This window comes from Mesoplodon bidens (assembly GCF_964165515.1).
Source record: "Mesoplodon bidens genome assembly, chromosome: 4".
In the NCBI taxonomy this organism is placed as follows: domain Eukaryota; kingdom Metazoa; phylum Chordata; class Mammalia; order Artiodactyla; family Ziphiidae; genus Mesoplodon; species Mesoplodon bidens.
In genome coordinates this window covers 45,491,811-45,635,989 of record NC_138160.1, presented here as the reverse complement: position 1 = coordinate 45,635,989, position 144,179 = coordinate 45,491,811, and the positions used below count along the sequence as shown (strand labels likewise).

The 144,179-nt window shown below is 39.3% G+C and overlaps 1 protein-coding gene across 3 annotated transcripts; it reads right to left on the bottom strand.

The window, feature by feature from the left end:
* Nucleotides 1-27,826: 27,826 nt before the first annotated feature.
* Nucleotides 27,827-101,718, bottom strand: GPBP1 (GC-rich promoter binding protein 1). 3 transcript variants are annotated; one of them, XM_081233007.1, is made up of 13 exons: nucleotides 101,545-101,718; nucleotides 99,352-100,304; nucleotides 66,052-66,171; nucleotides 53,257-53,380; nucleotides 52,897-53,120; nucleotides 51,380-51,446; nucleotides 50,253-50,312; nucleotides 42,275-42,459; nucleotides 41,517-41,657; nucleotides 39,801-39,968; nucleotides 39,137-39,324; nucleotides 34,614-34,716; nucleotides 27,827-28,321 (listed from the first exon to the last, which is right to left on the bottom strand). In XM_081233007.1, exons 3-13 carry the CDS (start codon nucleotides 66,112-66,114, stop codon nucleotides 28,163-28,165), a joined length of 1,482 nt encoding a protein of 493 aa, XP_081089133.1. In that variant the 5' UTR covers nucleotides 66,115-66,171; nucleotides 99,352-100,304; nucleotides 101,545-101,718; the 3' UTR covers nucleotides 27,827-28,162. The 3 variants fall into 3 exon arrangements, with proteins under 3 accessions (XP_081089133.1, XP_081089134.1, XP_081089135.1); XM_081233008.1 differs by lacking the exon at nucleotides 101,545-101,718 and adding an exon at nucleotides 100,866-101,143; XM_081233009.1 differs by lacking the exon at nucleotides 50,253-50,312 and having other exon boundaries at nucleotides 101,545-101,715.
* Nucleotides 101,719-144,179: the final 42,461 nt, after the last annotated feature.

The following is a 144,179-nucleotide window of genomic DNA, read 5'->3' as shown; positions in this document are numbered from 1 at the left end:
TGACAGTTGCTCAGCACAGAAACATGCTCTGTCTGCCTCTCCTGTCGCCGCCATTCACCAACCTGAGCCATCACAGATGGGAAGGAATACAAGGACCCACACGAGAAAGCCAGAGCTACAAAGTCACCAGCATGTCACTCTGACAGGGTCTCTTTAAGGAGAGTGTAATTCTCTCCCTGAGGGAACGTATCAGCCACCCAAATGGTTCCCAAACCAAGCTGGGCATCTCAGGAATGGTGTTTAAAATACCGAGTCCTGCAAGGAATTAATCTCCAAAATATACAAACAGCTCATGCAGCTCTATGTCAAAAAAATCAACCCAATCAAACAGTGGACAGATCTAAATAGACATTTCTCCAAAGAAGACACACAGATGGCCAAAAAGCACATGAAAAGATGCTCAACACCACTAATTATCAGAGAAATGCAAATCAAAACTGCAATGAGGTGTCACCTCACACTGGTCAGAATGGCCATCATCAAAAAGTCAATAAACAATAAATGTTAAAGAGGGTGTGGAGAAAAGAGAACTCTCCTACACTGTTGGTGAAAATGTAAATTGGTATAGCCACTACAGAGAACAGTATGGAGGTTCCTTAAAAAACTAAAAACAGAGTTACCATATGATCCAGCAATACCACTCCTGGGCATATGTCCGGAGAAAAACACAATTCGAAAAGATACATGCACCCCAATGTTCACTGCAGCACTATTGACAATAGCCAAGACATGGAAGAAGTCTAAATGTCCATCGACAGATGAATGGATAAAGAAGATGTGGTACATACATACAATGGAATATTGCTCAGCCATAAAAAGAATGAAATAATGCCATTTGCAGCATCATGGATGGACCTAGAGATTATCATACTAAGTGAAGCAAGTCAGACAGAGAAAGACAAAATTTATCATATGATATCACTCATATGTGGAATCTAATTTTTAAAAATGATACAAATGAACTTATTTACAAAACAGAAACAGACTTTACAGATAACGAAAACAAACTTATGGTTACCAAAGGGGAAATGTTGGGGGGGGAGGATAAATCAGGAGCTTGGGATTAACATACACACACTACTGTATATAAGATAGATAACCAATAAGAACCTACTGTATAGCACAGGGAACTCTACTCAATGTTCTGTAATAACCTATATGAGAAAAGACTCTGAAAAAGAATGAATATATGTATATGTATAACTGAATCACTTTGCCATATACCTGAAACTAACACAATATTGTATATCAATATACTCCAATAAAATTTTTAAAAATAAAAAATAAAAGGAAAATAAAATAAAATACCGAGTCCTGGGGCTTGGCCACAGATCTTCTGAGTAAGTGGGGCTGGGAGAGCTGTATTTTTTAAAACTCCCCAACTATCAATAACTCCACTACACTTTCTGGTTTGAGAAGCACTGAACCACTACATGAGCAAGAACTGATGTGTACAGAACAGGCCTAAGAGAGAGGATATAAAAATCTAAGTCAAGTTTTGATGGCAGAGAAGGGTAAGGAAGGCTACTGGAGTTTGGGACTTTGTCTGGGGCCAAGAAGGGGCCACATAGGGTAACACTTGGATTTGGGAGATGGCACCCAGGTGAAAGGAACGCCCTTATGGGAAGGGTGGAGGGCTCTGAAGAAAGATGACTCATGCTGTTTGTCTGCCCCAAGCTGGGTCAGGCCCCAAGGCACACACCCCTCACAGTTTGCTGTTCCATCTTCTCCTCCGCAGCTTGGCATCACCAAGTCCTGTTAGTTCTTCCTCATCCATCTCTCTGAAATGTGACTCTTCTGTGTCTACAGTTGCCACTTTAATTCTGGTATCAAGGCAGGAGCTAAGGTCAAAAGAGGAGCTTATTCTAAAGCTTCTTCCTTACAAAGCCATTTACTTAAAGATATTCTGCTCGTTCTGAATATTTCAAAAGATACTTTCCACAGACTTACACTGGACCCCCCTTTCAATAAACCTTCACAAAGTGATGACATAAAGACACCTGGTTTACTATGGCCAACCGAGCACCCATATTACCTCCTCAACTTCTGCAACTTTGCTAAGGTAATAGGAAAGGCATATGAGAGGTATAAACCGGCAGAGACAGAGTCACAGGGGAGGACATGACAGCAGATGTCCTCCTGGAGGGAAGAAAGTAAAGAAACACAAGAAAATTTCCAAGAACTGAAAAGATCACCTCACTGACCAGCAGAATTAAGTGAAAGAGATCCACACAAAGTAATATCTCAGAAAATTCCACGGGCCTAAAGATAAATAAAGCTTCTGGAAAGAATTAAAGCAGGTCACATACTGAGGATCATAAATCACAATGCCATCAAACTGCTCAGTTACAACGAGAGAGACTGGAAGGCAATGGAGAAATTCTGCAGGAAAAAGATTACCAACCTGGAAATACATATCCCACCAAAGTATATACCAAGAATTAAAACATGTTCAGACTTGTAAGGAACTCAAAATAGTAACCACGCACGCTCTCTTGGGAAGTTCCTGGAAGATGTGCTAAAGCAAATGAGGGAATAAACCAAGAAAAGGAAAACGTGTGGTAGAAGAGAAACTGAGGCCTATTAACAATTTTAAGTGTTGATTTGAGCAAAAACCTATTCAAATTGGGCAGCGCCGAACCAGAAGTGGTTAGGAGCACTCTGCCAACAGGAGCCAGGAGAAGACTTACACAGAGGAGGTGCAGAAGCGAAGCAAGATTATTGATTGGCTATAGCGGAAAGCCTGGTCAGCTGTTGGTGATGAGTTGTCCCTAGGTTTCAATTTCTTGACCTTGAGGCATTTACAGGCTTAGGTTTTGGTTTGTTCACGTAGGCTCCAAGGCATTAGAGCCCTTCCGTCTGGTGGACTCCTTGATACTTAAGTTAACACGTGGGACCCAGACACGAGGAGATTCCAGCGGGTAGGGGGAGAAGGCAAGTTGGAGGGTGAGAGCTCTGTACAGGCTCAGAGCACAGGCAGTTCCGCTTAGAGCAAGAAGACAGAGAGTGGAAAAAGATATGCAGTACATTGGTAATTTGGAAAATGTCATTGGCATTTGACATATCTGATGATATGCATGAAAAAATCAGTGACAAGGGCATTAAAAAAAAGCTAAGCCAATGAAAAAGTGAAGCAATGAACTCCAGGAAAACCAAATATTTTATAAAAAAGGAAAAAAATTACTCCAGTATTTAGCTCAGCAGTAAGAATACTGTCTATCAAAACAATGTGATTATTATGTTTATATCAGGAGGTGGGGGAAGGGAGTAGGATGGGGAGTACAAGAGCAAACTTTCATCTGCCATGTTATCAAGCCAGTAGCTAAATTCTCAGGCTGGTAAGTGGAGACATAGGACTTAGTATGTGGACTCTGAGAGACACAGATAGGAAGGAGACTTTTCTTTGAATTCCTATTGGAAGCTTTTGAATTTTGAACTATGTGAATGTATTGTCTTTCTGGAATTGTTATATTTGTTAAAAGACTCATCACATGGAATCTCTCTGGCAGGATATTCAATGAACTAATTACAGTGGTTGCCACTAGTGAAGGGATTTATACTTTTTTTTTTTGGAGGGGATCTGTACTTTTTAAATCTGTACTTTGTTACTGTATTATTGAAAAGATACATATTTTTCCCCAAGGCAAAAGAAATAAGAGTTGAAAATGAAGGCCTCTGGGAAGTAGGACTGGAGAGAATGAAGGGGAGGAAAGGGTAGGGATATTTTATATCATTTTGTGTTTTTATATACAAAAAGGTTTTTATATTAATTTTTGGTATTATATTTTAAACAGTGTACATGTTATTCTACATGTAAATTAAAATTAATTTTTTAAAATGAAAACTATTGTTTCTTGAATACCAAGTTTAAACACTGTATATTCTGCACCTTTAGGCAGGCAAAGGTGATTCTGAACCTCTCTTCCTGTAGCTAGGGTGTTTCTAGATCATGGAAAGCTCTCTGGGCCCCTCTGCTGGTAAGAGATAACTTGTAAGAGAGTATTAAAGTCTTAGCTAAGAACATCAGGTAAGCTAACAAATTCATTAACTGAGTGGTTTAATTTCCATTAAAAATCCCATTAAGCTTTCTAAGTATGTTCCACATTCACTGGTGATATCATAGAAGGAAAAGTTTCATACTTTTCTGTGAATTCCAAAAATCTTATTTCCCCTCAGCCAACATTTTCACATACTCGAATAAAATCTTGTTTTCTGATACTCAGAGATGCTTTCCTCTTGTGCTAGGACAGTAAAGAGAACAGCAAATTGTAAACTTATGAATTTTTCAACCTTGTCAGGTAAGTTCCAGATGCCAAGTGGACAGAAACAAGCTGTCTGAAGACTTGTTAGTCTTTACTTTTTGAGGCAACTTTCTCCATCTCCTGCCTCAGGTGGTATGGCTCCCTGGAGAGAACCCAGACAGGTGAAAATCTACCTAGTCTCACCCACATATCTGTAGGACATAGAGAGTTAAAGAATACCTTTACAGAATACCTTTACCTCTTTATTTCTGAGTACCTAAGTAATACATGCTTGCTTTAAAAGTTAGACAATATGTTTTTCAATTGGCAATTTTCTTTTAAAGGAAATTCCAGATCTATTTTAAAACTCTTTTTTTTAGTCTTATACCCTATGGATCCATCAATTTCACTATTTGGTGACTCTCCTATAGAAACAGGAACACATGTACAAGGCCACAAGAGTGGCCACTGTGACACTGTAATAGCTAAAAAAGGGGAACAATCTAACTGCCCATCAGCAGGGGAATAGCTAAACAGATGGTTGATTATTTATGCTATGGCATCTTATTCAGCAACTGAGAAGAATAAGATAGTTAGTTTACATGTACTAACATGGATATATTTTTTTAAACACTGTGGAATTAAAAAGTGTATTGTAGAAAGATCCACACAGCATGGTATTATGTATTTTTAATACTATAAATTCTCTCCATGTACATATATAACCATGTAAGTACACAGAAAATATCAGGAAGGCCACATACGAAACACATAACAAGGGAATGGGAAGGGAGGAGGGCCAGGATTCAAAAGGGGCAACTTACAAAATATGGATTCATTAACTACTTGAGTAATTAAAAAGTAATGTAAAGATAATCATCTCTCCACCCTCATCCAATCCCACCTCCCCAGAAGTAATCAACCTTAAGAGTCCTTCCATAACTTTCTCTATTTTCATGCAAAGATATACAAATATACATGCACATACAATGTTTTCTTTTTTTAATTTTCTAAAATAGGATCAGACTATACATAATATTCTACAATTTTCTTTTTTCACTTAGTAATATTTCAAAGATACCTTTTCAGGTAATATATAGATATATTTCATTCTTTCTTAATAGTTTCACTATAATCCATAGTATGAATGCATCATAATTTATTCAAAATTCCCTTACTTATGAACATTTCAGTTTTTTCTAGTGATTTCTTGCTACCGTATCGCCTGAGTGTATGACATATACACATGTATCATTTAAATAGAATATGGCAGCAAAAGTACAGATGTATATATAGAAATATAAACTCATATGAAATAGAAAAAGAAAGAACCAGAACGATTTATCTCTGCACCATGGCACTCACACACCCACCAGCAATACACGAGGGTTCCCATTTCCCCCACACATGCTCACCAGTTTAGATGTTATCAATCTACTACCAAATACAAGATTTGGAAGAGCATCTAAGCAAGCTCGTCTACTACAACCTCCTTGCTTTACAAGTGCAGAAGCTAAGACCTAAAGACATTAAATTATTTACCCAAATCACACAGCACCTAAATAAATGAGCTGGAAACTAGATCCCAAGTCACTTGCCTGGCATCCACTCCCCCTTCACCTAGTAATAGCTCCCTGATCTGGCAGAGGGTGGTGGGCAGAATATTACCCACCCCGCGGCCACCAAAGATATTCATGTTCTAATACCCAAAACCATGAATGTGTTACCTCACATGGCAAAGGGACTTTTCTGGTATGATTAAGTTAAGGATTTTGAGATGGGGAGATGATCCTGGATTTATCTGGGCTGGAGTGATACGATTGCTGGCTTTAAAGATAGAAAAGGGCCATGAGCCAAGGAATGCATGTGGCCTCTAGAAGCTGGAAAAGGCAAGAAATGGATTCTCCCCTAGAACCTCTGGAAGGAATGCAGCCCTGCTGATACCCTGACTTTAGTTCGGTGAAACCCATTTCATAATTCTGACCTCCAGAACTGTAAGATAATAAACTGGTGTTGTTTTAAGCCACTTCGTTTACGCTCATTTGTTACAGCAGCAAAAGAAATTAGTATGGGGAAAGCACCGGCTTCCTACTCTGTAGTTTGGATGGAGAATACAGAAAAATCAGCCAAGGGCATATGACCCAGGATTGGGTAGTCAGCATATGCCATGCCCCAGGCCTATGTGACTCATGGATTGGCAGGTCAACAATATTGGCCTATGAAAGTCAGACCCAAAATTTGTATTGGAACTGTTTACTAAACAGAATTTCTATTTTTCACTGGACTTTACCTGAAAGCATAGAAGTTTGGCATTTCCCAGGGCTACCATGAGGGGAAAGCTAGCCTGAGAACAGAATAACACAGAGATGGACAGAGCTAAGAGATGGATATAAACAGCTCCCTCCTCAATGCTGTTTACACACTTGATCGATCTGAGTCTGAAGACAATTTCAGTCTGTTTTTCATCATTAGTAGCCTAAAACAAATTCTGCCTAATTCACCAAATTCCCAGTCATATGCTTTTGTCATTATGGTTCTCTCTGAAGATAATTTTAAGTTATTTTTTTAAGGCAACTGATATACTAGAAAACTATACAAAACCACAGAGCTAACTAAAAGCACAAGATTAATAATTACCTGGGCTTCCCTGGTGGCGCAGTGGTTGAGAGTCCGCCTGCCGATGCAGGGGACGCGGGTTTGTGCCCCGGTCCAGGAAGATCCCACATGCCACGGAGCGGCTGGGCCCATGAGCCACGGTCGCTGAGCCTACGCGTCCGGATCCTGTGCTCCGCAATGGGAGAGGCCACAACAGTGAGAGGCCCGCGTACGGAAAAAAAAAAAAAAAAAGATTAATAATTACCTGATAAAGCATTAGCCAAGATCCCAGGCTAGTGGGTTCCTTTCCTTAAGTACAATAAGGAGCATCACGTTTCAGTTAAAAGCAGAATGAATTTAAGTTTGACATGGAAAAAAAAGACCTTATGGCCTTCATAGGTTGTAAGATATAAACATATTCTAAGGGACTTTCCTGGTGGTGCAGTGGTTGAGAGTCCCGCCTGCCAATGCAGGGGACATGGGTTTGATCCCTGGTCCGGGAAGATCCCACATGCCACGGAGCAACTAAGCCCATGCACCACAACTACTGAGCCTGTGCTCTACAGCCCACGAGCCACAACTACTGAAGCCCACATGCCTAGAGCCCGTGCTCTGCAACAAGAGAAGCCACTGCAATGAGAAGCCCGCACACCGCAATGAAGAGTAGCCCCCACTCGCCGCAACTAGAGAAAGCCCGTGCACGGCAACGAAGACCTAATGCAGCCAAAAATAAAAAATAAATAAAATAAATAAATTTTTTAAAGAGTATATTACTAATATTAATATATATATATTCTAAAATTACAGTGTTTTCCAGAAATCTTCGGGAATATGCAAGCGACTTGGGGACAAATACCAGGAGGAATAGTTAAGTAGCTCTGGCCCTTTGCTCTGACCCTTGGAAAGAAAGTGCATGTTCTGTTGGTTGCAGATATAAGCCTAGTTGTCTAGAGCAGGGGTAGCTACTTGGTTTTGTAAATAAAGTTTTACTGGAAAATATCCACACTCACTCGTTTACGTATTGTCTATGGCTGCTTTCCCACTACAAAAGTAGAGTTGAGTAGCTGCCCACAAAGCCAAAAACATTTACATTTCTCTGGACCTTCAGAGAAAACATTTGTCAACCCTTGAACTAGAGAGTTGCCTTATTCTGGGTCAGGCTGGGGAATAATGGCTCCATAAGAAGCATGGTTAAAAGTATGAAAGCAACCTAAGTGTCCATCAAAAGATGAATGAATAAAGAAGCTGTGGTATGTATATACAATGGAATACTACTCAGCCAGAAAAAAGAATGGAATTTTGCTCTTTGCAACAGCATGGATGGACAAGGAGGGTATTATGCTAAGTAAAATAAGTCAGAGAAAGACAAATACTGTATGTTACCACTTATATGTGGAACCTAAATTATAAAACAAATTAATGAATATAACAAAATAGAAAAAAGAAGAAGGATTAAACCAGTCTACCAGGAGGGTTAGACTTCACATCAAACCAAACACTCCCTAATGCAGTAGTGCCTATTATGTGCAGGCACTGGGCTAGGTGCTGGGAGTATAAAGATGAAGAGCATCCAGGCCCTAACCTCTAGGAGCTTTCTGTCTCTGGGGAAACAGATACATAAACACACAGAGCACAGCACATATGGGATTTGTGCATTTAAACAAAGGTGCATTTAAACAAAACAATAAGCAAAGAATGCTTGGCACAGTGCCTAATACATAGTAAGCAATTAATAGATGTAGCTCTTAACTCTTAACAAGTTTTATTATAATTCCCCAAATGCTTTGAGAGCCACCTAACCTTAGCGGAGGTCAGAGGTATTTCACCAGATGAGGCACTGAAGCAATGGAGCAAGAAGGAACAGCATGACTCCAGGCATGCAGGATTAGGCTGTGAGTGTGAAAAGTATCTATTTTGTCAGAGTGCAGTAAGTAACTTCGAAGTCTTGGGCTTAGCAATTGCAGAAGGGAAGAATCTCTTAAAGCATCTGAGACTCAATCGTGAAAGATTCCTCGTGTTGCTAACATACAAAGAGCAAAAGGAAGAAGAGAAAGACAGGTTCAAGGAAGAGTTTGTTTTAGGATAAAGAAGCACTAAAAGGCTCGTAGGCACAGCGGAGGGAAAATAAGGGAGGGAAAAGGAGACCAAAAGCCCAGGCCTTGGGAAGTAGGTATCTTCCTTGGAGAAAGCAAAGAAGAAGGGTGTTGCTTCGAAAACTAGCCCCGTACACTGAGGGTAAGGAGAGACGGAAGGAAGAGGCAGGCCCCGCATTCCAGATGGGCAGGTGGCAGGTTTAATAAGCAGGGAACTTACATACTAGGCTTGTCTTGGGCACCACAAGATGGAGCAGACCTCCGCACAGGCCACCAGAACCTTAAAATGTATATAAAGGCTTTAATGGGGTTCAGTCACGTATAGGAACCATCCAGATGGTCTCAGCCACCCGTTGTACTCTCAAGGCTGCGTCCTCGGGGCAGCTCCTAGTGTGGGGAAGGCAAGCAGATGCATATTCCAAGGACAGGGAGAAGGGAGGGGCCTCCAGCTGCCCTGGCCCAGCGCAAGGGTCAACCCGCAGTCATGTCTTCTCCATGACCTCCTCCAACACTCCACCCCTCAGACAGGCTCTTACAACCTTACACCCACCCTCTTCCATAACAATCGATCCTTCAGCAGGGGGTCCATCAGCATGGAGGCAGCTCCTCAGGCAGCTGGGCCAGCAGTTCCCAGGCTACACTGGAGGCAGATCCCACAGCAGCAATAGAGGCACATGCAAGAGAAAACAGATCAAGATAACGATTTTCAAATAAGTAATTTTTTCCACCAAGAGCTCCATGATCTGAACCACTGATCACTTAGTCCACAGGGCTGGGGGTCAGATCAACCAGGGCACTCACTTGTGTCCTCATGTGATTGAATAAAGACAATACATTAGCAGACTCATCAGGTATGAACACATAACACTTCATGTGGATAATGGCACAGGTGTCTCCTTGTGAGGCCGTCACAGTGTCCAAGGCCATTCTACTTTGAAGGACAGCTTTTCTCATTAGAGACATTTCAGTGTTCAGTAAAAACAGGCTTTGATAGCTATAATTTAAGACTTGCTGCAAGAGTTTAGTAAGAGCTTCTGTGTGTGCTTTCACGTCCTCCAGGCCAATGGAGCAGCCAAATGATGGAACCAGTGGAAAACAGACCACCACCTGGCCTTAAGGAGAGGGAGGCTGGCGGCATTAGGGATCTGATCTGGTTGTGTGGATCATACGTGCTGGCCGGAGGAAGAGGCAGTGTCTGACGTGAGATATGCTGGGGGTGGGCAGAGTTAGGGTTCAAAGCAAAGCTTTCCCAACTCTAGTGTTAATTACCTTACCATTTCCCATAATGTTCTTCAAGTGGTTAGCAATCATCTCCGGCCTTTGACACTTTAACCCAAAACGTGGTCTTCTCTCTTCAGCCACTTGCCCGCATTTGACGTCATCGTCCACCTCCCTCCCCGGCTCCAGTATACCCTTTTAGTCTTCTTACCTTCCTGCCCTGCCTGTTCACTCGCTTCATGTCCCCTGCACCTGGCCTTCCTCTGCTGGGCTACACCTCTGCACATGCTCCTCTCCCAGCTCAGTCCTGTCGACACAGGTCCTTGTTAATTTCTTGCTGATTTTAAACGAAATACTGACTTAAAGAAAATATATAATTTACATGTCATTATGACAAGAAAAATGACAACAACCTGGTTTATAAGTGTCACCATTTTAAAGATTAAGATTAGCCACTGGGACTTCCCTGGTGGTCCAGTGGTTAAGACTCCACACTTCCACTGCAGAGGGCACAGGTTCGATCCCTGGTCAGGGAACTAAGATTCCGCATGCCAAGCAATGCACCAAAAAAAAGATTAGCCACTGAACAAGAAAAATCGAAATGCCTAAAACCTAACAGTTCTCTGCGTGAAATGTGTGAAACACATTTGATAGAGGTTTTCTCCAATTAACAATTCTAAAAATGTGTTAGTTATGAAACTAAAAGAAACTTTTCTAAACTATCAATAATGAAAGACAAATTTCAGTTAATGACATTAGGGGGAAGAGTGGATTCTCTTTCTATTCCACTTTAAAAAATAAGAAAATGGTGTCATATGAAAAAGAGATCAGAGAAAATGCAGCCAAAAACTATACTGGAAAAAAGTATTATAGAAGTATGTCTGTGAACTAATTTTATTTTTTAACGTTTTTATTGGAGTATAATTGTTTTACAATGGTGTGTTAGTTTCTGCTTTATAACGAAGTGAATCAGTTATACATATACATATATCCCCATATCTCTTCCCTCTTGCGTCTCCCTCCCTCCCACCCTCGCTATCCCACCCTTCTAGCTGGTCACAAAGCACCAAGCTGATCTCCCTGTGCTATGCAACTGCTTCCCACTAGCTATCTATTTTACATTTGGTAGTGTATATATGTCCATATATATTCACTACCACTCTCTCACTTTGTTCCAGCTTACCCTTCCCCCTCCCCGTGTCCTCAAGTCCATTTTCTACTAGGTCTGCATCTTTATTCCCGTCTTGCCCCTAGGTTCTTCATGACCATTTTTTTTCTTTTTTTTCTTTTTTTAGATTCCATATATATGTGTTAGCATATGGTATTTGTTTTTCTCTTTCTAACTTACTTCACTCTGTATGACAGACTCTAGGTCCATCCACCCCACTAAAAATAACTCAATTTTTTGGCTGAGTAATATTTTATGGCTGAGTAATATTCCATTGTTTATATGTGCCACATCTTTTTTATCCATTCATCTGTCGATGGACACTTAGGTTGCTTCCATGTCCTGGCTATTGTAAATAGAACTGCATTGAACATTGTGGTGCATGATTTTTTTTTTTTTTTTTTTTTTGTGATACGCGGGCCTCTCACTGTTGTGGCCTCTCCCGTTGTGGAGCACAGGCTCTGGACGTGCAGCCTCAGCAGCCATGGCTCACGGGCCCAGCTGCTCCGCGGCATGTGGCATCTTCCCAGACCGGGGCATGAACCCGTGTCCCTTGCATTGGCAAGCGGACTCTCAACCACTGCGCCACCAGGGAAGCCCCCATGACTCTTTTGGAATTATGGTTTTCTCAGGGTATATGCCCAGGAGTGGGATTGCTGGGTTGTATGGTAGTTCTATTTTTAGTTTTTTAAGGAACCTCCATACTGTTCTCCATAGTGGTTGTATCAATTTACATTCCCACCAACAGTGAAAGAGGGTTCCCTTTTCTCCACACCCTCTCCAGCATTTACTGTTTCTAGATTTTTTGATGATGGCCATTCTAACTGGTGTGAGGTGATACCTCATTGTAGTTTTGATTTGTATTTCTCTAATGAGTAGTGATGTTGAGCATCCTTCCATGTGTTTGTTGGTAATCTGTATATCTTCTTTGGAGACACGTCTATTTAGGTCTTCTGCCCATTTTTGGATTGGGTTATTTGTTTTTTTGATATTGAGTTGCATGAACTGCTTGTAAATTTTGGAGATTAATCCTTTGTCAGTTGCTTCATTTGCAAATATTTTCTCTCATTCTGAGGGTTGTCTTTTTGTCTTGTTTATGGTTTCCTTTGCTGTGCAAAAGCTTTGAAGTTTCATTAGATACCATTTGTTTATTTTGTTTTTATTTCCATTTCTCAAGGAGGTGGGTCAAAAAGGATCTTGCTGTGATCTATGTCATAGAGTGTTCTGCCTATGTTTTCCTCTAAGAGTTTTATAGTGTCTGGCCTTACATTTAGGTCTTTAATCCATTTTGAGTTTATTTTTGTGTATGGTGTTAGGGAGTGTTCTAATTTCATTCTTTTACATATATCTGTCCAGTTTTCCCAGCACCGCTTATTGAAGAGGCTGTCCCTTCTCCACTGTATATTCTTGCCTCCTTTGTCAAAGATGAGGTGACCATATGTGCGTGGGTTTATCTCTGGGCTTTCTATCCTGTTCCATTGATCTATATTTCTGTTTTTGTGCCAGTACCATACTGTCTTGATTACTGTAGCTTTGTAGTATAGTCTGAAGTCTGGGAGCCTGATTCCTCCAGCTCCGTTTTTCTTTCTCAAGATTGCTTTGGCTATTCAGGGTCTTTTGTGTTTCCATACAAATTGTGAAATTTTTTGTTCTAGTTCTATGAAAAATGCCAGTGGTAGTTTGATAGGGATTGCATTGAATCTGTAGATTGCTTTGGGTAGTATAGTCATTTTGTGAACTAATTTTAAAATGCTATTTTTCTGGATTTTGTGAGTTTGTAGCACTTGTAATCTTTTTAAAATTTATAATTTGTTGTCATTTGTTTTCATTCTAAATAAATAGTCTCTTCTGTAGTTTTTAATTTTTCTTAAAGGAAGTCCCCCAAATTGCATATGTTTTGGATTCCACAAAACCTGAATCACCCCAACTAAGCTGGGATGGTATATTAGTTTTGTACAGGCAAATAACCACACAGAGGCTTAAACAACACAAATTTATTACCTTACAATTGTGTAGATCAGAAGTCCGACATGGGTCTCACTGGGCTAAAATCAGTAGCGGGCTGTATTCTTTCTGGAGGCTCTAGGGGAGAATCTGCTTCCTTGCCTTTTCTAGCTTCTGAAGGCTGTCCGCCATTCTTGGCTTGTGAGCTCTTCCTCCATCTTCAAAGCCAGTAATGACGGTCAAGTCCTTCTCACATCCCATCACTCTGACCTTCAGTATTCACAGTGCCCTGACTTACTCTCCTGCCTCCCTCTTCCACTTTTAAGGACCTCTGTGACTCCACTGGGCCAACCTGGATAATCCAAGATAGTCTCGCTATTTTAAGGTCAGTTGATTAACAATTGTAACTTCATCCACAGTCTTAATTCCCTTTTGCTATGTAAGGTAACAAATTCACAGGTTCCTGGTCTCAGGACATGGGCATCTTTGGGAGTTATTCTTCTGCCTTGCACAGAGGGTGTAAGCCTGGACCACTGTGCACTGGGCTTCTCCACACCCATACCCACACCCAAAGGCTGAAGCTATCAACAGAAGGGAGAATAAGGGTAAACCTTAGGAGATAGGCAAGGTGTGTAGTGAAGAGAGGGAGAAGGAGAGGAGATAGGGAGAGAGAGAGAGAGAGGGAACACTCACAAGCCCTGGTAACACTGAGTTCTTGGCTCCACCCCCTGTTCTTCCTTGCCCTTCTGCTTGAGCAAGCTAGAGTTCAGTTTCTGTCACTTGCCACCAGCAGAATCCTGATTAATAGTTCAGTCATTTATTGAGAGTCTACTATATGGCAAGCACTGCAAAACACTTCACATGTACTTGGGCTTTTTTAATCCTCACAACCACCCTGCAAAATATTAGTTTTTTTGCATTTTAAAAATGAATAAGCTGGGCTTCCCTGGTGGCGCAGTGGTTGAGAGTCCGCCTGCCGATGCAGGGGACACGGGTTCGTGCCCCGGTCCGGGAAGATCCCACATGCTGCGGAGCGGCTGGGCCCGTGAGCCATGGCCGCTGAGCCTGCGTGTCCAGAGCCTGTGCTCCGCAACGGGAGAGGCCACAACAGTGAGAGGCCCGCGTACCGCAAAAAAAAAAAAAAATGAATAAGCTAAGGCTCTATGAGCTAAAGTTCCTTGCCCCAGGTCACACACCAAGGCTCAAACCTCAGTCTGTCCAATGATTTAAACAGACTTTATAGATAGAATTTGGAGCTCCTCTTCTGTGGGTCTTTTCCTTCTGGAATTCTCCCCTAACTTTCTGTCCTGTGGTTATTCAGCCAGAAAAACTACAGGTTTTCTATTGGGGTTTTAGCTGTTCCTAACTAGGGCCTGACTCAAGACAGAAGCCATGAAAACAGGAAACTCAGACAGTGCCATTCATTTCTCCAGAGTCAAACTCCCTCCAGATTTTGCTGGCTGGTCTCTCTCCGGTGCCCCTTTTCTGCCTTCCAAATCGGTATGACTAGACATTGCCATTTGAACATCTCAAATCCAGCATCCAAGGCTGGATTCTTATTCCCAAGGTACAATGTTCCTTCTGTATTTCTTACCTTAATGGCTGACACAACCATCTAAGCCAAACACAAGGCAGGTATCTTTGACTTCTTCACTCCCTTACCTACCAAATGCCATTGACTCTCACTCCTTAACACTTCAATTTCATTCCCATTAAACTGAATTGCCTGGGCTCACTTCTTTTCCATTCTTTGCCAGTATTATTGTAACATCCCAAACTCACTCCCTATTCTTCAGTTTACCCCCTTCCTGTCTTTTCTTTACACTGTGGCCAAAGTGATCTTTCTGAAATATATGTATCTGCTCATATGACTCCTCTGCTTAAAACCCTTTAGCAGTTCATTGCCTCCAGGAAAACATGCCAGACATTTAGTTGGACTGTCAAGATCTCTGCCTGCCACTTTAGCCTTTAGATATTCCTCCACACACAGTCCTCCGATACTGTCCACACACTAACCCCTCTGTTGAAACACCCTTTCCTCCACCATCCAGCTAACACCTAATTATTCCTCAAAAAAGGATCAGAATTTTACCTCTGCAGAGAATTTTCTGACCCTTTTCAATATCTGTGTTCCCAGAGCCTAGGACAATGGCTGATATGTATTCGATTCTCCATAAATATTTGTTGAACAAAAAATGAAACAAAATGTTTAAATAATAGAAGGTAGTCATATTGTAAATATACTTTGTAGATGCTTCTACCCTAGACTTTTCCCTATCTAGATAAAGAATTTTAGTTCTTCCAACCTTTCTTTTTAACACTTTGGTGAACCTCCACCAAAAAAAAAAAAAATCTCCAGCTTCTTCATACTGCATTCAACCTGAAGTGAACATCCCTAAAGCAAGTGTATTACTCTTGGTTCTTTCCACTACACTGACCATCAGTGTGATTGAGTGACCTAAAAGTTTTTTTTAATAATTTGGGTAGCAAAAGGAACTCAATACACCTAAGGTATGTCATCAGGATTGCCAAATTTCTTAATAATAACTGGGAAGAGCACCCACATTTTCCATTTACGTAAGAGTTCCCTGTGAATGTGGTCACCCTCGCTCTTTTGGTTAGAAGTATGCTAGTGAGAAACTATTCAGTAATGAATATTATCATTTCAACCTGTATCAACATGAAATGGCACGTAGGAATGGAATACATGCAAAGAATTTGACATTAGCAAGATAATTTGGAGTGGAAGAAAAGTCTTATTAATACAGAGAAGCAGCAACCCAAACACAAATTGGGCTCAAGATTAAAAAATAATGCATGCAGTATTTCTCCTAAGCTGCTTTGTAATATTATGCCACTTGAGGGCACCAAAGATTTTAAAATATTTTCACGTTTTCTGATGAAATAAAAAGTTCTCAAATTTTTTCAATGAACATTTATTGAACTTACTGTTAATATATTTTATGGACAAGGAGCCATAATAACAACACAAAGATAAACAAAACATGATCACTGGCCTTGGTGAGCGAGCTCAAGGTCTGGTGGGAGTGGCCTTAGCACTACAATGGAGAATGTAAATTTTTGAACTAATTATTGGCATTAGGTATAAGCATATCTAATCTATCCTTGACAGTGGTTCTCTAAGTAAGGTCCAGACTCCTGAGACTCATCTGAGTCCCTTTTGGGGTTTAGGGCGGTCAGAACTACTTTCATTATAATACAAAGATGTTTTTGCTTTTGTAATTTTCCTTTTCTGGCGCATGTACGGTGGAGTTTTCCAGAAGCTAAGTGACATGTGATAATGTTATTGCTCTGCTAACTAATGGAATGTGTTCGTATATTATAATTTTTTTTTTTTAGAAATCTCTAAGGTGTAGTTGGTTTAGGGTATGAATTCATGCATTTTCTGAGATTAACTAAGTTTGTTCTCTATTCTCCTCCTGGGCTCTTGCTAACTATCCTCAGTTATACTTGCTATGATCTCTGCAAACTCATTATCCAATAAATCATGGTTTTGAAGCCCACAAGTTTTTCTTGTACCTCTATGGAAACAACACTACTAAGTATACCTTGATATTTTTATATTCTTTAATATTGAATATAAAATTCAATATTTTTAAACTCTTGAAACTTTTAGATTTTTTTACCTAAAATATTATTTCATAACAATATTTTTATATGAAAATTAACTAACTATATGTTGTTTCTTATGTCTAAGAACAGATGGCTTAAAATAGAGGGATTGAAAGACTGGTTCTTTTCAGTGCACAGTTGTGCCAGGGAGGCTCAAGAGGGAGGGGATATGCGAATATATGCATGCATAAGGCTGATTCACTTTGTTGCACAACAGAAACTAACACAGTATTGTGAAGCAATTATACTCCAATAAAGATCTATTCAAAAACAAAAAACAAAAGATGTTGAAAGAGCTGAAACCAACACCCAAGTGTTTTCTATCTCATTGAAGGGAGGAATCTACTCCAAAGAAACTGGGCAGGGGTTTCCCTGGTAGCACAGTGGTTAAGAATCCGCCTCCCAATGCAGGGGAGACACAGGTTCAAGCCCTGGGCTGGGAATATCCCACATGCTGCAGAGCAACTAAGCCCATGTGCCACAGCTACTGAGCCTGTGCTCTAGAGCCCGCTAGCCACAACTACTGGGCCCGTGTGCCACAACTACTGAAGCCCATGAGCCCTAGAGCCTGTGCTCTGCGACAAGAGAAGCCACCGCAATGAGAAGCCCATGCACCACAACGAAAAGTAGCTCCCGTTCGCTGCAACTAGAGAAAGCCCATGTGCAGCAACGAAGACCCAACGCAGCCAAAAATAAATAAATAAGAAAGTATGAGGCAAATAAATTATACAGAACATCTAAGGGAGAAGCAGTTGAAGTTATTTATGACCTTGTAATAAGTCACAATGAAAAATGACACTTTAAAAAGCATGAGTTAACAAATTTCATCTATGTAAGAGCATACAATCTAAGTCAAAAGGGCCATTTCAGTTATCTAGGTCAAGATTTTCCCGAATACAAAAAGTCCTTCATAATATCTATCAACATTGGTCACCTACCTCCTGCTTGACTACTGCCACTGCTCACACCCTCTCAAGCAAACCACTTTGTAAGAACTCTAATCGCAAGATTTTTCATTCAGTGAGCTGAAATCTCCGTCGTTCCTCCAACATTCTTCGCTTGGCCCTTAAGGTAGCCTGACATAGTGGAAAGCACACTAAATTAGGAAATTAGAAGACCCCATTCATAATTTCCACTGTACCCACATGCTAGCAGGGTGACTTTGGGCAAATTACTAACCTCCTAGGATTTCAGCTTGTAAAAATAAAAAGTACTAATCCTTTCAACTACACTCCAGTCACATTGGTGCAAGGATCAGTGAAGAATATATTTAAAACTACTTGGTAAACATAAAAATGTTTATTCATGTGACACATTTATTTAGAAAAATTCCTTGTTAGATTTCTCTCCACTATGCTGCACAGAAGAAAAATAATAACAAAAGCTAATATTTCTGATTGTTGACTACATGCCAAGCTCTCAAAATGGGCTTTACATGTTTTGGGGTTTTTATTAGTCTTCCCCAAAATTTTATGAGGCAGCTCCAAAGAGTATCCCATTTTATACCTAAGGAAATTGAGGCACACACAAGTTAGGTAACTTAGCCAACGTCACACAAAAACCACCTAATTAATCCCTCTTTTTCTAGTAGTCCTGCAAATACTTAAAGCCAGCTTCAGCTTTCCTACCTGCTCTCTAGTTGCCTTATCTTTGGGGGACCCTTGCACACACGTTTATCTTTTGCTCAGAATAGCCTGGAGTCAAAGCAATTGATAGATGGACCTTCTGAGACCCAAGAATGCCTGTGCTAATTAGATTCAACAAGACGAATACCCATGAAAAGCCACCCAGCCTGCATTGAGAGATATGCTAGGAAAATCTAACCTCTCTTCATAATTATCTCCAAGTCAAAAAGAACATCTTGAAACTTTGCCAAAGTGAGCAACTGCAATTTCAGCAAAATTCCTGTCTACCAAATCAATAGCTAAAACTCAAGGCAAACAACCAGTATTACTCTAGAAATTTGTCATTACATCTTATAAAACAAAGAAATGTGATTTTTATTTTTTAAGAGACACACTGGAACTGGAGCATCCAAATGACTATTGTTCCAGAGTAGTCACATTGGTAGGCTCTGTACTTCATGAGACTCAGGAGAGTGCTGGGCACACACAGAAGCTGCGAAATGTGTGAATAATTTTGGTGATGCTGCCATTACTTAGGGGGCATTTTTGGAATTCTTTTGGTTATGTCCTCCAAAGTCAAGACATGTATTTATTTTGGGGCTTCCCTGGTGGCGCAGTGGTTAAGAATCTGCCTGCCAATGCAGGGGACACGGGCTCGAGCCCTGGTCCGGGGAGATCCCACATGCCGCGGAGCAACTAAGCCCGTGCACCACAACTACGGAGCCTGTGCTCTAGAGCCCATGTGCCACACCTACTGAAGCCTGCTAGCCTGGAGCCCGTGCTCCGCAACAAGAGAAGCCACCACAATGAGAAGCCCGCACACTGCAATGAAGAGTAGCCCCCGCTCGCTGCTACTAGAGAAAACCCACAGGCAGCAACAAAGACCCAACGCAGCCAAAAATAAATAAATTAAATTTTAAAAAGACGTGTTTATTTTAAATAATCTTTGATAGTAGCACTTTGGCCTTAGAGGACACTGCATAGCAAGTTGTGAAATGCTTCCTTCCTCTCAACTGTGAAACAAACCACGGAAAACTACATACAACATATGAAGAATTTGAACATGCTTTAAAATGTAAATTCAATGTATTTTTGGAAATACCTAAAGCACCTATTCAAAGAGATTTTTTTTAAAACAAATTTTCAGGTACTAAGAATGTACCTAGGTATCTATACAAAGAATCTAAGACGTATGTACCCTGGACTTAGTTATGTATACAGATATTTAGGTAAAAAGGTCATGTCTCTTGAGGAAGGGTCACATCTTTATATGCTGAGCCTCATTCATTAACACTACATTTTGTTTATGGTAATTGCCAAATAATTATTCAATTACTTGCTGTTTAGTACGAGTTACTTTGGACAAGAGAAAAAAGGTTTATTTATTAAGAGAAAAATTACTTATTAGAACCTCATTTTTGTGGGGTCATTACAAGGTATTATTGATGGACTGCCTTGGGGAACTTCTCTTGTGCAGGCCAGATCCTTGTTCAACGTAACCCCCAACATGCCAGTTATAGTTTCCTCTTCTATTGCTAACATGTACCCCTCAACCTAGATGACTTTACCTACTCACACCTGCATGAGGCATTTGCAAGTCTTCCCTACCTGTAAGAAATCATACATACGAACCCTGATGTTAAAGGATTTTTAAAGCTCCAGCTTATACTGAACCCCATAAGGTTTCCTGAACTCATAGCCTACACAGGCCTAAAATTTGCCTAAAATTCTCTTCTGCCTTCTGTGTGCCTTATTATTCATTAAAACTGAGCTATGACATCCTCTGGAAAGCCTCCCCTGAACCCTCTTACCCTGCCCTTAAGTAACCCTACACACTGCACATACTTGAAAACTCATTTGCAATGTTTTATCCTACAGAGCTCTGATCAATTTCAGCACAGGTGTTATCTTTAATCTTTGTACTTTCAGCACAGGGCCTGGCCTAGCAGGCCCTCATTTTACTGACTTTACTATTTGTTTTAACTTGGGAGGTTGCAGATGTAATAAATATTCACTACTAAAGAAGTCACTTATCAAATGTAAATGTAAACTAACAGAGTTTGTACCTCCACACTTTTTCACTCTCCATTCTGGATCAGATCCCTTCTTATCTAGGTTGGATGACAGATCAGATTAACTGAACCTGGAGCCAGTTAGACTCTGTTTAGCCCTGCCTCTAGTGAGGTATGGTAGGGTTCTCAGTCCTTGCTGCAGCAACTTACTCCTTATTCTATGGATTTAGAGCCCATGTGGTACCTGTGGAATGGCTTAACTACATCGTTTTGCAGCTTCACTAGCTGAGGAAGTTTCCTATCTCTAGTTTCTGGGTTCAGATTCAATACACTGCTTTTACTTTTTTCCCCCCATCACAGACATGAGACCTTTCCCTCACTCCAACCTCAGGAATAATTTTGGTACTGTCCTCTGCGCCAAATTGTTGGCCTGAATATGCACTACTGAGAGATTATCTGAGCTATTATCTGGGCAGTCTTACAAGCACCCATCCACCAGACTTCAAATGCAGGCACCAAAAATCTGATGGGAACCTGATGTCTTGTAATAGTAACTTCCAATACCAAACCTTGGACCCTGACTTGTTTCAAAGCTCTTGCCCCAATTTATTTCCTGTTGCAGGTACAGATTTGCTTCTGATTCTTGACTCATGTCTAACAAAAAGGATAACATACTCTTCACCACAAACTCCATCGTTTCAGAGAAAAGCTCTAATTTCTACCAAAGGCTTTGCCTAAAGGCTCTTCCTTTAAAATAACTGATTCATATTACTGTTGACAAAATCAAGAAAAAGACATTTTTTTATGTTTATAAACACACAAAGTACAGAATGCCGGCAGAGTAACGGAAGTCAAGAAATTACTGCACTTTTAGGGGATAAAAAAGTTTGTCCTTCTAAAACTCTCCATGTTTTACTAAAGTTTTCCCATTTTCTCAGTAGAAGTCTCTATTTGTATTGCATTGATAAATCTGCATTTCTTTCAGTGTGATTCAGGATTCAATGTATTTTATCCTGGATAAATACTACAATCATCTTTACAAAAACAGGAAAAATATTTTCTTAAAAGTATTTTGTAAGACTGAAAAATCATCCAGGTAATAGTGCAAAGATCAAATACCACAACCCAACTTTTACTTAAGTTCCCAAAGGTCTGGTCCTTAAGACTTACAAGAGGAATCAGCAAACTACTGTCCCTAGATAGCTAGTTTTATTGAAACACAGAACACATCCAATCATTTACATATTGTCTATGGTTGCTTTCATGCTATAATGGCAGATTTGACTAGCTGCAACAGATTATATGGCCTAAATATTTACCATATGCCCTTTATAGAAAGTCTGCCAACACCCAATTTTTAAAAAATCTCCCAGAAGGAAATTACAGACATCTTAATAGGTGGCATGAAGCCTCTATGCCTCTCTTTGGGCATAAAGATGGTCCCTATATGCCTTACTTCTCAGTACCCAAGTTTTATCCATTCTGCCACATGACTCACTCTACAACTCACTTCAACAAAATAATAAATGCTAAACATTGTCAGGACAGTAAGTTCAAATTTGAGGGGAAATACTAACTCCAAATAAAATACTTTTTCACCTCACCAAATTAACTTCTTATAAAGCAACTACTACTATTACAGTATCCAGACTAACCGAAGAAAAATACCAGTTAATTGCTAGTTTGCCCATTTCTCCAGTCTTTAAAGAAAACCACATTAAAGATGCATTAAGGCTGAATTTGACAAGAAATTTCTTACTAAAAGGACACTCTCATATCTAAAATGTCATTACAAGGGAACCCTCCTACACTGCTGGTGGGAATGTCAATCGGTACAACCACTATGGAGGACAGTATGGAGGTTCCTTAAAAAACCAGAGTTACCATATGATCCAGGAATCCCACTCCTGGGCATATATCCAAAGAAAACTATAGTTCAAAAAGATACACGTACCCCAATGTTCATTGCAGCACTATTTACAATAGCCAGGACAGAGAAGCAACCTAAATGTCTATCGGCGAAGGAATGGATAAAGATGTGGTAGGGACTTCCCTGGTGGTGCAGTGAATAAGAATCCGCCTGCCAATGCAGGGAACACGGGTTCGATACCTGGTGCGGGAAGATCCCACATGCCGCAGAGCAACTAAGCCCGTGCGCCACAACTACTGAGCCCGAGCACCACAACTACTGAAGCCCACAAGCCTAGAGCCTGTACTCCGCAACAAGAGAAGCCACTGCATGGAGAAGTCCGCGCACTGCAATGAAAAGTAGCCCCTGCTCGCCGCAACTAGAGAAAGCCCACATGCAGCAACTAAGACCCAACACAGCCAAAAATAAATAAAAAATTAAATCTTAAAGAAAAAAAAGATGTTGTATATATATACAATGGAATTATTACTCAGCCATAAAAAGGATGAAATAATACCATCTGCAGCGACATGGATGAACCTAGAGATTGTCATACTGAGTTAAGTAAAAGACAAGTATGATACTGCTTACATGTGGAATCTAAAAAAATGGTGCAAATGAACCTATTTGCAAAACAAAAATAGAGTCACAGATGTAGAAAACAAACTTATGGTTACCAAGGAGGAAAGGGGGGTGCTGCTGGGAGGGATAAATGGGGAGATTGGGATTGACATAACACACACTATATATAAAATAGATAATAAAAACCTACTGTATATGTATAGCACAGGGAACTCTACTCAATACTCTGTAATAACCTATATGGGAATAGAATCTAAAGAACAGTAGATATACGTATTAACTGATTCACTTTGCTATACAGCAGAAACACATTGTTAATCAACAATACTCCAATAAAAATTTTTTTAAATGTCATTACAGAATCACAAACCTAACACAAAAGTTGATACCTAAATCTAATTTTCTCAAGTCATCAATGTCACCCAGACCTAATGAGCTTATTCCATGATCTAGTGTGCATTTAAGAAGGGTAAACAGCTTTTTAAAAGTCATATTCCTCTCATCACAATCTCCAGCCCATTATCTGTTCATCTTTAGCATCCCAGAAAAAGGAAGAAACCTTGAGAGAAATGGAGTTAGCAAGTCAAACTCCAGCTTTGAATTGTTATTTCCACAAATCACATGAAATGATGTCATTGTTGGAGGCAAATCTATTTTTAAAAGTTTGAAAGCACTGAAGCCCATCTTTGTAATTAGTTCACAAGAGTATGATTTACCACTAAAGTTTGATGATTGCATTTCAGAAAACTGATTTTACTTTATCTTTAAGGTGAGGTTTACCAAATTATCAAGCTTAGTTCATAACTGAGCATAATGACAAATAAATGAAGTGGAGATGAAACAGTTCAGTTTTAGTTCACTGTGAGAACTCAACCAGATGTTTCACACCATACACAACCATTTAGAACAGTTTCTGCCTGTTTAATCTAACATAATTTTTTAAAATATGTACTACATGCTACTGGGAGTTCCTGTTGAATAACATGGTGTTAACAGTAGTGATTAAACAGCTAAAATTTATGGAAGACCTACTATGTACTCAGGATTTACACCAAGTGTTAGTGATTCTCTTCATCCTTACAGTAACTCTACGGAATAAACATCTCAAGAAGCTATCTGGATTAAGATCACAGCTCACATAAAAGGCAAAACCAGAATTCAAATCCAGGTGTAACTTCCACCATACTGCATGTCAATACATTAGAATCGGGCTTCCCTGCTGGCACAATGGCTGAGAATCCTCCTGCCAATGCAGGGGACACGGGTTCGAGCCCTGGTCCGGGAAGATCCCACATGCCGCGGAGCAACTAAGCCCGTGCGCCACAACTACTGAGCCTGTGCTCTAGAGCCCATGAGCCACGACTACTGAGCCTGCGTACTGCAACTACTGAAGCCTGTGTGCCAAGAGCCCATGCTCCGCAACGGATAAGTCACAGCAATGAGAAGCCCACGCACCACAATGAAGAGTAGCCCCCTCTCTCCACAACTAGAGAAAGCCCACGCGCAGCAACGAAGACCCAACACGGCCAAAAATAAATAAAATAAATTTATAAAAAAAATACATTAGAATCACCATTTTTTTAAGCTCTCTAATGACATCAATGTGCAAATTTGGAAACTACTACAACATGGGGTCTTATGTATACCAAGAGTTAGGACATTGCTGCATTAAACATGCTACAGTAATGTCCTAACACACCTAATGATTTGACACATAAATTTCAATCACTGTTTCCGATTAGGTTTCTACAAAACAAATATTACAAATGGATAAGGTAGAGTGAAACGTACAGGATAAGTTAAATGTCAGCAAATGATTAACTGCACAAGTTATGCCTCACAAGTATACAAGAGAACTTCAATTACAAAACCTTTTAAAGTAGGTGATGACTGAATTACACATATTCTCAAGCCCTTAACTACTAACTTTTCAGGTCCATGTGTTACATAGCACCCAGAATTATATATTAAAATAATCAAAGCTCTCTTGGGAGCTCCATCATTTTTCTAAATTCTAGCATTCAGCCCTAAGGCAAGGAAATTAACATTAAATAACAAAGTAGGATCAAAACTTCTCTGCGGCACTTGGAGGTTTTAGGGATTTTACTATTGCTTGAAATGCCCTGCTCACTCATTCCTCAACAGCGAAGTAAGGATTATAACCTCCAGAAACACGACTGTGCAAAAAAAGTCACAATATCCACCTCTCACAATTGGTGATACGCTATTATTTAAAAGCCTAGCAATATATCCCTAAGTTTATAAGCCAAAATAAAAATCTCACTTTGAAGAAAAATTTCACAAGTGCCTTTTCTAATCCAAGTATCTGAATTCTAATAAAAGCACATTTTAATAAAACATCTTTCACAAACTTTTTGAGTAAAAGATTATGGATCATCCCAGTAGAATCTGATGTCAGGTTAAGGTTAATTATATTTGGGGGGGGGTCAATAAGTTAAGACATTATTATTATTTAAACTTATTCCTAAATAAGCTTAAAATGTTTATATAATCATATTCTAACATCATTACATATAAACACTAGCAAAAGGAACTAAAAATGTTTAGATACCAAGCCCTTAACATACTGAACTGTAATTAAGGTAAACCTAATATTATCAAATCGATCTGATTATTTTTAGATTAACACTTCTACATTTCAACTTTAATAAAAATATATTTATGGAAATAAGTTATTCTAACTCTTAATATAAAACAAGATATAATTTTGGAAATGCTATTTTAAACCCATTACCATAAGAATTTTGCTCATTTCATTAAAAAAAAAAAGGCTGGGAAGACAGGAGAGTAGTAAAAAGGAAGGATCACAAAGGAGGAAACACTAAAAAGCTCTTCAGCGTGACATATATTCACTACCCTTAATTGCAGCAATGGTTTCACAAGTCAAAGGTTATCAAATTATATGCTTTAAATATGTAGTTTATGCCAATTTATACCACAATAAAGTGGTTGTAAAAAAGAATTTGCTGCAGAGAAACTGAGTTTGAAGCAATCAAAAGTAGTAAATTTTTTTTTCAGGCCTCCATGTCCTGGGTTTGGCAATTTCACACTAGATGTACAATGTAACTAGTTCCTACTTGTGGGCTCCCTTTCAAACAATAGAGTTCAAACTCTACCAGCTGCCCTTATTTCAACAGCAACTTAAAATTATGCTAAGCTTTAACCATTCTATCAAAATACATTTGCATGGCTCCACCCACTCAGTAGCCAAACTGGTTAAGGCTATAATGTAACACATAATCACACTGTTGTATCTTGCCACACTAAACACATTCAATATGACAACGTGTGAATACACAATAAACAAGTAATAACTGCTGATAAAGAGTTAAGGCAAAAAAAAATTATCTGAATAGAAAGCAGAAAATGCCAAAAAATTAAAAATTCCAGAATCTTTTCTGAAAGCTATTTAGAAAACACATTAGATTTCAAATGTAAACCACATTTCTCAGATCCCTTCTAGCTTGTGTTAGCAAATACAATTTGCATCTGATAGATTTTATTAACCCATAAACGAAAGCGAAATCTAAGAATCCCAAAAACATTCAATATATGATACTGACAGAGCTTTGTGAAAGCATACTTTCAGGTTCTCTTGTGGCTAATGCTACATTTTACTTTAAGTGATTGGACTGACTTGTGGCATATTATATAATAAAAGCTGATTTTAAATGATAACTTTAAGATATATTTAATACTTTGTTACCACTCTAGGCCACCCTCCATAAATTTTGTGGGGTTGAAATTGTGTTTTGTTTAAATTTCCCCAACACCACCAGTCTCAGTGTAAACCAAAAAAATCTGGCTTCTGGTGGAAGCTGGAGAACTTGGGTAGGATTACTGAAATGGAAACAGCAAAAACACTGAAGCCTTCTGAGAAAACACAATTTAAAAATCTTGAGGATTACCTCAATCAGACATAAAACCTAAAACATTTTTGCTCTAAGATTATGCTCTTTACAATCAGAATACATTTAAACATGGGAGTGGGATGGAGGAAGCTAAAGCAAATGTGAAAATCAGAAAAATCAAAAATACAAAAAAAAAATTACTCTTCCAGTGAGCAGTAAACAGAAATGATTCTAAAATTAACGTGCAAATGAAAAATAAAGTGGTTAACATTCATTTAATAAACTTGTTAAGCAGTTGATAATAAAAAAGCTATTTTCCATAGCTTGCTTTCTCTAAACTCAAAAGGTAATCACCATCTTTAATAAAGTTTAACTTTGTTTTAATAAGTGAATAAAGCACATTATGTTTACAGACCGATACCTTTAACACTACAGAGAACGACAATATTCTGAAAATCCAGTTTATTTTTCATGTTGTGGACAGATCCAGTCAGTGTGATCAGTTTTTCTGCATGTGTAATAATTTATCAAAATAAGTTTTCCCACAAGACTCTTTTCCATCAACTCTGAAAATCCTGGTCTGACAACATACCCAAATAAAGCTCTTGAAAATCACCTCTTAAAATTTGGAAGAAAATGTGGCAAGTCTTTGCTGTAACATTTACTGAACTACAAATGGCTAAAGAGCAATTTATGTTTTAAAAGGTGACTAGTACAATAGTTGAGTTCAGGAAATTAATGTTTTAGTGCACTTTGCTCCAGTTTTAGCCAACATGCTACATTGTCCTTTTTTTGCAGGGGGGAGGGGTGAGGGTGAGGGGAGCCGCACAAAGTGGACTTGAGGATTTCCACTGTACGAAAAAGATATGACTCTGCAAGCAAAACAGTGTAAGCTGCCTTTTTTCTTAAGACCTGGACATTTTAAGACAGAAGCTTTGCAAAACATTACACAATTTTTTTATTATTAAATGAGAAAATCTCATTTGTTACATCGTCACATTGCTAGTCAGAGAAATGCTGCAGTGATGAAGAAAGTCAATGTTGGATCAACCAAAGTCCTCATTTCTATAACATTCATTTAACAAAGAAATAATGTTCAACACAGCCCAACACAACATTCTTGGTTTTCTTCATATTGAAGTTCCCCCAAAAAATCATCTTCTAATGGGGTATTTTACTACATAAATTATAGTTCTTCATTTTTACAATTCACCCCAAACTGTATGAGAGATGTATCACACTAAAATTTCTAAAGCTGTTAGGAAATCCTTCACACATCGTCGTCATCTGATGTGTCACTGCTACTTGTCTCTGTGTCATCATTCTCAATAGTGGGTTTGAAAGTGCTGTTTTTCCAGGGTCCAAACTTGAAGTCACAGATCAGGCCATTTTTCAAAATACCATTTTTCCTCAGACCGTTCTTCTGTAACTAAAATGTCAACAAAAATAAATTGAATAAACAAACTATCCTCCAAGAGTTACTACAAATTAAGAATGCTCTAATAATCAAATGTACCCATGAATGCAATGAAGGTAATATAACTCCACAGATTATGATATCATTTTTGAAAAACTAGTTAGATATAGGTAATTGATCCAACCAATATAACAAAGTATTTCCTATGAATAAATCACTACCTTTGGGAGAACTGCATTTATCACTTACCAAACCACTATTAAAAAATATATATATGTATATATATATATATATATATATATATATATATATATATATATATATATATATATATATGGTGTATAGTACTAGTCTAGTGAAAAGATTTTGGATCCAGACAGGGTAGGTGTGAATTCTAAGTCTGTCACTTGTTAAGGAATTAACCTTCCCAAATTCTCATTTCCTTAATGAAAACTGTAATAAGTATCTTCAGGTGCTGCCTACAATATAATGAGCAACCACTAAGCTACAGCTGTTATTTTTATTATTCTGACCTAACTAGGCTATTAACATACCCCACAATCCACTGTATTCATACTCTGCAGAATAACCAGAATACAAAGTACTCCAGTAAGTAAGGAGTATTCAAATAAGGTAAGTACAAGGTAACAAAATCAAACAGAGGCCTTTGTTTAACCACAGAGATTAAGATATTGAAAAAAATAATAAGTTATTTCTGAAAATCAGAACTGAAGGGTTAGTATGGTTAAGTATGGTATAAGTAAGAAAAATGTCTGAGACTCTGGTAATTTTTATCAAAATGAGAAATACAAATTTCTGTAAGACCAAATCCAGTTATATAATAAGTTAATATTTGGAACTATCTATAGGTGTCATAGTCTAGAGGGCTTTTTTAAGTCATAAGGATTAGGATAAGATCCAAACCCAAAGGGCAACTTACATCATAGCTAATTTTGCTACAGACCTTGATAACTAGAAATAACAAGTCTTATTAGCTCTCAGTTTTCCTTTTTCCCTCCGTATTTAGCTACCTCCCTTTACTTTGAACAAATGACCTCACCACCAACTTTACTAAGAAAAACAAAAGCCATGTGGCTCAGTGTTCTCAGTCTCTGGCGTTCTCAGCCACTGTGATGGTTACAAATACGCCTCATCTCTCTTTTAAAGGTACACCTTTCTAATCCCTCAAAGTTCTATCCTTGCTTCACATGGTTTATCACCCAGTGCCACCTAATCTTTCCACAGCTTAAAATCAACTGTGGACAATTATGATAAAAACCAAATCTGATCTTTATCTCTGATTTCTCTAAATGCCTGCACCCTCCCCCCACCCTGGGGGTGGGGGTTGGGGGGGCGTGGGGGGAAATACACACACACACACACACACACACACACTTGTCTATTTTACATATACATGTATTTATGTAAAATGCATAGAATTACACACATACATACATGTGTGTCTATATATATACAGTCTCCTAAAATCAGCTCCTCCTCCTCCATTCCTGTCTATAATAATGATATAATTATCAGTTCATAGGTTGAAATTTCAAAATCCTGCTGATTCTATTTCAGATCTCAGTCTCATCAAGACCACGTTTTACTGTCATTTCTCTACTTCAGGCCCTCATTTACCCCTTCCCTAATTATTACAATATATTCCCAACTAACCATCCTGTTCCCAGTCTTCACAATTACACTTCCAATATACACCTTACACTATACCTGTACTTCCACACGTACAAATGGTTTCACATACCTAAAAATACCTCAAAAGGTTTCCTATAATAAAACACAATCTATACTCCTGACATGGCATACAAAAACCTTAATATGACCACAATGTGTTTTTTCAACCTTATATCACAGTTATAGGCACAGGCTATGAAGTCAGCCAGACTTGGGCTCAACTTCCAACTCCACTAATGATACACTGTACAGACCTAGAGAAAGTTACCCAACCACTATGAGCCTAATTAAGTTTTGTCATCTACACAGCAGGACTAATGATATTACCTACTTCATACAAATACTACAAAAATGCACTTAGCACAATTACCTAGAGGGCATTAAGAGCTCACATGACGTTACTCACAATTAGGGAGGCCATGTTAATTTATCATTCAAACTAGGGCACTTTTGAGAATGAGTAAACGTGCCATTAATAAATACAGTGGGATTAACATGCATAAACTGGGACTCTCCAAGGCAAACTAGGACTTAGACTCACCCTACTTATTACTGTTATCAAGATCTTTCATTAAAATCTTTCTACCCCATGCTCCAGCCACGCTGAACCCCAGCATACCCTGAACTCTTATTACTTTTGCCTTTGTTCACTCCCTACACCAGGAATGTCATTCCCTCATCTTACCTGACAAAGGCCAATTCAAACCCAACTCAATTATGCTTTTCCAGATCACTGCAACTGGCGTTGACCTCTAGATTAATTAATTAATGTAAATTCTACATGGGCAAAAATTTTTGTGTTTTCTCAGCACTCTAGAATAGGACCTCAAGAAACATTTGATGAATTTGCATGACACTCTCTCTCTCTCTCTCCTGTCCTCACCTTACATATTCTGAAAACTGCTACCACATTCCGCTTTATATGGGAATCTACCTATCTTCATTAAACTGCAGCACTATGAAGGAGCTCATCTCCATAAACTCTAAAATCTTGGGCATAGTGAACACTTGATAAATGTTTGCAGAATTTGAAGAGAAGGAATTTAAACTCAGATTCTCGACTTACCAGATACAATATGAATACTTTTATAAACAGCATCAGGCCCTAATGGTTTTTTAGGCATCTAAATGTCAAATGACATGTCATCATTAACATAAATATACTCATGTCTTTATCTTTAGTTTTTTAAAAAATGGACATTATACTTACAGCCCATTGCTCTCCAACCCACAGTATGCACAAATTTTTTATATCAGTTAATTATTTTATTATCTATAGGGTTTTATCTACCTGCCCCAGTCATAACAGGATTTTAAAGCCAATTATCTTGGTCAGGCAATATTATGTTTTCCTTGACTACTACCTTATGGTAATGATACTAAGTGGTTTTTCTTGATGCCTTTCTTCAGATTCAAAACAAATCCTTCGAAGAGATACACAAAATGGCAAACCCACACAATGGACTACTACTCACCAAACATGGGTGAGTTTCAAAAGCATGAAAGTAACCAGATCCAGGTCTATAACAATATATGGTTCAATTAGTAAAACACTGTGTAACTTGGGAGATTGGGATTGACATATACACACTACTATATATAAAATAGATAACTAATAATGACCTACTGTATAGCACAGGGAATTCTTCTCAATATTCTGTAATGACCTATATGGGAAAAGAATCTAAAAAAGAGTGGATATATGTGTATGTATAGCTGATTCACTTTGCTGTACAGCAGAAACTAACACAACATTGTAAATCAACTATACTCAAATAAAAATTAATGTAAAAAAAAGATATTCAGGAAAAAAATTGTGGAAAGGCAAAACTATAGGGACAGAAAGCAAATAATCAGTGTCTGCCAGGGGCAGCTGGGAGTAAAAGAACTAAATGCAAAGAGGGACAATGAGGAACTTTTGGGGATGATAGTCATACAGCTATATACATTTGTCAAAACTCACCCAACTGTACACCTAACATGAATTTTTTGTTTGTAAATTGGACAATATAATAAACAAAAAAAATCCTTCAGAAGTATTACCCATAATCAGCTTGTGAAAAATAACATGGTTCACTAACTTCCGAATTAAAAATTTACATTAACTGGGAAGGAAGAAATATGAAAGTGGAAAAGAAGTAAAATTATCTCTGTTTACAGACAACATGATCTTATATGTAAAAAGCCTAAAAATTCTATTTAAAAACCTGTGAGAACACACGTAGCAAAGTTGCAGGACATAAAACCAATACATAAAAATCAGCTGCATTTCTGTAACAATGAACAATCCAAAAAGTAAATTAAGAAAACAATTCTTAAAAAAAAAACAATTCTATTTATAATAGCATTAAAAAGAAAAAATACTTATTCTTAATTATAAGGAATGAACTTAACCAAGGAGGCAAAAGACTTCTACACTGACAACAAAACACTGCTGAAAGAAATTTTGAAAAACATTAACATCCCATACTCACGGATTAGAAGACTTAGCATTGTTAAGATGCAAATATTACCACAAACAATCTACAGATTCAATGTAATTCCTATCAAATCTCACGGTTATTTTTTGCGGGAACAGAAAAACCCATCCTAAAACTCTTATAAAAGCTCAAGGGATTCCAGAATAGCCAAAACAGTCTTTTGAAAAGAAGAGCAAAGTTGGAAGTTTCATACTTGCTGATTTCAAAACATATTATACAGAACTTCCCTGGTGGCACAGTGGTTAAGAATCCGCCTGCCAATGCAGGGGACACAGGTTCGAGCCCTGGTCTGAGAAGATCCCACATGCCGCAGAGCAACTAAGCCCGTGCGCCACAACTACTGAGCTTGCGCTCTAGAGCCAGTGAGCCACAACTACTGAGCCCACGTGCTGCAACTACTGAAGCCTGCACGCCTAGAACCCATGCTCCATAAGAGAAGCCATCGCAATGAGAAGCCCGTGCACCGCAACAAAGAGTAGCCCCGCTCACCGCAACTAGAGAAAGCCCGTGCACAGCAACGAAGACCCAACACAGCCAAAATTAAAAATAAATAAATAAATTTATAGGGAAAAAAACTCCCACAGAAACAGAATTGAAGACCAATGAATAGCAAGCCCAGAAACAAACCCTTGCATATACAAATGATTTTTAACAAGGGTGCCAAGACCATTCAATACAGAAAGTACAGTCTTTTTCAACAAATGGTGTTGGGAGAAAAATACGAGAAATGAGAGGGAAGAGAGCACCACTGGTGGGAATGTAAAATGGTGTGGCTACTACAGAAAAACAGTAGGACAGCTTCTCAGAAAGTTAATAATAGATAACCATATGATGCAGCAATTCTACTTCTGCGTAAATACCTCAAAGAATTAAAAACAGGGACTCTACAGATATCGATAAGAGTCTACAGTTATCTGTAGACTATCTATCTACCTATAGATATAAATGCTGCTGTGGACATGGGTGTATAGGTATCTATCTATAGATAGACAGATATAGATAGATACAGATAACTATACACCCATGTTCACAGCAGCATTATTTACAATAGCCAAAGGTGGAAGCAATCCAAGTGTCCATCAATGAATGAATGGATAAACAAAATGTGGTACATACACATATAATGGATTATTGTGTCTTTAAAAAAGGATATTCTGATTGACCCATGCTTCAACGTGGATGAATCTCAAAGACATTCTGCTAAGTGAAATAAGCCAGTCACAAAAGGACAAATACTGCATGATTCCACTTATATGAGGTACCCAGACAAATTCAGAGACAGAAAATAGAGTGGTGGTTTCCCAGGGTTGGGGGAGCAGAGAATGAAGTTATGGTTTAACGAGTACAGAGTTTCAGTTTTACAAAATGAAAAGAGCTCTGGAGGTGAGCGGTGGTAATGGCTGCATAACAATGTCAATGTACCTAATGCCACAAAACTGTACACTTAAAAACGGTTGAAATCGTAAATTTTATGTTATGCGTATTTTGCCACAAATTTTTAATTAGGACGATGAAGTCTATTTTATTATTAAGTAAACGTAACTAATTTCCTCAAAGATTTCATTCAAAACATTTAAGAAGTGTTTTGAAGATTGTAGTATAAATTATAATATCTCCATATAGAAAATCACTTCTGCATGACCAGAACTATTTTAAAAAACTATAATGGATTTGAAAAAAAAAAACCTCAACTCCCTGACACTCTACTGAACATTTTCTAAGGAATACTCTTTCAAAATGGCAACTATCAAGACATTTAAAAAAAGATGTTCTAGAATATAAAATATTCCTGTGCTAAGAAAAGGATAAAAAAATGAAGCTACATTTGGCAAAGCTACTGTTGTTTTCTACTTCTTATCCCCAAGTCATTTTTTAAATACCTGAAAAGTGACAAATCAGACATATTCTTTACACTAATTCCTAAGCACTGCAGATCCATGGATTTAAAGAAGTCAGCATTGCAGACCTATTTTAAAAAAAGGCAAATCTGACCTACAGTGTGATGTTTAACAAATTCCTAAATAAAACTGTAAAACTTTCTTTCTCCCCACCCCCCAAAAATGCTTAGTTATATGTTGTTCTGATTAAGGAAGGGCAATTTTTAAAGTGAACTTATATGATTCAGCGCTTACCTGTTCACTAATAACCTGGAATTCTCTCATTTCATCCTCAGTTAAGGGAGCACATGTTTCATCATTTTCACTGTCTTCTTGCCAGCCCATCTCCTTTAACAATCTGGAAAGGGGGGAAAGAATAAATTTAATTTAGAACTTAACCCAAGTAAGATAATTCCTTTTACACTGTGAGCAAGAAAACATGATCTATTTTATTGGGTTAGCCAAAAGGTTCGTTCGTTTTTCTGTAAGATGGCTCTAGTAGCGCTTAGTTGTCTTTAACTTCTTTTGAAACAATTTTGTTAGACTGTATTGTAACAGCTGTCATATTCAGCATGCATTTTAAAAAAAAGCTTATCAAAATTGGTGAATTTTTGTGTAGCCATTTTAACAGTGAAGATGGAACAAAGAACATGTTTGGCATATTATGCTGTATTATTTCAAGAAAGATAAAAATGCAACTGAAAAGCACAAAAAGATTTGCCCAGTGTATGGAGAAGGTGCTGTGACTGATCGAACGTGTCAAAAGAGGTTTGCGAAGTGTTGTGCTGGAGATTTCTCGCTGGATGATGCTCCATGGTGAGGTAGACCAGTTGAAGTCAATAGCGATCAAATCGAGACATTAATTGAGAACAATCAACGTTATACCATGCGGGAGATAGCCAACATACTCAAAATATCTAAATCAAGCACTGGAAATCATTTGCACCAGTGTGGTTATGTTACGCGCTTTGATGTTTGGGTTCGCCTAAGTTAAGCAGAAGAAAAAAAACCCTCTTGACCATATTTCCGCATGCGATTCTCTACTTAATTAACATAACGAAAACAATCCGTTTTTAAAACAAATTGTGACGGGTGATGAAAAGTGGATACTGTACAGCAATGTGTAATGGAAGAGATCGGACAAGCAAAATGAAACACCACCAACCACACCAAACGCCAGTCTTCATCCAAAGAAGGTGATGTGTATTTGGTGGGATTGGAAGGGCGTCCTCTATTATGAGCTCCTTCCGAAAAACCAAACGATTAATTCCAACAAGTACTGCTCCCAATCAGACCAAGTGAAAACGGCACTCGACGAAAAGCATCCAGAATAGTCAACAGAAAATGCATAATCTTCCATCAGGATAACGTAAGACCAAGTGTTTCTTTGCTGACCAGGCAAAAACTGTTACAGCTTGGCTGGGAAGTTATGATTCATGAGCCGTATTCGCCAGACATTGCAGCTTCAGATTTCCATTTATTTTGGTCTTTATAAAATTCTCTTAACGGAAAAAATTTCAACTCCCTGGAAGACTATAAAAGGTACCTGGAACAGTTCTTTGCTCAAAAGATTAAAAGTTTTGCGAAGATGGACTTTCCTGGTGGCGCAGTGGTTAAGAATCCGCCTGCCAATGCAGGGGACACGGGTTCGAGCCCTGGTCCGGGGAGATCCCACATACCGTGGAGCAACTAAGCCGGTGCACCACAACTACTGAGCCCACGTGCCGCAACTACTGAAGCCCGTGCGCCTAGAGCCCGTGCTAAGCAACAAGAGAAGCCACCACAATAAGAAGCCCACGCACCGCAATGAAGAGTAGCTCCCACTCGCCACAACTAGAGAAAAGTCCGTGTGCAGCAACAAAGACCCAATGCAGGCAAAAATTAATTAAACAAAAAAAAGAACAGATAAACAACAAGGTCCTACTGTATAGCACAGGGAACTATATTATTCAGTATCCTGTAATAAACTGTAATGAAAAAGAATCTGCATCAGTTTGCTGTACAGCAAAAACTAATTGTAAATCAACTACAGTTAAAAAAAAAAGATTAACAGGGAATCAACCACTTTCTCTAGTTGGGCAAACAAGAATACTATAGGGCTTCCCTGGTGGCACAGTGGTTGAGAGTCCGCCTGCCGATGCAGGGGACACGGGTTCGTGCCCTGGTGCGGGAAGATCCCACATGCCGCAGAGCGGCTAGGCCCGTGAGCCATGGCCGGTGAGCCTGCGCTCCGCAACGGGAGAGGCCACAACAGTGAGAGGCCCGCGTACCGCAAAAAAAAAAAAAAAAACAACGAATACTGTAGCCATGACTGTTGCATTTGACTTAGAGCCTTCAAAGCTTCTGTTTCTTATATGGCCACATATCTTGTCTGATTATACTGGTTTTTGTAAAAAAATATCTTTATTGGAGTATAATTGCTTTACATTGTTGTGTTAGCTTCTGCTGTATAACAAAGTGAATCAGCTGTATGTATACATGTATCTCCAAATCCCCTCCCTCTTGCGTCTCCCTCCCACCCTCCCCATCCCACCCCTCTAGGTGGTCACAAAGCACTGAGCTGGTCTCCCTGTGCTATGCGGTTGCTTCCCACTGGCTATCTATTTCACATTTGGTAGTGTATATATGTCCATGCCACTCGCTCACTTCTTCCCAGCTTACCCTTCCCCCTCGCCGTGTCCTCAGATCCATCCTCTACATCTTCGTCTTTATTCCTGTCCTGCCCCTAGGTTCTTCAGAACCATTTTTTTTTTAAGATTCCATAATTACATCCCTTAAACATACTCCTTTTTACACCTAACTCATCTTTCAAATTGAACCTGTCACATATTGGCTACTTTGTAGCCTTTACACATTTTCAAACAATCTCATAAAATAACAGTGCTCAGAGACTGGAAATAAAATGTAACACTATACCCATATTTTACAGATGAAGAACCAGAATCTCTTAAGTAAAAACAATTTGCCTACTTGACAGCAAACAAAGGAGCAGAATTCTGGTTTTTTGCCTCGTAAGTTAGTATACATTGCACCAAACTCTGCTGCCTCTGGACTAAAATGCCGCAGTCACCATCACTGTTAATTACTATTTCTCACATTTCTTTTAATCAGTTAATGCTTTGTCTTCACTGTAACCTAGATGGCCTCCCTGTGGAATGGCACTTCCATTCTCAATGCCACCCAGTCCAGAGTCTACAGATCTAGACTGGTAAAAAACAATCTCACACCTTTCACTAGATCCTTACTTTTATTTGTTTCACTTTTAAAAACTGAATCATAACTAAATAATAATGCAGATGGAACAAATTATTTCAAATGTTATGAAAAACAAGTATTCCTAACTGTCCATTCTCTCCTCTTTCCACTTCCAAGGGCTGTAACTGTTAACTGTTTCTAGAATAGCTTTCAAAACAAAAACTCTGTATTTCCCTATTCCCCACAACTAGGAATACACCACAACAGTGATCTGCACTTTGTCTTTTCATTAGCATTTCTTCCCATTCTCTTTCAAATTATTACCAAATCACCCTGATACCATTTTCACAATTACCACCCTCCACTAAATATTTTCAATGGCTTCCCACTTCCTAAAGAACAAACTCCTTAACCTTAACACCATGACCACACATTCGAATTCCCTACATTAGAAAAAGCACAGGACTAGAAGTGGAAGACCTGGGTCACAAATCCTACTCTCCACAAACCAGGTATAAGACACAGGCTAATTTGTTCACTTCCCTGAGCTATTTCTTCATCTGAAGCATTGAAAGAGCTTGAATAGATCTCTAAGGCCCTGCCTTTTCAATTTATCTCTAATTCCATTAAGGACTCCACACTCCTGTCAAGATATTCTATTCACTAACCCTAAAACAAACTAGGTATGTATTCAACTCTAAATATCCTTTCATGCCCCTTTTTATTCCAAAATGACTACCCAGTACCCTTGCCCCTACTGTCTCACCCTTTAAGATTTAATTTAGGTCCCAATTAAAACTCTGACTGGTACTCAAGCCATAATGCTATCTACCCCCAAACTCCCTTGAATTTCTCTGGCACTCATTTCTATTAATTCTTTTGGTGCTTAGACAAGGTAACAACTATCCCTCTGATGTTGAAGCTATCCTCAATACCTTCACGACATACTGAAACTTGATAATAATAGTAATATATGTGCCTATTTCATATTTTATATTTTTTAACAAAAAAATTGTCATCCTTGAGAATTGTGTCACTGTTGCCTAAGTTGTTAAATCAAGCAATATGAGTAACTTATATGTGTATGTAACTTAAGAATCAGAAAGTTTACAGGGAGTTCCCTGGTGGCCTAATGGTTAGGATTCAGGCTTTCACTACTGTGGCCCAGGTTCGATCCCTGGTTTGGGAACTGAGATCCCGCAACCAAAAAAAAAAAAAAAAAAAAAAATTACAGAAAATTTGAAGCCATGGAAAAGAAATATCACCCAATTTTCAGAGAAACACATGCTACACCACAGATGAACCTTGATAAAGTATTACTGAAAGCAAACTGGTGGTTACCTAAGGACAGAGAGTAACAATGAGGAGTAACTGTAAATGAGCACAGTGTTTCTTTTTGGAGTGAAAGAAACGTTCTAAAATTAGACTGTGGTGACAGTTACACAACTTCAAATACGTCAAAAATTAGTGAACTGAGTAAAAAATTTATAGTATATAAATTATATCTCAATGAAGCTGTTAAAAAATCAATTTTCTATAATAAAATCAAAATTCTGGGTAGAGACAGAAGTAAAAATACTAACCTGTGTTCTGCTTCAAGTGAACTAGAAAGAACATCAGTTTGTGGGAAGGTTGAAGACCGAATGATCTGTTGGGAAATTACCGAGGCATTGCCATTCTCTTGTGGAATTTCATTTTCATCAAAGTTTCGGTTTATATCCCTTTCTTGGTGAGTACTATTGCTGTTATGCAAATTAAATGAGTCGTCATCCTGATTTTTGAAGAGTTAAAAAAAATGAGTTAGAGAATAGAATTGTTTAAAAAAAAACTTTAATAGATCCTGGTTAGATTTTCATTGATAAAACAACTGTAATGCTTATATAATCATTTAGGAGACAGTTTCATAAGATGTGAAACTAAGTTGTGAAGGGTACCAACAGCTTTCTGACTCTATGTATTCACATCTATTCAATAAAGACAAAACTAAAAGGATAAATAAACGTAGGCAAGATGGGGAAAACCAAAAACACAAACGTGAACAGGAATTTTTTTAATTTCATTTTTGCACAGGAACTACAGAGTAAGAAAATCTATTTTAGAAATGAATTCATTATTTATGCAAATAGCTACCTAGTCTTGCTTTCAGAAATATGAAAATATTCAAAGGTCCTAAATAAGTAATATTGGCCCACCTATTCCAATGACATGCTAATGTCAAACCAAGAATTACACTGCAAGTTCAATTACCTTTTCTGAGCCCGCATGGCTTTCATCTTCATGTTCCTCTTCTACTCTGTCCCTTTTCAATGCTTTCAAAAATTCACTCTTCTTATCAGTGCGCATACGTGTCAGTTTGGTTAGACGAGGCTGCTGATTAAGTTTGTCAACAGGTGAAGAGGAATTTGAGCGATTACACTAAGAAAAAAAATCAGAAATGTTGATAAATGTAGACAGAGAATATCAATATAAAGTTTACAACTACCATGACTTTCTATTTCACCTTCTTCCCAATAGAAAATTGATTTTAAATTCTATTTTAAACTCTGTTTTCCACTATGACTGTCATTTTTGTCTATCCCACTTAATGAGTAAACATAAAAATTTTATCCCAAAAACAATTAAGGTCTGATAATACCAATAACTATGATTCTAAATTAGGGCTTTAAATACTATTTTATAAAATGAATCCTGAAATTGCTTAAACATTTCTATAATTCAAAATAAAGCAGTTTTTAAAATTGTGTTCCACAGAGTTCTAAGGTTCTAGTAACAGCTTCCCATACGAACTATTATAATTCTTTACACACAGGTACACATTGAGTTTATCAGATAGGGTTTTACGAGGGAAAATTTTTGTGGAAGAGCAGGAGGGGACAGTAACAGAACATGTACTGGAGTCCTTTTTGTTTTTGATACTTTGACAGTGGAGTACAAAAGAAAAGAGAATGTTAGAATTCTGTGTCACAGGTATTTTAAGCCATGGGACTAAACCAAAATGCTTAACTGTTGGCAATAACATCCGCAGAATTTAAGCCACAGACGACCAGCTGAGAATGCTTGTCCTTCCATCACAGCTCTAAAATTCTATGACTGAGAACTAGTATATGAGGGGTTATAATGTTCCACTATAGTACCCAGACCAATCTCAGTTATAACAATACAGTCACAAGTGTCTTTTGACCCTGAACTGGTCAGGGAAGTCCCTGATCTAGAAGTTTCAGAAAGCTGGCCAAATGAGAAAGAAATACGTAAGCTACTTCAAGGTCAGTAAAATAATAATATGCACCTTTCCCTTTTCTTCCTCCTCTCTGCCCTCTCTTAGTGTCCATCATCCCCAAAAGAAGATTATACAATAAAAATCCTTATTTTTAGTCAAGGTTCAATCAGACAGCATAGCATAAGTCTGTGGCAAAAGTCAAAATACCCGTTTTCATTACTCTTCTCTTAAAAATTACTCTTTCTGGTTGATAAGTATATGGGTGTTTCACTGTATGATTTTCTCTACATTTTAGGATATTTGGAAATTTTGTTAGAAACTTTAAAAATTATCCCTACTTAAACTGCAAAAAAAGTTAGCAAACAGAGGGAAGTATCTGAATCAAGTTTTCTGAAAGAACTAAAATATCTCATTTTAATGCATTCATTTAATGCATCTATGCCTTTTGTTCACTGTTAATTAAATCACCATGATTAAGATACATTTTGCTTCTTAGGAGTAATATATATATATATTTTTTTTTTTTGCGGTACGCGGGCCTCTCACTGTTGTGGCCTCTCCCGTTGCAGAGCACAGGCTCCGGACGCGCAGGCTCAATGGCCATGGCTCACAGGCCCAGCCGCTCTGCGGCATGTGGGATCTTCCCGGACCGGGGCACAAACCCGCGTCCCCTGCATCGGCAGGCGGACTCTCAACCACTGCGCCACCAGGGAAGCCCGACTCGGGAGTAATTTTAAATGCCATACCTCTTTCACTGAAGTTGTTGATGGACTAAAATTCTTGGCAGTTGATTTAAAAGTATTAAAGTTTCCGACACCATATGTAGACTCATGAGGGAAAGAAGTCCCAACTTTATTTTCTTTAGTTTGGCTTTTCCACTGTGTAGGCTAAAGAAAAACACACAAACGTTAATGTGTATCTAAAACAGAGTATATAGGAGAGAGAGAAAACAAACTGAACACATAAAGATGACTAAATGTGGCTCATAAAAACAATTATTTTTGTATTATACCTTAATCATTTCTACATGGTTCTCTTCCATCTTTTTTTTACAAATAAAATCAAAACCTGGTATTCAGATAAAACATCTAACTACACTGCTGTTTTTTCAAAGTTTTATAAACCTTAAGTTAGGTTTCTTTTGCCTAATACCAAGAAAACACAAGTGACCAAGTTTCAAAAACCTTAAACTGAACACGAAGGACAGAGCATTTTATACATTATTATCAAGCAAATATATCACAGATACATCTTGCAAAACAAGTATTTATAGATTTCATTTACTACTGACTACTAAAATAAGAAAACACACATGGACAAACACACAAGCCACTTACAAGACAATTAAAATCAATGACACACAGTGGGCCAACAATGCTTTCCACTTAGAAATCAGCAGCCCACCAATACCGCCACACTTCAACGTGAAATTTTTAACATTTTTTTGGTCAAAGTAATTCAACTGATATCAACTTAAAACTTGCATGTTTAACTTAGAACTTACTTTTGTAGGTGGAGCAGCAGGTTTAGGGACTAAGCCTTTATAAACACTTGGACCAGTCCCATTCTTAACTGGTTGTGACTGAAGATTTCCTGCTACTGGGAATCCAGATAGTTGTAAGTCTTTTGTATTACCTTTCTTAATGACCAGCATCCTTTGAGTTCTAGATTTAGGATTCGGGGGATATTCTGCATAAATAAAGCACGAGCAATAGTTATACAGTTTAAATTTTAGCATAAAATTAAACCACCAAATGAATCGTATATTCCAAACTTGATTATATTTAAAAATAACAGCTGCTTCCTGAGTAAAATAATTAAGCTAAGTATGAACTATATTCCTGCTTGAGAAGTAAAGCTAAAACAGTCAAACAAATCATAGCAAGAATTGAGCAATGTCAAGTAACAAAGATGAATTCAGCTAGATAAGTCTCCTAGAATGGTTAACTATGACCCAGCCAAAATTAACTACATTCTAGCACACTTTTCATTAATTTTTTTTAATTACAAATTTCATCCTAATGGCTCTTAAGACTTGAAATATAAAATATATTATATTTTCCTCTTCTCCATTTTGAAAAGAGAATTTTCCTAATTCCTTCATTCTTTTTATCTCACTCATAAAGTTATTACTAATTAGAAAGAAACTACAGTCCCTCTATTTCTAAATTCCTACTTAAGTTATGACTAATGAGGAAGGGAATTGTTTTCATAATACCAATTCATTCAAATATTTACTGGCCATCCACACTACACTGAAGACATTGTGCAAGTCGTAGGGGATCCAACTCAATCCTGGCTTCTGAAGATAGTACTAGAAATAATATTTGCTAACTGAAAGCTGTTCTCAGTACACCCACAGTTGCTAAAATATGAAAAATTACTCCTAGAGTTTAATCAGTCAATGTGTAATCAAACAGATGTTACAGTGAGCATATTCACAATTATGGCAGTGACGTATGTCCTTCTTCCCTTAGAAAAACTATGAAAGCATCAGTTTCACAGTTGGAGAGTTTAGAAGAAAAGAATTAACTCAAAGAAAGAAATCGCAGAAAAACTAAATTAAAATTAGCTTAAGATATGACTCTGTGAGATGGTGAGTAGCACAGATGTATATGATGATGCCCTGCATCAAACAAACCAAACTTCCTACTGGATTATCTCAAAAACTAAACTAAACAATGACTCCTAGGGACATGGGACTCTCGAAGTCCATCTGAAACTTCGAACTCTTCAAACTATAGACCTGATATGGTATGTCATTTACTGTAATGCTAAAGGATTAAAGAACAAGGACCTGGCAATTCCTTGGCAGTCCAGTGGTTAGGACTCAGCGCTTTCACTGCCAGGGCCCAGGTTCAATCCCTGGTCAGGGAACTAAGATACCGCATGCTGTGTGTTGCGGCAAAAACAAACAAACACAACAAGAACCTAAAGCAAAGTGAGAAAAGATTCATCTTTCTGAAAGTTAAACACTGAAAGTTTATCTACTAGGGCAAACATTCCAACTGCTCAGCTGCCTACAAAGGCCCAAGATATTAAGGCTAAGAAAGATATTTTCAGGCACATAAGCACACAAATTACATCACCAATATATAGTTTTTCTGCAAAACTAACAAAATGAAGTCAAAACGAAAATGAAGAATAATGATCTCAAACAGAGGCCAATGAAGAACGCTAGAAAGTGCTAAACAATTTAAGTTACAATTACTTCTGGTAAACAGATGGTTACAGCATAACTAAAATTCTTGTAATTAGCAATTCTTTAAATTAAAATATAAGATAAAATCTTAACAGTCTGGTACTCAAAACCTAAATTAAATGAAGCTCAGGAATCTGAAGAATGAGTGACTGATGCTGGGAAATGCAAAAGGTAGTAAGGGTTTGCAAGGTCTGATCTCAGAGGAATTCAGGTGTTAAAGCAGGGGGTATTTCTATCAGTACAGCACAATTAAGTAAGTTCAAACATGACAGATGAAGACTTCTATTCCAATATTACGAACTAAGCAAACAAGTTTATCTTCTTTCTCTTCTAGATCCTTATGTTAGAATTACTATAAGGGAGGAAAACAAATACAACAGTAAAGAAGAGGAGAAGGGGACTTCCCTGGTGGCGCAGTGGTTAAGAAGCCACTTGCCAATGCAGGGGACACAGGTTCGATCCCTGTTCCGGGAAGATCCCACATGCCTCGGAGCGACTAAGCCCATGCGCCGCAACTACTGAAGCCCACACGCCTAGAGCCCATGCTCTGCAACAAGAGAAGCCACCACAATGAGAAGTCCGTGCACCACAACGAAGAGTAGCCCCCACTCGCTGCAACTAGAGAAAGCCCGTGCACAGCAACGAAGACCCAACGCAACCAAAAATAAATAAATAAATTTATTTTAAAAAGAAGAAAGAACAGGAGAAGGTTCATCAGCAATGGATGACCTCAACACATATTTCTAGAGAGTGAAGTAAAGGAAAAAACTTCAGCTTAGAGTGTGTGCACAAAGGAACCCAACAGCTGAGGAAGGGGCTAATCTGCCCTTTAGAATCCTAGATTGTAGAACTGGGACTTGGAAGTGCCACATAAGGCAGAAGACAGAAATGAAATCTTTTCAGACAAAAATCAATCACCAAGAAAAGATCTTTACTAAAGTAAATCCTAAACAACGTATTGATACTTTAGGCAGAAGTAAAATGATCCCACATTGAAAGCTGAAGGTACAAGAAGAAAAAGAAAATATTTTTATATGTAAATCATCATTGATCAAAACTAGAAGACAGAAGAGGAGAACAGATAAGCAAGCAGGCATTGTTTAAGCCTCAATATAATTCCTGACTACAAAGTTCACCTTTCCTAAAACAGGATTTCTAGACACCTAAGAGCAAGAAATATTCTGACAGTTTCCTCAAAGAGGTCTTCAGTGCAAAGAATGAGAGAATTTCCTATAAAGAAGAAGGGTGAAGCCGAAGAAATCAGTCATAGAAGAGAGGTAGTAAAGTAAAAGATGATAAAGGTACCTAAAAGATGATGATAGGGATTGGGAGGAAAGAGCAGCAGACATAGTGCTGATGTACTTACGAAGTATTCACAGTCAAATAGTACAGAGGTTAAGACCATGTGTTTTTGTGCCAGATTTACAGAATTTTAATACTTGCTCTAACCTCACTAGTTAATCTCTCATCTGTAAAATGAAAAACAGTTCCTGTCTCAGAGTTGCAGTGAAATGCTTTCTTTAAACCAAATACTACAAAAAATGTCCAGAAGTCATATACAATCTCCACTATAATAGGTTTCCAATTGTATTTCAAATAAAAGGTATCCTTTTTCAAGAATTTTAAACCTAAAATTTAAACCTAAAATCCACGAGTATGGAAGATGAGAAAAATTATAAAATAAACACCTTTAATAAAGACTAACCTATACCTTATATAACTATGCTGAACATACTACATAAACCTGCCTGTTTAAGAACGAGAAAAGTGTTCTTAGTCTAATGGGCCAGAATGGTGGCCACCAGCAGTGGTGTTCACGTGGTAGAGTGTTCCCAAGTGTGTGTGCCACCAGTGTCTATGTCCCCAGGGTGAGCTGCAGCCTCTCCAGAGAGATTCTCCAAGACCAGCAGCTGCTGGTTACTGAACTGCTGGTATCATGAGACTGAGGACTTGGACTCCAGAGACCCTGCTTTTGATCGAGAGACACCCTATCTGAGAGCTTGAATTAATAAGAATGTGTTAGGGCTTCTCTGGTGGTGCAGTGGTTGAGAGTCCGCCTGCCGACGCAGGGGACACGGGCTCGTGCCCCGGTCCGGGAAGATCCCACATGCCGCGGAGCGGCTGGGCCCGTGAGCCATGGCCGCTGAGCCTGCGCTTCCGGCGCAACGGGAGAGGCCACAACAGTGAGAGCCCCGCGTACCGCAAAAAAAAAAAAAAAAAAGAATGTGTTAAATAACAATACAAGAACAAACAAGCCAAAAAGAATGAATGGGGGCAGGGGGAGTATTGGGGGGAGGGGGAGGGGTGAGGGAGGGGGAGAAGGGGAGGAAGGAGGGGAGGGAGGGGAAGTTAGTTCTTGATGGTAATTATCACATATAAGTAATGGAAAGGGTGATGGCAGCACTAGTAACTTAATTTTGCCTCATTTATATTACTTATAAACTGGCTCATCTATTCATAGATTATCTCTACAAATTCTCCTCACACAAACCTTCTGAGTTAAAGTGTTGAATCTGTTGGATTCAAACAGTATCCAATGACGACTCCTACACTTTCTCCATTTACTTTATCAACTGGTAAACTACATGAAAAAGACCCAAATTGTTCAGTTTTTTAAAGAGAAAATTTATGTACTGATGAAAGACTTTAACACTTATAAACAAGAATTAGAAAGTAAGTGACTTTGGTGACTTCCTTCTATAAGTCGTATGTGCTTATTATCAAGCTCATATAAACAGTTACTCTTATTCAAATTGCCTTCAAAATATCTAAAGGCAAATGTTTTGGATTTTCATATCATTATTTCCCTCTATCCTCACAGACAACTGTGATCTGATAACAACTGACTTTAAATATCCTTTTATTATCTTATTATTTCATGCTCTCCCAGTATCTTTGAATGTTATAATTAGTTTTGTTCCTTTAAATCCAAAGCCAATGGTGGAGGGGAAAGGCTCAAGCCTTTGAAGAAAGATTAGAATTAAAATACTGCCATGTATAATATTGATACAAAGTAAGCTGGCCAGACATAAGTCAGAGCTGACATCTCAATTCCTCATCTTCTTTTCTGTCTTTAACTATATTCTCCATATAGTTGCCTTATACATACATATATACATTCTGATTCAATCAGTTTTTACTTTTATCTTTTCAATCTATCACTTAGGACACTCTTTTTTGCCTTTTATTAAATGTACCAGAATCTCCCTCACTTATTGGATTTCAACATAATTAGCTAACATGTATTAAACACCTGTGACATGACCAAGGATATGACACAGTAGACAATTTAATATTAACAGTGCTTTTTCCATTAGTGTTAGTATAGTGATCCTCCTCATTTCACAGACAAGAAAATTCACTCAGAGATTAAGTAATCTTCCCAAAGTCTAAATAATTAATAAGTAAAAGACCTAACATTAGGGCCCAGACCTATCTGATTCTAAAACCAATGCACTTAACCACTATATTATACTACTGGAGAAAATGGAAATTAAAGTATTGCTAGGTCAGATACTTCAAAATGTATACTATCTCCAACTAAAATACTAATAACAAGTCTGTACTGAATGGTCAAAATTAAGAGGCTTGTAAGTGTTCATTACTAAGTCAGGGGTCCGCTCTTTCCCTCACCATCACAGTGATGCCAGTTAATAATTTAATTTGCTCATCTTGACATAAGAGGCAACTTTAATGTGTGAATAAAAGCATACAGCCAAGGGAAGGATAAACAGTATTTTAATTAAGTTTTCACACTAATTTGAAGAGGAAACTTAACCACATAAAATACAATAACATACAAATATCAAAAGCAAACAATCAGTACCACAGCAATTAAATCCAGTTGAACACTAATTTTAAAACAGAAGAATATTTTAAGTTTTTATACAGATTGAGGTTGTTTGAATTTTGCTGGTTTTGAATTTTTTATTTAATGTACAAATCTTTTGTTTTATAGTAGTATGAGAGTTTTAATCAAATGAGTTTCACTAACATAATTTATGTCAAAGCAGGAGTATGCTGTTCTTTCCTTTAACAAGGTCCCCATGTTACTCATATGAAAAAAGAGTGGGCTTAAGTAAATATATTTCTAAAACAAAAACAACTTAAATGATGAACGCTACGTGTAACTCTGAACAAATAAAATTTACTTGTGTCAAGTTGTCTAATCAAACTATTAATTTTTCCTTCTCAACCTTGAACATGTGTTGCATTACCTTTTTCTTCTTGTTATGTTAACAAATGTTTTCATAAAAGAAAGACATTGAAGGAAAGTGTAGTCATATCAATATATAAACAATCTACCAACAGAATGCTTTTATACAAAGAAATTTGATAAAGATTATTCCCTTCTCTTAATCCTTTTACAAAGTCACTTTAAAAACTTCACTTGTTTTCATGACCTAAACGAATTTAGTGCAATCATGTCACTCAACCTGTATGCTAGTGGTTAATACCATTAGAATTCTCTAGAGAACAACCCACCTATAAGAACTGGTCACCAGGGACTTCCCTGGTAGCACAGTGGTTAAGAATCCGCCTGCCAATGCAGGGGACACGAGTTCGATCCCTGGTCAGGGAAGACCCCACATGCCACAGAGCAACTAAGCCCGTGCACCACAACTACTGAGCCTGCGCTTTAGACCCTACGAGCCACAACTACTGAGCCTGTGCACCACAACTACTGGAGCTAGTGTGCCTAGAGCCCATACAAGAGAAGCCACCACAATGAGAAGCCCACACACCACAATGAAGAATAGCTCCCGCTTGACGCAACTAGAGAAAACTAGTGTGCAGCAACGAAGACCCAACACAGCCAAAAAAAAAAAGAGCTGGTCACCAATTTGCTTTGATTTAGAAAGCTAAAAAAAAGAATACAGTTCTTAAAGATGAGCCTTGATGCTCTTAAGTACTGTATCAAATCTGAGAAAAACTCAGGAATAAATTCATCAAATTCTCAAGGAATAAACACAAATGTATATGCTGAGCTGAAACAAGACTATGCTTAAGTTAATTACTAGTGACTGAAGTTTTTCATTATTTAGTATCTTAAGCACAAAATGTTAGGCTCTGCTAGTGATATGTTCCTGACATTATGCCAACACAAATAGCCAGCAGGACTTCTAAAAACACACAAATCAATTTGATAGTCACTAATGTCTCCAATTGCATACAAACACACAAACACAACATTTTCTCTCTTTCTCACTACCCACATCAGTCACCCAGGTAAATTATTTTAAAATTCTCACAGGCACACTGAAGTGCCTTAAATTTTTGTTTAGTTTTAAATTATTAGGTATATGAGATAAATTAATTAGTAAATATTAATCTTATGCATCAAGCAACAGTGATCCTGGTTAAGATCAAAACACTACAGAAGTTACAGATATAAATGTAGGGTGTTTCCAATAAAGCTAATTAAACTCTAAGTAGAATTAAACTTATATTTAACTATAGTTTAAATAGCTTGACTACTTTCACTCAAAGTCTTTTTTATTTGGGATATTATGTTTAGACTCTTGCAATTTTTGATCTACAAAAGGACAGTTTCAGGGACAAACTGGTGGTGTTTGCTTTTTAATACATATTACATTTCTGTTATTAAATTTTGACTTACCTGGAAGGAAGTAGCACTAGAAAAGTTCTACTGAAGTCCTTCCTAAAATTCTCTCATGTCTTCCTCAGGAACATAGCTATTTTAAATGTTGCAATGGGGAAAACAATATTTGGGAACCCAGGGGGGTAAAGTAAGAAAGGAATAGTGAAGTGTGATACAATGAAAGTTTCATTGTATTCCTATGGGAAGTACTGGGAATTTAACAATTAATCAAGCCACAATTAACCATTTTCTAATGCAGACACACTTTTTAGTTTACCTAAGACACAGTATTTTTAGTTTACCTAAGACACAGTAAAGAGTACATCTTCCTTTTAAACATCTTTTCAACTAGTGCCCAAAATCCTTAGACCAACCCTGAAACAGGAGAACCAAAATCTTTATATTAATACATTTTATTCTCAATATTTTCAAAGATGTATTTGCCTTTAAATCATTTCTCAAATTATTATATTAACCAAGGATCAGTACCAATAGTATCTATAGGTAGTTTTATATGACAAATGCTCACTAGCATTCTTGATTTTTTATTTACTTTCATTTTAATCAAATCCAAATTATTCCTAATTTCTTAGAGATTTTATTTAACACCTTCCAGGTGGTTCTATATTCTTATGCAATCAGCTGTTCCCAGAAAAACTGAATAATAAGGAAACATACCTAAGAGAGGAGCTTGGGAGATTTTTTTGGTTGGGTATGTGTGTGTCTGGGCGTGTAGGCCTGGGGAGAGTGGCAGAAATACTAATTTGCAATACAGAAAAAACAATGCCATTCACATGGTTCTAACAAAAGTGTCTGACCACCCCCACCCCCACCCACAAGAAGCCCTTAAATTGGGAGATCAAAAGAAACAAAATAATTCCCCCAGCGTATCACCCCATAAATACAATAAAGAACAGCACAGGAAGTGGCAAAGTTTAAAATAATGCCTTTATTGTTAGGACTAGTATGCTGTCCTAAGCCACAATCCTTTTGTTTTGGTAAGTTGTTGATTTTCAATAGAAAACACAAATGAACATGTGTACAAGTTCCAAAGTGGATACATCACCTCTGAATTTGGTATCAAATAATTAAATTTATTTTTCAGATATCAAATCTTCATATTTTAAGTTTCTTCCATTATTTTAAACTTCACTTGAATCTCTAAAAAGCTAACTAAGTTGTACTATATGAGTGCAGTTTAATCTTCTGTAAGATGCTATCAAATTAAACTCTCAGCAGTTTTAAAGAAAAGGGAGTTATTACCAGAAAAACTCATTAAGATCTGACAATCAAAAAGGCAAATAATTTCAAACAGACTAGTTCGGTAGGCAAAATTTATACAATTATTTTTTAATACTGTCTATGTATAACCATTCTCATAAGTAAAAAAATTAATTTTTTATATCACACTATGATTGATTAAAAGTACTTATCTTTCCAGTTAAGTTTTCAACTTCGAAAAACTACAAATTAAGTTAAAGTAAATTTTTTGTTTCGTTAGATTATCAGGCTGCTCTCAAAATGACTTTAATTCATTACATTAACTTACGACCATTTTTTCAAAATGCATATTTGAGTGTACTTAATGGTACTAACATGTAAATCAACTATCCAAATCAAGATCTTCTGCTATCTGCAATATCTTGGTTTTTAAAAGGTAAGTGCTACCTTTTTTGTAGCTTAGCACATCAAAAACAGGTATTTAAGAGAAAGTTTAATTCTAGCCTATTTATTTTAAACAACACAAATGTGAAACCTAAAAATAACATTTTATATCCCTCAAAGATAGATCAAGAATTACTTACCCCATACACCTGCAGCTAAAGACTTATTCTGATTTGGTTCTCTCTCATACTCAGGATTTAAAGATGGCTGAAAAAAAGTTGGAATAAAAATAATACAATAAATGTTTAAACTGCTCACATTTAAGAAAAAAATCCTTTTAAAAGTAATCTTAGGGACTTCCCTGGTGGTCCAGTGGCTAAGACTCCATGCTCCCAATGCAGGGGCCCAGGGTTTGATCTCTGGTCAGGGAACTAGATCCCACATGCTGCAACTAAAGATCCCATGTGCCGCAACTAAGACACGGCGCAGCCAAATAAGTAAATATTTTAAAACTAAAAAAATAAAGGTAATCTCAAAACTATACAGAAAAATCTGACAGACATAATATAATGAACTCTTAACTACTAAACACTAATTATTCATAAATATTACTTTCTGCTTATTCTGCTAACAATTAAAATGGTTACTATCTACACTCACTCCAAGTTGAAGAAAACAAAAGAAGGGTCTTTAAATATTCTCCTCATCCCCAACTACGTGAGGAAAAAGTATGAATTTTTTTAAAAAGGCAAACGTTAAGAGAATGTAGTCTTTGCATCAATATGAGAAATCATCCTTTCTTAGCATAAGGTCAAGAGCAGGGAAGAGGAAAATCAGACAATTCTTCAACTTTTCTGTTAGGTTTGCATCACTGAATGTTTAGTTAAACATGCTCATTTTCAAAGCAAAGTACAAATTTATATTTCAAAAAGTGATGCTCAGGGTATTAAAAAGAAAACTGAGGTGAGCACTGAATGTGTACTCTAAAGCTAATCTTATTAGATGTTTACTCTCTAGAAAAGGGAATTTGTTTAAATCGCTATGAAGAGAAAAATGACATAAATTTATCCAAAGTTTTAAAAAACCACACAGTGAGACACAGGAATATAAGTAGGAGGGAAGGAGGAAGAAGACTGGGGAAGGGAAGAGTTATGTACAAAAAGCCTCACAAAATGTAAGGATTAAAAATAATTGAGGAGGGCTTCCCTGGTGGCGCAGTGGTTGAGAATCCACCTGCCGATGCAGGGGACATGGGTTCGTGCCCCGGTCTAGGAAGATCCCACATGCCGCGGAGCAGCTAGACCCGTGAGCCATGGCCGCTGAGCCTACGCATCCGGAGCCTGTGCTCCGCAACGGGAGAGGCCACAACAGTGAGAGGCCTGCATACCGCAAAAAAATAAAAAATAAAAAAAATAATTGAGGGACTTCCCTAGCGGTCCAGTGATTGGGACTCCAAGCTCCCAATGCAGGGGGCCTGGGTTCGATCCCTGGTCAGGGAACTAGAGCCTGCATGCCGCAACTAAAGATCCCACGTGCTGCAATTTAGACCCGGTGCAGCCAAATAAATAAATAAATATTTTATAAATAAATAAATAATTGAACCTGTCAAGTGTGATCTCTGTAGAAAATGAGCTGTGCTGATAAAATCTGAGAGAGACTTGATGCTTACACAGCACTTACAGAAACCTCATTTGTATTAAAATTATAAGAAACTTACAAAATCCTCAGCCTCAAACTGTTTGCGTTCTCTCTTGTCTTCTTTCCTCCCCGTTTCACTGTCAGGTATGCTGTTTTCATGTAGGCCCTGGCTTTTTCCAGAATGGAAAATACTGCTACGAGAACGGGAACTTCCACCATGGTATCCCCCTCGATGATTTATGTTTTCAGTACCATTTCTTCCATGTGTACGCCATCCATTTTTTTCTTTCCTTCCAAAGTTACCTTTATTTAATAATGGTAAAGTAGTATAAATTCAAAGAAGATGGGTATGCTTAAAGATTTAATCACAATCAAAACATTCTCATAAGAATGTGAAGAAAATTATTCTTAAACTCTACTGTTCCTTAGCAAATTTTACCTCCGTTAGGACGTCCAATTCCAGAATCAAAGCCATCTGAAGAGTTGTGTCGTCGACGATTCACATCATAACGATTTTCTGTCCATGAAAAGTTTTCAGAATGCTTTTCAAAATTCAGTGACGACTGAAACAGATTATAAGCATACAGGTAAACATACATATACAACTTAACTATAACTTGAAAAACTAGTAATACTCTGGCTTAATTTATTTCCAAGAATTTTAAATGGTTAAGAAGAACATTTTATAGTTATTTTCAATGTGTTTGGTAACTGGTAACTTATAAGATGAGTTCCATTGTTCATCTATTTTTTTCTACCTAACAGAAACAAGAGCACCATTCTGAGCTCAACAACTATATTTATCCAAAAACTTTAAAGGTAAAAGACCGCTGTAAGGAAATCAAAGCAAATATAGTACCCTTATTTTATAACAAAATGTAATATTGTATATCACACACTATTTGATTTAAATAGCTCAAGGTTTTCTTCAACATCAGAAAATTATGGCAAATGAAGCTAGTTCTATTTTAAGTTCTGTGGGTTTATTTCCAAACTCCTCTTCTCCAAAGCACATGTTTTAAAAGAAAATTTATCAAAGGAAGAATGTGTAAAAATGATTTTAAAGAATTAGAAATGTATAAAAACTCACAATGATTCATAAAGGTTGCTGTTTTTCCCCAATATTAATCCATTAGTCTGATAAAATCACAATCTGAACTCCAGAGCTTTTTTGTTTTAATGCCCTGACCATTCCTCTGGATTGTACTAATATTACAATTCTCTCCAGGACAAAGAGTAGAGTTCCTCAGTTACAACACAAACCCACTGCACATACCCATTTCATCCAACTGGGCCCCTCCACATGGCTGCTGTGGGACTTAACTGGTGCAAGTTCCCCTACTGCCCCTGGCTTCATCCTCATGCTGCTTCTGTGCATGAAAGGTAAAGCCTTTGATTATCTGTCTTCTGCCAGCATCCATGAAACAACGGTAACAGGCTAGCTTGCTAAGCTTTTAAGTAGAGTAAAAACCCAAGCCCTTCACAGACCCTAACAGTTTTGGTGATGAGGATGTCACGCTCTCAGAGTTAAAACCTTCTGGAAAAAGAAAAACAAGGGTATGGTCTCTTGGGCCAGACTGGGGCATAGGAGAAGACTCTCCAGGATCTGGCAGCAATTGCTCTCACCCAAGTGATGGGTGGAAGTGAGGGTCCCTCACTGTTTAGCGACCAAGTGGCAAGGGGCAGGACTGAAACAAGGTGTCCATACAGTGCTCTCATTGTTGCAAATCTCCTCTGAGTCGAAGGAAGGGATGTATTGCCATGAGATGGGGTCCCACCTGAAAGGCAATATGGCTGTGGCTGCCGAAGTCAAGAGGTCTCCAAAGCGGAAGAGCAATGAATATAGAGAGTTTTGGAAAGACTGAAAACATTAGAAGTAAGTTTATTAAGCTGAACTGCTGCTAGTACTGGAAACAAAGAAAAGGCAGAGAGAAACAAAGAAAAAGCACAGAGTATTCTGTGCTCTTCGTACTCCCTGATCCCTTCCTTCCCCACATCAAACTCAGCTGCTTCAACAAGAAAGTCAACTGTGCGAGAACTTAAGAAAGAGACAACCTCTTTTAGTTCTGTTGCACACAGGTACCCAAGACACCATCCTAACCACTCCCATGGAGGAGAGACAGTACTAAGCATAAGAGTGGCTGAAAGTTTTCAGTATGGGGCAAAGCCATGGCAGTACGGTACATGGGGGCATGAAAGGCCCCAGCCTGAGTGTTTGCTGGGCCCAGGAGGTACACAAGAGAGAAGGCAACACCAATCCTGGCTTCAGAAGCCAGAACAGCAAAAGCCTCCAAGCCACCCATGCAATCCCCAAAGGAGCAGTCTTTCTCTCCACCCTGTACTTTCCCACATTCCAAGCTAAAGAAATCACGTAATCTCCTGAAAGCTTAGACTGTAACTCTGATATGCATGTACTAATAAACTCCTTAGTCTGTGTCCCCATAGTGGGAAAAGGCACCCCAGTGCCCCAAGGTGGCCAATAGTTTGGAAAAAAATTCAGCAGGAGAGAGAAATTAAAAGCAATCTTGCAGGTGGGGCTATTAGGCCAACTCAATGAACTGTTGTGTTTTACAGTTAGTGCTAATGCTACATGCTTGTACTGAAAATGCTCAAGATTATCCCATTCAGGAAATGTCACAGGTTGACAGGTGATTCCCATCCCCTTCCAAGTGGTCTAATAAAAAGCACAGCTCCCAGAAGGAAAGAAAAGAAAATCAGATTATGTGGCTGAAGACTTGACGGCCCTGGAGTATTCAAAGAGGCTATTTCCCAGTAAGGCAGAGCCATCTGCCTGACACACGCACCAAGTACACTCCTTTTTAAAATGGAATGCGGGGAGTTCCCTGGTGGCCTAGCGGTTAGGATTCCAGGCTTTCACTGCCGTGGCCCAGGTTCAATGTTCAATCCCTGGTCGGAGAACTAAGATCCCAGAAGCTGCACAGCCAAAAGAAAAAAAAGAAGAAAAAGTGGCTCTTGTCCTAATGCTGAGCTCTTATTGAAAGCAAACAACTCAAACTAAGGACTCACCAATAAAGTGGTACACCAATCAAGAGCCCAAGAGGGCTCTTGACCAAATGGAAATCGTGTGTTCAACAGCACAGCTGGCCTAGCCCTAGAAGTGGCAACTACGCTTTGGAGTAAACTTTATTCCCCCGCCTGTCACCTGTAACAAGCCACTATAAGCCACTATTTCAATAAGCCTCTCAAATCAGAAAAGTTCCCTTAAACGCCTGCGCCTGGCTCACTGATGCTTCAACTAAGTTAAAAGATGATGGTGCACACAGCAGCCATCCAGCCCCAACTCTGGAAAACCAAATGGGTTAAGTGCTAATCAGCTAAACAGAACAACATAAAAGCTACGACCCTCGCCTTAGATAATATTCTTTAGGACAAGACATTCTATATTTTTCTAACTCTTGGTCTGTTGCCAATGGCCTAGTCTTCTCGTCTGTCACCTGAAAAACAACAGACTAGCAGATTAAAAACATCTCTTTGGGGTCACACACTGTGGGAAACTGCAGCTGTTGCTGAGGCAATCTGAGTCACTAATGTTGATTCAGTAAGGCTTGCTGTCTGATGAGAGTGAATGGCACTGAGAACGACTGAAATTACAATGCTGATCAAGTCTTTGGCACACCACCTAGATCCACCATCACACCAGACATGGAACACACCCACTATCATAGACTGGCTACAAAATAAAAGACTTTATCTTTCTGATGCAGAAGCCACCACTGCATGCCAACTCGTGACTCTTGTCAAAAGTTGGTCCATTTGTCTCACTGTGAAGAAGACCATATCACACGAGAACTACATCGAACCTTTGAGTACTTCATGGAGCTCTCAATGGAGTCTCACTACCACTGAAACTTTTTCAGGCTACACTGTTACTGCTGCAGTCTGATGGGCTAACTCTGGTCACACTATTGTGGCTCTTGAAATTAATTCATGTAATGTTTTTGGCATATTCCAGACCACTAACATTCCACTAACAGTACATCTTTTGTCAAAAAGGTCATCCCTGCAATGAGCCAATATTCAAAGTACTCAATGAACATTCCATATTCCCTATCCACAAGTACTGACAAGCATTTTAACACATCCCTCATTTCTTCTCACATCTTAGTAAGACAGTCTGGTCAATGAATGCAGCATAGCCAAAAAAGGATCATCTCCTCTTAGCCACTTCCTGGGTAATCATCAGGATGAAATAAGTGGAGAGTTATGAGATTATACAGACCTACATCAAAAATTCAAGATTCTGCCCTGATTATCTTGACATGATGTTTCTTTCTTTCCCCTAAGAACAACTGCAGGCCAGGCCACCCCTCAGGCTGATGGCCAACCAAAAAGGAATCCAAACAATCTGGTTTGGCCACCTGGATTCTCTTGTTGAACTGGCATGGTCCTACACATATAGACAATGACCATTTGCTTGTGTACACTTCTCACCAAGTCCCCACCATAGTGTCCAATGTAGACCAAGGTGAGGGTGAGACACCTTTATAATGGGTCTCTGAAAATCATTTTAAAATGCCCCTCTCCCAGTCACGTCCAGTTCCTCTAGATAAAAAAATCTGGGTGCGGGCTTCCCTGGTGGTGCAGTGGTTGAGAGTCCGCCTGCCGATGCAGGGGACGCGGGTTCGTGCCCTGGTCCGGGAAGATCCCACATGCTGCGGAGTGGCTGGGCCTGTGAGCCATGGCTGAGCCTGCGCGTCCAGAGCCTGTGCTCCGCAGAGGGAGAGGCCACAACAGTGAGAGGCCCGCGTACCGCAAAAAAAAAAAAAAAAAAAAAAGGTAACCTTGCCATGGGCCAATATTCAAAGTACTCAATGGACATTCCATATTCCCTACCTGTACAACCTATTTCATTCTAATAAAAATTTATATGATTCTCTTAACACTTAAGTGGTCTTAGGTTATGCCATGTATAGCAACTGAGGTTGCAACTAATGATGACACTGTCCATGCTTCTTAACCAAACCAGTGTAATAGTAATCCAAATCAAGTTTAACAACAAATTGGAGTGATCTGTGTCTCTTTGGACAAACTGGAGTGATCTGTGTCCCTCTGGGTGGTATGTTTGTAAAAGGGACGGGGGGTGGGGGAAGATAAGCCACAGAATGTCTTCTATTGAGGATAAATGTTGCTTTGGGGCCCATCTTATTGCCCCTATAACTGTAGGTAATAACACCAAACCTCAAGTCAGTTTCCCTTGAGTGGATTTGGGGGGTGGGGGGCGCATGCTGCGCAGCATGCGAGATCTTAGTTCCCTGACTGGGGATGGAACCTGCACCTCTGCAGTGGAAGCGTGGAGTCTTACCTTAACCACTGGACTGCCAGGGAAGTCCCTCCCTTGAATGGATTTTAATGGATATAACAGAGTGGTCTTAGACCATATACTGGTTGGCTGAAATAAATCATTTACTGGTCCCCCCACAAGTTATTCACAATTGGCTAAATCCTGGTCTCACTCACTGTGCTGCTTGGAACACTGGTAGTAGCCTTCATTAAATGCTGTGTAAGACAAATTAAATGGATTTGGTTCTAGCCTCTGTCTGTCAGGTTAATCAGAGTAGCTGAGTGAGTGGTACAACCATGTGAAAATTCAAATTTGGCCAAAAACATGTATGGCTGATGGGTGGACTATTGGGACAAGCAACCAATCATGGGCCCTGAGCATCCCTAAATGTTCTTATTGTATGCCAAGAATGCAAGGCCTTGACAGCTCTTTGTATGGCTCATTTCTCAGGGTTATGTTCTCAGAGAACATTGAGGAACAGGTAACGTCCTACTCTGAGACAAAGAGCAGACTTCTTATAAATGCGGTAGATTTCCCTCTCAGTGCAAGAACAGCATCCACCTGGGCCCCCTCCATGTCAACTCCCAGAGGTTTTAAGGGACATGAAGAACCAGTGCCAAAATCATGCTGTACTGCTTGTTGTGCTAAAAGTAATAAAGCTCTCTGGGACTTCCCTGGTGGCGCAGTGGTTAAGAATACGCCTATCAGGCTTCCCTGGTGGCGCAGTGGTTGAGAGTCTGTCCGCCAATGCAGGGGACACGGGTTCGTGCCCCGGTCCGGGAGGATCCCACATGCCGTGGAGCGGCTGGGCCCGTGAGCCATGGCCGCTGAGCCTGTGCTCCACAACGGGAGAGGCCACAGCGGTGAGAGGCCCGCGTACTGCAAAAAAAAAAAAAGAATACGCCTACCAATGCAGGGGACATGGGTTTGAGCCCTGGTCCAGGAAGACCCCACATGCCGCGGAGCAACTAAGCCCGTGCACCACAACTACTGAGCCTGCACTCTAGAGTCCGCGAGCCATAACTACTGAGCCTGCACTCTAGAGCCCACGAGCCACAACTAGTGAGCCTGTGTGCCACAACTACTGAAGTTGTGGCACTATACGCACCTAGAACCCATACTCCGCAACAAGAGAAGCCACTGCAACAAGAAGCCTACACACCACAACAAAGAGTAGGCCCCACTTGCCACAACTACAGAAAGCCCACGCGCAGCAACGAAGACCCAATGCAACCAAAAATAAATAAATAAAAATAAATAAATAAAAAATAAAGCTCTTTGTCTCTGACCCGGAAGTCTCAGGAAGTCTCACGTCTTTTGCCAGCATCCATGAAACAGTAACAGGCTACCTTGTTATAGTTACCTTGAAAGTAGGATAAAATTTCAGAGCCTTCACAGACTCTGACATATAGCCAGCACAATAAAATATGAATAAGAAACACAAGTAAGATGACTGAAAATGCAGAGAGAAAACTGATATTATTTGTGAATGAACGTTTTTCCACATTAAAAAATCCAAAAGACATTAGAGTAAAAACTACTGAAGGTTGCTAGAAACAATACTAACACAAGAGACAATATATCTGCAACAAAGACTTAATATGAAAGCTTTTTAAAACAGCATTTAAGATAGCAACAAGTACTATAGAGTACTTGAACATATATCTAGTGAAATACATGGGAGACAAAAAAAGAACTATGTGGGGCTTCCCTGGTGGCGCGGTGGTTGAGAGTCTGCCTGCCGATGCAGGGGACACGGGTTCGTGCCCCAGTCCGGGAAGATTCCACATGCCGCGGAGCGGCTGGGCCCGTGAGCCATGGCCGCTGAGCCTGCGCGTCCAGAGCCTGTGCTCCTCAACGGGAGAGGCCACAGCAGTGAGAGGCCCGCGTACCCCCCAAAAAAAGAACTATGTGACTTTACTTAAAATATTAAAGATCACACACACACACACACACACACACACACACACACACACACATTCCAAAACCAATCCCCCCCCAAAAGGCAACCCAAAAGAAATAACAAAGGATGTGAACAAGCAATTCAAAGAAATATAAGCCAATGTCCAAGAAACAGTGAAAATACATTTCACAACAAAGATTGGCAAAAATGTTAACTGATAATCTGACGAAGTTTTGGCAAGAGTACAAAGTAAAGACAATAGTTACGCACAGCATACAGGGGTATAAATCCGCATACCACATGGAAGAGGAATTTAGCAATATAGAACTAAATTCCGGCAATTTTTCTTTTAACTACAGGTTAGAGCCTTGCTATTCAAAGTGTGGTCCACAGACAAGCAGAATCAACAGCATTTTGAGACTGTTAGGACTAGGACCCCATTAGAGACCTACTGAAATTAGAATCTGCATTTTAACAAAATTCCCAGGTTATTTTCATAGCCATTAATGTTTGAGAAGCAGAGGCCAAAAGAATTCTTATCCAGGACTTCCCTGGTGGCACAGTGGTTAAGAATCCACCTGCCAATGCAGGGGACACGGGTTCAAGCCCTGGTCCAGGAAGATCCCACATGCTGCGGAGCAACTAAGCCCGTGCACCGCAACTACTGAGCCTGCAAGTCACAACTACTGAAGCCCGCGCGCCTAGAGCCCATAATCCACAACAAGAGAAACCACCAGGGGCTTCCCTGGTGGCACAGTGGTTGAGAGTCCGCCTGCCGATGCAGGGGACATGGGTTCGTGCCCTGGTCCGGGAAGATCCCACATGCCGCAGAGCAGCTGGGCCCGTGAGCCGTGGCCACTGAGCCTGCGTGTCCAGAGCCTGTGCTCCGCAACAGGAGAGGCCACAACAGTGAGAGGCCCGTGCACTGCAACAGAGTAGCCCCCACTCGACGCAACTAGGGAAAGCCCGTGCGCAGCAACGAAGAGCCAATGCAACAAACAAATAAACAAAGAATTCTCATCCATGTATACAAGGAGACAGTACATGAATAGTCATTACAGTTCTCTCTAGAGTAGCCTAAAGATATAAACAATCTCAAATTAATGAGACAAATGAAATGTGATACAGAGGCACAAAAAAGATTACTGTACAGAGCTTTAAGATAATTACAGCATATCTGCAGGTATCAACAGGGGAAAAAAATCTCGAAGATATAATGAATATAAAAACAAGGTGCAGACATAAATGATAATCGTTTATATAAATGTTTTTAAACATACAGAACAATACTATTTATTTTATTTATTTATTTATTTATTTATTTTTTGCTGTACGCGGGCCTCTCACTGTTGTGGCCTCTCCCGCTGCGGAGCACAGGCTCCAGATGCGAAGGCTTAGCAGCCATGGCTCACGGGCCTAGCCGCTCCGCAGCATGTGGGATCTTCCCGGACCGGGGCATGAACCCGTGTCCCTTGCAACGGCAGGCGGACTCTCAACTACTGCGCCACCAGGGAAGCCCTAAACATACAGAACAATACTATTTATTGATATTCACATACTTAGTAATAATATAAGAACATGCATCGAGAATACCTCTGGGGAAAAAATGAAGACAGAAAACAGACTGTGATGAAGTATACAGCAGACTTCAATTGTTTATTTCTAGAAGAGATACAGAACTAACATGACAAAATGTTAAGATGTGACTCTTGGATGGTTAAGTGTTCGTTTAATTATTCTTTATGCTTCTTTGTATGTTTAAATATTTTATTAGAACCATCCACATGGTTCTTTTAGAATTATCAAGACAAACACACTGGAGGGAAATATCTGCAGAATATACAGCAAACAAACCCCTCAATATGAAAAGAGGTATTACAAATAAATCACTAAGAAATAAATTACATGAATAAGTAAGTTCTTAGAAACAGTTCCTAACACAAAAATATGCTCAACCATAATAATGCAAATCAAAACAACGAAGTGCCATTTTTCATCCAATTTCACGCAGATGAAAAAAATGGGAAAACATCCAGTGTTGCCAAAACTGAAAAAACTGGTCCCCCCTTATAAAATTTTTATAGGATTATAAGTTGGTATAACCTTTTTGGAGAGCAATTAGGCACTATCTACCAAAATGTATAAATCTTCCAATTCGCTGATTCTGCTGCTAGGAATTTCCCCTACAAATATATAATCAAGAGATGCCCAGGCATTCCTGTGGCTTAATCCATTAATAAGTAACCAATTAATCTCTGTAAATTCACCCAATAGAAGATTACAGTTGACAGTTGAACAATGCAGGGGGTTGGGGTACCGACCCTCTGCGCAGTCAAAAATCCATGTATAACATTACAGTCGGCCCTCTGTATCCACAGATCACACAGTACTACAGTACATATTTATTGGAAAAAAGTCCAAGTACATGAACACAAATAAGTCAAACCCATATTGTTCAAGGGTCAACTGTACAAAGCCACTGAAGAGTTAGATACCCATGTACTAAGTATAGAAATATATTGGAGATGCTATCCTTGAAGTAAAGAAAAAAAAAAAGCAATTTCATTTGTTTATCCAAACCAGGATAAAAATATATTCTGGTGTATGCATAAAAACGTCCTGGTATTTCACTTCTAAAAATTGGTCTACTTAATAATCAAGAAAAGAAAGTTATTAAGCTGATTAATCTTCAAAGTCAGGCACACATGGGCTCCTATCCTAATTCTAGCATTTTGGGTCAGGTTACTTATCTCACTCAACCTCAGTTTCCTCATACGTAAGTGGGGAGAAGAAAACAGTACTTTACCTCTTATGATTTTTGTTAGCCTTCTTATAAAGTGTTTTACACAGTGACTGGTATGCAGTAATGACTCAAGAAACACTAGTTATTACATTTTAAATCTTTTTCTGAATTCTTTTTCAAAATATAGCACAATTTTCTGATTCCCAGAATACCTAAATCAAAAGTTAACAGAAACTATGTAGTAAACAAGAAGTTTCAATGAACTCAACTACAAGTCAGACTACATTTTCTCATCCTCTCTTAGCCTAAACAAACCGACACTGCTTACATTACTGAAGGAAAGTAATTACAATGTTACTTTTCAAACTGCAGGTCAGGGCCCATTATAAAGGACATGAGATTAGTAGCAATTTGCATTTTTTATTGGAATAAAAAAGACCAAAAGAGAAAGAAGAACACAGGTAAATGACTTCTGTTTTAGTTATATCAATGTGCATTTAAAAACATTATGTAAAATTTCTTACTGGGTCCCAATCAATAGTTCAAAAGCCAATGCCCCAGTTCATAGACATAAACAACCACATGCAGTTTAAAATTTCACCACATGATGGGGCTAAACTTCTGTACACCTCAGAAAACTGCTCAGGTGCAGTGCTGAAAATACTGCTACCCTTAACTCAAGTGCTCCTATCATCCCTTCAAATAACAAAGAAAAGACTTAACACTGAATTGAGGCAGGGTGGTGATGGGATGAATTGGGAGATTGGGATTGACATATATACACTAATATGTATAAAATAGATAAGTAATAAGAACCTGCTGTATAAAAAAATAAAATAAAATAAAAAAAAACCCCGCTAAGTTGAAATAGAGAACCCAACAGTAATTTAAGTCTATCCTATTTATTCAGGATAAGATTAAAGGGCTCTGGCAGAAAACAAGAGATTAATTATAACGGAGAATCCATGAACAGTGATTTTGAGAGATAAAAGCAGTATAAGAAGTCATTACTAAAAGTGTACACTTATTTGTGTTCGTCAAAACCACTTTGGGTAAGGTCTAAGGAGATAGTTTAAAATACTGCTAGTTAAGAGTTCAAACTGATACTACTTTCTGCAGGTAATTTAAAATAAATTAGAATAACTGATCATTTAGAAGAGGCAATCCCAAGTCTCAAAATCATCATCTTCATTCATGATCTATATAACCAGATCAAGAGTCTGGTTCTAGAAAGCAGTAAGGATTCAAGAGTCTGATTCTAGGGCTTCTCTGGTGGCACAATGGTTAAGAATCCACCTGCCAATGCAGGGGACACGGGTTCGAGCCCTGGTCCGGGAAGATCCCACATGCCGCAGAGCAACTAAGCCCAGGCACCACAACTACTGAGCCTGCACTCTAGAGCCCCTGAGCCACAACTACTGAGCCCACGTGCCACAACCACTGAGCCCGCGCACCTGGAGCCCCTGCTCTGAAACAAGAGAAGCCACCACAATGAGAAGCCCACGTACCACAATGAAGAGGAGCTCCCGCTCGCCACAACTAGAGAAAGCCCGTGTGCAGCAACTAAGACCCAACACAGAAATAAATAAATAAATAAATAAATAAATAAATAAATAAATAAATAAAATGGGCAAAGTGCATAAATAGACATTAAAAAAAATGAAAACAAGTCTTATACTCATTTCAGAGAAAATGAACTAAAGAGAAAAAGGAAACAAAGGGAGGAGCAAGAAACTCATACGTATCCAGGCTCTAAAGTAGGCCTGGAAAAAAATGAACCCAGGGAAAGCATAACTGAGAGCAGCCTGGGGGGTGGGGGGTGGGGGGTGGGGGGGTGGGGGGGTGGGGGGGTGGGGACATTAAAAAAAAAAAGAAAACAAGTCTTATACTAATTTCAGAGAAAATGAACTAAAGAGAAAAAGCAAACAAAGGGAGGAGCAAGAAACTCGTATGTATCCAGGCTCTGAAGTAGGCCTGGAAAAAAATGAACCCAGGAAAAGCATAACTGAGAGCAGCCTGGGGGGTGGGGGGTGGACACAAACAACAGCAGCAACAGCGAAGCAAATTTCAGAGACCTAAAAAGAAGAGGAAAGGGGGCAGAGCCTGTAACTAAGAAGTGATCTCAGTTACTTCTCAGTAATAGTCTACATTTCCTAACAACTATGATCCATTTTATGTCTATGAAATGAAATGTTCAATCATTTTATGAAATTCCAAAATGAGTCCTATGGAAATATTACAGAATAGAAAATGCATCCTAGATTGTAGTCTAGGCTCACACTAATTACATGAAAACAGGCCAATTAACCTTCCAGAGAACCATCTGTATAAAATAAAGTCAGTTCACATGATCATTAAGAGCCATCTTCAAACTTTAAAAATCCCCTGTCTAGGAAAATTTTCTCTCTCCAATGCAGCTTTTTCAATATATTATGATCTGACAAGTCCTTAATGGGGAACAACCTTCCAAATTGTAAAACTGTTCCTATAAGAGTTGTTTTAGTAAACTCTTCTATAAGAACTGCCTGTACCCCCAAAAGGTCCTAGATGAATGCCTTAGCATGGCAGAGCTTGATTAACAGGCAAGCAGATGATCAAGACCCCCTCTTGATTCCTTTGCACTATGGAAAAAACAAAGTGGAAGACAGCTATTGAGCCAGACAGATTGATTCTAATCAATTTCAAGGTCCCTCTTAGCATGCCTTGTAAGTGGATGACAATTTCAATGTCAAGCAAGTCTTATAACAAACTATGTCCTGTTTTGGTTATGTAAAATGAACATTTTTAAATTAGTGAGTCACCTGATACGTAACAACACTGCAAAGTTCTCAGAACTCCTAAAATTTGAGTAATATGCCATTCACAGTCTCATTTATTTGAAAAAGAAGTCTTCTGGTTATAAGAAAAGACTTCAAAAACTTCTGGTTTTTTTAAAAAACATTATCTATAGGAAAGTAAGTAAAGCAAGTTATCAGAAGAATAGTATAGGAAAAGGTAAGATGCAAAAGTAATGTGCAATGTACTTACCTGGTTTGAATTTTAAAATGCAGAACTTTCAAAAAACAACTTTTGAAGTAAATGGTTTAGTATGTTGATGGTATATTGAAAATTGACTTCTTAAATAATAAAAACCAACAGATTAAATATAAAATAACTTAGAAAATAATATAAAAAGTATTTTATGACAAAAACATTAAGCTTTAGTTTAACTACATCTGTGTAGAACATGAACTAAACAGAGGCAGACAGAAAGACAAAAAGAAAAGAGAGATGCAAGAAAAAATACCTTTGTTGATGATGGTGGGGTAGGAAAATTAAGCCAGGCTGGAGCAAAGTCATGCTGCGCCATTTAGGTCCAGTCTCTCCAACTCAGCGAAACAAGGCTTCAACACCTCATGGCAAGTCCCTGTCGTATAAAAATAGAAGGTATTAGATCTATACAGCTCCTGGCCAAAATTATCTTCTTATACCTCCTTTAAATTACAATGATCTGACTACTACAAGATTTCAATTATAATGAAATTCTAGAAAAGGCAAAAATATAGTGACAGAAACTAGATCAGCGGAGTGCAGGTGAAGGGCCTGGGGAGGACGGAAATGACTACAAAGTGAAGGAAGAAATTTTCAAGGGTAACTGAGTATTTATCCTAATTGTGGTGATGATTATACAAACTATACACTTGTTAAAACTCATCAAATTGTGCACTTAAACTGGATAATTTTATTATAAACTATCTCAATGACACTTATTTTTTTAAATTACAATAGTCTTATCACAAAGATGAGTTATCAAGTGTCTCCTGACATGACACAATAGGATGTATGCAGCACTATCTATGTACACAGCACAAGTTATTCTTGCCGCCAACCCTTACAGAATCTGAAATCTAACTAACAATTTGCAGGAAATTCAACATAGAGAAACAAATTAAAGGACAAATGAAGGAAGTAATCCACCAAATGCAGATCACACGATGAGTTAAATGATCTGGTTTCTTCAACAAATAAATAGCTTTCATAGGCAGAGCAATCAAATACAACATGTGGCCCTTACATAAATCCTTACTCAACCAAGTTTAAAAAGTGAAAATTATGAAAGTCAAAAATTTGAACATGAGCTGAATATTAAATGACTTTAAGAAATTACTAATCACTTTAGATGTGATGACTGTTAGTGCAATGCTGGTACAGTGGACCCTTAAAGAACAAGGTTTAGAACTGTGAGGGTCCACTTATACATGGATTTTTTTTTTCCCACTAAATACATACTATAGCACTTCACGACCTGAGGTTGGTTGGATCCAAGGATGTGGAGCATCAGGTGTGGAGGGCCAACCGTGAAGATTTTCTGTATGGATGGACAGCACCCCAACCCCCACCCCCACCCTGCTCAAGGGTCATCTGTAATAAAAGGACATATACAGAAGTCTTCGCAATTAAATCAATACATCTGGAATTTGCTTTAAAAAGAAAAAGGGAACGCTGAACACGGGTGTCACTGAAACAAGGTTGTCCATATGTTTATAAATGTTAGTATAAGTAAGTGTACAGTCTCTCTACTTATACGTATGTTTGAAAATTTCCATAATTAAAAGGTTTTTTAAAATTACAATCATCACAATGGGTATCCACTGTTCTTGCATTCTAAACTTAACTTTTTGGAAGCCTCTCTCAATTGCATCAATAAAAATTTCAAGTTGCCAGCCCAATCTAAACACAGTAAACTCAGTTTTTTAAAATGAGGGAGAAGCCAACTGGGCAACTGTACTCATTTCAATATACAGCTTACATATTAGTCAATGAAGAAATCAAATTTTCTGAACATTAATGTCTAAGTTTACTAATAAATGTTTCATATTTACAACTACATAATAATCTCAAAAGTGGAACTTGAAAAAGCAAAATGATCAATACCATTGTTAGTCTTCCTTTTTCAAAATTCTTTCAAATATAAGTGCGTGCCATGGCAGAATCTGTCATACCAATTTCCTAAAATACTTTAAAAATTGTCAAGACACTACAGAAACATTCTACTTCTATCCCAAACTGTACTGGTTCATTACAAGAAAGGTTAAGGAAAAAAACCCAAAAAACAAAAAAAAAACCCTGATACAATTTACCAATACCAATAAAACACTTATGAAACAAATGCAATATTTTAAGACTGTACCTAAATCAAAATGAACTACACAAAAATTTGGACATTTTGACCTCTAATTCTACCACCACCATACATTATATTTTAAAGTCTTCTGAAATAAAAATGAAAACTCAAGTGTTTTAGGATGTATAAAAATTTTTATTACCTATTTTGACATGAAGCTAAATACTGTTTTGAGGTGTCTGTGATAGGATGTTACTTTTCCAACAACTTTTTAGAAACTTTTTGTTGGAAACTCTTAAAATTATAGGTCCAATAATTCAATGAGAATGAAAAATTATTTTTATAGCTTGTTCCAAATAAAAATTCACAAAAACTCCAAAGGACCTAAATAAAATAACAAATAATTTAAAGCTTTTTCATTTTATACAGCGTCTCATCCCAAATGATGGTTAAATGAGAAGTTATATTCTAAAACTTATACCTAGGACGCAAACCACTACTACCGTCTCTGTTTCTGCAATGTCTTTATGAATTCTAATTTAAATCAAGTTCTTACAGAACAAAGCATGGATAGCTAATGGCATAGGTTTTCCTGTTCTGAAAAAAGGTAAAGAACAATACTAGCTAATATTAGGGCATTTATACAAGTATGTGAAAGGATCAGGATATGCTATCCCCAAAATATGCCAATTTGACATAAGAAAAATTTTGAGCTGAAGGCATGTGAGTTCCTGAAATCCCTTACCTACCTCAAAGCAGTGCCTCTCAAAAGAATTTATTAATCCCGTCCCCTGGAGCAACTCTAATCTTCTCCTTTGGGGAAACAAACAAACAAAAAATCCAGCACCACCACACCCAGACATTGCCACAAACTCCTAAGGACCCAGTTATCTATCTTTTCTCAAAAGTCATTTGCTTTTTCTATTAAGTATCCTTTTTCCCTGTGAAGATATAGAGATCCCAAATTCTACTCATCTCTTTGAGTTACTCATCTCTAAGTACTGCTAGGTGTGAGGACACACTAATAAACTTGTTTGTTTTCTCTTGTTAATCTGTCTTTCCTCAGTCTAATTTACAGGGCCCCAGCCAGAGAACCTAGAAAAGAAATTTTACCCCCTACACATATAAAAGCAAATTAAAGTTTAAAAGCTCCACCCTATCCACTTTTTTTTTCCTTTGAATTTTTGAATTTTATTTTTTATACAGCAGGTTCTTATTAGTTACCTATTTATACACATTAGTGTATATATGTCAATCCCAATCTGCCAGTTCATCCCACCACCACCATCCCCGCCTCTTTCCCCCTCCATTTTCTTTTAACTGTGCTTTATGCCATCTGATTTCATTCCATCTTCCTTTCCCTATATGTTATAGGCTGAACTGTGTCCATTCCCCAGCCCCCCTGCCCAAAATTTCATCATGCTGAAACCTAACATACCTCAGAATGTAGAAAGAAAGAAGGAAAGAGAGAGAAAGAGGGAGGGAGGGAAAAATGCTGCCAGTATGAAAATCCTAATTTCTCATCTCACCCAATTTACTACTTGTTCACCACTGACAATAGAAATCCACCAGGGGAACACTGGTTCTGAAATAACCCAAATCTAAACTCTATACGTTCTAAGTGTACATGCTTGACTTTAAAAAAAAAAAAAAAAAGACCACTAACTACTTAGAAGTCCCAAATATTGTTCTTTGAATTGAAAACTAATATACTTTGGCAAGAAATACACAAATAGATGGGACTTTCCTATTTCTGGTAATGTTTTACTTCTGAATCCACAAAATTTGTGCCAAAGAATGAGCATCAAACTTACATCTTTATAATGGTTTATATTTCAGATAAATAAGCTTTAAAAGTCACAAAGCCGGGCTTCCCTGGTGGCGCAGTGGTTGAGAGTCCGCCTGCCGATGCAGGGGACACGGGTTCGTGCCCTGGTCTGGGAAGATCCCACATGCTGTGGAGCGGCTGGGCCCGTGAGCCATGGCCGCTGAGCCTGTGCTCCCGGAGCCTGTGCTCCGCAACGGGAGAGGCCACAACAGTGAGAGGCCTGCGTACAGCAAAAAAAAAAAAAAAAAAAAAAAAACCAACAAAAGTCACAAAGCCTATCAAAAACACCCCAAATCAACCAATAGCTAAAGCATTCTAACTAGAGGTAGAATATAGATTACTGTTAAAAAAAGAACATGTGAGGACTTCCCTGGTGGTCCAGTGGTTAAGAATCTGCCTTGCAATGCAGGGGACTCAGGTTTGATCCCTGGTCGTGGAACTAAGATCCCACATGCTGCGGGGCAACTAAGCCCGCACACCGCAACTACTGAGCCTGTACCAGAACTAGAGAGCCTGCATGCCGCAACAAAAGATCCCACATGCCGCAACTAAGACCCAACGCAGCCAAAAATAAATAAATAAATAAAAATTTTTTAAAAAAAGAAAAAGAGAACATGGGCTTCAGAGTCCAACAGGCCTGGATTCACATCAGCTCAACCAGTTACTAGGCTGAGTCTCAGCTTCCTCTCTTCATTAAAATTAAGATAACTACTACTTACTTACCTTATAAAATTCATCCTGAAAACGTTAAAGTTATTTTTTTTAAAAAAGAAAAAAACTAGTACCCTTCCCCACCATAATGGTTTTATAGCAACCCTTGAATAAGGTTAAGTTTTTCCAACATTAAACAGCTAACATTCCTTCATTAGGAAGGCAAGAACCAGAAGACCACTATTCATAGTCATCTTTGTTCTCTTATTGGTAAACCTGTGGAATACTCCTTTAGTAAGCTTAGTTTAATACATTAACAGATTTCCTTTAAAAAGTAGTCTTCTTCCCAATTCAGGCCTAAAGCCATTATACAGGGCAGAGCAAAGGAGCCAAGGGTCTAAAACTAAGTGTTAGAGCCAGAGTAGGGATGACAGGGTATTAACACATGGAACTGGCCCAGCACAGTATGTCAGCATCAAAGCAGAGCACACAAAGGACATCCATGAAGAAGGGACAACCAGGGATGGGGCAGTGAGCCCAAAAAGAGTGAGGAAGGCATCCATGCAGTAGAAAGGAAGCAGCTAGAATAAGGAGTTATAAGACTAAGCAGGGAGAGAAGGGTATCCACATGGAAGTGGCAGCTGGAGCTACAATAAAAAATTGGTTATATACAAGGAAAATGATCAAATAAATATATTCAGAATGATGAAAGCTAATAAGTTTCATACTGTTAAAGATGGTAATTAATAATGGAAAGGATGAAAACTAGAGTGAATGATGTGTTGTTGTATGATTAACACAAGTCACGTATTAATAAAATACTAATATTCATATATATCATAAAGATGTGTGTGTGTGTGTGTGTGTGTGTCTCTCTCTCTCTCTCTCTCTCTCTCTCTCCCCCTCCTCTCCCCCAGCTCTGCACACTGAACGGGCCAGGCCTAAGCATAGTGACACTCCAATAGCAACAAGCATACTTAACATCCAGGTCTTGTCTTCTAAAAACCATTTTCCAATAAAAGAAACCAGGGCTTTTTTGAGAAATGAACAGCTGATTCCGGGGCTAGGAAAAGATGACAAAGCAAGTCTGGAATATTTTTTTGTGGCAAAAACCAAGGAAGTGTCCAAATAATGACTAGGAAATATCAAAAGGACACAGAAACCAGCTTGAGTGAGCTCCCATTGGTCAAATCAGAGACAATTTGAGCATTAAAAATGAGAAAATATATGGAAAGGACATCAACACAAATGGTGAAATACAGAACTCCAAGAGCCTACCCCTCCACACAAACACCAAAAACTCAAGCAAAATCTGTCAGAACCAACTTTACCAGAACTCTGAAAAAGTCTAAGGTTTACAACAATTAGGGCAGCACTGAGTCAAGAAAATGGAAACTTTAAAATGATAGTAAAGCTTTATGGCATTTTCACTTGCCCTTGACCCACATCTTCTCCGGGGCACAATGGAGGTTTTGAAGACCCAGTGTAGGACTCTGGTCTCTGGTTCCAGAGTGAGCAGAGCAGACCTTATTCTCACAGAATTATGTTTGTCTGTGTAAACCTGTCTGGGGGCTACGTGAGGACCGAGGACAGGCACTTGCCTTTGTTTTGCCTAACAGGAAAGGAAAATGTGTCAAGCAGAGAGCAATCCTCCAAAACACTGTAAGGCAAATGCAGAGCCCCCTGCCAAGGACAGAGGTTTACAATTCAGTGCACAATAGCACACCCAAAGCCTGGGAGAAAAGGCTGAGAGGGAATTGGGTGGAGGGTGGGGGAGAGTTATGGCATTGCAACAAACTCCCTCATGCCCTATAAGGGAAATGAGAAAACCACACCAACACTCAGGGCAAGATTCATGCTCAGAAAAAAAACCTGAGAAGGTCCTAAGCTTTCACCCCTGGCTGATCATTAGGTTCAGCAAAACCAGTACATGAAGGCTAAGACAGTTATAAACAGTGTGTAAAGAAATGCCCTAACACAGATCCAGTAAGAAAAAAGTGGGAGAGTTCATATTTTTTTCCTTTCCCTTTATTTTTATTCCCTTTTGGCTCCAGGCATGCATCTGCAACAAAACACTAGCTGACAAGGTAAAGATGGCTCTTGTTTGAAGAGCTCGGAGAACAGCAGTATCCATGGACAGCTGAAATAAAACTGCTATTGTATTGCACTGAAACTACTTTTTGTAACCACTGAACCTTTAGTAAAGCCTTACTAAAGGCTGCAACCTGTCTCAGATGTGCTGTGAGCACCAAGATGGTTTCTGGCTTGGCCCATGTGTGAAGGATTTGCAACCTTTAGACAAAATAATATATTGACCCTGATAACTTTTATATTTTGTTCATCATGGATTTTTTGCATTAATTTAAATTTCATTAAAATGTTATTTATCTCAAACAACAACAAAACACTAGGTGATCGCAATCTAAGGGACAGAGACTTCAGAAACTAACCAACACAAAGAATAAAGACTTTCAGAAATAGTTTAGATAAGTCACTAAATGAACACAAAACCACAATCCACAGCAAGCAACCCTCAAGCATGGGGAGAAAAAACATTTGATTCCTAAAGTCTCCAAATTACAATATTCAAAATGTTCGATTTTCTAACAAAAATTACAAAGCGTACAAAGAAACAATAAAGTATGGTCCACTGTGGGGGGGGGGGGAACGTGGAGGGGAGGTTGTGATATTAGCAGACACTGTCCCCGATGATGAACAGACATTAACGGTCTTAAATACAAAGAGCTAAAGGAAACCAGGAGAACAATGTCTCAACAAATAGAATATCAATAAAGAGACTGGAATTACAGCAAAGAACCAAACAAATTCTGGAGCCAAAAAGTACAATAACTGAAATGAAAATTTCACTAGACAGTTTCAACAGCAGATCTGAGCCAGCAAAAAGAAGAATCAGAGAACTTGAAGAGGTCAGTTAAAATTATCAGTCTAAGGAGCTGGAAGAAAAAAAAGAAAACTGAACAAAGCCAAAAAGACCTGTGGGACACCATCAAGCATACCAACATACAGATAATGAAAGTTTCAGAAGCAGAGAAAACGAGGGGGGTAGAAAGAGTCCCTGAAGAAATAATGCCTAAACACTTATCAAATTAACTGAAGACACAGAATATACATATCCAAGAAGCTAACCAAACTCCAAGAAAGATAAACACAAAAAGATTCACACCAAGACACATAACCAAACTGTCAAAAGCAGAGAATCTGCAAAGCAGGGAGCCAAAGGCCAAAGGCAACTGGTGGCATAAAAGGGATCCTCAATCAATAATAGGCCACATTGTAATGAACAAAGACCTACTATACATAGCACAGGGAACTATACTCAATATTTTGTAATAACCTAAAAGGGAAAGAAACTGAAAAGGGATATGTATATGTATGTATACTGAATCACTATGCTGTACACCTGAAACTAACATGACACTGTATACCAACTGTACTTCAATTTTTTAAAATTTTTAAATAATAATAATGCCACATTAACAAAATGAAGGAAAAATACCATATGATCATCTCAGCTGCTGCAGACAGGCACTAGACAGAATCTAACACCCTTTCATGATAAAAACACTCAACCTGATAAAGAATCATCTATGAAAAAACCACAGCTAGGGCTTCCCTGGTGGCGCAGTGGTTGAGAGCCCGCCTGCCGATGCAGGGGACACGGGTTCGTGCCCCGGTCCGGGAAGATCCCACATGCCGCGGAGTGGCTAGGCCCGTGAGCCATGGCCGCTGAGCCTGTGCGTCCGGAGCCTGTGCTCCGCAACGGAAGAGGCCACAACAGTGAGAGGCCCGCGTACCAGAAAAAAAAAAAAAAATGCAGCTAACATCATACTCAACACAACTTGTGTATGTATTCAATGGAAAAAGACACGTTCTGTTAGAATTAACCATGAAAACATGTTAAGAAAAAGAAGCCAGACACATCCAGAAGCCAGATCACATGTTGCAAAATCCCAGTTTTTATGAAATATCCAGGACAGACAAATCCATAGAGACAAGAAGCAGAGACAACCAGGGACTGTTGAGAGAGAGGAACGAATGGGTACTGGTTGCTAAACGGATACAGATTTTTCTTTTGGGGTGATGAAAATGTTCTGGAACTTGGTAAAGCTGGTGGTTTCACATCATTGTGAATGTACTAAATGTCAGTGAATTATACGTTTTAAAATGGTCAATTTCATGTAATGTGACTTTTGCCTCAAAAATAAATCAAAGTGCCGTATTACAACCCCTTGAATAAAACATGAATCCAGAGAGATGAATACATACACTGAAAAATTTTAGGAGGAAGAGATTATTTATACAATTTCTAAGAACCTCAAAAAAAGAAAAGTTACTACAGTTTTGCAGTGAAATGGCCTGGCAAATAGCCTGGGAAATCCTTAATCAACATATCAAAGTGAATCATCAGTAACAGAACAAACTGAAATTGCGTGCCAATGAGCAAAACAGAGCACCACTTCACTTTTATAATATCCTAACCAAAGATAAAGAAGCACAGCCTGTCTCAACAGGACAAAAGCTAACTTGAGAGACATTACATGTACTAAAACAACTGGCCCATAATCTTCAAGAATCAGGTTATGGAAGTCAAGAAAAATCATTTTTTAAAAATGATGACGCTGTGACATGTTTATTCTATAATTTTATGAGTCTTGTTTTTAACTTTTGAAAAGTATACTTTAACATTTTATTCCATTCAGTTTTGTTTGCTTCACTACTGCAATAACATTAATAAAGTTTTATTAATATTTAGTAAGCACTAGGTAATTTCCAGACTTCCCTAATAAAAAGTAAGAGGCCCCTCCCCTGTGGAGTCTGATTCAACAGGTCTTAAGCAAGGCCTAGAATTCTGTTCTTACACAAGCACTTAAAGTAATGATCATCAGGAAAAGATGGTAAATACTGTAATAATTATTTACCAAGAAGAAAAAAAAATCCTTGCCTATGGAACATGACCTCTAAAGGAAGCAAAATAATCTATTACTTTACTATTTTTTGCAGTTTTGGTCATGACACAGTGTCCATATCTTCTGTTATCAAACTCAAAATTACAGATTAGACTCTCAAATATAAAACAGCATTAGCAAATTTCACAAGAAATCTAGACTATTAGAAATTTCCATCCTTTAAGAAGTTTCGTATTTTTTTTTTTTTTCTTTTTTTGCGGTATGCGGGCCTCTCACTGTTGTGGCCTCTCCCGTTGCGGAGCACAGGCTCCGGATGCGCAGGCTCAGCGGCCATGGCTCACGGGCCCAGCCGCTCCGCGGCATATGGGATCCTCCCAGACCGGGGCACGAACCCGTATCCCCTGCATCGGCAGGCGGACTCTCAACCACTGCGCCACCAGGGAGGCCCAAGTTTCGTATTATTAATGCTTGCTTTAACCTGGAATTTTGTTAGACCCCCTTATCCCCTTCAGCTTACCTCATCAAGTTGTTCAGAACATTTCTCTGTTTTACTTACATGAAAAAAAAATCATAAAAAAAAACAGCAGAGGAATGTTATGAGAATTGTTATTATTTGTTAAATTGCTACATATGAAAATTGCTACTTTCACCCCCACAAAAAAGAATTTTAAGGAGAAAAACACATTACTGGAAACAGCATGCTTTCAATTCTCAAGTTTTTAGGTATAATACACAAAATGTAACTGAAGTACTCCAAAACTTATAATAAGCTGACTTAATTTTCATATAAAATGCACCACTACAAAAAAATAAGCCTTACTCTATAAACAAATTTTTACTCATTGAGCTTCTCTTTCCCTCACAAAACTAAACAGTTTAAGTCATCCCTGAATGAGATTTTTTTTTAAAGGTTGGTAAAGGTAAACTTTAATTCAGAATTATACTGCAAACAATATGGACTAAATGGCATAAAATTTAATTCAAATCAACTCATTTACTAAACAGCCAATGTAAGCAAAAACAAGTGCTAAACACTGAATATACAAGGGCAGTTTTCCTTCTAACAGCTAACAAGCTAACAACTGGAAAACAAGGTTGCTGCCTCAAATCCTTTATCAGAAAAGGTATAAGCAAATTATTTATCTGAAGTATTTAACCGTAAGAAAAGTGCCAACATCATCAGGGTTCAAAGAGAGTAAACATATACACTTAAAAAAATATATATGCTGGGATCAGCTTAGATATGTTCTCTGAAAAGTGGGCAGAATCAGAAGAGATAAATAATTTACCGCTAAGCTACACAGCCAGTAATATGAACTCAGATTCTTCTGCCTCAAAAGCCATGTTCTTTGTTCACTACCAGTATATTTCTCAAACTTTCCCACAGAAGTTACTTAAAGCTAATAACAAGTCCACTCTCCTGCCCCACCAAAATGTATTTCCGGAAAGTAATCAAAATAACTCATCCTCAAGTCCTATTTTTTTACAAACTTATAAAATTTCTGCATTATACTATAATATATCCATGTATGTTTTAATACAAAAATTTTTAAGTTATTACCATCAAGCAAAATAACCTTGCAGCAAGAGATGACTGGTTTAATTACCCTATGTGTTTCTTAAACCATGTGTTTGAGAAAACACTGCTATAACAATGTAAAATCCCAGTGATGACTTAGTTCAGCTGGAATATCAACACGAACAAAAAAGAACGTAAGTATATATGACTACTGTTAAAAAAAAAAATCTTGGATACAACTGACAATGTCTCATATAATGTAGAATTGGATTTTTTTTTAAACCAGGATATTATATACTACAATCAAGAAACTTCTAAATTACCGTCCCTTAAGATTCAAAGATAGTCTTTTTTATTTAATATGTTCAAACTTATTTTATTTAGCCCAAGACACAAAACCATAATGCTTAATGTTTTATTTCAATTAAGCAGAAAACAAAATTACCCTCTCCGGCACTGATGCAGGAAGGAAATGGAATTTATCACTGTTTCTCCCCACCTGCCCCCACACCTTGGCCAGTAACGTAATTCTAAAAAATAAAAAATCTGAAGCAATCAGTCACTCTGTGTGAAGAATTTAGAGTAAGCATGGAATATCTCTGAACAGGTCTCTTAAAACTATTGGGGGCTTCCTTTCTAAATGGTACTAAACCATTCTGCTACAAATATATCTGAACTAATGAATCTAGTCACTATACTCTCAACACATCAAGCCAGTAATGAACAGGTCAATCAAACACCACTTAATATGCCAGGTATATCTAAAACCGAGTAGAGAAAATACTCTGGGGAAAGTAAGCAGCGTGCTTTGAACAGCACACAGGAATAAGAAATCTGAACTACATTCAGCAGGCAAGGGAAGTACTCAGAAGTTTTAAAGTTGCAATTACATGTCTGGAAATGTGCTTTCAGAAAATAAATCTGGTAGCTTGTTGTAAAATAAAGGGGGTGGGGAGGATTCAGTAAATCACCTGGAGAGGAAAATATTAAAATCTAGAACTTTAGTTCCCATTACCACCATTCATAACAAATGTTTTCAAAAGTTTCGTTAATTTTTTAAAGGACTATTCATGAGTTCAATTCCAATGGAAAAGAGCTTCCCTCAACTTTCTAAAAACGACAATATAAAAGCCAAACTCGGGCCTCCCTGGTGGCGCAGTGGTTGAGAGTCCGCCTGCGGATGCAGGGGATACGGGTTCGTGCCCCGGTCTGGGAGGATCCCATATGCCGCGGAGCGGCTGGGCCCGTGAGCTATGGCCGCTGGGCCTGCGCATCCGGAGCCTGTGCTCCGCAACGGGAGAGGCCACAAGAGTGAGAGGCCCGCATACCGCAGAAAGAAAAAAAAAAAAAAAAAAAAAAAAAAAAGCCAAACTCAAAGCTCCCATAAAAAATGGAAGTAAAGAGAGCAAGAGTAAGGGAGTAGTACAGGTAATTCAATAAAGTTGGAACACTCCTTCACACCATACACAAAGATAAACTCAAAATGGCTTATAGACTTAAATGTAAGACATAACACCATAAAACTCCTAGAGAAGAACATAGGCAAAACATTCTGACATAAATTGTACCAATATTTTCTTAGATCAGTCTCCAAGGCAATAGAAATAAAAGCAAAAATAAACAAATGGGACCTAATCAAACTTATAAGCTTCTGCATAGCAAAGGAAACCGTAAAGACAACCTACGGACTGGGAGAAAATATTTGCAAACAATGTGACCAACAAGAGCTTAATTTCCAAAATATACAAACAGCTCACACAACTCAATAACAAAAAAAACCAAACAACCCAAACAAAAAATGGGCAGAAGACCTAAATAGGTTTTTCTCCAAAGAAGATATATGGACAGCCAACAGGCACATGAAAAGATGCTCAATATCATTAAGTGTTAGGAGAAATGCAAATGAAAACTACAATGAGGTATCACCTCATCTGATCAGAATGGCCATCATCAGAGTGTCTACAAATAATAAATGCTGGAGAGGGTATGGAGAAAAGTGAACCCTCCTACACTGATGCTGGGAATGTAAATTGGTGCAGCCACTGTGGAAACAGGATGGAGGTTCCTTTAAAAACTAAAAAGAGTTACCATATGATCCAGTAATCCTTCTCCTGGGCATATATCCAGAAAACACGAACACTCTAATTCGAAAAGGTACATGCACCCCAATGTTCATAGGAGCACTATTTACAATAGTGAGGACATGGAAGCAACCTAAACGTCCATCAACAGATGAAAGGATAAAGGAGATGTACGCACACGCGCGCACACACATACACAATGGAATATTACTCAGCCGTAAGAAAGAATGAAATAATGCCATTTGCAGCAATGTGGTTGGACCTGGAGATTATCATACTAAGTGATGTAAGTCAGAGAATGACAAATATTATATCACTTATATGTAGAATCTAAAAAAACAGTACAAATGAACTTATTACATAACAGAAACAGACTCACATAGAAAACAAACTTACGGTTACCAAAGGCAGGTGGGGAGGGATAAATTGGGAGTATGGGATTAACAGATGCACAACACCATATATAAAACAGATAGGGGCTTCCCTGGTGGCACAGTGGTTGAGAGTCTGCCTGCCGATGCAGGGGACACGGGTTCGTGCCCCGGTCCGGGAAGATCCCACATGCCGCGGAGCGGCTGGGCCCGTGAGCCATGGCCGCTGAGCCTGCGCATCCGGAGCCTGTGCTCCGCAACGGGAGAGGCCACAACAGTGAGAGGCCCATGTACTGCAAAAAAATAAAAAATAAAAAATAAAAAACAGATAAACAACAAGGATGTAAACAACTACACTTCAATTAAAGAAAAATTCAAAAAAATAAAAATATAAGTAAGGGGGTAGTAACAATGGATATGGAGTGGGGAAAAAATGGCAGAGAGAGGAAGACTGCAGAAATCTACAGGTGGGTGATGGTAGATGACTGGATGTGGAGGGCTAAGGAGGCTGAGAAACCAAAGATGAAAAACATTTCAAAGTTAGGAAATGAGGGGGACACAAAGAAGATTTGGGGATGCTAGTAAATGGTGTTAACACTGTGTGTTCATTTTGTGAGAATTTATCAAGCTATATACTTAAAATTTGTGCACATTAGTGCATGTGTGTTACAATTAATAAAACATTCAAATGCAAACGTTTTTTGAACAGAAAACCAGGAACAAAGTTCCCAAGAACTATTTGGTAACTTGGAGTGAATCACTGAAGGTCAGTGATTTAACCATTCGTGCCTAGGTACTAGAACCTCTGTAAAAACCCTAAAGGAAGGGGTACAGAGAGCTTCCAGGTTGTGGTACACCCCAAACTCCACAGGGACCCTTCCAGACCTCACCCTATGTACCTCTTCATTTGGCTGTTCAGTCGTGCCCTCTAGCATATCCTTTAGAATAAACCAGTAACAGTGGTGTTTCCTTGCATTCTGTAAACCACTACAGCAAAATATGGAACCTAAGGATGGAGGAGGGTTTTGCGGGCATGGGAATCTCCAATTTGCAGCCAGATCAGACAGAAGTGTGGGTAACCTGGGAATCTTCTACTTGAGGTTGGTATCTGAATTGAGGGCAGAAGGGCAGTCCTATGGGACTGAGCCCTTAACCTGCAGGGTCTATACTAAAGGGTCCATAGTAACTCCAGGTAATTGGTGTCAGAAAATCCTAACTGAATTCAACTGTAGAACACCCAGTTAAGTGTGTCCACAAAAAATTGGAGAACTGCTTGCTGCCTGGTATATGAAGGCACACAAGAGTATCTAACTATCATTCAAAAAAAAAAAAAAAAAAAAAAAGGAGTCGGGGTAGATTCTCCAAATAAAGAGCTAACATGAGCGCTGACACCACAAAGATATTTGGCTTTTCAAAGTCTTTCAACATAACATTCAATAAACACTGCCCACATACACAAAAGTCCCAAACAGCTTTTTATCACCTCATTCTTGAATATGAAATAATAATCAAACATTTTAAGGAAATGGCAATAGGAAAGAGACCACTAAAAACCACGAACACAAAGGAAACCAATAATTCAAGAAATAACTAGCGGAATGGAATTTTCAGAACCCCAAAGATAAAGAGCAACTTCGGGAGAGATAAAAAGAGAACACTCCTGTAAAGGAAGGAAAAAATCAGAATGCATCAAAATTCTTAAAGATCTCCTGCTATAACACAACAAAATAGCAATCAAAGTGCTGAGGGAAAAAGTATTTTGAATCATGAAAGCTATACCCAAAATATCAAGTGTGAGGCAGATAAATACATTCTCAAACAGTTCCTAACAGCCAGGAGGAAAGAAAGACCAGTGGGACTTCCTGGCGACCCAGCCATTAAGACTCTGCGCTTCCACTGCAGGGACTGTAGGTTCAACCCCTGGTCAGGGCACTAAGATCCCACATGCTGCATGGTGCGGCCAAAAGAAAAAAGAAAGAAAGAAAAAGACCAGTGACCAACATTTTCTAGTCAGTCCATAAAAAAATTAACTATTAAACAGGAAAAGATGCCCTGCTATTCTCATAACAAGAGAAGTACAAATTAAAATACTGGAACTACTCACCTACCAAACTTGCAAAAATCTTTGTTAGGGTGGGTCCAGAAAAGCTTGTAGTCTAGAGTTAATTTTTGTCCCCCTAATTGGAGCTAATCCTTTTGAAGACTTTGCCTATACTCCATTTACTGCCTGTGCTCCATCTATTAGGTGGTCTTTCCACTGAGGCTGATGGAAACAAAGACTTTTCCTGGTCCTATGTAAATCTTTGGAATTGCTTCACCTACTCCTTTCTGGTGGTTCTATTCCCTGGCTTCAGTCACTTCCAAACGCGCATGTGCAAGTCAGTCCTAAGTCAAAGCCTTGAGTGGACCCTTTTGAGTTCTCTCTCCTACCAAGTTTCCTATTATAATACTTTGCCCCACAAATTCTACCTACTTTGACCTTTTCAAATTTTCAGTTGTCTCCTTAACTTTTAGTTAAGACCACCAGACTATGTTTGAATTCACCCTCCCTGTGCTGAAACCTATTAATTTTCTTCAAGCAATGAGCTGAGGCATTTATAACATTGACCACCCCCCGTCACCCAATATCTAAAAGCCTGTTTCATACACTTTGCCTGGCTTTTTAGATTTCTCAGATGAGTGGGTAAATCTGGTTATCTGGTTGCCTGTTAGTCCATCACAGCCAGAAGTAAAAGTCTGCATGCCAATTCAATTTTTTTTTAATTTTTCACCAGAAACGTGTCTATTTTATTTTATTTTTAATATTTATTTATTTATTTGGCTGCGCCGGGTCTTCATTGCGGCATGCGGGATCTAGTTCCCTGACCAGGGATCAAACCCGGGCCCCCTGCATTAGGAGCACGGAGTCTTAACCACTGGACCACCAGGGAAGTCCCTGCCAACTCAATTTTAACACTACAGGATTTTCACTAAATTGAATGTTTTACCTGTATAAATTTTCTCATGGAATTTTTCTTGAAAGGATTCAACTAATTCCAATTTAACTGTTTCCCAAAGCAAAGTCCAACAACAAAATCTAGCACTCAACAAAATGAAATTCGTAATTTTCAGCATTCAATCAAAAATGATCAGTCATGCAAAAAGGGGGGGCTGCAGGAAAATGCTACCAATAACAAGAAAATAAATCTATCTTTATAGAAAGATATCCAGAAATGATGGATAGGATGGAATTAGCAGACAAGGACATTAAACCAACTATATGTTTAAGGAAAGGGAAAATAGGAACACAAAGGAAAAACAGAAGCTATAGAAGATACTTCTAAAGATTAAAAAAAAGTAATATCTGAAATGAAAAACATTGAATAGGATTAACGGCAGATTAGACAACGCAGAAGAAAATGATCAGTAAGTGTACTGCTACGGTAGCGTTCAAACTAAAAAGCATCAAAGGAGACAAAGACAGACACTTTATAACTGAAATGTACGTTTAGCAAGATAATTCTAATATTTGTGCACCCAATAACAATGAAACACTTTTATAAACCAGAAAATACAGGTGACACAAGAAAAACATAGAAGACTTGAACACACCTTGCTCAGTCCCATAAAAATCTTATGGATAAAAAATTAGTAAGAGTATAGAATATTTAAACCATACTCATTTAGGTGTTCACAGATTTTATATATCAAATACTAAACCCCCAAATACAGAAAGTATATCTTCTTCAAGCACCCATCTTAGGTCACCAAAAAATCTTTAATAAATTTCAAACATACCTACAAACAGCATTATCTGACCATAATTCAATGAAACTAAAAATAACAAAATCAAAACAAAAAGACTCTTCTACATGTAATTTTAAAACAAAGTAAGTGAAAAGAAGCAAATTCACAAAACCAATAGTTAACAAACTGGAAAAGCTGAAGAACTACAAATAAATCCCAAAACTGTTCTGGGTGGGGGGGGGGGGCGGGGAGATCAATTGAGAAGCTACTAGAAGATAAAATCAAAAATGACAAAAAATCATCATAAGAAATCATCTGAACGACTCTATGTAAAGTTGAAAATATAGAAATGGACAATTTTTAGAAAAATACAATTTACTAAAAATATCCCCAGTAAAGAGAAAACCTAAACAAATTACCATGAAAGCGTTCCATTACCAAAAAAAAGTCCAAAAGTGTCCTTGAGAACCAAGATTCTAAGCACTGAAGGAAGGAAATACACACGGTAAGACAGAAGGCAATAAATAAAAACCCTGTGGTCCTAAAATACAATTGGAAGTATCAGTATGAACTTGTGCAGTACTGTAGGGTAAATATACATTAAGACTGGCTTAGAATTTAAATTCTACTTTAAATATCAAGCATTCAAAATTTAATTCAATGCGGTAAAGCAACTATCACTTTTAAAACTCTTCCATCCATGGATGAATGGATAAAGAAGCTGTGGTACACGCTTAAAAAAAAAAAAAGGAAACCCTGCCATTTGCGACAACACGGGTAGACTTTGAAGGCATTATGCTAAGTAAAATAAGTCAAAGAAAGACAAATACTGTATGATCTTACTTATATGTGGAATCCAAAAAAAAAAAAAAAACCAAACTCAAAGAAAGAGATCAGATTTGTGGTTACAGAGGTGGACTGAGGAGGCCAATGGATAAGGGTGACCAAAAGGTACAAACTTCCAGTTACAAGATAAGTACTAAGGGTGGAATGTACAGCATGAGATAATGGATGGTAACTAAACTTACTGTGGTAATCACTTCACGATATATGTGAAGTCAAAACATTATGTTGTACGCAAACTTACACAATCATATATGTCAATTATATCTCAATAAAACTGAAAAAAGATTCAAGGCATAAAAAAGTTTTTTTAAAAAAACCCTGACCGTTTCACAAGTTACTTATCAAAACATTCAGCATATATATATATATATATATATATATAGGCTATTCCATTAAACACAATTAAGCTTCCCATAAAAAAATATTTGACATATTTGTTTCCTGAATAACACAATTCATCAACAAAAATGACATTTATGGAGCAGATACTCCAAAACACCACTTTAAACAACTTTCTCCACAAGAACGCATACTAGTATGGAATGAATGAAGAACTGAATGAAGAACGGGAGGGAGGGAGGGAGATCAGCTCATTCTTCCCAGGTATCAGGAATGGCAATTACACGTAAAAAAACAGAGGCGCGATACTGGTAATGATTATCCTCAAACTACCAAATGTGAAATCCACCAGACCAAATTACAATGAATGTGGTATCAATTTAATTCCATAATTGGTTACTTTGTGCTGAAACTCCACATAAGTAGATTTATTAGCAAAGAACAGTAAAAATCTTTAAGAAGGGAAGCACGTAGAGATAGAAAATTAATGACAAAAGTAAACATTACAGAAAAGGGAAAGAGAATACTTACTGAGCCTACATGCAGATACCATGTTAACACTTTACATCTCAATCTTCTTAATAAGAAAAAGTATTTTAATCCCCATTTTACAAATTAAAAAAAGAAAAAAAAAAACTTGTACCCATGGTGTCACAGCTAGTTCCAAACTAGCTGTTTGGAGGTACAAACACAAAAATCTTACTCAATCTCTTCATCTAAATTATGGCACAGAATTCATTTTTTAAAACACAACTGTCCTATTTACAGGTTTGATAATTTGCATTTCAAATCAATTTTCTAGAATTAGGAAACCATAGATTTAAGAATATAGTTTCCTTAATTCCAGATTAAATAGTTCTTTAACTCCTTTTTATCTAACGTAACTCACTTTAAAAGCCACAATTTCACCGTAACATTAATATGTGAATTGAAAGAAACATCAATGGTAGACAAAATATACCCGACACATACAGAAATTTAGTATGTGAGTAAAGTTGAGACAACCCTACCTCAAAGCTTACTCAAAATAATCATCAAATGGATCAAAGACTTAAAGGAGAAAAAAGCAGTCATTATATAAAGTAGAGGAAATTTTTATTATCTCAGAAAGGGGAAGGAAGGCCTTTCTAAGTATGACACACAAAAACAGAAGTAATAAAAATATATTTACATATGAACTCAAAAAGCATTCTATATGATAAAATTCACAACCAAGATCAAAGAAAACATCATACTGCGGGGGGGGGGGCAGGGCATACTTGTCACATAAAGCACATATAAAGGGGCTTTTCCCTTCCTACATAAAATGTTGCTACAAATCAACAGAAAAAGAACTCAATAGAATAATGAGGAAAGAATATAAAGAGTTCACAGAGGGCTTCCCTGGTGGCACAGTGGTTGAGAGTCCACCTGCCGATGCAGAAGACACGGGTTCGTGCCCCGGCCCGGGAAGACCCACATGCTGCGGAGCGGCTGGGCCTGTGAGCCATGACCGTTGAGCCTGCGCATCTGGAGCCTGTGCTCCGCAACGGGAGAGGCCACAATGGTCAGAGGCCCGTGTACTGCAAAAAAAAAAAAAAAAAAAAAAAAGAGTTCACAGAAAAAGATCTTATATATAAAATTTTCATTCTCGGGAGTTCCCTGGTGGTCTAGTGGTATTAATATGGAATAAACTTCTAAGATAGTTCCGTAGTAAAAAAAGGTTACAGAGCAAAGTGGACATCATGCTACTACTTGTATAAGAAAGAAAAATATAATGTGCTTATATATACATAAGGTCTCCCTAGAAAAATTCATAGAAATAGTTTCTTCAGACAAGAACTATTACTGGACAAAAGGACAGAGAGGGTGACTTTTCCATAAAAACCCTTGTACTATTTGTAATTTGCACGAGGTGCATGTATCCAAAATAATTTTAAATCCTCTTTAGTCTGACTCAGCTTTACCACTTCTTGAATCCTCAAACTCTTTAACATTTTTCTGAAGCCAAGTTAGGCTGAAGAGCAGAATCCCAAGAGCAGCAAACAAGTTTCAACAAATGAATTTATAAAGCCTAACCCTATGAATAAGTTCACCAAGGGCTAAGAGATACAGGACCCTTGATAATGAAATGAAAAGATTTGGGGAATTCCCTGGCAGTCCAGTGGTTAGGACTTCCACTGCAGGGGGCATGGGTTCAATCCCCGGTCTCAGGGAACTAAGATCCCACATGCCTCGTGGTGTGGCTAAAAACAAATCAATTTTTAGAAAATGAAAAAGACTTGGAAATTCAGGTACCTTAATTTAAGGACATAAATGGTTATGAAGACAAAAATATACACTGAATATATATATTCTCTCACACAGACGCACACACAATCTGCTACGCAATTTGCTTTAGGGCTTTACAAGTACTATCTCATTTAGTCCTCACTATATCCCCAGGAAGTTGATATTGTCTTTTCTACAAAACAAGAATAACAGGTTTTTATATAGATGTGAAGCACATTTTAAAGTTCTCAGGGTCACAGTACAGTCAGTGGCAGCTCAAATTCTTAACCACTCTACACACCCTACACATGCTGTAAATAACCCAGGATACATTACGTAGAGACCATGCGTTATATAAAATATTAGCTTTAAGTTTAACAAGCACCTAGGTCAGTCTCTAAGTTCTGAGTGTAAGTTTTAATCTTACCTGTCAGGCACTGTCTTCAGCTATAGCTTTATATCAAACTATACAAAATACAGATCTCAATCTGCTAGACAAGAAGTCTCTTACATGGCAAAAAAAACCAAAAAAAAAGACGAGTAATTTGAACTACCACAGCAGTCACAACTTGCTTTCCACTAACCTAGCCAACTTTGTCTCCAAATAAGACTCTTGTCCTCTCATCGAATTCAGTCCTTGGAAGGCCCTAATTTTAAGGACTAAGGTGACAACATTTTTACTCACTTTTCCCCATTTCCACAATGTGCGTATAAAAGGTACTCCTTTTAAATGAAGAAAGACCAGAGACTACAAATCTAAAACAATCAGTTGAGTTAAAAAAAAACGTGAGGCAACTATGCTTGCACAGGAAAAGTCCTTAAGACATCTTGATTATCAGGTAGTTTTCAACCTAGCTAGCATGCATGAAGCAATGATTTCATTATTCACCTAATGATACTTGCTGCAGTAGCCTCAAGTTTAGCATCCTGCTAGAGCTTTAGTAAATAAGGCCCCCTGCAAGGGATCTGTAAGATCCAAAGCTAGACCAAACTGAGAAAATTTGTAATAATACCAAAAATAATTAAAGCTCTACGGACATAAATCTGCATTTCCATCTTTGAGGAGACAATGTAAAAGGATTATGTTTCCTCAAATAAAGACATTAGTTAATATAAATGAACTATTATGGCCTTACTGATTTCCAAAAATGAGGAGCCTGAATTAGCCACCCACATATTTCAAAGTCACTCCTTGAACTCTAAAGTGTGTTTTATCTTTTTAAACCTGAGAGGGCAATTTCACTAGATTTCAATCCCTCTGACTGAATACTTCAAAACTGGGGACATTTTTTGAAAGGCCAGGGTCATAATAAAGAAGTCTTTATCAGGTAGTCCCCTCAGAAAGCCAACAGCAAATCCAAAGCCAGCCTTGAACCTAGCAAACAGACTAGAAGCTCATGTAACAATTTAAGTCTAGGCAGATAAAACCGCTTCTAAATGATCAGACAGCAAAGAAACTCGGCTGTAAATAATCTCCTAACAAATTTTACCTAGTCCCCACACAGTTAAACAGCAGTTCTATAATAAAAATACCAATTATATATACTCAATTTGGGGGGAAAAAGAGTTAAGTTACATTATCTAAGATGTTAACAATTATTTTGCTGTTAACAATTCTCTTGCTCTGCAAGCAACTGCTCTGCAAGTAACTGCACTGAGCATATAACAATAAACAAATGAGACAAGGTACCTTCCCTCAGAAGTTTATGCAATAAACATGGGTGAGAGTAAATAAGATAACTAAGAGACTGATCTGAATGAAGTAAACAGGATAATATAGAGTAACAAGAAAAATCAAAGGATACAGGAAGGGGGTTGACCACTTTACATAGAATGGTTAGAGAAAGTGACTCAGAATGTAACATGAGTCAAAAACTGAGCTAACAAGGAAAAAAAAAAAAAAGAGGCAGAACATAAAGGCCCAAAGACAGGAAGGAAAATGCTTGGTGTAGCGAAGGAAGAGAAAGAAGGCCAAAGGTCAATGGTCTAGGAAGACAGTAAACAAGGTTGCAGAGAAAGGAAGGGGACAAACAATGAAGACGCTGGTAGGCTATAGAGTCTGCATGTTATTCTTAGGGTCCAATGGAAAGACATTCTGCTCTGCGAATCATAAACTACAGGAGTGTAAGAATGGCACAATAACAAAGTTACAAGGCTATACAGCAAGTAGTTCAAATAAGAGACGATGGCGGCTTGTATAAGCCCAGTGACAGTGGAACAGAAATGGACATAACAGAAATGGACATATCTGTTTGGGAGAGCAAACAGATTTGCTAATTGATTAGATGGGAGGAAAAGAAGGAATCAAAAGTGAGCCCTGGTTATTTAGCTTGAGTAGGTGGATACTGTATCCATTTATTGAGCTAGGGAAGAATGGAGAAAGTATGGGGCTGTGAAACACTCAAAAAAGCTCAAGTTTTGGATATGTTAAATTTGTAAACTAAATGGAAAGGTCAAGGTTAGTTAAATTACAATAGTAAAATATGGGGAAGATCTTTTGCATAAAGATGCCATTTAGAACTATGGTACCATACTGCAGGTTAAACAATTACCTCAGAAGAGTGTAATGCATTATGCTTCAACAAGTTTAAACTGGTCATAAATGCAACCTAAACATACCTGATTTCTGCTCAGTTCTGTCCCTTCAACTTACATTTATCTATTTTCCCTTATCCACAATCTTCCTCCTGGTTGATCATATGATCCTCAAACACTACTATCTATCTGACCCAGCCATAACAATACTACTACTACTGTCTGTTATCATCTTACAATTTCAAAGCATTTAGCATTCATTACTTCACTTGATTCTAACGATAACTTTGTGAAACAGGAAAGAACCAGTTTTACTACAGCAGGAAATAAAAGTCTTACAAAGGCTGGCCTGGCCAACAACAAATAGCTATTATTTACTAGATGGGATGAAATCAGCGTTCAAATTTAAGGACTGTCTGCTCTGAAGTTCTGTGAATACAGAGTAAACAAACCACATGAGTTCAAGAACCTTACATTTTTGCCTTGTTTGTTAGTAAACAAGAACCAGTGAAAGTACAGGCACATAGTAGACACTCAAATATCTACTAGGCAATGAACATCTCTAGCATAGACTAGTACTCAAGAAATAAAAATCCCAGATCCACTGTTGAGCCAATGTTTTAAATAAGGTAAATAAATACCTTTGTAAGTAAGTAAATACCTTATTTAAGTAAATAAGGTGGTATGTTTGTATCCTACTTTCTCATTTCCAATATAGAAATGTTGTCATTTATTTTCCAAGTATGCTCAAGTATAAATTAGATAATATCTAACATTTCAAGCCACTCAAAAGAAGATTGCTCTATGAATTCAGGATGGCATTATTTTGCAACCAGTCTTATTTCACATATCCATAAAAACAATTTCCCCTTTTAATCCGAATTTCCTATAAAAGATTTTAGGAAAGAAAAGATGTCAAACAGGCTTTACAATAGAGCAGAAAAAAAAGATCAAAAACTACCATTTGTATTTATCGACTACTATTTTGTGGAACTGACATAATACATACATATCAAGGAAGAGGCCACAAATAGTTCCACATGCATAAGGTCAACTGATATTCAACAGAGGTATTCCAACATGATCCAATGGGAAATGAAGTCTTTTCAACAAACTGAACTGGGAGAGTAGAACATCTAAATTAAATAATAATAAAGAAATGAACCTAAACCCTTTCACAGGCCAAAAATCATTCAAAATGGATCACAGACATAAAAATATAAGCTAAACTACAAAACTTTTAGAAGAAAGCTAAAAAAGCAGGAGAAAATCCTGTGACTTGGGGTTAGGCAGAAATTTCTTATGACACAGAAAAGCACAAATCAGGGACTACCCTGGTGGTCCAGTGGGTAAAACTCTGCGCTCACAATGCAGGGGGCCCAGATTCGATCCCTGGTCGGGGAACTAGATCCCACATGCATGCCGCAACTAAGAAGCCACGTGCCGCAAATAAAGATCCCACATGCCGCAACGAAGATCTCACATGCTGCAACTAAGACCTGGCACAGCATGCATACATGCATGAATAAATAATTTTTTTTAAAAAAAGCACAAATCATGAAGAAAAAAGTAACCAATTTTACTACAAATTTTGAACTGCCTGATCTTCAAAACACAGTTAAGAAAATGAAGACAAACCATAGATGGGAGAAATTTGCAAAACGTGTATCTAATACACTTGTAGCCAAAATATATAAAGAATTCTTACTATTTAATAAAACAAGCCAATTTTTTTTAATGGACCAAAGACTTTAACAGACACTTCACCAAAGCACATAAAAAGATGCTCATCATGTCACTACACCATGATAGCTTTAATGCTGGCTAACTACCCACTCAACTACCCTGGCAGTAAAATACTATAAAAATAAAGGAAATATACTCCAATTAATCACTGTATTATTAATCAACTTGAGGTACTTTTCTTCCTTAAAGGACAAGAATACTTACGAACAATAGATCATCTGCTTCTTTTAAGAAGGGCAAATAACCTGTACACGGTGTTTTGGAAATTGGGGGGCAGGGAGGTGGGTGTCTGATCACACCTGTGCTATTACATATTGAAATACATTATTATGAATGTCTTTTTTTATAGCTGTATATCATTGTGATCTTATTATATGCATAGGATATTTTATTTCAGGATAGTATACACACTTTAAAAAGTGCACTTTAAAAAGGTTAGGGATCTGACTGGATTCTGTACCACTGCTCTAGAGCTGTGCTTTCCAATACGGCAGCTAGTAGCCATATATCGCAATTTAAATTTAAACTAATATTAAATAAATCTTAAAATTCAGATCCACATCTGCACTAGACACATTTCAAAACTCCATAATGACATACAGCTAGTGACTATAATACTGAACAGTATAGACAAAAAAATGCTTTCATCTTTTCACACAGTTCTATTGGACAGCACTGCTCTTACAATACAACCTATTACTTAGAACACTAAGGAAGTTAACTGTAACAGGAAAATGAAGATAAACAGAATTCAAATTATGGTTCTGTCACCTACTGAGAAGCCTGAGTAAACTATTTAATTTCAGACTGAGTTTCTTAAATCACTGAATGGAAATAGCATTTCTTCTACATGATAATTGGGAAAAGCACTTTATAAATTAAAATATTATATAACATTATTTATGAAGTGATCCTAAAGGAGAATATTCCTGAAAAAGAACTCATTTGAACATTTTATTATGAACAAGTCACAACTGTATCACATTAAGGAAAATAAAATTTAGTTGCTGGCTAAGAATAAAATATCTTCTAAGTTCCTGAAACAAAATAGTATTTGACTTTCTTTATATTGTCACCCTACAACTCTAACTATGAGCCATAATGGGTGGGAGTCTACGTTCTGGATACAGAATGTATGGATTCAGAAATACCACTCACTTACTGGCTGTGTAACCTTAGCAAGCAATTTAAAATCTGTGACTTCATTTTCTCATCTATAAAATTAGGACAATAGAACCTTCCCACACACTGTGTTTATGAAGATTAAATTAGTTAATACAGGGCTTCCCTGGTGGCGCAGTGGTTGAGAGTCCGCCTGCTGATGCAGGGGACACGGGTTCGTGCCCCAGTCCGGGAAGATCCCACATGCCGCGGAGCAGCTAGGCCCGTGAGCCATGGCCGCTGAGCCTGCGCGTCCGGAGCCTGTGCTCCGCAACGCAAGAGGCCACAACAGTGAGAGGCCCACATACCACAAAAAAAAAATTAGTTAATACAGTTAAAAAGCTTAGAACACTGCCTGCAACATGGTAAGCATTAATATTAATTAAAATCCACTCATTATGGTAAATGTTGGTATCAAGAATAAAGAACTATAACTCAACAACAAAAACAATCCGGTTTACAAATGGGCAGAAGACTTGAATAAATATTTCTCCGAAGACATACAAATGGCCAATAAGGACATCACTAATCATTAGTGAAATACAAATCAAAACCATAACGATACCACTTCACACCCATTAGAACACAAAACATGGAAAACAACAAATGTTGGGAAAAAATAGGGAGAAATTGGGACCCCTGTGAACTGCTGATAGGAATAAGAAATGGGGCAGCCACTATGGAAAAAAATATGGTGGTTCCTCCAACAATTAATAATAGAATTACCATATGATCCAACAATTCCACTTCTAGGTATCTATCCAAAAAAATTAAAAGCAAATCTTCAAACATATATTTGTACACCCATGTTCACAGCAACATTATTTACAATAGCCAAAAGATAAAGGCAACCCATGTGTCCATCAATGGATGAATGGATAAGCAAAATGTGGTACACACACATATAATGGCTTATTGTGTCTTAAAAAAAGGATATTCTGATTGACCCATGCTACAATATGGATGAACCTCGAAGACGTTCTGCTAAGTGAAATAAGCCAGTCACAAAAAGACAAATACGTCATGATTCCACTTACATGAGGTACCTAGTCAAATTCATAAAGACAAAAAGTAGAGTGGTGGTTTCCAAGGGTTGCAGGGAGCAGGGAATGAAGAGTTATGGTTTAATGGGTACAGAGTTTCACTTTTACAAAATGAAAAGAGCTCTGGAGCTGAGTGTGGTAATGGCTGTATAACAATGTCAATGTACCTAATGCCACAGAACTGTACACTTAAAAACGGTTGAATTGGTAAATTTTATTGTTGTATTTATGCATAATGTCATGTATATTCTGCCACAAATTTTTAATTAGGACAATGAAGTCTATTTTATTATGAAGTAAACATAACTAATTTCCTCCAAGATTTCACTCAAAATATTTAAGAAGTGTTTTGAAGAATACAATATCAATAGGTATGAGGTACCTAGAATAGTCAAACTCATAGAAAGTCAAATGGTGATTGCCAGGGGCTGGGGAGAAAGGGAAATGGGGAGTTAATGTTTAACAGGTACACAGTTTCAATTTGAGAAGATAAAAATGGTTCTGGAGATGGATGGTGATGATAATTGCACAATAATGGAAATGTACTCAAGGTCACTGAACTGCACACTCAAAAATGGCTAAAATGGGGCTTCCCTGGTGGCGCAGTGGTTGAGAGTCCGCCTGCCGATGCAGGGGACACGGGTTCGTGCCCCTATCCCGGAAGATCCCACATGCCGCGGAGCGGCTGGGCCCGCGAGCCATGGCCGCGGAGCCTGTGTGTCCGGAGCCTGTGCTCCGCAACGGGAGAGGCCACAGCAGTGAGAGGCCCGCGTACAGCAAAAAAAAAAAAAAAAAAATGGCTAAAATGGTAAACTCTGTTTATTTTTACCATAATAAAAAAGTTCCCTCATTACACAGATTGGGAGATTAGAGCAAGGAGTGGAAAACCTTACATATCTCACACAGTGGTTCAAAAGGTAGAAAGACTTAAATCTTCTAAAGTGATACAAATTTAGAATACACTTTCTCCTCTAAACTTAGAACAACTCAAACCTCCTATTTGTGGGGTGAAGACTTTTAGCTAGTTATACTGACACAACTACTGGGTGTAAAGAATTACCCCTATTGTAGTTTTTAACTATGTCCACAAATTCTTTTGACAAAAGGTGGAGCCTAACTCCTCACCCCTTGATTGTGGGTTAGACTTAACAACTTGCTTCTCATGAAGAAAGTGTGGCTGAAGTGACTTCTGAGAATACGTCATAAAAGGTATCACGGGGCTTCCCTTGTGGCGCAGTGGTTGAGAGTCTGCCTGCTGATGCGGGGGACGCGGGTTCGTGCCCCAGTCCGGGAGGATCCCACATGCCACAGAGCGCCTAGGCCCGTGAGCCATGGCTGCTGGGCCTGCGCGTCCAGAGCCTGTGCTCCGCAACAGGAGAGGCCGCGGTGGTGAGAGGCCCACGTACCGCAAAAAAAAAAAAAAAAAAAGGCATCACGCTTCTACCTACCCCTCTTCTCAGATCACTTCCTCTGGGAGATGCAGCTGCCATGTAAAGAAACTCAAACAGCTACAGGTCTGCATATGGTAAGGCATATGGTAAGGAAATTGAGTTCTCCAGACAACAACCAGCATCAACCTGCCAGCCCAATGAGTACACCTTCTTGGAAGGAGATCCTCCAGCCCCAATCAAGCCTTCAAATGAATGCAACCCATTAGATTTTCATGAAAAGACATGGAGGGAGCCAGAACCACTCAGCTAAACTGCTACGAAACTTCTGACCCACAGAAAATCCATGTGCTATACTATTTTTCTTTAAACTCACTTGTTGAAAGAATATACAGTTTACCCTTAAACAACACAATTTAGAACTGTGCAGGCCAACTTATATGTGGATTTTTACCAACAGTAAATACTACACTATCCACAACTGGTTGAATTCGTGGATGCAGAACTGCAGATACTGAGAAACCTCAGAAATGGAAGGTTGACTGTATGTTATGTGTGAATTTTCCACTTCAAGGGTAGGTGCCCATAATCCCCACGTCATTCAAAAGTCAACTGCGGGCTTCCCTGGTGGTGCAGTGGTTGAGAGTCCGCCTGCCGATGCAGGGGACACGGGTTTGTGCCCCAGTCCGGAAGGATCCCACATGCCGCGGAGCGGCTGGGCCCGTGAGCCATGGCCGCTGAGCCTGCGCGTCCGGAGCCTGTGCTCCGCAACAGGAGAGGCCACAGCAGTGAGAGGCCGGTGTACCGTAAAAAAAAAAAAAAAAAAAAAAAAAGTCAACTGCGTATTTATGTTCACTGAAAAGCTAACTTGTTTTTACTAGTATACATATGTAAAGACAAAAATGACACTTTTTCAGTTGAAGAATGTTTTTTAACATATCTGCAAGTTGAGTTTCAACAGAAAAAAACCTATGTAACTAGGATTTTTTAAATTCTTATTCTTGCTTAAAAAAATTGTTTTAAGTATGGAAAAAACTTTTAAATATAGTTTTAAAAATATATAACCTGAAAACTGGATTAAAGGGTAGAAAATGAAGATCAAAAACACTGCACTCCTCAAGCTGTGAACAGAAAGATGACTAAAGAACAAGAAAATGAGTAGGATATCTTGTATAAAATGATGCACAAACCACCAACTACTTGAAAAGATACAGAGCAAAAGCCTATAACTATTCTGCTAGGTGGTGCAGCTAACAAAAAGGGGAAAAGCAAGCAGGTAAAACTGAAAAAGACAGACCCAACCACAAAGGGTCTTCAACAATTTTAACATTTTGTTTTTTACAATGCTACTGTCGAAAGAAATGAATCTGCTCTCCAAGAAAATACATGGAAGCACCACCAAAATTATCAATTTCGGAGACTTCTCAAACCACAGCCAAAAAGAATTCATGTAAGGAGCCCCTCACACATACATCATTAAAGGCAGGGAGGGCAGGGAATACATCTCTTTCCAACCTACTCTTCCCTAAATATTCCAAATACATGACCCTAAAGGCTGCTAAAGCAACAATAACAAGAACTATAATTTAGGTAGATTTCTCTGGCCACAGGAGACTTTGTGGAGAACTGAATGTAACTAAAGGCTAACACATGAGTTAGGAGTTTATTTCCTTAGTCAAGGACCAAGCTAGCACAATAAATGGAACTGGAAATAAGTAGGCAGCGCATGACTGGCATGCAGGTAATGCCATTAACAGAGACAAGAGATAGAATGACTTCAGAAACTAAAATACTGGTTTGACATGTAAAATACGTTAAGCGGAATTTTAAAACGTTACAATTAAAATAAAACTTTACCTCTATATTACACCTCACAATTAACAAAGCCATCAGTTTTATGAAGAAACTAAGGCCAAGAGAGGTTAAGTAAATATACAAGGTCATACAGGCCCTTTTCTAGATATTCCAAATCCCAGACCAAAAAATCTCCTAACTCCCAGAAATTACCCTTTTTCTACATCACTACCCTTACCTGGATCTAAATTGTTATCAAAACATTTTCATCAAAAATTAAGCAAAAAAAGTGGTTGACTCAAAGAAAATCTGGCCTGGGTTTAGGTTCTATCCTCACTTGTAATTTTACTTTCAGATTAGAGGTTCCCATCCTTATTCCCGTCTCTTGCTAACTTTAAATTTTACTTTCAGGGCTCCCCTGGTGGCGCAGTGGTTGAGAGTGCGCCTGCCGATGCAGGGGACACGGGTTCGTGCCCCAGTCCGGGAAGATCCCACATGCCACGGAGCGGCTGGGCCCGTGAGCCATGGCCGCTGGGCCTGCGTGTCTGGAGCCTGTGCTCCGCAGCGGGAGAGGCCACAACAGTGAGAGGCCCGCGTACCGCAAAAAAAAAAAAAAAATTAATTTTCTTCTCTCTTACGTTCACTCCACAACCTGAAACATTTTAATTTTTAGCTAACCAAAGTTATCACTCAAATAGCTACTAACAAATAGCAAAACTAACAGTAGTTTACCTTCTTTCAGCTGGTCTCCAAGCTCTACTAGTAATCAATATTAACCAAAGAGAAGCAGTAAATAAGAAAAACAAAAACATCAGTGATTATGCTCAAACAGAATGAGTTAATAAAGTAAAATCCACATGAAGGCAGTATTAAATATGACTAGTGATTAAGCATTTGGGACTCTGGAGTCAGACTTGGAAATTTGGTCAAGACTCCAACCTAACCTTGGTCATAACCAAGTAACTCTCTCCCAGTCTCAGTCTCCCTAAAATCTTAAATTTCTCACCTATACCACTGTAACAATAGTACTTTCCTCTAAGATATACTATCTACACAGCAAAATACATGACACTATCATCATCTATAAACGTTAGTCATTATAATTGCTATTTTAGACCTATATCTTTTTCAGGCACAGGAGGGGGAAAAAGGAAAAAAAAAAATGGGAGTAGGGGAGACAGAGGTACTTAAGGGGGGAAAAGAAGCAACCCAGCAATTGTTCCAGTTACTACTGGTACTGTATATTTCAATGCAAAGAAAATAATGAAATATTTATCAAAAACCCAAGTTGAGTCCATCTGTCCTTGAACAACTGCTGTAAACAAATTTCACGAATGTCAGGATTAGAGTTAACTGAACCTGGTCGGTAACTGAACCTGGTCGGGCTTCCCTGGTCGCACAGTGGTTAAGAATATGCCTGCTAATGCAGGGGACACAGGTTCCATTCCTGGTCCGGGAAGATCCCACATGCCGCGGAGTAGCTAAGCCCGTGCGCCACAACTACTGAGCCTGAGCTCTGGAGCCTGCAAGCCACAACTACTGAGCCCACATGCCACAACTACTGAAGCCTGCGTGCCTAGAGCCCATGCTCCACAATAAGAAAAGCCACAACGAGAAGCCCACACACCGCAACGAGGAGAAGCCCCCACTCACCACAACTAGAGAAAGCCCGCGCACAGCAACGAAGACCCAACATGGCCATAAATAGATAGATAAATAAATTTATATTAAAAAAAAAACACCCTGGTCACTGAATAATCGTTATCCTGATACTACTGCTTGGAGTAACATCATCAATAGGAAAAATTTAAAGAAAAATAATCACAAATAGTAAATGTTACGTGGTTCTTTTCTATAAATAAAGGCCATTCACTTCCAGTTCAACTTCTCAATCACATTTAAAATGCATGTTCTTAGACAAGTAACCTGAAAATCCACTAAGTTAAGGAATACATAAAATACAAGCCCTCTGAAGCATAAAAATTAAGGGGGGAGAAGAGGGGTTGTTCTCATCGTAATTTTACATAAATCAAGGTGGAAACTCAATTAGGAGTACTACACACAGCTCTGACCCAGAAAACACAAATATCCTATTCTATTCTAACAGATTTATTGAACTCTAATCTCAATTTTACATCAGAAAATAAATACCATATATGTATATCTAAATACCTACAATCTTTCGGACTCGCCTACCTCTTCTGCTCTAAGTGAGCTAACAAGATACAACAGTATAACAACAAAAAAAAAGTTCTGTGTTCAAAATAAATGAGCAACTGACCAGTTATTAGGCCATCCTGGAAAAGTGTTCAAAAGTTACAATTTTTTTAATCTCAGAAAAATAATTAAATGAAATAAACTCTAATTTTAGCTACACTGATCTGTTAATATAAATTGCTTTAAAAATAAACTTTACTTTTCAAAAACAAACACTTCTACTGAATGCCTGATTCACTGAAAAACTAAATGCAGTAACAAATCGTAACACCACTCAATCCTCAAATATACAAATATTATTAAAAGATGATACTCTTATTCGTCAAAAGATTTCTATTACAGCAATTAACATTCACAACTTTTTTAACAAGCTTTGTTTATAAACTTAAGGCAGCATAACCTTCCAAGGGAGAAAACATACTCGTTTTTTTTTTTTTTAAGTCATTTGAAAGGTTCTTAGTGCACCTTGCTCACTTCCTCTCAGTTTCTGTTCCTAGTAATGAACTGACTTTTTGGAAGTCGGATCTTAAGGAATAATTTGAAATACAAAACCACTTCAAAAATTGTTTCAAGAGATTTCTATAATGGATTAAAAAGTTAGGAACTGTTACCCCTTAAAACAATTTACTTCATGAAATACCAGATTAAAAGTCAAGCCCTATAATTTGTTTTAAACAACTACCTAAATCTAAATTGGAACACTCAACTGCATTTAGAACACAATTTTCACTCATTTAGAAAAGTAAACTGGCTATTTGTTGTGTTTTTTTCCTACCTTTCTACCAATCCATAAAGCCATACTGACCATATGGATTTTGTCTTTTACTTTAGAAGCACAAAAACTTCAAATTTGGACTATTCCATCTGAAATATTCTTAACTTTTAATTCTTTCTGCATTTCAATTTACTTAATAGTTGTTTTCAGACTGCCCAGGAAACTGAAGCCAAGCAATCTTATTGCAAGAAACTGAAAGGCTTCCAAGAATAACACAGGGATAAAGTTGACTCTCATTACAGTTTACAAACGGACATTTGATTTGCTCACCACACGGTACTTACAATTTCCAACAGGACTGCACAGGAAGGTGTTGGGTTCTTCTCTGTAATCTTTATGTTTTCCAGTTTGTTTTTTTATTTTGTATCCTCTGAAATAAAATCCAAGTTCTTTGAAGATACTTAACCTATGGCTACTTGACATAGAGTTACTTCAGTCAGCTACCCATATTTCTGTTTTAAAGTTTTCATATGGTTATCTCCAGAATTAGCCAAGTTCCTTGGATTTAAGATTTTAAAGTCTTTATTATTCCATGTACTTGTAACTGTTGTACTTATCCACTCCAGATGAAATATCCAATTTACGAGCCAAAAAGCAAAAACAAAAAGAAAATTTCACATCTGAAGAGCATTCCTAAACATCAGCATAAACAGAGACACACAGCTATCTCAATACTACCATGCTGCTGGGAAACTGCAACATCTTAAATTTCCATGTAAATAAAAGATAAAAGCAAAAAAACTGTATTCGTTCAATGTCTTCATTTAGAAAAGCTGTCCCATTGTGACATGAAAAGGGCCGAGGTCAAAAATTCCTAAAGCTTTAAATAAAGGTAAAAATAAACTGCCATGAAACTTCAGCAATATTTAAACAGTAATTTGAAACTGCAGAGAAATTACTCAGTACACAAATCAAACATATCTTACAGTTCTGGCTGAAGAACACCAACAACAGGGGAGGGATTGGGGGGGGGCAAAAATACCACCAGCTGAAATACTTTAACCAGTTATATAATCCGTTTGAACCAAAATACTGAAGAAATGCCTGGGTCTCTTTAAAGCTTGTAGAATTGTTCACTACTACCAATTCACTTCAGAGATGATTCTTGCCAATTTTAATAAACTTCTGGGGCAAAATTATCCAGAAACATTGTAATTCCAAAATGGCCACTTGAAATATCCGGGGCCTTTTACACAAAACCTAGAAGATGATCTTCATATCTGAGTAATTCAATCACCTGTAAAAGTTATAAAAAACAATTTAAATTACACAGTGAGCTTTAATTTTGAGCTAAAAATTAATTCCCATCCTAAACAGTCAACCTCTGGAGAGAAATGCACTTCTATACCAAGCAAGCACCCAAAAAAAGTCAACAGTATGAAAAGGACTTCAGGATATGTAGAGACAAGGGAAAAACGATGGGAGATGGTATTGTGGAGGGCAAGCGCTGATTTCAACTGGGAAGGGGGTGCGGATATAAGCTAACAGGATTATATAAGCAAACCTCCTTATACTTTGAGTAAATATTACGAACTATGAAACGAGCAAACAATCTTACAAAAGACACTCTGTATTTTCTATTCAATCCACCAAAGGAAAACGAATAGACAGGTGTGCTGCCACCGAGCATTATTACTAAATGCAACTTAGAGAATGAGGGATATAAAGAGAAAGACGCTCCCTCCAAATCAGAATGTCCAAAAGAAGAGGCATGTTTTCCCCGCTCAGACTAAGGAAGGTTAGTGCCTGAGAAGTGGGGCTAGAACATTCCTTAAATTCGCCCGAACGTGAGACTTACCCGGCTTCTAAGGGCAGCAGGAGATGTGAGGATTCCCAATTTCCTTGAATTAACGAAACAGGTTTCTTTCTCACAGCACTGAGGGGGTGGAAGAACCTAGCCCTTCTCGTAAACCGCGTTCCGAGTGGTTCTCTCCCCCAAACAGACCAGTCCCCTCAGACCCCACGGGACTCAGAGGGACTAGACAGCGCTCGCCTCAGTCCACAGCTCGGGCCACGGACCTCGAGAGGCGGGCTGACCGGCCGCGCTGAGAAACCACCGAAGGCCACAACTCGGCCTCGACTCCCTCAGCCCTCCGAGAGCGGCAGCGGTGCGGAAGGAGGCGGGCGCGTGCGAGAGGCCGGAGCGGGGAAGACCAAGCACGGACGGCGCCGGACTCGTTCCCAGCCTCCGCCAAACAACCCCCCCACACACACCAGCCGCCCAGGCTAAGCCACCCACCCCCTCCCCACAACTGCCACCTCCGCTCCACCCGGGCCAACACCTAGAAGGGCCTCCCCGCGCTGTCCTTCCCTCTCTCTCCTTGGCTCTCCCGCCACCTCCCCCCCGCCGCCGCCCGCGGACAGCCTCACACCTCGCGCAGCCAACGCCGCTCCCGACCCCTCAAACCTTAACGCCGACACGGGCACCCCCCCTCCCCTCCCCAGAACCCGGCGCCGAGCCCAGAGGACGCTGTTACCTTCTGCGACACCAGAGGTGCCCCTGGCCTAGGGATGCCGCTGAGCTCGATCCCGGGAGGAGGTTTTCGGTACTTTGAATAATCCCCTTTTGCCGCTTTTCCCTCCCCCACAACCAGTCTCAGTCCCAAAATGGCGCCGACCCGATCCGCAATGTTCTGGGCCAAGTCTCGCGAGATCGGGGAAGGTGGCGAGGCGGGGAAGGAACTAGAGGAGCTGAGGAGACGGGAGGGGAAAGGCGGGGCGAGGAGAAGGAGGAGGGAGATAGGGTGTGGAAGAATCGGTGCGAACGAACCTACTGGGCGGGGCAGCAGGAGGAGTTCCTCCACCAAAGAACCTTCTGGCCCAAGCAACCGCTCACGCCCCGGCCAAACAAGCTCCGCCCCCTACGTCGGGCGGCTGGGGGGAGGGGAGGAGGGCGTGGTTATGTCTGAGGGCGGGGCTTCGAGGAGGTCCCGGAGGCAGGGGCGCGCAGGGGGCGGTGGCTCCGCGCGGTGACGTCAGGAGCAGCTGGAGTTGGGGATTACCCCCTGCTGCTGACGTGAGGACGGTGAACAATCGGGAAGGTTCGGTGGAAGGGGGAATTCCCCGCTGCTCCCTGAGGAGCCCCTCCTCCTTCCCTTCCCCCAGTCCGGGGCCAGCCCGGAGCCTGGGATGGTGGGGCCGCTGGGGGGGCGGCCAGAGGGGAACGCTGCTTCGGGAGGCGGCCGCGCGGGCTCGAGTGGCGCGCGCCGCGGCGTCTTCCACTGCTAGATGTTCGGAGGTGCCGCGGCGCGCGCGATGCGCCGCTGGGGCCTGGGCGGCTGCGAGATCACAGGCTCGCCTGTACACTGCCCCTCCGCGGGCGGAGCGCCGGCAGGGTTGGCGCAGGGCTAATCGGGCGCCCTGAAGCAGTGGATCCACTACCGTGTGCAAATATTAGAGGGTGTCGGACATAAATAATATACGTATGGGAGTCTGGTGACTGAAGAGGCGAGACTCGCTCTTTGGAAACGAAGCCCAGATTCTCAAGGGATAAAAATGGCTACTGGATATAATCGTGCTAATGATCGTTTCTCTCTTTATTAAATCTACAGCAGGGGAGAATTATTTCAAGTGTCTCGGTCCCACACAGCTCAGACGATTTTGTGTAGAATTCTGTAGGCGTCACCATTTTCTAGTTGCGATACCTTTTCGCGTTGTAACTGAAGGCTCACTTTGAAACCTGTGAAATTGGCCTTCCAAGAGGAAGAAAAGTAACAATGTTTGTTTACGGATTATGTGGGGGGAAGGTGTCTTAACGAGGGAAAATCCAGAGAATAAAAAGTACTTGGCTCTTCGCCCTCCTCCAAGCCACAAAGACTTCATACACGGAAACTTTATGGTTCTTTTATATGCATTATGGGGTTTGTAGTTTAATGGACTGCTTCTAAAAGCTCCCTGAAAGAATATTTGAATGTAAACTCACCAAAAATTACACCTCCCAATCCTTTACTCTTCGTAGGGGAGGTGGACACTTGGCAATTAATAATGCCTCGCTGAGTGCAAAGGAATTAACACTTGATAGATTCCTTGTCTGTGCCAAGCACTTAATCCTTATTCCAGTCTCTGAAGAGGGTGTTACTTTCCTCATTTTGTAGATGAGGAAACTGGTTCAGGTTACACGACATGGAAGTTGGGTGCCACAACTTGCCTGTACCAGACTTTATCGCAAGTCCGTTTGGGTCTTAATTCACCTTCTTTCCACCACACCACATTACTTCTGTAGAAGTAACTTATGTTTTGGGACAAGACCTGCTTCTCCTTCTGTTTCTAAGCATGTTGTCAATTCAATAAACAAAGGAAAAGTATTGATAATTTAAAAACACTAATTGTGCCTTTCCTATGGCAAAAGACATTGTAAAGTTGAAAACCAAATAATGAAGTAGAGAAACAGTTGTAACATGGATGACAAAAAGGTTAATATTTAATTATAGACACTTGGCTGCTATCCTTAATATCTAATAATGTTTAATTTACATAGTAAATATATCAAGAGCTCTTAGAAATTAAGGAACAGATAACCATACTGACTCTTAAAGAGTAAAGGACATGAACAAGCTAATCCTGTATGTGTCAGTAATTATACGGAAAGATGCTCTACCTCACTAAAATCAGAAACATCGAAAATAAAAACTAATAGTGACGTACTACTTTCTCCTAGCAGATCGGCAAAGATTTAAGAGTAAAACCTAGATGAAGGTATAAGGAATAGGCATTTGCATTAACCCGTATCAGCTGCTCTTCTACATCTTAGAATTTTTATTTGTAAAAAATAGGAAAGGTGTCCAATAATTTATAAAGATACTCATTGATAAGTTGCTTAAAAGTACAAAAAAAAAAAAACGGAAACAACCCAAATGCATATAAATACAGTGAGTAAATAATGGTATATCCATAGATGGAATATGAAGCTGTTAAAAATGAGGATATAGGGCTTCCCTGGTGGCGCAGTGGTTGAGAGTCCACCTGCCGATGCAGGGGACGTGGGTTCGTGCCCCGGTCCAGGAAGATCCCACATGCTGCGGAGCGGCTGGGCCCGTGAGCCATGGCCGCTGAGCCTGCGAGTCCGGAGCCTGTGTTGTGCTCTGCAAAGGGAGAGGCCACAACAGGGAGAGGCCCGCAAAAAAAAAAAAAAAAAGGTCACATGAAAAGATGTTCATAGCATACCATTAAGAAAAATAAGAGGTAGATTATAGGACTGTCCATTTTTTGTCATCTAAAAAAAGTATATATCAAAGGATAAAGTCTGACTGAATAGATACCAAAATGTTACCAATGCTTATTTCCAGGTAGCAGAATAATAGAGGATCTTTACTCTTCATACCTGTTAAGGGCCTATGTTACTTTTCTAATCATTAGGAAAAAGCTAACTAAAAAATTAAATACAAGAACTTGTCTCCAACCAGTAACATGTTCTCCATTATTTTATTCATTTAGTGAAATCTAAACAAAGGATTTATCACATAATAGAGTATTTTAATTTATTAATGAACATACATTATAGTAGTTTGAAAGAACACTTTTTTAACCAAGCCCTATATAAGAAATATTGAATAAGTTTGGTAATTCTTTCAATGATTTTATAAATATTAGTCACAAAGAGATTAAGTAGCTTGCTCCAAAATAATGTTAGCCCAGGTATATATGATGTGTAAATGAAGGTATTCATTTCCAACTTACTTGTAATAGTGAAAACCAGAGAACCTAAATGTCTACCAACCGAGTACTGGTTAAAAAACTAAGGTACATCCATATAGTAGAATGTTGTACAGCTGTTAAGAATAAGGTAGGCCAACATATGCAAAGATGTTCAATATGTTAAGAGATAAAAGTATGTGGCAGGGCCTTCCCTGGTGGCCCAGTGGTTGAGAGTCCGCCTGCCAATGCAGGGGACACGGGTTCGTGCCCTGGTCCGGGAAGATCCCACATGCTGCAGAGCGGCTAGGCCTGTGAGCCATGGCCGCTGAGCCTGCGCGTCTGGAGCTTGTGCTTCACAACGGGAGAGGGCACGACAGTGAGAGGCCCGCGTACTGCAAAAACAAAAAACAAAACAAAAAAAAGTATGTGGCAAAACAGTATATATAGCATCAGAATGTATTATTTTTCAAAGTAGGTATATTTATATAGAAGTAACTAAAGAATAACTTTAATATCATCAAATCAGGATTTTTTTGTTTTCTTCACTGCTATACTATTTGAATATACTATTTTATAATAACTTAATGTTTAAAACTTTATTGCCCCAAAATCTGCAGCAATTGGGGAGCAAAATAAAATATTTCTGTAGGAAACCGTGTGACTATATCCAGTGTTCCTTTTCTGTGTTCCCATTGTACAACCTTGTGCTTACCTCTATGATTATCTACCCATTTTTACCTCTACCTTGATCCTAGAAAGTGTCCAGGAGCTTCCTTATCATCCCCCACACTTATTATACTAGATTATAGTTGCTGATTTTCTTACTTGTCTCTACCATGGAACTCAAAGATGCCTGAAAGCAACAACTATGTCTTATTCATACTTATTCGTAGCAACTAGTATAGTTTCAGCCACAGCATAAATATTTGTTAAATGCATGCCTTCCCCACTTTTAGTCTTTGTTTTAGCCACACACTACTCGCAGTTCTCAGAATTTCCCTTGTTCTTGAACATTCTGTGCAGATATTATTCCCTTTTACTAGATTACCATTCTCCTCTCCACTCTCTACTTTGCAGATTCTTATTTCTTATCCCTAGAGACCCTGTTCAAATGGCACTGAGGTAAATAACCATCAGATAAAGGTTGGACAATCCTTCTCTGGACTCTCACATGGATTTACACTCACTTTTATCACTTTGTGTCCCTCCCTTTCTAGACGGTGAGACTGTGGTCAGGGACACTGTTCTATTCATCCTCTGCCCCTAAATCAATGCTCAGCCCATAGAACATCTTCAGTGAATATGACTGGCTGGGTGGTTGAATGAAGGGTCCAGAACCCACTCAGCTCCATTCCTATGCACCAGCACAGACTGACCAGTCTCTGAGGTCACTGCCGAGGTACAGAGGTCCTCTCATATTCTCTGTTTACTGCCGATTGTGGTCCTACTATTGCACTCTGGTGGTTCACAGACAATCCGAGTTGAGGCTCAAATATCTCGCTTGAAGAAAATCAGAGACTCACACAGGTTTTCTCCTTGCTATCATAAAAAATATTTGCTTGCTCCTCTTTTTTCTTGGCAAGTTTCAAAACTTTGTGCTGATCTGATTAATGGGTCCCTCTCCTCAATGGATTTGATAAGTGGAGAGCCCATTCCCGTTTTGTTCATTGCTGTGTCCCCAGCACCTGGCACGATGTTGGGCACAGAGTAGGCACGCCATAAATATTTCCTGGATGAATGAAGGATTGGTTAATGAAAATGAAAACATTTTGAAGAGAAATGTTTCAGGAACAACCCTGCTCTACAAGAAATAAAAAGGGTTTTTTTCCAGTTATGTAACAAATGAAAAAATGATAGAGTATAACTCTAACTTTGAAAAGATCTGTTTTGTCCTTAATCTTGTCGACATTTAAAGATAAATTTGATTGATAAGTTTGGGGTTCATTAGTAAAAATTTTTAAGTATAGAAGTTGTACACGTAGAAAGTTTGACAGACACAGAAGAGTATAAACAAATGAAAATTACCTATAATCCACCACCCAGACATAACGGCTCTTAAATATTAATGTATTCCTTTTAAGTATTTGTTCTTTGTATATCTTTGTATCATAGCTTTATATCCAGGACTTCCCTGGTGATCCAGCGGTAAAGAATCCGCCTCCCAATGCAGGGGACGCGGGTTAGATCCCTGGTCAGGGAACTGAGCCCTGTGCACCACAGCTACTGAGCTCGCGCACCTCAAATAGAGAGCCTGCGTGCCGCAAACGATAGAGCCCCCGTGCCCCGGAGCCTGCATGCCACAACTAGAGAAGAGAAAACCCGCACGCCACAACTAGAGAGAAGTCCGCGCGCCACAACAAAGATTCCCCCATGCCGCAACTAAGACCCAGTGCAACCAAAAATAAAACAAAATAAATAAATAATAAATAAATAAATCTTAAAAAAAGAAACATTTATTTTTAAAAAAATTTAATAAACCTTTATATCCATTTTTTTAATCCATGTGTTCAAAATTTCCCATATTTAAAAAATTCTGGGCTTCCCTGGTGGTGCAGTGGTTGAGAGTCCGCCTGCCGATGCAGGGGATAGGGGTTCGTGCCCTGGTCCGGGAAGATCCCACATGCCGCGGAGCGGCTGGGCCCGTGAGCCATGGCCGCTGAGCCTGTGCATCCGGAGCCTGTGCTCCCCAGCGGGAGAGGCCACAACAGTGAGAGGCCCGCATACCGCAAAAAAAAAAAAAAAAAATTCTTCCTTTTGTCTATGTTCCATTTTAAGGATTAACATAACATTTGATTTCTAAATTTAAAATTTTTTTTACTAGTCTTTATGATCTCTTTATTTTAACACAGTAAGGATGGTTACTATTTTTGAGCCACTTTTCTAACCTGCCTTCCACTAGAAAAGGTTCCTGATCCTGTTAAGTTTCACTCAATTTAATTCATGATTATAAATTTAAATTTACCAAGCATTTTCTCCTTTTGATGAGTTTTTCAATTGTACATAGAATTAATTACTGGAGAATTGACCACTTACTCCTTAATCAAAGCCGATACGTGGGTTGACAATTATTCCTCCCGGATCCAGTTATGGGTGGCCCAGTTTTCCTAACTGGCACTTCCACATCTGTATTCCTCCCTCTGTCCTAGAAGGTATGGAGGAACACTATTAGCATGAACACAATTATCAACAAAATTTTTAAATGTTCTCTCCAATATGTGACTTCCAAAACACAGACTCTTCTTGCATGGCATCTATAATTTTAAAGCTACAGCAGGAATAAATGCATGTAAATCATTTGTACATAAAGTGAAGAAAACGTTTTGTAGAGTTTTTAAAAGATTTGTGATCTATTTCAATATGTTGTTTCCTCTGCCATCTCTAGAAATGGTATACGAGGAACCCTGGAGGTGTAATTGCCACCACCCCCTACACCTTGTTACTGACCAAGTGGCATGAGAGAAATTCAGTCAAGAGCTGGGCTACTCTGCTACCTCTTGATTCTAGGTACAATAAATATGTGGGACACTGCTTAGGAATATTCTCTGTGATGGCATTTCCCTGGTATTTATCCTCTTAGCTTTCCAAATTCATTTTGGGGTAGCACCCTCCAAAACTTTTGGTTCTGAATACCCATTTTGTGAAAAGAAATCCATCATGTACTTTAGAAACTTTATTGAACCAATAGCTTCCCAGTGCAATTCAGTGGAAACCCCTGCCTCTCCAAATAATACTACTTAAATGCATTAATGCCTCTTGTAACACTGAGTCTAATTGCCTAAAGAGTCTATAGGGATACAGACTGGAGGCTAAATGGCATGATCAAAAGCCAGTCAAAGTATATCAGATATGGAAGTAAAACTAAAGATTTCTCATTTTGATACCTAGTATTAAGCCTTTAAGTTTCAGAATTAAACAATCATAGATCACTTCAACTTTACTAAGACCAGAAGCTGCGTTGACACTAACTGGCTTTTAAAAAATTCATAGGAATTAATATGGTAATAGTTTATGTTATCAGAGCATCTTTTAAATTTTCACCTTTTTCTTCCTTTTTAATTATGAAAATGATACAAGTTTATTATAAAATCAAATAATACAAAAGTGTATAAATTAAACAGCAAAGTCCTACTGTATAGCTCAGGGAACTATATTCGATATCTTGTAATAAACTATAATGAAAAAGAATCTGAAAAAGACTATATATATATATTCTTTTTCAGTTGTATACAAGTATACAACTGAATCACTTTTCTGTATACCAGAAACTAACACAACATTGTAAATCAACTATACTTCCATAAAACATTTAAACATTAGAAAAAAAAACCTATTGGAGATAAATAACATTCATGGAGGACGTCCTAAGCATCAGTACTCTGCATAGATGGCTCAATTCATTTTAGGTCAAGGATCATTGTGAGAATCTAATGGTAATAATGTACACCATCCCCAGGGGTAAAAAAAGTACATTTCTACATACATACAAAAGGTACATGCTCTGTCAGAGGGTGCACAACCCCCTGTAGCCCATCTGACAATGATCTAGGAGAGTCAGGGGTGTCTCTAAATTAAGAACCACAGTCCGACTCACAGACATAGAAAACAAACTTGTTACCAAAAGGGAAAGGAGGGGGGAGGGATGAATTAGGAGTTTGGAATTAACATATACACACTACTATATATAAAATAGATAAGCAATAAGGGCCTACTGTATGGCACAGGGAACTATATTCAATATCTTGTAATAACCTATAATGGAAAAGAATCTGAAAGAGAACAAATATATAAATATGTATAACGGAATCACTTTGCTGTACACCTGAAACTAACACAACATTGTAAATCAGCTATACTTTACTAAAAAGTTGTTTGTTTTGAAAAAAAAAAGACTATATAAATTAGAAGTGGGCTTCCCTGGTGGCACAGTGGTTAAGAATCTGCCTGCCAATGCAGGGGACATGGGTTCGAGCCCTGCTCCAGGAAGATCCCACATGCCGCGGAGCAACTAAGCCCATGCACCACAACAACTGAGCCTACGCTCTAGAGCCCACGAGCCACAACTACTGAAGCCCGTGCGCTCTAGAGCCCGTGCTCCGCAACAAGAGAAGCCTGCGCACCACAACGAATGGTAGACCCCGCTCGCCGCAACTAGAGAAAGCCTGCGCGCAGCAACGAAGACCCAACACAGCCAAAAATAATGAATTTTAAAAAATCAATTAAAAAAAAATAAAAGCACTCCTTTACGAGTGGACATCTGGTTTAAAAAAATAAATTAAAAAAATAATAAATTAGAAGTAAAATCCTACTATACCTCCAGAGTTAAGCTTTTGTGAACGGTTTGTTGTGATCCTTGTAGGTTCTTTCCTATGCATACGTGTTGTACACATATATATTTTAACAAATTGGTCTATACATACTATTCTGCAATTTGTTTTTTCAACTTAGTAATGTATGGACATCTTTCTATGTCAGTACACTTAGTGCTAACTTATTTTTAAGAACTGTGTAATAATCCATTGGAAGAATTCACCTTATTTAACCAGTGTCTTATGGAAGAACATTTAGATTGTATCTAATTTTTTCTTCTATAAACTGTAGAGTAATAAATGTTTCTGAATTTAGAGGGTGTGTCTGGAGAGGAAGGAGAGGGCAGTGGTGGAAAAATTATGGTAATATGCCAGAGGGTGACCCATTGAGCCAAGGATGGTAGTTTAAAAGGAAGATTTGACAAAATAACATTATTTATTGAGCATTTATGATGAACCAGGTCCTAGATAGATGCGATCCATGCTGCCATTTTTCATTAATAGTGTTACTACTTTTACATTAATAGACTCAGATTCACCTGGATTCCACATAGTAAAGGAAAGATCATGGGCTTTGGAATTAGGGAGACCTTGGCTTGAATACTAGCTCAATTCAATTCAGATTTAATTATATGAGGCACTGTTGTGCTGTTGAGGATACAGAAATGATTAAAACACAATCTGTCCTCCAGACTCTTACAATCTGAGGGATGAAGCTGACATAATATCTGTTTTGTTCACTGCTGTATCCTCCAGTGCCTAGAACAGTGCTAGCAATAGTAACCACTCAACATTTGTCAAGTGCATGGATCTCAAGACTTTATCCCAAGTGCTATGTTAGAGGTATGCAGAGTGCTGTGAGGTGACTTTCAAAGAAGTCTTTAAAAAAGCTGCGTCTGGGGGCTTCCCTGGTGGCGCAGTGGTCGAGAGTCCGCCTACCGATGCAGGGGACACGGGTTCGTGCCCGGGTCCGGGAAGATCCCACATGCTGTGGAGCGGCTGGGCCTGTGAGCCATGGCCGCTGAGCCTGCGCGTCCGGAGCCTGTGCTCCGCAACGGGAGAGGCCACAACAGTGAGAGGCCCGCGTACCGCAAAAAAAAAAAAAAAAAAAAAAAGCTGAGTCTGATGAGTTGAACAGAATTCCAGGAGGCAAGGGCCTTCCAGTTAAAATCTGTTGCAGAGCCAGAGGTGCAAAGATGAAAATAAACCAGAGCAAGGCATTTCCAAAGATGCAAAAGAAGTGACTGCCACCACACAGACTGCTAGGAGCCGTGAGGGAGGACCAGAGAACAACACAGAGAACACATCCCAAGAGCCTTGACCCTGTGCTAGGGAGATTAGGTATTTATCCTGAAGGCTTTGGAGAATCTTTATTTTAAGTAAGAAAGAGACATGTTGGATTCATGTTTTAACAAAGGGCCTCCTTGTAATCCTCTGAAGAAGAGATTAGGAAAATGAAACTCCACGAAGGGAAAAGCTAAAATGCTATGGCAGTAATCCAGGTGAACGATGATGATGCCTTGAGACTGCCGTGGCCATCTTTCAGTTTCTCCTACACACCATAATTCTCCTCCATGATTCTTCTAACACACCACGATTGTGTAAAGGGTCATCACACAAACTGTTTCTTTTGGCTGGAACACACGTGATCTCCCACTTTCTGCCACCTGTTCTTACGAATTTTCAAGCTTCAGCCTAAATGTCACTTCCTTAGGTAGTTGTCCCTGACCCCCTAGTTCCCCTTGTACTCTCCCTTATAGCACTGATCGTAACTATAAGTTCAACAGTTACTTTTATGGTTATTTTTTTGCTATATGCCTCACCCACTGGACTCTGGATTTCATGAGGAATTGAGTGAGTGAATAGGTGAATGGACAGAGAAAGATATGAACAGATTCAAGAGTGGATACAGAAAATGTTATGTTTAAATGTTTGTGAAGGTAAGGCAAGAAAAAACTGGTTTCTAATTTGGTCACCTGTGTTGATGCTGGTGGCATTTTCTGAGCTATGAAATCAAAGCAGAGAAACAAATTAGGTGGAAGATGGAAATCACAATTCAGATTGGGACATGTAGTGAGTATGAATCTCAGATCACAAACTCAAATGCTCAAGAAATAGAACTCATCTAGGTTTCCATAATAAGCCCTATATCTCAGTGTTAATTTCAGTAACCTCCAGCGCTGACTCCAATGATAACTAAGGCTACTGATTTTCTCAGTCATAACTATCCTGCTTCACTCTTGGAGTTATTTTGCATCTATTTTATTTGTGTCTTTTCCTCCTTTTTTTTTCTTTTTCTTCCTAATTTTCTCTCTTTCCAAGCCATTAAGTCATTAAAGCAAAGTTGTCACAGTTGTTTGACATCTCTGTCAAGATTCCAACAAAAGTATGTGTGCTTATAAATTAGAGCATGAGTGATCTTGATTGGAAATAAAGAGATGATTTCTGGTAGAAATTTACTAAATATTAGAATGGATAACAGAGTAGTTTGAAGAATTGCCATCTTTTAAGTTTCAGACTTGAAAGAAGTTTAAAGTGGAGACTTAAAAAAAAAATGGCAGGGGAGGACTTCCCTGGTGGTGCAGTGGTTAAGAATCTGCCTGCCAATGCAGGGGACACAGGTTGAAGTCCTTGTCCAGGAAGATCCCACATGCTGCAAAGCAACTAAGCCCGTGAGCCGCAACTACTGAGCCCACGTGCCACAACTACTGAAGCCCGCGGGCCTAGAGCCCATGCTCTGCACCAAGAGAAGCCACCGCAACGAGAAGCCCGCGCCCCGCAACGAAGAGTAGCCCCCGCTCGCTGCAACTAGAGAAAGCCTGCGTGCAGCAACTAAGACCCAGCCAAAAATAAGTAAATAAATAAATTTTTAAAAAATGGTGGTGGGGCACCTAGCCAGCACTGCTTCCATTTGAAAACAGAATGCCGGTTTCTTAAGAGAACCATTCTGTGTAGTATGAGTGGGACTGATCCCACCCCATTAGCCATTTCCCTCCCTATTCCTCAATTCCAAGTGTGGATCTGTGTCCGGTTCCTGCCTAACTGGAATACTATCTCCATGGCTACAGTGTTGATTTGGAGCACCTGACTCAAGCTAGATCCATCAGAACCTTCTCTGAGACTTTTCTACAGATTCTATCAGGAAAGCATTCTCTTTCTACTGGAGTTACTAAAAACTAACGGGGTGTAAATCTGGGATTTCCAGTGGAGAAACTCTGTAATTTCCATCCTGCCTACCATGTAGCTCTCAGAGGCAAACATAATCAGAACCCTAACATCAGTTTAGTCCTTGGATCTAGTCCTTCCTGAAGTAATGACCATCTCTGGACTTCATAGTAATGCAAGCAAATAAATTTCCTTTATTGCTTTACTAGTTTGTGTTACGTTTCTGTCAGTTTCAGTCTAGGAGTGTCTATGAATTCAGGGTCTTTGTCCTTTAGGCTGGCTGATACTATGCAATGTTTTCTTTCATCTATGATATCCAGAGTCAATTGTGAAAGACCTTTGGTTTCTGGTAAAGGAACTGGCCATCTGAAACAACCAATGGGATAAATGTAACAATTCTGGTGTTTTTCCTCCCTTCTTGTGTCAACACTGTGGCTAGCCCAAAGAAAAATCAACTTCACTTATTCTATCTATAAATAAGTTTCCCTTTAAAGGAGGATTTCTTTTGTGGAAAATAAATTGACAAAGAAGCAATTATCCTATCCAATTGTCCTCCATCATCCAGGGCAAAAGCTCTTTTCACTTCAACAGAATGAAAAGGGAATCTGAGGAAGACTCTGGGAAGTCGCCCCACAGTTAGCATTCTTTTCTACTGCAAAGGATGAATTCAACCAGACTTCCAGAAGTGTAAAATGAATAGGTGAAGGAAGGCAATCACTTTGAGGGGAAAAAGTTGGTGACTCAAAGAGTGAGAGAAAAGCAGAATTGGAATGAGAAAATAAATTGGATAAGAGAGAAAGAAAACTGAAACAGAAAAATAACCTGATTTAGAATTTTCTTTGTTGTTCTTTGCTTTAACTTACATGCAAAAAATTTATTTATCGATGCCATAATCATTCATCCATTAAAAAAAAACAAAGTCACGTAAAGCCTACTCTGACCAAGGCACAGGCTAAATGTTGAGGATGCAACAAGGAATAAGATACCCATGACCCCATCTATATTTATAAAAATCAAAGTTTGATTGTAGGCAGGATTGAGGAGAAGAGAGAAATAGTTGAGGGAGATTAAGAGGTACAAATTTCCAGTTACAAAATAAGTCATGGGTATGAAAAGTACAGTCATGGGTTTGAAATACAGTTGATAAGTATGTAATATCTGTATATTGTAACAGACAGTTAACTAAATTTAACATGGTGATCATTTTTTAGCATATTATATGTAATATATATGTAACATATATTACATAAAACATGCGTTGTATAATAATGTAATCTAGTATAATGATACATAATTATGTGATCTATTATATATAATAGATTATATATGTATGAATCTTTAGATATAATTTTGTACCAAAAAAATCAGTATTACACATTCTTGCATATACTGAACATCACTAAAAATCATCAAGTATTATCAAGTAAAAATCATCAAGGAAATTTTCAACAAATTACAAAAAAACTGAAATCCCAGTCTTAAGTTTGTTTGGGTCATTATAAAAAAATACCATAAACTAGGTGGCCTATGAACAATAGAAATTTATTTCTCAAATTCTAGAGGCTGAAAAGTCCAAGATCAAGGCACCAGCAGAGTCAGTGTCTTGTTAGAGCCTGCTTCCTGGTTCACTGTGTCCTCACATTGTAGAAGGGTCATTGTGATCATTTTGAAATGTATAGAAATATAGAAACACTATGTTGTGTACCAGGCACTAACATAGTGTTGTAGGTCAATTATATTTCAAAAACAAACCAAACAAACTGATCAGATTTGTGGTTGCCAGAGGCCGGAGGTCGGGGAGGTAGGGGGAGGGGTACTTGGATGAAGGTGGTTAAAGGGAAAAAACTTCTAGTTATAAGGTAAGTAAATCCTAGGGATGTAACGTACAACATGATAAACATAATTAACACTGCTGTACTGTCATCCATACCAGCCCCTGAGAGCTAAAGGATCCTTGCCTTAATTTATCCCTGTGTTTGTTTCTAAAGCACCTGGTATTTGACAGAGATGTTTTGCAGCTGTGCTTTAAGAGAAATGCGTGGTCAACTGCTCTGAACCGGTCACCTCTGACCTGACCACAGGAACATGCCTGAGCAGATGAGACCTGGAGGTGTCCAAAAGTTACCTTTGCTTCATTACCATGCTAAGGTCTCTGCCCAAGGGGGGATGTGTACTCTGCTAGGCACAATTTGTGCCACGTGCAAAGAATCGTGGACGACTGCGCAAGCCCCTCTGCCTCTGGCTGCTCCAGGAAATCTCTGCCCCTTTCCTAGAGCCCTGATGACAAGTCTGCCTCCTACCCCTTGAAATTCCCTTAGTCCCCTCCCCTGGGGGAGAAGGGAGAGCTCATGCTCTAAAAACATGCTCTAAAAACACATTCCTTGGTCAATGAATAAAGTTTCTGCTCTGCTATGTCAAATCTTCTATTGGCATTTGCAGCTCCGGGCAAAGGACCCATCGACGGGTCATTGATCCATTGGGGGTCAGTAACAGTATGTTATATATGAAAGCTGTTAAGAGAGTAAATCCTGAGAGTTCTCATCCCAAGGAAAAAAATATATCTATGTATCTATACATATCTGTATTTTTTTCTGTTTCTTTAATTTTGTATCTGTATGAGATGATGGACATCCACTAAACTTATTGTGGTAATCATTTCATGATGTATGTATGTAAGTCAAATCATTATGCTGTACACCTTAAACTTACACAGCACCGTGTATCAATTACATATCAATAAAACTGGAAGAAAAAAGTTTAAATAAAGACAGGATGAGTAAAAAAGAAATTGATTGTAGGAAGAAAAGAGAAATGAATAGCAAGAACCTACTATATTATTGCAGTGATATTCTCCCTCCCCCCAAATGCTCTGGGTACTGGGCAAAGGGAGGAAGGTGCTTAGGCCATCCTCAAACCAATGAAGAGGGAAGCTTGGAAGACAGGACACCTGACTCAGGCCTGAAAGTCTCGAAGTTGTGGTGACCTGCTTTTCCGACAACAGAGCTAAGCAGAGAACTGTGTTGGGAATGGCCTGCACCTGAAGCTTGGTGGGGTAGGGGATGCATGAGTGACCCACAGACCAGATGTGGACTCAGGGAAGGGAGCTGGACTTGACCCAAGATGACCACCTGAAAGGGTGTGGTGACTTCAGCAGAGAGGTGGGTCACTGGAAATCCCTGAAAACGATCAAAGTAAAGCAAAGCCGGACTCTAAAGTGGTAAGGACACATTTTAATCAGTACTATACTACTGCAATAGGAAAAAGAGTCCAATGTGAACTGAACTCAACTTTGAGTTGAGTTTGTTCAGAGGTGGCTGGGCAGTTTAAAAGGAGAATAGTGGAAGAGCGGAGAGCAGGGGCTCAGTAGAGTGAGGGAGGTGAAAAATCATAAAAAGCTGGGAGAGCAAGTTGGTGCCTGTGAAACCCATCTGTGTTTGTTAACTGGCCCTTATCAAAGTTAGACGTCTATGCCTCCACAGAGACTAGGAGGCAAGGCTCTATCTGCAGGTGTTGGCTGGAACAGTCAATTCTTTTGGCAGCCTTGAGGTTTCTAGGGAGGCACTTTAAGGGAGTGAGGCTCATCCTAGGGATGCGGCCTTGAGCTGTTAGAAACAATGTTTGCATTTGTTCTAATCTTTATAGGCCAAGGTCGAGGCCTACTGGAGAGAGGGCTCAGAGGTGCCTGGCTAGAAGGCAGTCAAGGAGAGAATCTTTGTCAAAACCAGGGGCCAAGGGAGGATCCCACATGGCCAGTAGAGGAGCCAGTAGGAGCCTACAAATATAGTTTTTAAGGTTAGATATTCTCAAAGTGGGAAGGGTTTACTAAGTTTTTAGAAAAGCACTCTGTGGGAGAGAAGCAGCATTTGGAATCTGTCCAATCCAGAAGGCACCAACACCAGATTACAACTGTGTAACACCTTTCAGCCCCTTGTCCCAGTTTCCTCTTCCCACTCCCCTCTCAATAAAACAAGAGGCAATGCAACCTTGACATTGCGGGTAGGGGAGTAGAAAACAGGGAAGAAACTGACCACATCCCTCCCCCCACTAAAGGTTTAAAATCTGAAAAGATTAGAGCCTAAGGAGGGAGCTTGACTTGGTGGGAGCTTGAAATATAGATTATTGGACCAAATTGGCCTATTTATTATCTGAAAGTGACAGTGAAAATACTATGGAACATGCCCAAGATTTTGTGCTGAGACAGACAAGAACCATTCTAGAGAGTTTAAACACAAGGCTGCAAAAGAATAAGGGTTGTTTTCTGTTTACACCCTAGCAAGTCTACCTTATTTATGGAACTATTCACACACCCTCCTCCAGTACCTCATCTTCCAAATATCCCTTAAAAATGACTCTATTTGCATATACAAAGCATAGGGTGCTTATGCAAATGTTTATGCTTATATACAGAACTTATAAGAAGTCTCCTGGTTTACATGATGTTCTGAAAGGGTCTATTGATCCCAAAGGAAAAAGGTCTTACACTAGGCCAGTGGGTCTTAGCGCTACGAATCTACTCCCTCCTCCCTCCCTTTTTTAATAATAAATGTTTTGTGTTGCCCCCGTTACTCTAATAAACTGGAAGTCATTTATAATAAAACACAGTTCAGTGTGTAAATGCTTAGTCACAGTTTTACTAAAAGGAATGCATAATGGGATACTCATATGCCTGTAGTGTTAGAAATTAAGATAACAGGCCCCAAATGGAATCACTTAGGCTAAGGCCCATGTTGCCAAACCAAGACTTAGTTACAGTTTCTATTCTCCCAGAAACAGAATCTTAAACCAGTTAATCAGGAATCATCTGATCAGCACTAGCTAGGTACTCTGCCTGATAGATTCCTGCCACCCCCTGAAGGAAAGTAACTTTGCAATAACAAAAGGCTTTTTTGCTTCCTGTAACTTCCTTGTTCCTACACCCTTCTACAGATAAGTGTTTCATGTTGTACAGCTCCTCAGAGCTCCTTTCTACCTGCTAGATTGGATGCTGCTCAATTCTAATCAATTTTTGCCTAAACTCTTAAAATTTTTAATATGCCTCAGTTTATCTCCTAACAGTTCCCATATGTGGAATTATTGACTGCAAAAGCTACAAGTGCAGACTAAAACAAGTGTATTATATTGATTTAAATAACATTAGCTGACATGTTACTAGTGGTATTATTTGGAAAGTTCTGAATGCTTCTTGGTAAAGTTCTCCATAAAAGGAGGTACAATTTTCCTTCAGTTTATTCAGTAGTTGCCTTCCTAGAAAATTCAGCATACCTTAAAGCCAAGCAAGAGAAGTGAGGTTGATTAGATTTAGCTTTACTAAATACTATCTTTGTAACAATCAAGAAAACACCCTCACAAATTCCCAGCTCACCCTCAGGGGCTATCCTGGCCTTGGCTGTTGTGGTACTGGGAGGGTCTGTGAAGGGCTTCTACTCCCACTTCTCCCTCAGCTAAAGGAGAATTTCTGGATTAAAGAGAAACCTCTTTGTAGCATTTTTCTTTTAGAAAAGATCTCACTATCTAATAAAGCTAAATCTTGATTGTATTTTGGATGCTCTAAAACTCCCCAAATCACTCATGTTCTCAACCCTTCCTTTGTGGTGATTTTGTTTTCAGAGGGTTCTCTGTCTGTATTTGGGGACTCTCCTGCCGAAACTCCCAGAACCATGCTGACTGACCCTATTACAAATTTACAAGACTCCATTTCAGGTCTCCTGGAGCTGCGTGATCAGCTTCTCCCATTTCCCTCAGCACTGATCCCCAGCCCTTACCCCTTTCTTTTTTTTTTTTTTTTTTTTTTTTTTTTGCGGTACGCGGGCCTTTCACTGTTGTGGCCTCTCTCGTTGGGGAGCACAGGCTCCAGACGCGCAGGCTCAGTGGCCATTGCTCACGGGCCCAGCCGCTGCACGGCATGTGGGATCTTCCCGGACCGGGGCACGAACCCGTGTCCCCTGCATTGGCAGGCGGACTCTTAACCACTGCGCCACCAGGGAAGCCCCTTACCCCTTTCTTCAAGCCTTCTAACCAATCCATCTCTCCAGCTGAACCTCACTTCCTGCCTCACTGAGATAAAGTTGTATAACCCTTCCATTTGTTGCTTCTCTCACAACAACTTTCCAAAGTTGCTAAAACAACAGCTTTCTACAGCAGCGTGCATCCTGGCACCCTGTTATGGAGGAAAAGTTTTTACTGCCAACAGGAGGGTCCCAATCCAGTTGAGTCTGGTCTCTAGGGGATGAGGTTTAGGGAGAGAGAAGTAGTGTAGTATTTTTAAGCCAAAACCCACAAACTGTCTCTATCCTGTATTAGGACAGTGTTGCTGTGAGCAAGCACTGGGTGGGGCTGGAGGACATCCTCTGTTTGTGGGGTTCCTGCCTCAGGAGCAGAACTTTCAGCTGCCTCTGCTTCAAGCTAGGTGGCCAAATCACGATCTGAAACCACCTTCCTTTTGGTGCAATCTCCATGCCATTGCCTCCATCTAGAAAGAACCAGGAGTATAATTTCAATCACCCAAGAGGTCCACTTGGGTCAGAGGAAACCACCTGGCAGAAATTCCTATAGAGATAACTTTATCATTCATAAATTGGGTGAAGAAATAAATTTGCAAAAAGCATTTTGTTACTTACAGAACCAAAGAGTGTTTTGAGAGTGTTTTTTTAATATATATAATTTTTAATTTTTAGAGAGAGGATTTTTTTTTTTTTTTTTTTTTACATTTAAGTCTTTAATCCATTTTGAGCTTATTTTTGTGTATGGTGTTAGGGAATGATCTAATCTCAAACTTTTACATGTCCCTGTCCAGTTTTCCCAGCACCACTTATTGAAGAGGCTGTCCTTTCTCCACTGTACATTCCTGCCTCCTTTATCAAAGATAAGTTGGCCATATGTGCGTGGGTTTATCTCTGGGCTTTCTATCCTGATCCACTGATCTATCTTTCTGTTTTTATGCCAGTACCACACTGTCTTGATTACTGTAGCTTTGTAGAGGATTTTTTTTTAATTGAAGTATAGTTGGTTTACAATGTTGTGTTAGTTTCAGGTATATAGCAAAGTGATTCAGCCATATACATATATATATATATATATATATATATATATATAATTTATATATTCTTTTTCAGGTTCTTTTCCCTGATAGCTTATTACAAAATATTGAGTATAGTTCCCTGTGCTATACAGTAGGTCCTTGATGGTTATCAGAGAGTGGGTATTTTTTGAAGTAAATGGTTTTGTGAATTAGAATGGCAAAGTTCTGAAACGCGTTCATATGGAATTAAAAGTGTTGCGTAAATCATTACCATTGTGTTGTAATGTTCTGATTGTCTTAAAATTTGACTGTTCTTCATCTGTGTCAAGTATGCCTTTATGGCCCCTGACTTATTTTTAAGGATCTGCTACCACTTGTTGTCAAGTGCAGTACTTTCCTCTGCTTTCAGATGCCACCTCCCTAACCTTCATAAAACTCTTAGATGGTTGGTCCATTTTCCCCTCACTAAGAAATGGGTACTGACATTTAAGAGTAACCTCCAGGTGGTTAAATTATGAGTAATTATTTTACTATTTTGTATTTTCCAGATTTTGAATAATAAACATGTATTGTGTTTTTTCTTTTTTAACTTTGAGAGATGTTAAAATACAGAAAAGTGCAGAGAAAAACATAACTAATACCTGTGTTCCCATAATCCAGAGCTCATCTATAATGTTTATAATCAAGAAAGTAATACAAAATTAGTAGAGGTTACAGAATGGAGGCATGAGATGATGTGCTTACCTGAAAGCCTGAAATCCACCAGGTGGGCTTTCAGCACGAACTCACTCCATCCCTATCACCTTTGTGCTGCTGATTTTTTTTTCTAAATATAAATAAAACATTATCTTGTAAAACGTAAAAAGGCAGACTGAAAGGGACTTCCCTGGTGGTCCAGTGGTAAAGAATCCACCTTCCAATGCAGGGGACACAGGTTCGATCCCTGGTCGGGGAACTAAGATCCTACATGCCGCAGGGCAACTAAGCCGCAACTACTGAGCCTGCGCACTTCAACTAGAGAGCCCACACTTTCTGCTACCTGCACGCCACAATTACAGAGCCTGTACACCACAACTACAGAGCCTGCGTGCCACAACTAAAGAGAAGGCCGCACGCTGCAACAAATATCCAGCGTGCAGCAACTAAGACCCAATGCAGCCAAAAAGAAAAAGAAATACAAGAAATGTGTATACTTAAAAATAAATAAATAAAAGCAGACACAGTGGAATCTGAATAAAGAGGTCATTACTAAATGTGTAAAAAGTTAAATTGTATTTTCTCAAGCCCAGCTACTCTAGAGAGTGAAATCACAGGTAAGGAATAATTTTAAAAGATTGTGAAGCTGACTTTGCTCTGAAAATAATGATCTAAAGCTTACTATGTGCCAGATACTGTTTAAGTGCTCATTTAACCATGACAACAATGTGGTAGGTTTATCATTGTTATCATTATTATCCTATTTTATGGGTGAGGAAACTGAGGTATAGAGAGTATAAGAGACTTGCCTACAGTCACACAACTGGTAAATGGCAGAACTGGGAATTTTAACCAAGAAGTTCTAACTCCAGGGTCTATATGATTAACCTTTATACTCTGCAGACTTCTCATAGGTGGAAATGTTAGAACTTCAGACCTAAACCAAGTCCACCTTTCTCCCAGTGGAACCCAAGTTGTATACCAGTTATCCATTGCCTCACAAAAAGCCATGCCAAAACTCAGTAGTTTTAAGCAACAACAATCTTATTTAGCTCACAAGTCTGCAATTTGAGTAGGGTTTAACAAGGAAGGCTTGTCTCTGCTCCATGTAGTGTCAACTGGAGCAGGTCATTTGGAAGCTGGAAGATTCACTTCCAAGATGGCTCACCCTCATGGCTGGTTAGTTGGTGCTGACGATGCTGAGAATCCGCCAGTAATGACAACTGGGGGACATGATCCCTCCCCATGTAAACCTCTCCACAAGCTGCTTCAACTTCCTCATGGCATAATGAATGGGTTCCTAGGGCCAGTATCCCAAAGAGATGGGAAGTGGAGTCTGCCTGGAGCTGGAAACTATCATAGCATCCATTCTGCCACATTCCATTGGTCAAGCAAACACAGAGCTACCTCTCAATGGGAGGAGAGCCAAAGCATTTGGGACCATGTTTTAAAACCTCCATGGTCCCTGTTAGAGTTCATCTCCAAGTCTGTATAGCTGGGATTCCTCAGCTTTTATTGACCCTTTGGCTCCCAATGAATTGAAGTGACTTCAAAGTTACCAAAGTTACTCCTCTCATCCGCATCCCGGAAGACCTAATAAGTAACACCCCACTCTAGGAAGGAGAAAGATCCACCAGCCCCCATGCTCCACTAGTGTTGACAGTGGTATTAGACCTCAAACCTTAAACCAAGCCTCCTGCCACTTACAACAGTTCTCTTGTTGTAGGACTTTTCTGAAGTGCTCTGTTAGTTTCTCACAATATCCCACCTGGAGCCATCATCTTGTAAGCCTGGGTCAGAAGACACTGGAAGACAAGGACCTACTGTAGAGCACAGGAAACTCTGCTCAATGTTATGTGGCAGCCTGGACGGGAAGGGAGTTTGGGGAAGAATGGATACATGTATATGTACGGCTGAGTCCCTTTGCTGTGCATCTGACAGTATCACAGCATTGTTAATCAGCTGTACTCCAATATAAAATAAAAAGTTTAAAAAAAAAGACACTGGAAGAAACAGCACACAATACTACTCTCGAAATCAAACTGCTTTCTCTCACCAGTCTTCCCTGCCTCTGCCTTTGTTCTCTGACTGTCCTACTTCAGGATGAATTCCTTCTGCAGCCCAGGTACTGAGTCTGAGGTTAACAGGGGCCCCTAGGTGTCCGCCCCACTCATCTCCTTATTATTCTCATTGTTCCCATCTTTACCCAATACACATCTTGTTTGAGAGCTTCAGCTCCTGGCAACACAGGCTGCATAATTTTCTTTTTTTGTTGTTGTTGGGTTTGTTTTTTTAAATGTTTTTATTGGAGTATCATTGCTTTACAATGGTGTGTTTGTTTCTGCTTTATAACAAAGTGAATCAGTTACACATATACATATGTCCCCAGATCTCTTCCCTCTTGGGTCTCCCTCCCTCCCACTCTCCCTATCCCACCCTTCTAGCTGGTCACAAAGCACCAAGCTGATCCCTCTGTGCTAAGGCTGCATAATTTTTGAGGCCCAGTGCAAAATGAAAAGGTGGGACATCTTGATCAAAAAGCAAAGACAAAAATGCCCTTAAAGGCACCAAAATATAAAGATTTTTCTTTTCTTCTTCTGTCTCTCCTGACTTGTAATGGTGTTTTATTGTTCTAAGAAAAACTAAAACAAAAAATTATTGGCATGAATTTTACCATTCATGTATGCAATGCAATGTTAGTTTTAAATGCAAATATCAGAACATTTACTTGCATGCAGAGTCACCAAAATTACACAATTCATATTTCATAATTTGTATTTGCATTTTGTATTTTGCTCTTACCAGAACAGCGAGAACAGCGAGACAGTGAAACCCTGAACAAAACTAACTCAACTGTTTTTATTTTACTTTTTTTTTAATGCTATAATTAAAACCCAGATTCTTTTATTCATTTCCAAAGAGAAATTAGAAGGTAAATGTGAAAAGAATTTCAAATGACTACTACTCTGGGTACAGGGGTTCTTTTGGAGTGATAGAAATGTCTTGGAACTAGATAGAGGTGATGGCTGAACAGTTATTTCACTTCTTGATATGCATACATTCTACTAACACATTCTACCTTCAGCTTTCTGATGAATAAGGAATGATGAAAAAGGAAAGAAAAAAGAAAAAATGAGTTGCCTTATATTATATTTCCCTTTCCTTTTATGTCATCATTTTCACTTGGTTAATACAAGGGATTAACATCGGTAAGAAAGGATATGATAAAGTTCCTTGGTGATTGTTGTTTCTTAGGACACCACTACCTTTTCCCTCCCCCTGTTTTGGAAACAAGTTCTGGTTCGAGCAGATAACATAGCCTCTGGGGGCTGTCAGGGCCTCACTCTTTACTCAGTCATAGACGCAGTATGCTACCTTGCACTTGCTTTGAGTTTTATAGAGCTCCCACACATTGTTAATCCACAGAAATTCTGTGCCCATGGGCCTCACGAATGGTATGTGCAAATAGAACAGCAACAAGTAGTAGACACATATATTGTGCATATCTCCTCTCTTGATGCATGGGCTTCATTGTCCTAACAAACTTCACTTGCAAAACATAAGTTCAAAGATAAAATTTTTAAGAATTTTAAGACTCTGACAGCAGAGCATTAAACCCTTTCTGAGCTCAGAGTCCTGTGCTACTGCATAGGTTGTATGTCAGTGAAGCACACTATGGTTCCAGGGCACAAATTCAGCCTTCTCAGGATGTTTACCAGGTCCTTAGCAAAAGGCAGAGCCTGGGAAACTACTGCGATATTTGGTGACCTCATTTGGAATCAAAATAGATTTTAAAAAATTATTTTATTTGAAAATGGGATGGAGAATTTAATAACATTATGGGTTGAAAACTTAGACATTCTCTAACTTGCAGCTCTCTTCTCTAGCCCTGTCATGGTTTGATTTTTCTAATTTCCTTTCCTTTATCTATTCTATCTCTCTAGTTTAAATGGAAATATAATCAACATTTAGTATAAGGCCCAGATTTTAAACATATAGCTCACTGACATTTTGTCTATGTATACACCTATGTAACTACTTCCTAGGTATGATGTGGAATATTTCCATCACCCCAGAAAGTCCTCTTGTGCCCATTGCAAGGGAGTAATCACCAATCACTCGCTAAAGTTTGCCACTATTCTGATTTCTAGTACCCTAGAATAGTTTTGCCTATTTCTCTTTTCTAAAACTTTATAAAAATGGAAGAAACAAAAAATAATTTAAAAAACAAAAAACAGAAGAATTAAAAAAAAAAAAAAACCGGAGCCCAATATTCTTCTGTGTCTGTTCTGCATAATGTTTTTTGAGATTCATCTGTGCTGTTGCAGGTAGAATTTGTTTATCCATTCCAGTGTTAATGGACATTTGGGTTGTTTCTAGGTTGGGGCTACTGTAAATTAAGCTGCTATGAACATTTGTGTAAAAATCTTTATGTGGACACTTGTTTTCATTTGTCTTGGGTAAGTTTTTAAGAGCGAAAACACTGGATCATAGAGTGGTATATATTTTACTTGAGTAGAAACTGCCACAGAGTTTGCCTAAGTAGTTATATAATTTTACACTCTCACCAGCAATGTATGAGAAGTCTCTTTTCTATTACTTCCTCCTTTTTCTTTTTGTTTTGCCTCCTTGCTTCCCCAACCTCATATTCGTTTCCATATAATTGAGAGGACAGCTCTTAATTTAGGAGCAAACTATGTTCATGGCTAAAGAAGAGAAGGAATTGAAAGTCTGAGGGTCCTTAGCAATTTAATTCTTAGTAATATCTCAAAGAAAACTTGTATGTGTACATCGTGTGTGTGTGTGCGGCACGTGCGTGTGTGTGTGTGTGGAGGGAATGTGTGTTCTTCATGTGTTCTTAGATAATCCATGGGCCAGCCAAATTTAGGAACCAATGTTCCTGAAGTTCCCACCCAGCTGGGAACTTTAGGAACGTTGAACATATTCCCCTACTCTTCATATTTCAATTTAATCTTAAAAAATTAGCCATCCAAGAATAATGTAAGAAATTACTTTATTAAAAACTTTCAGATGTGCAACCTACATGTGACATTTTTAGAAGAGATAACAGATAGTACCAGGATAATGTTATCTGTTTTTATTGAATTCACTTAATGGTTTATTATTTGAGAGGCCTCAGCATTTCTTCTTCTTCTTTTTCCTTCCACAAAATCTTCCTTGTTGGTAAAATAACTACAACATTTGAGAGATGAAAAAAGAGATATCTATAGGTAAAATAACATTGCTAAGATCCTATGGCAGCAGTAGGGTCCAAATATACATCTGTGATTACCCCACCTGTCCCAGTTCAAAAAGAAGCTGGGCTTGCTGGTCCACAGCAGTGGCTGAGGGACCTGATCCCAGAAGAGGGCAGCCAAGAGCTGAGGAGAGACTCAGCTGAGACCAAGGGTGACTATAAACGCGATTCTTGTCCATTGTAGGGATTCCCAAAGAGATGTAAGACCAGTTTGGGGCCTGATGGGCTCCAGCTTGACTAGACTAGGAATAAAAGTAGAGGAAGCTAGGAACCAGCTCAGGTAACCCAGAGTGAGATTAAGAAAAAGCAGAAAATTGCTGGCATGTGTCAAAGTCAGGGACAAGGGAGAGATGATACAAGATCAAGATCCACAAAAAGAACAGATTGACCTACAAGCTTTTTCTATTTTTTAAAAAATATTTTTCCTTTAAAAACATTCATGATCATTATGATACACTGGAAATTACAGCAAAGGTTCATTCTAATGATGAGTTTGAGGACACTTCTAGGGCTAGAAGCCAGAAGAAAACTGTGATATACCATTGTACCAGGCCTTCAGCCTCCCTTGGAGTATTTTTGGGATTAAGGGCTAATGCTTAATTAAAAGCCATCCAGATGTTAACTGAGGCCTCCTATGTTATGAGACCTAGATAGTATTGTCCTGAATGCTCATTGCTTACTGTGGGAAGTCCAAAGCCCTCTCTGAGATTGCTGGGAATCTCTGGGAAGGAGGAGGCAGTTGTTGGGTATTTCATTCTCATGGTCACCCTTATGTGTGAAAAGCAAAAGCAAACCCTGGATTACTTTACAAATAATTGTTATTTCCCCCTCTTCATTCTTCTTTCTCCTTCTTTTCTGCTTCTTCCTCCTTCCCCTTGTTACTGTGATGGCCTCTGGCTCTGAGTTCCTGTTTCCATTGGACACTGGTCAGTTAACGGATTGTCTATTTCTTACCCAGGTTGTCACATTCTGCACCATGTGAATCCATTTGTGAATCCCATTCCCTTTCTCAGCTGATACATACTCAACACCACCAGTTCCCTTTACCCCTCAATATACACAGATGTGTTTATCTGTTATTGTGAGGTATATTTGCTTTTATCAGAATTTAGTACAAATTTAGGGTGACCGATGGGGTATGAATATTTACAGCTCAACAATGAACTCCTACCACTTGAAAACTAGGCAATTCTTAAAAGTCTTTTTCCCAGGAATTGTTCTGTTGGCTACCCACCCATATATGGGCTCAGCAACACACTAGCTATCTTGTTTCTCTTCCTTTCTCTTGGGTCCTATTTCCTCAGCACTTTCTCCTTCCTGGATTGCAGCCCCCAATGCAAATTCTTATGCTTTATGCAGAGCACACAGTTCTGGCTGGTGTCTACTTCCAAGCTAAGGACCTGACCCACTTTTGCATATCCAAACCCATCCAAATATTCAGCAGAACAAAAAGGCTTTTATTTATCATGCTCCATTCTCCTTCTAAGAACATTGTGGTTGTAAATTTCATTTTCTACTTCTCTGCCCTGAGCAAGTAGAGTGAAGGAGATTTAGCAGGAAGCTGCTGGGAAGAAGACACACTGGTAGAGAAGTGGACCATCCTAAGGAAGAGATTAACATTTGGAGAACAAGTATCTGCACTAACATGGCAGTTTCAGTCTGAAACCCAAAACTTAGACGAATTCAGTTTGTAGGGAATAACGCATGCTAAGTATTCTATCCAAAACAAATCAAAGGAGAGTAGAGACAAGACCCCCAAAATGGGGCTAACAGGTAAGGTGATCAACAAGTTCCAGTGCAATTACAGCCTTCCCTTGGTATCCATGGGGTATTGGCTCCAGGACCCCCTGTGGATACTCAAATCCGGGGATGCTCAAGTCTCTTACATAAAACGGTATAATAGTTGGCCCTCGGTATCCGCAGATACAGAAGGCTGATTTTACTAGGAGACCCGATAAAGCTCGCCCATATTCCTAGCACCTGTGTTGTGGGACCTGAAGAAAGGGTATGGAAGAAAACCCAAACTTGAAAAATCCATGTGAAAAGGATTTAAGCAAACATCCTAGCTGCTTTATATGGATCTGAAGACTCTCTTACATCCATGATGTAATTAATATTTTTTCCACTTGGGGGGGAAACAAGTGTCATTAAATAAAACTTGTTGCTGCCTACCATTCTTAAATAAGTCACAGTAATCACTATGCAATTCCCCTTCCTATAAGATAAATTGTACCTATTACAACAAGGGTAAAGAAAATGTATTGATAGTATAATTTCACTGAAAATCTGTGATGACAATAGCGTAGAGCTCATGTAGGAAGACAGACCACTGGAACAGAATAGAGTCTCAGAAATATAAACTTGGTATTTGATAAACATAGCACCAAAAAACAATGTGGAAAGGACAGTTGGCTTCTTAGGTAGCATGAAAAAATTGGATCATTATACAAAGAAGAATTGAGCTTGATCCTGCATTTTTACTACATGCTAAGGAAATTCAAAATGGATTTTACAACCTACTAAGGTAATAAAATATGTGAGGACCACCTTTATGAACCAGGGGGAAAACTTTTTAAGCAACACCCAAAAATACAAACATAGATAAAGAAACAATTCTTGTGACTGCATAAAATTTAAGGATTTCTGTTAAATGAAGTACAAACAGGAGACAGATGACTAAGAGAAGATATTAGCAATGACTAAAATCTACAGGGCATTAAAACTAGAATATACAACAAGGACCTACTGTATAGCACAGGGAAATATACTCAATATTTTGTAATAACCTATAAGGGAAAAGAATCTGAAAAAGAATACATATATAAATGGCTGAATCACTTTGCTATACACCTGAAACTAATACAACGTTGTAAATCAACTATACTTCAATTAAAAAAAAACTAGAATATACAGAGTTCCTGCAAATCAGTGGGAATAAAATTGGAAACTGAATATAAACATAGATAAAAGATATGATTAGGCAATTTGAAGCAAAGGAAGCCCAAAGGGCTAACAAATAATGAAAAGATACTCAGCCTCACTAGTAAGCAGATAAATAAAAATTAAGCAAAAATGATACACAATTTTACACCCATCAAATTGGCAAAAATTTAAAAGGATGATACATATCAGTTTGGCAAGGATACGGGGATGTACTGTAAACTGGTACAGGTATTCTGGAAAGCGTTCTGGCAGAATTCAGTGAAAATAAGTTAGTGCATGCCTCAGACTCAATTATCTTGGGGAATATACGTACCAGAGAAATTCTTGCATGAATCTGAAGGAGAGTTATACAAGGATATTCGTTGCAGTGTTTATCATGGTGGTGAGCCAGAGAGGTATGCTAGGGGACAGGTACATAAAATGTAGTGAATGTGAAATGCTATGCAGGTAGAAGCAAGATGTATATACAGCAATATGGGTAGATCATAAATCTTAGGACTGAGGAGGAAAGAAATAAGAAACAGAACAGAATACATAGCATATATCATTTATGTAAATTAAAACCACAGAGGTATGCAATATAAAACTATATATTTTACAAGAACATATGCATATTTTGCAACCTGTATCAAACACATTAGAGTGAGGAGAGGAAAATGGGATTTGGATTGAGGTTAAAAGAAATTAAAATAAACCAGTAATAAGCATTACGTAGGTGGTCTTAATATTAAGCAATGAATTGAGAGGTAGGATTAACTAAATTTTCCATAACTGAGGTCTAATATAAAAGGTAAAAGATAAATAAATGATGAAAACATATGCTTATTGAGCATTAACCACCTTGAAAATATAATAAAAGTAACAGATAATTACAATAAACATGGTAAAAATACATTTAGGAACAACTGCATTACTGGATATTTAAAGATGACATGAACTACAGGATTTTGGAAGGGGGAAAAGAAAACAAAACAAATACCATAAATACGTTATTGTTTCCAAGTCATTTTATAACTTAACATCATTCCAATCAAAACACCAATAGGATGTTTCTTAGCACTAGATAAAGCTGATGGAAAGTTCACTAAATATAAAGAGTACTAAACAGGTGAAGGGATCAAAGAATAGCTTCAAAAAGAAGAGCAAAGAGGAGACAGTAGCTTTCAAGCCGGTAAATCATATTATGATGAAACAGTAATTAATATAATGGCACAAAATAGACCCATGTAACTGAATAGAAACTTCAGAAATAGAGCATTATTACATACCATAATTAAATATAGAATTAAAAATACATTACGAGAGGCTTCCCTGGTGGCACAGTGATTAGGAATCCGCCTGCCAATGCAGGGGACACGGGTTCGAGCCCTGGTCCAGGAAGATCCCACATGCCGCGGAGCAACTAAGCCCGTGAGCCACAACTACTGAGCCCGCATTCCACAACTACTGAAGCCTGAGCGCCTAGAGCCCGTGCTCCACAACAAGAGAAGCCACTGCAACGAGAAGCCTGCGCACTGCAACAAAGAGTAGCCCCCGCTCGCTGCAACTAGAGAAAGCCTGCATGCAGCAACTAAAAATAAATAAATTAATTAAAAACAAAGACACTACAAAACAAAGGTAGAGGAAAGGATGATTTATTAAGACAACTAGATGATAATGTAGAGAAAATTAACTTAGAACTATAACTTATATATGTACCAAAATAAGTCTGAAGAATATTTGCTTTTTTAAATCAACTCTTCTAAGCATTTTACATGTAGTATTCCATTTACTCTTTACAATAACTCTGTAAATAGGTATAATTATTATAATAATTTTATACATGAAAAACTAAGGCAAAGAAAACAAAAATTTTTTTTTTGGCCACACCGTGTGGCTTGCAGAATCTTAGTTCCCCAACCAGGAATTGAACCCTGGTCCCGGCAGTGAAAGCTCCGAGTCCTAACCGCTGGACCATCAGGGAATTCCCCAAAGAAAATTTTAAAAACCTATTCACCATCAAACCATTAGTATGTGCAGAGTCAGGATTTGGACCCAAGCAATATAATACCAGAAATATGTTTTGTTTTGTTTTTCAGAAATCTGCTTTTTTTTTTTTTTTTCTTTTTGCGGTATGCGGGCCTCTCACCGCTGTGGCCTCTCCCGTTGCGGAGCACAGGCTCCGGGCGCACAGGCCCAGCGGCCCGGGCCCAGCCGCTCCGCGGCATATGGGATCCTCCCAGACCGGGGCACGAACCCGTGTCCCCTGCATCGGCAGGCGGACTCCCAACCACTGCGCCACCAGGGAGGCCCCCAGAAATCTGCTTTTATCCAATGCATTATGAAGAGCCTACCGTTCTCCAGGCACTGTGCTCAGTGCTATATATACATTGTCTCAAGTAATCCTTGTGGTGGATTGTTTGCAAAGAGAGCAGACAAAATTCCTCCCATCGCTGTAGGCACTTACCACTCCTCCTGTCAAAAGGTGGAGCCGATTTCCCCTCCCCTTGAACTTGCACTGGCTTTATGACCTGCTTTCACTAACAGAATGTAGCAAAAGTAATATTGTATGAGTTCCAGACGTCAAGTCTCAAAAGGTCCCGCAGCTTCTGTTTTTATTCACTTGGAGCCCTGAGCTGCCATGTAAGAGGTCTAGCCATCCCGCGGGAGAAACTAGATGGAGAGGCCCAACCAGCCCCCAGGTGTTCTGGTCATCCCAGCTGTGAATGATTTTGGATCATCCAGCCCCAGCTGAACCTAGGCAAGATGAACAGAAAAACTACTCAACTGAGCTCAACCCAGAATGCAGAATTGTGAGCAAATAAACTGTTGTTTTGAGCCACTAAGTTTTGGTGTAATTTATCACACAGCCATAGATGACAAAAATTTTCCTTTTAATTCTATGAGGTAGGAATCATTATTGTTCCAAGTCTGCAGAGAAGGAGCCAAGTTTCAGGCTGCCTAAATAACATGTCCAACATGTGACCGGTCAATAACTTGAGCTGGGATTTGAAACCAGGTGTGTCTGATTGCAGAGTGCCTGCCCTCAAACTCGGGTCATTCTGTCTCTGAAAAGAGAACTCACACCCCTGAGTCATTCTGTTTCCCACACAGAACTTATTATTCTGTAGAGACGCATTCCATGCTGCTTCTTGGGGGTCAGATCCCTAAATGAATTTTCAGGAATATAGAGAAATCTGTGGATTAATAATGGTCAACAGAATCTGAAAGAGGAGGAATGCACACATTGAGGGAGGAGTATTTCAATCTCAGATATAAGTTATCCCACTTCTGCATTTTCAACATACACAGGTCATCACCTGGAAAGGACAACTCAGGCATCTCCAGTGCAGAAATATGTCCTCCATGGGATGCTGGCTGAGGCTTTGGTTTCCTGTCTGTGAGTATCACTAGCCAGCCTAACACAAACGTCCCAAAAGTGTCTTTATCCCTTTTGTTGGTTGGAATTAAAGTCATTCTCTCCCAGACATTCTCTTCCTTCTGTGCCCAACCTGTGAAGAAATCAATTTCTGCTTTCAATCCAGGCACTAATAGTGACTGTATAAATTGGCCAGACCTTGGGGGAGAATTTACTGGAGACCTAAGTAAGATGTCTGGGAACTCCAAGACCTTCATTTTGATCCAATCTTGAATACAAGCATTGCGATGGTACCCAGAGTGTTTCTTAGAACCTTTTCCAAAGGAAAAAAATATGTCTACTCAAGGTCCTAGTAATGGAATTTAGTTCCAAAGACTGATTTTGGCAACTGAAGAAGTTTGTATGCCTTTGTTATGACAGTTAAAAGATCCAACTCTATCATCTCTCATGAGATCCAAAATCAATGTTCCTTAAATCCTGTTGCTTTGTTTGATTATTCTAGTAAATTGTTTTTGGCCCTCTTGTGCTTTAAATCTATATCTTTTTGGCTAAGCACTATGTGAGTTGTATTTGTCTGTGCTTTCCACAGGACAGACACCACAGAAACATTTTTTGTTTGTTTTTTAAAATTAATTAATTAATTAATTAATTAGGCTGTGTTGGGTCTTCGTTTCTGTGCAATGGCTTTCTTTAGCTGCCGCGAGCGGGGGCCACTCTTCATCACGGTGCGTGGGCCTCTCACTGTCGCGGCCTCTCTTGTTGCGGAGCACAGGCTCCAGACGCCGCAGGCTCAGTAGTTGTGGCTCACGGGCCCAGTTGTTCGGCGGCATGTGGAATCTTCCCAGACCAGGGCTCGAACCCATGTCCCCTGCATTGGCAGGCAGATTCTCCACCACTGCGCCACCAGGGAAGCCCAGAAACATCTTTTCAAAGGAGAAGTGACAGAATCAAAAGCACATCACAGGGCCTCGCTGGTGGCGCAGTGGTGGAGGGTCTGCCTGCCGATGCGGGGGGCGCGGGTTTGTGCCCCGGTCTGGGAGGATCCCGCGTGCCGCGGAGCGGCTGGGCCCGTGAGCCGAGGCCGCTGGGCCTGTGCTTCTGGAGCCTGTGCTCCGCGGTGGGAGGGACCACAGCAGTGAGAGGCCCGCGCACCACACACACAAAAAAAGCACATCACAGTTCTGTTAGCTCATGGCCTCAGCTTCCCATTGTGCACGTACCTTTGCTTCCAGAAGAATTAGCTGCTTATAATTGAAGAATACAGAAAAATAATAAATTTAACCAAGCAGTTATCAGGTATCACTGAAATTGCAGGTTTGAAAATTCTCTCTCTCTTTCTTTTGGGGAGAAAGATTAAAATGAAAATATTGTGGTTAAAAACTAGAACAAAATTAAAAGAACTGATAGAGTAAGATCAATGAAGCTAAAATATCACATGCATGGGGATGGTACTTCCCAAATTAAAGGTACTTCCCAAATAATTAAAGGTACTTCCCAAGGTACTTCCCAAATTAAAGTTAATGAGAAATGAAATTAAGTAGATTCGAAATGTAATGGATGAGTTCAGCCACTTGTACAAATGATATAACAAAGAAATTGTCTTTAACATTAACTGAAGAATTTGGAAAATACCCAGAATCTAATAAGGAGGCTTGCATTTCAGGGAGCCATGTTAAATGTTATGACCAAGAAAATATCAGCTAGGGGTCAGAAATTCAAATGCCCAAAGGGACTGTGCAAGTAATATAAATATGTAAATCAAGAAGAACTTTGAAAAAAATAGCAACCTATGGATTGGGATATTTGCAAGTCATAGATCCTACAAGGGGCTAATATCTAGAATATTTATATATATATATATTTTATTTATTTATTTATTTATTTATTTATTATTATTATTTTTTTTGGTACACGGGCCTCTCACTGTTGTGGCCTCTCCCGCTGTGGAGCACAGGCTCTGGACGTGCAGGCTCAGCAGCCATGGCTCACGGGCCCAGCCGCTCTGTGTCATGTGGGATTTTCCCGGACCAGGGCACGAACCCGTGTCGCCTGCATCCGCAGGCAGACTCTCAACCACTGCGCCACCAGGGAAGCCCCCTAGAATATATTTTTTAAAATTTCTGGGAATTCCCTGGCGGTCCAGTGGTTAGGATTCTGTGCTCTCACTGCCAGGGACCCAGGTTCAATCCCACAAGCCACGCAACATGGCCAAATAAAAAGTTAAAGAACAAAGGTAATGTTGGCCAAATAAAATATGTCAGCTGGCCACGGGCTATAAATTACAATCATAGTGCTCAGCACTAAGAATACAACTCCTGTGAGGGCAGGGATTTCTCCTCAGTGACTAGAATGGTGCTGGGAACATAGTAGACAGTCGATTAGTGTTTGTGGAATTAATGAATGAAGGAAGGAAAACACATCTTTTAATAGTACTTGTGCAGGCATTGTGTTGGGCACTTAACACTATTGCTGTATAATTGTGCTTTATCTTTTTCTAAAGAAAGATTTAACTTATACAGAATGATCTTCATTGCCTGTATAAAACATGAGTTCAGAGAGACTGTGTTTGTTTTCTATTGCTGCTGTAGCAAATCACCATAAACATAGTGGCTTAAAACAGCACATATTTATTCTTAAAGTTTTGGAGGTCAGAAATCCCAAATGGGTCTCGCCGGGCTAAAGTCAAGATGTTTAGCAGGACTGCATTCCCTCTGGAGGCTCCATGGGAGAATCTGTTTCCTTGTCTTTTCCAGTTTCTACAAGCTACCTGCAGTCCTTGGCTTGTGGCTCCTTCCTTTTTTAAAAAAATATTTATTTATTTATTAATTTTATTTGGCTGCATCCGTCTTAGTTGCAGCAAGTGGGATCTTTGTTGCAGTGTGCAGGATATTTCGTTGAGGCACACGGGCTTCTCTCTAGTGTGGGCTCTTCTCTCTAGAGTGCTTGGGCTCAGTAGTTGCGGCGTGTGGACTTAGTTGCCCTGCAGCATGTGGGATCTTAGTTCCCCAACCAGGGATCAAATCCAGGTTCCCTGCATTAGAAGGCGGATTCTTAACCACTGGACCACCAGGGAAGTCCCTCCTTCCTTTATTTTCAAAATCAGCAATGACTGATCCCAGTCTTTCTCACCTTGCATCACTCTGACTGTGACACTTCTACCTGCCTCTTCCACATTTAAGGGCACTGTGACTACATTGGCCCACCCAGATAATCCAGAATAATCTCTCTCTCTCTCCCTTTTTTTTTTTAAGGTCAGCTGATTAGCAAACTTAATTCCATCTGTTATCATTAATTCCCCTTTTACATAGAACCCAACATATTTATAGGTTCCAGCGGTTAGGATATAGACATCTTTGGGGAGGGCATTTATTCTGCCTTCCCAGGGACTAAAGTTGGTACCATGTCTCCATATCTGAGCAGCAAAGAGGTCACACTAGCCACTGATAGTATCCCCATAGTGCAGACAGGTGGACCTATCTTTCATACACAGGTGTGTCTGTCTTTCATACATATGTGTATCTTTATTTCATAGATAGGCACATCTATCTTTTTACAGCTTGATCACAGTAGATATTAAAATCATATAATTTCCCTTGTTCTAATACCACATTCAACCAGTTAACTTATAATTTTATCCATGTACATATTTTTTCAAGATACAGAATATTCTGACCAGGCAATATTAATACCTTCTCCATTTGGCAGGTACACCTCTGAGATGCTGGTTTTAGCCTTTTTTACATTTCCTGGACAATTAGAAGCTGATTCTCTGGGTATATATAAAAAAAAGTGGACTTTTTTTTATTATTATTATTATTTTTTTTTTTTTTTTATTTTTTTGGTACACGGGCCTCTCACCGCCGTGGCCTCTCCCATTGCGGAGCACAGGCTCCGGACGAGCAGGCCCAGCGGCCATGGCTCACGGGCCCAGCCGCTCCGCGGCATGTGGGATCTTCCCAGACCGGGGCACGAACCCATGTCCCCTGCATCGGCAGGCAGACTCTCAACCACTGCGCCACCAGGGAAGCCCAAAAGTGGACTTTTTGAACTTGAGGACCCACCTCTAGATTGTGGTGAACCCAGCAAAGTTCTGCCATTACATGTGGCTGTTCTCCAGTCACTACCTGTCTGTCTCACTGGGCGTTTCTTTTTTTATTTTATTTATTTATTTATTGCAGTACGCGGGCCTCTCACTGTTGTGGCCTCTCCCGTTGCGGAGCACAGACTCCGGACGTGCAGGCTCAGCGGCCATAGCTCACGGGCCCAGCCGCTCCGAGGCATGTGGGATCTTCGCGGACCGGGGCACGAACCCGTGTCCCCTGCGTCGGCAGGCAGGCGGACTCTCAACCACTGCGCCACCAGGGAAACCCTGGGCATTTCTCATAAACAAAGCAAGGACCATCAGTCATCATTAATGGAAGTTTAAATGAGTTCTGACTTTTATACAAAGATGACATTACAAAGGAGAACTCTGACTCTCATGATACGAAAGCAAGAGCAAAGACTTTTAAGGCCAAGAAGGCAAGTGGAAAGGCAGCCACAGCCTCCGGAAGGCCCAACAGTTACTTGTCTTCCTGAAGTATAACACACTGCGACTCCAAAGGAAGCTTGAGGGCCAAGGAACACACTAGGTCACAAAGAAGATGGAGAACGACACTGGTTTTTCCTGTGGCTTCCAAGGCCAACAAGCCTTAGATCAAGCACTCTTTGAAAAATCCTCATGACATTGATGTGGATGAAACTGATACCTTGATTAGGCCTGCTGGAGCATACATTCAAACGGCCCTTGACTCTGGTGATTTAATGCTGCCAACAAAATTGGGATCGTCTAAACATTTCTCAACATTTTTATTATTCAAAATAACGTTGGGGGGTGCGTATTGTGAGTAGAAACAGTTATTTCTGACAAAAAACTGTTTAATATGTGCAAACTCTTTAATATGTGCAACTCAGAATATTTTGAGATATTAGTTTCATATTTCTCCCCACATTTTCCACTTGTTCTTCCCTCATTCAAGCAAATAACTGGTTCTTTGCTTCTTTAACAGTGCAGAAAACACAAGCCTGTCAGACACCTTGTCTGTATCTGCAAAATCTCAATCCCACAAGGGAACTGAGAGTTTTCCAGAAGTAGAAATGAAAGGGTGTGTGGGACAAAGGGCTTGGATGAAGCCGTTGAGAGGTGAGAAGTTCCTTCATCCAGACTGCAGAGAGATTCCCAGGCTGCAGGGCAGAGAGGGAAGTCTCTGGGGTTTTTTGAGCAGCTGAGAGCCCCATGGTGCTCCTAGGCAGCGTCCTCCAGAGGATGCAGCAAGATTTCCAAGAGAAAAGACCACATGGGACACATAAGGCAGGGATTGCAAACTCAAATAACTGCAGGGCCAGGTAGGTCCCACTAATCAGTGAAGGGGCTTTCAAAGATGAAGCCACTACTTAGATCCAGCCTAGTGTTTTCAGGTGAGAATGTGGAACTCAAGTAACCATATCTCCCAATTAAAAAAATTAATAAATCTGGATGTTGTAAAACAAATCTTGTGATTGTTACATGTTGCAGTTAATTCACGTCTAAATTTTAACCACTATGTGGGCCAGAATAAAATCATCTACAGAGTCCCATGTGTCGAGTGTGACTGAACCACACAGAGCCACCGGACTGGTATGGGCTATTTGCACAGGAACTAGGGCCAGCTCCACCGTGGCCTGTGTACAGAGATAGCCAATGACCAGGGGACTCTACTCCACCTCTGCTGCTTTGACTCTATTAGAGCTTTCTTGGTTGGCATATATCTAGGTGAAACGCAAAGAGTGACTGAGGTTCATTTCTCATCAGCCCAGCAGGATAGATCTTGAAGAAATAATTAAATTCATTCATAAAAAGTAATGGATTGTGACATATCTTTCAGGCGTGAGTTTATGGGCTGAGATTCATGCCTGTTACACAATTAAAGACATCTAAACCCCTGTAATTAGGCCCACGTCCTACCTTATAACCTTTTCTCCACTTCAGTCCATCCTCATGCTAACTGAACTCACTCACACCATATTCTTTTTTTTTTTTGCGTTACGCGGGCCTCTCACTGTTGTGGCCTCTCCCGTTGCAGAGCACAGGCTCCGGACGCGCAGGCTCAGCGGCCATTGCTCACGGGCCCAGCTGCTCCCCGGCATGTGGGATCTTCCCGGACCGGGGCACGAACCCGTGTCCCCTGAATCGGCAGGCGGACTCTCAACCACTGCGCCACCAGGGAAGCCCCACACCATATTCTTCGATGACAAAGCCAGAAGGGCCATTCCCTTTATGTGCTCTCTCATTCGCCCCAGGGCTTTGCTTACTCTGTTCCTTCTCCTAGAATGCGCTTCCCCACCCTCATTTCTGCCTACCAAAAACTATCATCTTTTGAAGAAGCCCAGAATTCTATTCAGAATCCATCTTTATCTTTTACCCATCTGTTCTCAGCAAGTTGCCTTGCCTGTACTGTGACTCTTCAGGAAGTGGCCTTGTGTTACACTTAGTCATAAATGTTTCCCTTTGCTTTATGAATGAGCCTTGTCTTATGATCTTTGCTTCTGCCATGGTCTCAGAATAGGCCTGAAAACTGATGGCTGACTGGACTTGAATGAAGAAATGTGTTGTGGCTTAGGAGATGCAGCCATGTGACTTTTCTTAGAGTTTGGAAACCAGTGAGTTATACTGTTTCTGTGGTGGACACTGTCATGTACCACCTAGAGCCCTTTCGGAAATGAAGGATTTGTTCCCCCAGCTGCTAGGAGTGTTGGGAGGAGTCAGGCCTCAGTTGTCAGCCCTCTTTGGTGATTGCCTGGCTTCAACGAAACTGTCTCACTTAAGATCACCTGTCCTTTCAGGGCTGGCCTGCAGCCAGTGACTAATAAATGTGGAGCATAAAGGCTGACTCTCTCTCCCCAGTTCTGGACAACTCTGAAGGGCCATCAGTCTGCAGGATAACTTTGTGGGGCTAGCTGATGTCTTTGCTGGGCCTGCATCTCAGCGAGATTTCCTAATCCTGCTTTCCACCTTCCTTTCCTCAGGTGTTGATCCTAAGAGCATTCCCTAATAAGGAAATTACATGTTAACTTCTGTCACAGAGTCAATTTCTGGGAAACCCAACCTGAAAAAGGTTTCATGTCAACTAGCTACTATTTTCTTGTAAATTTACTGCTGTTCATACAGACAACAGAAATGTCAAATCCACATTAATTATGTTTATTTTGTAATATAAATTCAGTGAAAGAGAAAGGAAGGAAAGATGAAGGCGTAGGATAAGAAAATAGGTAGTAATTACTGAATTGTAAAAGCACATAAATTAGTGTCAAGAATTTAAAATTGAGTTTATTACTATTTCAGTTCCATGAAATAACTTGGTGTGTTAGCGATCATTTCAATAAAATTAACATTGTGCCCAGCAAAATTTACAGAGCATTCTAGATTTTGTGCTGCCTGCTTTATGTCTCTCTCCTCAATTTTCTTCAATCAACAGTTCTTTGCCATGAAAGTTTGTGTTTTGGTTTGTTACCAGGAGCATCCAGGCCAAACATCTTCTGTGGGGGAAAAAGAAGTTAAGTGAATTCCCTTTCAGTAGCTTCATCTCTAAATGTGCTCGACAAAGATAAGGAAGAAGACTCATCTATGTCAAGCAAATGGGCAACAAAGATGCTGGCAAGGGCTTCCCTGGTGGCTCAGTGGTTGGGAGTCCGCCAGCCGATGCAGGGGACACGGGTTCGTGCCCCGGTCCGGGAGGATCCCACGTGCCGCAGAGCGGCTGGGCCCGTGAGCCATGGCCGCTGAGCCTGCGCGTCTGGAGCCTGTGCTCCGCAACGGGAGAGGCCACAACAGTGAGAGGCCCGCATACCAAATTGCTCTTAATGGTGAGCAGTAAGTAAGAGCAGAGACAACATGAAGGTGGCCCCGTAGGCTAAGGGTGAGCAGGGAAGTGCTGAAGGCCAGGAAGGAGAGGCCACAGAGCTGCAAGAGGTGGAGGGCACAAAAAAGGTCAGGGTGCCAACTGGAAAACTGTAAGTTCTTCATTATTAACATTTAAGGGTACAGGGTCTGGATCAGACTGCTTGGATTCAAAATCCTCTAGCCGTGTGACCTTGAACAAGCTCACTTAACTCTTCTGAACTTCTGTTTCCTGAAACTTAAAATAAGGAGAAGGATAATTCTACTCCATAGATTTGTCAAGATGAATAAATGAGTTATTACCTCTAAAGCACCTGGAGCAATGCCTGGCCAGGAAATTGCTTAATGAATGTTAAGCTTGGACCTTCTAGCTGGGAGTTGGAAGCCGACCTCCCCAGGCCTCCAGGAATGACCAAAGTGCATTGGAAACAGCATCACAAGAGCAGGGGAAGACGGCCTACCTTTTATTATATTATTTAATTCAGCAGACATTAATTAGCACCCAATAAATGCGGTAACCTGTGGGGACACAAAGAAAACTCAGACAGAGACCCTATGCCCCCAAAGCCTATTAGCAGGTAAGGAGCATATGGTCGCCTGGCTTCTGGTGAGTGGAGCCCCATCCTTTGAGATTCACAGTAGAGTGAGGGTTGAGGTGACACCCCACTGGCCAGCAGTCATTCTACGCAGAAAGCCTTCCTTGCGTGAGGCCACCGGTGTAGGGCAAAGAGCACAGGTGTTGGAGTAAGACAGGCCTGACTTTGAATCCCTGGTCTGCTTTGGGCATTCTGAGCATTGCTGAGCCTTAAGTAGCTTCATCTGTAAAATGGGGATCACATTTACCTTATAGGATTGCTGTAATAATTGAGATGATGCAGATTAAATGCCTGCACAGATACTCAGTGAGCATTAATTCACTGAATAAACATTTATTCTGTACCTATTCTTTCAGGCGCTGTGCTCGATAGTGGTGATATCAACCAAAACAAAACATAACAAAACAAAAAGAAAAAAGACCTGGTTCCTGGTGTATTTGGGAAGAAAAAAAAATATTCAGAAAGAGATAATATGCCCAGAAAGATTTGCTGATAATATGTTAGCATGCTAACTGTTCCCAAGAGCTATGGCAAGTTGAATGCTTTACATAGGTTAACTGGTTTGCTTCTTGTATGATTAGCGGTTATGAATTGGTCACTGTTATCCCCTATTATCCCCATTTTACAGGCAAGAGGCTAGAGAAGAGGCAAGAGAGGTAGGTGGTGCTCAAATCGCAGTGAACCTCAGAGCACAGGTCATACAAAGGGTTTGAGGTCTGTGCTGGACCCTGTGTTTGCCCCTCTCAATCCCCTCTCTACCCGGTCCTGCCTGGCTCAAGACCCAGGAGGCGGAACTGTGAGGCCTGAACCATGGGCTCTGGGCCTGTCTTCCACTGGGCTTCAGCCACTGGTTATCCCCAAAGAGGACACAGGGATGAGGTCAGGGCACTGATTCCCCTGGCTCCCTCCCCGTGAGCTGGACTTAGCTGGCTGTGCTCCTTACCAAAGGCCACTTATTTTCTAAGGGAGACCAACTTCACATGACTCTTCCCCTCTCCATCCCAGCTAATGCTCCCTCCCCTCAAATCTCTACACTTGAGGGACCCGCATCCAGGCTGCCAACAGCAGTGATCACGGAACTATCCTTTGTGGGTTTCCCCACAGCCACAACTTTGTAAACAGTGCTGTTGATGAAAAAATTAATCAGTCTAAGAAATGGAAAATTTTATTTAAGCCAAACTGAGGATTATAACCCGGAACAGCCTCTCAGAAACCTCCAAGAACTGTTCCTCCTGTTAGAGGTCAAAGCACAGTTGTATAAGTTTTTGAGACAGAGGGGTGTACCTTAAGTGACGTATTATTGACAGTTTATACAATCCAGGTCTACAGTACAAAGCGGGTAGTGGGTCATGGGTCATCATGGTCTCTTAGAAGATTAAGAAGGAAGGTTATCTCTTAAGGAGTTGTGACCCTTGATGAGATTAAGAAGGAATGTTATCTCCTAGGGAGCTCTGGTTAATGCAGATACACACTAAAGGGGAGGGAGGAGGCCCAAACAGGCAAAGAAAAATTTTATGTTTAAATTTTTCTCATCTTGCCATAAAATATGAATTTGATTACATCAGTCCCTTTTAAAATTAACCCATATGTCTTCCATCTCCACTGCCACTTCCCAAGTCCAGGCTTCCCCAGTCCAGGCTGTCCCTTTAGACCATAATAGTATTCTAGTGTGTTTTACTGTATCTACCCTTTTTTGAGGGGTGGGGGGAGGATTGAGGGAAGGGCATAAAAATGAAATGATACCTTCACTCTTCACTCTGCTCTTGATACCCTGCAATCTAGTCTCCAGATAACATCCAAGTGATTTTTAAAAATATATAAATCAGATAATATCACCACTACCCTACCCCCATGATGCTTAAAAACCCTCACTTGTGTCCTCTGGCTCTAAATCCAAAGATTAAAATCCTTAACATGGTACAAGAAACTGCTTTTCCAATTTCATCCATTTTCATTTCATTACATTTACCGTATTCCACCCATGCTGGCCTTCTCTCCATCTCTCTCAATCACAGGCTCCTTCCTTACTCAAGGCTCCAGAGCTTGGTATTTCCTTTGATGGGGACATTCTTCCCTCCTCTCTTTGCCTAATTAACTCTTTTTTCTCTTTCACATCTCAGATCACCTTAGTTCCTCAGGAAAGCCATCCCTGATTGCCCAGTTAGGATTCTTTACTCTTTCAGTTCCAAGTGACAAGAAAGAAAGAAAGAAAAAGAGAGAAAGAAAGAAAGAAAGAAAGAAGAAAAAAGAAAGAAAGGAGAAAAAAAGAAAGAGAAAGAAAGAAAGAGAGAAAGGAAGGAGGAAAGAAAGGAGGAAAGGAAAAGAAAGACGTCAGTCACTCAATGAAACTGGCTTAAGGGCTTCTCTGGTGGCACAGTGGTTAAGAATCCGCCTGCCAATGCGGGGGACATGGGTTTGAGCCCTGGTCCGGGAAGATGTCCGAGAAGATCCCACATGCCACGGAGCAACTAAGCCCAGGCACCACAACTACTGAGCCTGCGCTCTACAGCCCGCAAGCTGCAACTTCTGAAGCCTGTGCGCCTACAGCCCATGCTCTGCAATGAGAAGGCGGAGCAACTCAAGGAAGAGTAGCCCCCGCTCGCCACAACTAGAGAAAACCTGTGCGCAGCAACGAAGACCCAACACAGCGAAAAAAAAAAAAGGGGGGGGGGTGTTTACATGACCTTTGCTTCTAAAAGAAAAAAAAAAAGATACTGGCTTAAGCAGGAAGAGGGGAATGAGCTGGCTCACACCACTAGAATGTTTATTGGTTTATTGGTAGTTGATACGAGGCTGCGTCCATGTGTTTAATATCTTTGGAATGTCAGTTTCTTGGCTCTGCTCTCCTCTGTTAGCTTCATCCTCAGGTTGCGGCCTCATGTCTCAGGTTGCTCTCCTCATGTTGTGGCCACCGGCATCCCCAAGTGTCTTGTTTTAGCCCTGCTGGTCAATTGAAGAAGTGCATCTCATTCTCAATGGCTCCAGGAAAATCCCAGAGCTCTCATTGATCTGGCCTGAGGCACATGAAGCATTCTTGAAACAATCACTGTGGTCATGGGGGTGCAGTACAGGCATACCTCAAAGATATTATGGGTTTGGTTCCACACCTCCACAATAAAGTGAATATTGCAATAAAGCAAGTCATGAATTTTTTTGTTTCTTACTGCATATAAAAATTATGTTTAGGGGGCTTCTCTGGTGGCGCAGTGGTTGAGAGTCCACCT

Bases quoted from the DNA above. Each gene is read 5' to 3' on its own strand.
- GPBP1 (XM_081233007.1), bottom strand. From the start codon at position 66,114: ATGGCGCAGCATGACTTTGCTCCAGCCTGGCTTAATTTTCCTACCCCA. The intron at 51,447-52,896 runs GTAAGTTTCTTA...ACTTTTTTTCAG, and splicing joins AGTTTGAGGCTGAGGATTTT to CCATCTTTAAATCCTGAGTA. The intron at 50,313-51,379 runs GTAAGTAATTCT...CACTCTCCCCAG, and splicing joins TTTAGCTGCAGGTGTATGGG to GCCTACACGCCCAGACACAC.